This window comes from Camarhynchus parvulus, chromosome 1A, assembly GCF_901933205.1.
Source record: "Camarhynchus parvulus chromosome 1A, STF_HiC, whole genome shotgun sequence".
Classification (NCBI taxonomy): domain Eukaryota; kingdom Metazoa; phylum Chordata; class Aves; order Passeriformes; family Thraupidae; genus Camarhynchus; species Camarhynchus parvulus.
Window position 1 is genome coordinate 12,543,612 of NC_044586.1, and position 144,179 is coordinate 12,687,790.

The 144,179-nt window shown below is 40.4% G+C and overlaps 1 protein-coding gene across 2 annotated transcripts; it reads left to right on the forward strand.

Moving 5' to 3' along the window:
• The first annotated feature begins 22,406 nt into the window (after positions 1 to 22,406).
• Positions 22,407 to 107,554, forward strand: CHRM2 (cholinergic receptor muscarinic 2). 2 transcript variants are annotated; one of them, XR_004061198.1, is made up of 3 exons: positions 22,407 to 22,740; positions 102,353 to 104,578; positions 104,696 to 104,708. XR_004061198.1 is itself a non-coding variant. In XM_030960794.1 (2 exons), the coding sequence occupies exon 2, from the start codon at positions 102,392 to 102,394 to the stop codon at positions 103,787 to 103,789; it is 1,398 nt and encodes a 465-aa protein (XP_030816654.1). In that variant the 5' UTR covers positions 22,407 to 22,740; positions 102,353 to 102,391; the 3' UTR covers positions 103,790 to 107,554. The 2 variants fall into 2 exon arrangements, 1 of the variants encoding a protein (XP_030816654.1); XM_030960794.1 differs by having other exon boundaries at positions 102,353 to 107,554.
• Positions 107,555 to 144,179: the final 36,625 nt, after the last annotated feature.

Below are 144,179 nucleotides of genomic sequence, written 5' to 3' on the forward strand. Positions count from 1 at the left end.
AATATTTCATTCCCTGTATTTTACCATTAAGGTCCTGTTCTCTTATATTGTTTTTAATAAGCTATTAACAAATTTATTCAAGGGTAATAAATCCTTATGAAGTCATAGAAATCAATTACTTGCTCTTATTGCTGCTAATAGATACCTCACATTTCAGCCATGTGTGCTTCCAAGATGTTTTATTAAAAGTAGTTATAGCTATGTCAATTTAAATTTTTTAATTAGAATTAATTTTAATCTCTTCTCAGAATTAGGTTTTTGGGGAAATATTTCTATCCCTTTGAAATTTAAGAGGTTCTTTTCCCTTAAAATTGGGACATTTATCAAAACCAAGAAAACATCAAAACCTACTCTTACACTTTTCTCAAGCTTTCCAAGAAACACCAAAGTTATTCGAAAAAATATGACTGTTTTTTCAGAAAGGAAATCTAGAAAAAAAAGGTGTAGCTGTCACAAAGTGCAAGTAGAGCATTGGATTAAAAAAATATCTCTACTCCTTTATACTGGGCTCATGGATGCTCCTTCTTATCAGAGTAAATAAACAACCATGTCAGAAGGAGCTCATACAGTCATGTCCTTCCTCACTCTTATCTTCACCTCCTAATTTTCTAAAATTTTTATATACTTTAACATTTTCATGTACATTTACAGAAGATTTTTTTTTATCTACAGTATCACTCAACTATAAATAGGTCCTTCAAATTATTTTGTGTTAATTTCTTTGCAGCCCATCTAGTAAAGTTGCCTAGACTTCAAAGCAGAGGCAACTACTTTTTTCCCCCATGTTTTGCTGATGTTGGAAGATTGATTTTTCAATTATAAACTTAATAATTTACATAATTAATTATTTGCTTCTATAAATTCAACTTTCAATGCCATTGTGCCTACATTTGGAATCTGAGGTCTCTGAGGCATGTGATTAATTGCTAACAGTTTTCTCTTAGACACTTTTTCTGTTGACTTATTTACTTGTCAGAAGATGAAGGTGATATGGATGCGTCTTTTGTATCCCAAATAGCAATAGTAAAGCTGACTGTTTCTGCAAATGCTTTCTGCCTTCCTGATGCCATGGATCCTTGTTTCAACTTCTTTAATAACAGAGGCAGTTTTTAAAAATAAATGTAAATTGTGAGAAAAACTTATTATGGCAACACTGACGTGTCTGAGGTACCTGCTCAGTTTATAACATTTTGGATTGTAATTGGTTTCTGGAACTTAAAATAGATAGAAATTGGCAGGATCAGTACCACATGAGATGTTTCTATCAGAAATCTCAGTGATTCATCAAGTAGACATATGTATACATTTCTTCAGGAGCCCAAGATAATGGAGTTTTAATAATATCCCCAGGAATCCAGTTTTAACAGCTTGATTTAAAGCTCTTGGTAGAGAGTATTTCCACTGGCACTACTGGGCTTTTAGTCAATATGCTCACACCTCCAGGAAGCCTTCATTTGCCCTGGACATGCTACTCATGAGTCACCACCACATCTCTGGCACTGAGCCCAGGCAGCAGCACTTGGCTCTGGAACCAGATTTGCCTCAGGATGATGGACGTGTTGATCTGGGGTTTTGACTCGGACTCCTACAAGAAATATTATTCCTTCTTAGCTCTTATCTGAGCTTTAAAATTAATAAAAGAGGGAAATCCCATGGCCTTCATTAACTATGGAATAGCACACAATCCAGCAACACTGAGGTCTCCTCCTTGCTATGACTTCTTTAACCTGACCCTCACAAGGGCTCTCCCATCAATTCAGCATTATTGGTGTTATTCAATCTTAAGCTTTTCCACAGCATTTTCCCAGCCTCTCAAAAACATTTCTCAAAGGCTTGCCTGATACTTCATTAAAATGACCATGTGTTTCTGTTTCCCTCAACAGTGGAAACAAACTCACTTTTCCCATGGAAAGCTCTGACACTTGTGAAGAAGCTGTGCTGTAAGTGACCCCTGTTTCAACAAGCGCAAGATGGGAGGCTCTTTCTAGGGAGGCTCTTTGTAGGGCTCTCAGCTTGGTTTTGCTGTTCTGTGCAGCTCTGTGTTAGAACTGGCTGTAGGCTGTCCAAACACCATCCCAATTATTCAAACCATTTATTAGAAATAGAGAGTTCAGTCATGTTTGCTCTTCTTGTCCTTGGTGCATTTCATACCCATCCAAACAGGAGAGCTGGGATCTTTCTGTGCAAACAAAAGCATTCACTCTCTGATTTCTGATATACTTCACATCATTTGCTGGTTGTGAAATGTTCACTAATTCAACTGGGGAGTAGAAACCTTGTCATGTGATGTAACTATTCACCCACTGCAAGCAAAAAACAACATGTAAATAAAGGCAACTCTGTGTGGAGCTGCCATATGCTGAAGTTTATTACTAGAAAGTGTGTGATGAGAGCTGTGACTATCAGACACTTGTTACATGTGTACAATGAATATTTTTGACCAGCTTTTCTCAGCATATGCATGAGTGTAAAATAATATTTTTATAGAAAGTCTCTCTAGAAATCTCAAATGTGACTTAAAGTAAAAAACTCATAGTCCCAGAATGATGCTATCTTTTTTTCTAAGGAATGTATTCAACTGGTTTTCTGGGTAGGTTTATTGCTCTGAAAATGTGAGTCAAATTCCATGAAAAGTTTGCAATGTTTTTGTGAACAAAGACTGAACACTGTGAAACTTGCTGAAAAGGTTGCATAAATTTTAAGTTCTCCTGTATGAGCAACACTGTGGGATTAAAAATAAAAAGGCTGGGTTTATAAAGTTCCAATCTATATCTACGTGAAACAAGGGAATAAGAAGGTAAGCCCAGCATCTTTGCCATGTGTCTCATTGAGAACACCACCCTGTATAAATAAATCATACTTTTGCAAGTCACATTGACAGAGCCAGGACTTGGCCCTCTGACCACAGAGTCACGAAAGGTTATTACAAGTTTGTCATATTATTGATGTATGGGAAATTTCCTGCTTACCTGCAAAACACACGCACAAAGGAGGTGAGGAAGGGAAAATATAATATTCTTTAAAATTACTTTTTACCAAAGCATGATCTTTTTTAACCTCTTTCTCTCTGAATAGAATACACCAATTCTTCAGGGGTTTTTTTGGGTATGTTTTGAAGTGGGCAGGAATCACCTCTTTTGCAGATGACTTTCTGCACTGTGGAACCTGTTCTCCTCTCCATAAGCAAAGTAAGGATATGGTAGCAAACACAAGAGGAGTTTGTCTTCTCTTCCCTGGCACCATGCAAATATCTCTGATAACATCTGAAGGAGATACCAGAATGATATCTTCAGCAGTATATACATATCCTTTTTTTAATAAATCTTTTAACATCAGCTCTTCTTCAGAGTTTTCTTTACTTCAATCACTCAGTCTGCATGACAGTTATTATTTTCATGAGCCTTCATAAAGATGTTTGGGTTTGCAAAAATCTTCTTGCAAATTGATGTAACCAGGGGGAGTTAAGAAAAAGCTGAAATAGAACCAGATGTATCTCGGGAATTTCTTTGAACCTACAAAAATATTGTCTATGGCAAAATATCCAGAATTTATTACAATCTTCTCAGACCACAGGCCATGGTTCTCTTTTCACTAAATGAGAATAGTTACCCTGAAATACATGTAGCTGCCCTAGCGCAAAACCAGTGTAATTGGCAGAGAAATCATACTCCATAGATTTATGTTTATTCCCTTATAATAAAATTGCTTGATCTTATTTTAATTCCGACTCTGTTTTTAAAGGTAGAAGAAAATGAACCAACATGTTTCCTCAGACACACAGCTACAAGCTTCTTAAACTGATCTTCACTTCAGCACAAGCTGCAGAAGCTTCACACTCAGCAGAGAATTCCCAACGAGGCCTTGGGAACATTCAGTATCTGCCTCCGACAAATTAATCCCTCAGGAGATAAGTATCCAACGTCTTAGAAGGAATCAAAACCTTTTGTAAGTGAATGCTTTTATTGTCTATTACAGTCCTCATATGAGTTTACTTAACAGAGAGTTGCCAAGAGACCACTGACACTTTGCATTTTCTGCAGGTCCTTATGTATTTTCTGGAATACACAGGAAGCTGCTGTGAATTTACAGAACAGTTTGTTCTAGTGCATCCTAGTCGCAGCTGTGTGTGTTCATGTCATGAGTAATTAGGCAGGCAGAAGAGGTGTGTATAACATCTTTACTCATTTTAACCAACAGCCTCTTTCAAATTCCCTCCTGTTGTTTCCTCAAGAGGTGGCATGGAAATTTCTACTAGCACATTTAATTAAGTAAAGCAGAGATTAGTTAAGACCCCTCTAGCTCCATGAAATTAAAACACATTCCTCCTAGGGAAGAGACCATAATAAGTTTCTCTACACCTGGTCATGATTGCAATTCCTGAGTCCTAGAAAGCTCCTGAAAGCCTCTGGTCTGTTGGGTGCAAAGGCAGAGAGTGCTGGACTGGTGTGGGATGTGTGGTGAGGGTCAAACCCTCAAATTGTGCCTCTTGATACAATTTCCTCAAGCACGGCCAGAGAAGGGTTTAGCAGTACGGGTTTCAGGTGTATCTGAGCTGGAGCCCTCAGTTTCCGAGCTAAGTCTGTTGTGCCTGCTCTATAACCTAGAGCTGCTCAGGGGGTTGGAGCATTCTTCCCTTGGTAGATTTGAACCCACTCCCCCTTGCCAGTGGCAGAGCTTCCACTCAGGAGGTGCAGATGGGAGCTTCAGTCCTCCAGAACTTGTAGCTGACTAATACACCAGGTCTCTGGACCTCAGAAATCACTGTTCATAATTCAGCATTTTTAGAGCCCCTGCTAAAACAGAAGAAGGCAGTAGATCAAGCTGCTCTGTTTAATGGCACACCTCCAGTTTTGGCAGGGGAAGAGAAATGAAAGCAAGGAGGATACCTGATGTGGCGGTGTTGTGGGTCCCCAGGACGAGGTGAGAGATGAGAATTTGACTCCAAGTCCTCAGAAGGCTGATTTATTATTACGATTATATTATATTATATTATATTATATTATATTATATTATATTATATTATATTATATTATATTATATTATATTATATTATATTATATTATATTATATTATATTATATTATATTATATTATATTATATTATATTATATTATATTATATTATATTATATTATATTATATTATATTATATTATGCTATACTAAAACTATAGTAAAAAGACTAGAGAAAAGATACATCAGGAAGTTATAAAAGAATGAATAATGAAAACCAGTGACAGACTCAGAGTCCGACACAGCTGGCTGTGATTGGCCATTAATTAAAAATGATTCACATGTTTGGATAAACAATCTCCAGGCCACATTCCAGAGGAGCAAAACATGGAGAAGCTGAGGCTTCTCGTCTTCCCAGGAGAAGAAATCCTGGCGAAGGGATTTTTCATAAAATATCACGGTGACAACCTGAGATGTGGAAACCACTTTCTTCCTCAGTAGACCAATGCTTGACACTGATTTTTGGCTCAGAGACCAAAACCTTTGGTTTTTAGCTAAAAGCAAGAATAGGGTTAGTGCTTACTAAACACAAGTAAGCACTCTTTTAGTCTAGACACTCAAGAATGAGTGTTCTGTAGAATATTATTTTTTCCTATTTTTTTTCCTTCTCTTCTGTGCAGTCAATGAGAGATAAGCAATAGGTAATCTAAATCAATCCAAATCCATGACCATTCCAGTGAGCGAGGTCTTTCTACCAGATAAAGATGGGCTTGCCCTGCATTTTCTGAGCTGCCTAATAACATCAGTGGGAAGGACCCTGCTGGCAGATGAAGGAACAATGTTGTTAGGAATTTTTTTTAATCTATCTCCTTCATTCACCCAAGGTGTTACTGAAGTAACTGAAATGTAAAGCAGTAGTTTTTAGCATAATTTATTTTACCACAAAGAAAATAAATCAGGAGGTATCTAGCACACCTGGAGTGGCCGTTACAGACAGGGAGAGCAACTGGTTTATGAGTCAGAAAGAAACTATAGAAAACTTTAGGCCATAAAATTAATTTTTTGTTACAAAACTCAAAACAATCTATCCTTTCTCATACAGGCAACTAAACATAAATATGTGTATTCATGTATAGAGATCCCACAAGAATTTCATCCAAGGATCCCTTATTGCATACATTTTCCACTCTAAAGACATTATTAAAAATGCCTGAAATTCTTTATCTAAATTTTATTACAGGTATAAACAAAAATTGAGTCTGTCTAAAAATCTAATTTTTAATTTCTACTGAGTTGTAGACATACTAAATCTTAAGGTCTGAACTCTCTCTGAAAAAAAAATATTTTTTTTATATTCAGATATACGCTGAAATAGGAACAATAAGCACTGTCTTTTCCATAAATCTATTCCACCATGTCAAAGAGCCATTTTCTGAGAGTGACATAATCATTGAATTATTTCTCAGCTACTATTGTCACTGATACTCTATTGAGTAATGTAAATTTGAAATATATAAATGAAAAAATTATTATATGCTATATCGATCAACCACTGCTGATCTTAAAACCATTTAAAACTCTGTACACTTATTTGAGCAACTTCCACTGCATTTTCTGAACAAATAATAATAAAGGAAAAGATAGTTTTGCTAAAAGAGCTGAGTCCCAAAGGTACCCTGTGTTCTTCAAATAAAGAATAATTCTGTATATTGTTATTATGTATTGTCTACCTTGAGATCTACTCCTGTCAGATTAAAAAAAAACTGTTATTGTCCTTAGTCTAAAAATACTGTTTCTCTCTCTTTTTGTTGCATGTCAGACTCCATCAACTGTCTCCCACAAGGTACATCTTGCTACCACATCCCTACATCCAGAGCTGCAGAGGAGCCTTCTCAAACCCTAAAACTCTGCAGAGAACACCTGAAATTTTGCTTGACACTAACCTCAAGGTACAGAAAACTCACCTTTTATATCTCTGTTTTCCAGTGGTTTGTCTACAACCCCCTGGAGGTACTTAGGCTATTTCTAGGGAAGGCAGGAAATACAGCTAACAAAAATAAATCTGTTCTCACTAGTCTTATATTTGCAGCTCTATTAGGATTTTTTTTTCAGAGTATATCAAACACAGAATTTTGAAAACTTTTGCTCTAGGATCTTACAGTCTAGACATTGGGCAACTGGCAGTATATGGAAGAAAAACAAGTAACAAGGAAACTAGGGAAAAAAGGATGCGGCAGAAATTTACTGAAAGTGCAGATGCTGATGGGTAGAATTATTATTATTATTGTTGTTGTTGTTGTTGTTGTTTTCTTGTTATTATTTCTCTTGTTGTTGTTATTAATAACTGAGAAGCAAACCATAACCCTTGAGCAGAAAAGTATCAGTGCAGGGAAATTGTTCCATATGCCTGTGTATAAATAGATCTGGTAGAGAACATAACAATAGCTCTGCTGCTGCTCTCTCAGAGCTGGGCTCAACCTGATAAAAACAAGGGATGATTGTTTCTTGCTGCTTTCACTGAGGATGTGAGGGAGCCATTGTAATGGGACTGCCTATTAACAAGGATGTAACTCAGTGAGGCAAACAGTAATTGTACAACAGGAAGAGCAGACTGGGCAGGTTTGACATGTCCTCAAATTGGTTGTCTCTGTTGGAAAGCAGCGGCAAGCTCTGCCTCTGCCCCCTAAATACTTAAAGGAAAGAACAGACTGCTTAATCACTGCGAGTGCCCGTTGTCCTGTACTGTGGGTTAATCCCAGAATAATCAGTTTCTGTGAATCATGTCTGTAGGAATCGTACAGAACCACAGAATCACAGAAATTCTGTGCTGGAAGGGATCTGAAAGGTCATCTAAATCAAATTCCCCTGTCATTGGCAGGGATACCTTCCACTAGGCCAAGTTGCTCAAAGCCCCATCCAACCTGGCCCAGGTTACAGAGATGAAACATCTGCAGCTTCTCTGCGAAACATGTACCAGAGTCTCACAATGCTCACAGTGGAGAATTTCTGCAGCTTCTCTGCGAAAACCTGTACCAGAGTCTCACAATGCTCACAGTGGAGAATTTCTGCAGCTTCTCTGGGAAACCTGTACCAGAGTCTCACAATGCTCACAGTGGAGAATTTCTGCAGCTTCTCTGGGAAACCTGTACCAGAGTCTCACAATGCTCACAGTGGAGAATTTCTTTCTGATATCTAATCTAAACCTACCTCTGTTGGGTTGAAGCCATCACTCCCTGTCCTATCACTAGGTGACCTTGTGACATGTCCCTCTCCAGCTTTCCTGTAGGGCCCCTTTGGGTGCTGTAAGGTGCCCTAAGGTCACCCTGGAGCCCTCCCTTGTCCAGGTTGAACAATCCCAATTCTCTCAGCCTGTCAGCATAGGAGAGGGGCCCCAGCTTTCTGACCATCCTCATGGCTCTTGTCTAGACTCCAACAGGTCCACATCCTTCTGATGTTGGGGGCATCCCACCTCCTTGCTCACCACACATGATAAGAGGAGCTGAACCTGCTCTGTGGTGTCTGAACCAAAGTAACTCAAAAGATGCTAATTAGCTGATCACTGTAAAATAAAGAAGGCAGCTGTACTTCACATTTAGTTTGGGTAATGGGTTTTTTCTTTAAAAAACAAATTACATAAAAATATAAACTGTTCTTCGGCTTTTGTTTGTATTTTTCCTTCTCCTTCGTGTGTGTGTTTGGGTTTTGGGCACTCATTTCCTATACCCTAGGAGGCATTAACAAAGGTATATATTTTCATTTTGTGGTAGTGAGTCTGATTACACCATTCAAGGGAACATGCAATGGGCAGTATTTGTATGATTTTGTGAAGACAAATATTTCTCTTTCACAGGGGTGTTGCGGCTAAGCAATTCATACTTCATTACATAAGTCACATCTGAGAACACCCTCTTGATTTATTGTCTGTGGCAGAATTGGACTGCCAGCTCTGAGCTATACTTTCTTACATGTCAAATTCTGAAGTACTAATACATCTAATTCTTTTATATATATATGTCTGAGGGTAGTAAATGATAAGAATTATTAAAGCTCTTCAGTTCTTCAACCCTTATTTTCAATCTTCTTAATTGACAGAGTCTACCATTTAGATCTAATGGAAATGTTGTAGGAAGAATATTTTTTCTATTTTATTGAAGCATTTTATTGAATTTTATTTGGTGTTTTTAAGGCAGACTGTTTTGGCCACAGAAATCTCCCTGGGGTCTACTGGTTATGGAGAAAAAACCTTTCCCCTGCCCCCCTCCTCTAAGGCTGATTTCATAGAATCACAAGTTGATGTTCTGACACTTCTCTGAGAAATAAAAGACTTTTTTCAGAGTTCTCCTCTTCACAGGGAACAACAACAACGACTTGTGAAACATTGATGGGTGCCACAAAATGAAATTGGCCTTCTCCAGCTGGTTATAATTTCCTCAGTAAGGGCACACACAACCTCCTTAGTCCTTTGTGAATTAATCTACTTGACACTCCCTATGTAGCCATTATTCCATGAGCTGCCATACACAGGGCAACCTCAAGTGGCATCTGTTGTATTTGCGTTCAAATATTTTCTCCAAGGAAATGATAACCTGTAGTTCATGTTAGTTTTTTAATCAGAAATCCTGGACAAGCACCTTTTTTTTTATAATAAATTTAGCTTTGCCAGATTTTAAATGTAAGAAGCTCCTTTGTTTAAAAAAAAAAAACGAAAAGGAAGTAAACAAATGGGAATTTGTGCATGCAGCAAATTTCCTCTTGATTATCCCTTCTACTGAAAAAGGAAAAAAAAACAATTCAGATGTTCTACCCAAAGTCTGGACAACCTGAGCCCAATGGTCTAAAATGCATTATCAGACATCTAGAGCTTGGGATTTCTGCATCACACTGGCTGGCCAAAAAACTATGGCCGGTCAGTGTTGTGGTTTTCACCCTGGCAGTTAGTTTAGCACCACAGAGCTACTATCTCACTCTTCCCACCAATCAAAACAAAACAAAACAAAACAAAACAAAAAAAAAAAAAAAAAAAAAAAAGGAAACCAACTGCCCAAAAAGCCAAAACCTAACAATATAAGCAAATGGTGCAAAAAAAATCCAATAACTCACAACCATCCAACAGATTCTCATTCTGTCCCCAAGCAGTGTAAATCTTGGCAAACTTCCTCTGCCGCTGTATTTATTACTGAGCACAACAGAGCATCATATGGAATATTGGAATATTCCTTTGATTAGTTGGGGTCAATGGTCCAGGCCATGTTCTCTCCCAAATTGTTGCCCAGAATAAAGAGTAGAAAAGGCCTGGATGCTGTGTCAGCACTGCTCAGCAATAACTAAAACATCCATGTGCTACCAACACTGCTGCCATCACCCATCCAGAACACAACACTATGCAAGCTGCTATAAGAAAAACCAACTACTATTATTATTGTTGTTGTTGTTGTTGTTATGTGGGCAGAAACGAGTCAGCAAGAAGTCCCAAATCTTTTTGCTCACAGACACACACAGAGGATAAAACTTAATCTAGTGGTATATAAAGGTCCAGAAAGATTGAGCACCAAGGGTCATTCTTTGCCTGGACTCTTGTAAGTCAGATGCTGCCCTTGCCTGCTGACTAAACTATCTTTTATGCATCCAAAGTCTTAAACTTCTACAAGAAGACTCAAGGGCTTAGGTCCAAGCTCTGGAGTCAGCAAGTTAAGGCTGTACAAACTAGTTCATTTTGCAGGGCTAGGTCTGGTTGCTTATCCTTCAGAGACCCAGAGGATGGCTTGGGATGATGAAAGAGAGTTTTTGTTCTGTTACTGTTTCCCTGTATAATATTATTGCCTGGAATTGAAAAGATTTTGGTCCTTGTTCTCCAGCATGTTTTGTTTGGGCTCAGCTCAGGTAGCAGCTTGTACAAAAATCCTGGGATTGATATAAGGAAGTTTTTTCTGGTATTGCCATTTTCTTACTATAAAATCGAGCTCAGTGTAGATCAGAGGTGGAAATCTCTGACAGAAAGGAGCATTAGATAACAACAGGAATTTTGTAAAATTTGCTTTGAAAAAGAGGAATAAACAAAATCTCACACTACAATAGCTAACAGATTAAAAAAAAAGACATTTTCTGATGCATTTTTCTTTAATTTTAAAGAACTGTATAAACAACATGATCTCTTTCTGCTTACTGGTACAGTGAAAGGATCCTAAATCAATGAAACAGCTGTACAGAAACGTAATATTAATTGTGAATATGAATCTAATGTTATTTTATGAATATTTGGCCACGTAAATTTTAACTTTGTTGAACCAGAGACATGAGTAGGAGGAACAAATAGCCCACCCATTACATGAAATCAAAATGTGCCTCTTTGCTCCTCTCTTAATAATTTGTGCTGTGGCATCTTTTCCACATTAAAACTTCAGCTAGTAATGCCTCACACCACTCCTTTCAGGGGGATAATCACTGGAGTGAATTCTCAAATGAGAAAAGGAAGCCAAGAGAGATTGTAGCCTATATTTTTCCTAAATTCTTCAGGTTTTAAAACAACTAGCTTGACGAAGTAAAGCCCAGATTCTCATTAGCAGCTGCTCTGCTCAACAGCCACACACAGAGTAGATATTCAGCAATTCTGTTTGGAGCACAAGAGCTGTATGACCTGCACTTGAAGGAACTGTTCTGAAATCTGGCATCAAGTGAGTAACAAAGTAGTAACTCTGACTCCTGAGCTTATTCTTTACTCTATGAGGTCCAGTTGAGAACACAACATCATATTCAAGTTCTTTAAACCAACACTTTTGTGCAGAACACTGAGCACTCACTTAGGCATTCTCATGAACTATTTTAATGAACTATCAGAATAATAATTCTGATGACACCATTTTACAAAAGATATCAATATCTAGGTTTATCTTGCATATGGAAATAGGCATGAAAAGGTTTTCTGTAATGGTTTACAGAGGTAGCCTTTTTACTTGGGCCAATTTCTGTGCACAAATTCAGCTGCCATGTTAAGTACAACCTTTAGAAATACACTATACTGGGTTTGACAGTTCAGGTACTCAGGAATATCTTTTCTTGAGGAGACAAATCAGGAACAGAATATTAACAGTCTCAGCAGCTTATTAAGTTTGCACCAGAGAGTGACTTCTAAAGGTTCCAAAAAACATTGAAATGCTAATATTTCAAGTGGAATAATTGAATGCAAGTAAATTTACTCACCATGTTTGTCATTAATGTCAAAAAGGGTCTATCTATTCACTCTGGAAGAAAACACATACTTTCTTCTTCTTAAAAGGCATATACAGAGTTTCACTGCATCATCTGTTGTCTCTGCAAGTGATGCAGAAGGAACCTGTCTTAATAAATGCTATTCAGTTGTTGAAATGTGTGGTACAGTGAGGAAGAGTAAAATTTGAAATAATTTGGTATTTCTGGTACAAAACATGGGTTTATGAAAGTACTGTTTGCTTAAATAATGTTTGACCTAGCAGAAGTCCACACTGATAACTTGAAATGTGAAAAAAATGCATGAAAGGAAGGGGATTTTCAGCTATTTCTCATTCTAAGGATTCACAAGAGAATCAGACAGCCATGGATACAAATCTCTGTTCTTCTGTAAGATTGCCACATGCTGTGATCTACAGTCTTGCTGGATCACCAAACAGTATTAAGTATTAAAAATGTGACTGCAAGACACATTCTAAAAGTGCTCCAAAACTAATTTAGTTTGCTGGCTGAGCTTGACCCCACATGATTCATTGCTCTTAATAATCACTGCAGCAGTGTAGAACTTCATCTGAGAGCTTTCTCCTTCTAATTTAAAAGCTTATTAGAAAGGCTGCTTATACCTGATTTAATACCAGCTTGAGCTACAAAACTATTGTCATGTCTTTCCTCATGAGACTCTATTCCTTCCAATGCAAATCAATTCAACCAAAAACTTAATGCAGAGGAATGTGAAAACAGGTAATTGTAAGCAGTACAATATAGAAATACTGACAGAGGGTCTATAAATATTGTGTTTGTTGAGTCAAACTCAATCAGAAAATTTTGTTACTTTTTTTAATTAGTGTTGTCATAATTAAATGTATCCTATTGACAAGAAATAACCTAAAACCATAGAAAAAGGCAAAGAATGGCTTCTTATTGCCATGTTTCATAGACACATTTCACTATTTCTAGGTGGGAGTGGTTTTCAGCAAAATACACAAGTAAATTCTCCAGGATGCTTAGGAATATATTGAAGTTCATTCTGTGTTGGTAATGGAGGTGAGGAGATAAAAAACATGGCAGGATTTTTAACTTTTTTGGAATGACAATACTGGCTACAGTTCAAAGCTGCACAAGAAAAAGTATTTAAGAATAAAAAATTGAGTTAGGGGATATGTGAAGGTAACTGTCTCTAAGCTTATCTTGATTTACAAGCTGAAGGTTGAGAAGCTGTGGTACACAGGTGATGTGAGTCAGTACAACTGCTAGAAGTCGAAAGGAGGGAAAGTCTAAGCAACTCCATTTGGTTGGAGTTTTATTCTCTCTCAAAGAATAAGCAGATAAGATAGGAATGATGCAATAAAGGAAGTAAGAGTGGGAACTTAGCACTCAAACATTAGAAATAAATGAGTTTGCAAACTGGTTCTGACAAAGGGACTCCAGTAGCAGTTCAGAAGAATGCAGTGAATTGAGAATGGGTTTTGTGTTGGGCTGAAAGCAACAGAAAAAAGTGAAGGAAATTGAATGCATTAAAAAATTTGGTGGTTGAACAACAACACAGCTAACAAAGCTCAGTGTTGAAAAATAAAAAGCAGTAGATGCTGAAGAAGAAAAAATATATGCTGTTGTATTTTTTTTAAATTTTTCAGTTAAACGTATCAGTGACACAAGTATAAAACAAAACAGATTAAGCAAAGGTGTGTTCAGAGCTTAGCTAAGTAAATAAGGCAGAAGGATGTTAAGCAACAAGGTTTATGCTGATTTATGAAATAATATTGGGCAATCGTATTAGAACATTATACAGATATTATACAGACCATCTATCTAAGTGATGTGGTTTCATCCAGAATAATATCTTCAATAAAATGAACTTGTCTCAAGAAAGATACTGTAGAAGGGGAACAGAAAGGGGGAAAAATAATTGCCATGAAGAAAGAAAAAACAGAGACACTTGGCTGAACAGAGGGTGAAGAAAAAGACTGGAATTCTAACCCTTAGAGAGTAGGGACATAAGAAAAAATACAGGAAAAGTAAAGATACAATGAATCACTCCAATCTGGGAATTTGCTTTTACAAGATGTAATGTCACTTCAGACAAAAAAGCAAAACATTGTAGGGCCATCAGTTGAGGTACTAGGTATCATCTTCAAAACCCATATAAGAAAATACGTTTTTTTCACAGACCTTTGAAATGTAGAACATGTACTTATAGTGTTGTTCTCAAAGCCAAGGATGACCTTGTGTCTGAAAACTTCCCAAGGTTCAAAGAACAGGGTGTTTCTAGATGTATTAGCAATATCCTAAGTTACAGATTTTAATGCTAAGATAAACAGGAGAAGAGACAACAAAAAACATGCAGGAGAATTTATGCAACCATAATTCTCTGTGATTTGGAGGAGCCTTCTAGGAGGAGGCAGATTTTGTCATGTCTAAGTGTTAAACTGCTTGGCTCTTTCTACAGAAATACCTGAGTCTGGCCATCACTGGAGAAAGTTTGGCTAAATTTGCCAGCCTACAGATTGGAAATTCTTTCCTTTACTCATGCTGTGAGCCTGAGACAAAGGTAAAAAACTTCAAGAGAAATTCAAGCTGTGAAGGAGAAGAAGTGAAGAATGTAAAAAAAAAAAGAACTTGAAACTCGGGTTAAAGAGTAAGGTAAACAAATTGAAGATGTGTTTTTAAGGCCATATCTGCAGAGGACACTGGAGTGCAATGGTTCAGGGGTTGGAAACAGAGCAGGCACAACAACATGGAGCTTCATCTGACCCATAGAACAGATACTTATAAAATATTGTGCCTCATTGCAGAAACACCTCTGACACCTCAGGACTCCTGGCACTGTGTGGTGCCAACCCTTTGGTGAGGATGTCACTCCCATCACCACCAGTGGGAGAAGGGAAAAGGCTAAAATAATGTCATGTTATGCCTGAGCATAAGGAGTGATCTCTGGCCCACAACACAGAACAAATAAAGCTACTTTCACTCTGATTCAAATCAGCAACTCACTGGAGACTGAGGAGAAGGTGCTATCCAGCACTGTTAATGCTTGGTTTTAAATGAAATGGCTGAAAAGGTTTTGCTATTATTGCTTGAATTCTCATCCCAGCTGAGTGTGACCAACATGAAGTTAAGCCATTTAATCAGGCAATGTCTTTCTTCTGCAAGCATCAGTGCCCCAATAAGTGACAAAAGGTACAAAACACAACATTTTCAGGAGGAGATATTAAGAATGTCATAGAAAAATGCTCAAAAGGAACCTAGAAGGTAAGGTTTCCCCTACCCTCTCCCCAAAAGAAACTGAATTAATTTCCCTCTTTGTTTTGGTTTTTTCAGGGGGTTTTTTGGTTGGTTGGTTGGTTGGGTTTTTGTTTGTTTGTTTGTTTGTTTTTTGGCTTTGTTTTGTTTGCTTTGTTTTTTGTTTTGTTTTGTTTTTTTAGGGTGGGTGGATTTAAGCTGTTTGCTGGAGTAAGCTTCAGCTTACTAAAAACCTTTTCAGGATCTCCTATTTTAAGAATCCTGTTTCTGGATTTATGTGCTTCACATAAGCTTCAGATAATTTCATTCCTTGTGTGTGCTTGGGTGAGCAGTTATCAGTTTCAGATCTGTGGCAGAATCAAAAGTTCAAAAGGGAGATAGCTACAGTGTTACACTGCAGGAGAGCTTCCTATGTGGGATTGAGTGTTTAAAAAGCAGACAGAACCCTTGACTTCGTGCCCAGGGAAGATGAGCCGTTGGGTCTGTTTGTAAAGTAATGTTGGGGAAAAAAATTTCCCCCTGAACTGTGACCCTCTTTAAACCTCTTCATCAAACAAACAGTCCTTTGTGCCTTTTTGGAGTCACTGGAGTGCACATAAAGCTGCCAACAGTCTGGCTGCTCTGAGAAAAAATTGTGTTTGAAATACTTCTTGGTATTTTTCCCAGCTAATTAAAATTAAAAGAAGTGCATGGCCAGCCTGACACCTGCTTTCCTGTGTCCACACATCATCCTTGTGTACAACATGAGTGAAGTGGGCAGGTTTCCAGTAACTGAGGCTCTCTGCAGAAAAATTCCTCTTTTGCAGTAACACAACTATTTACTTAAGTCTACATTTAGGAACTAGGAACATACTAGAAAAGGAGTTTTTCTAGTGCTGAACTTCAGGTTACTGTGTTCTTCTGTGTGTTTGAACTTCTCCTGAAATATTCAGGAACCATCTGAATGCGATCCTGACTAATGTGCTCGAGGGGACACTGGGAGGTTGGACTAGGTGTCCTCTGGTGCTTCCTTCCAGCCCTCCCCATTCTGAGATTCTTGGACACTGTCAAAGGCACGATGAACTCTTCCTTATTTCCAGCCATTGGCTCCAGCTCATGGGTATGTTAAAGGCACAGAAACACCTTTCTCCAGCTTCTTGCAGGGAGTCATGCTCCAGGTAAGGTGGGGTTCATAGCTGGAGATGTGACCTCAAGGGACGTGCAGCTGATCATTGGCTTGTGTTTGTCTGAACAGCAGCAGGGACAAATAGGAGCAAGTGGCGTTTGTGCAAAGGGGGATGTGGGGAGGGAAAGTTCCTAAGTATGGACTTAATTGTGTGTCTGTCTGTGTGTGTGGGCACAGACTCACGGGCACAGGGACATACGGACGCCACAATCAGGGGCACGCTGGTGCCGCTCTCCAAGGTGCTGCAGGCGGAGGCTCCCAACTCCTCCGTCCTTTTCAGAGTTTTCCCATTTTCTCCCCATTAGAGACTCTGCAGGATATGAGCCCCTGAGGTCCAGGTCAAGGAGGGTCTGGTTTTCTATGTTCAACATCAAGTAAAGCTTTTATGAGGCAGAGAACCCACTCCACACACATGTACACAATTTAGAGAGAATTTTATGTAACTCCTTGCCTTTTAAAGAGATTTGTGTCACAGCTCTAAAACTTACCATGTTAAAAAAAATCATATCTGTGCTTGTCCCCTTGTTAATGTTTTTTAAATCCTATATCACATAAATTTAGGCAAAATACTTCTTTCTTGTTTTCTTTTTCCTGAAACAGGCATTTCTGTCTGTAATCTGAAGTATGTCTGACAACCTTGAACGTATGCTATATCGTGATTATCAGCCACTGTCTTCCCAAATCTGGACAAAGTTGACACTGATTCTCAGATATATTTTGCAGCTTGTTCTCCAACTCGTTTCAGATTTGCCCACCTGGCTCGCTGCAGCATTTGCAAGGAATAAATATTCCTACACAAAACAAACAAGCAAACAAAAAACAAAACAAAACAAAAAACCTAACCAACAAAAACTGCAGTGAAGATCTGCAGTTGATAGGGGTTTATTCCTAGGATGATAACTATGTGCATGCTTATATTAAAAAGTGCTCCATCAGTTTTGCTATGCCTGGCAGAATGCTCTCCAGATACTCTGCTTATCCTTAATAAAAGAGTAGATTTGATTTTCCAGTTCGCCACCTAGCTGCTCCACAAGAGAGAGGATCAGTTTGGCTCTTAGAATTAGACCCTGAGCCCCATCTAAGCCTGTTGGGAATTTCCACTGCATCCATTTTCATCTGATTTGAATAATTCCCAGTATGTTGGGCTTTGAGACTCAAAGGGGACACCCACAAAAAAATATTATCATCGTGCAGGGGAAATGGAAAAGAAAAGCTTGATGATTTTGTATTAACAAGGCAGTTTAATGTTGCTGGTAGGTGAAAGCAACACCCCTCCTTGCCAGCTGTTCTGGAGGACTTTAAAGTTTGAACTGAGAAGAACCAAGATGTTCTTAATTCCCTAGCACTAGTGAGATTCAAGCTACCACGTGTCAATGCTTCACTGCCTACCCTGGCAGATCTAACTGTGCTTTACAACACTCCTAGAAATGCACTGCCCTGAACATAGCTGAGGGATTACACATCATTTTCTGTTAAAGGTTTGGCCATCAGTTTATTTAACTCATTTAATTTCCTCATATTTGTGTTTATTAGGAATTTATTTTCACATAGTCTGGCTTGCCTTTGTCTCAGTTTGGATTTGTTCCTTTCTTTCCTCTTTCTCTCTGTGTTCCACGCTGTCAGGATGATTTGCAGTTCCATTGTCCCACTCTCACCAGCATTTTCCCATCATCTTTCAGGCACATGCCTCCCCCTTGCATTACACCCAGATATCCACTGCAAGGCTGGGAGTAAATAAATGTAGAAGTCCAAGGGCCTTTCACTATTTGCACAATAATCTGTTTGCCTGGTGTTTTCTTGCACCAGAGAAATTAGGGCTTCATCCTGCTCTTCCCGGTAAAACTCCTGGTAAAACCTCACAGGAAAGAGGTTCTCTCAATACACATGGCTCTCAGAGCCACTTCTTTCCCCCGGAGGTGACATGTCCACCTCCAGCAGACACCAGGGAGAGGACCACACCTCCTAAGGCAAATCAAGCATTTTGGCTGTTCCCTGGCCTTGCTCTCTCAGTCCCCCAAGAAAGCCGTGTGCTGGCTGGGAAATAGTCACCTAAGCCGTGGAGAACATATTGGGAGGGAGCTGAACAATCAGATCCCCATCCACTGGGCATTGGCACATCTAAGTGTGCACCTCCCTGTTTCCCTCCTCCTAGGAAATTCGACAAGCAGGAAACAGCCCTGGCTCTAGGTGGACATGAAAGCCTATGGGAGTGAGAGGGAAGTCACAGTCTGCCCTTTTCTCATACCCTCTCTAACACCAACCTTGTGGCAATGGGATGAAGCAGCATTCCTCCCAGTGGGAAGGGGGAAATAGGAGCTGTGGGAGCATGGGGACCACCTGCCCAGCCCCTTGGTATCCTCCCTCTCTCTTGAGGGAACCTGGAGTTTCTGCAGGTATCTCTGTGACCCCCAGGTGCAGATGAGAGCTGAATCAGAGAGAAAGCTCACCCTAGGAATACAGTAGAAAAGCTCCCCTTGGAAGTGGCTGCTGGGACACCACTGCTCCCTCTCCACCCAAGCTGTGTATCTGTGGGGACAGGGACTCATCCTGCCGGGGCAAGCCCCAACGAGGCAGCTCCACGCCGGGAGAAGGAGCCATCTGGGACACGTGCAGCCAAAAACAAGGAGAGCCCCCAGCAAAGTCTCGCTAGAGATCACTGGGCACCTCTGGATACGGATGCGGTTTCCTTTGGAAATTTCCTCGCTGAAAGTTGCTGTCTCCACCTGCGCTCCCCCGAGCGACTCCCGGTCGGTCCCTCTGCGGGAGAGGGGAAGTTCAGCATGAGCAAACACCCGCTTCCTTACGAGCCTGATTTTTGTTTCCTCCCAGCGAAGGGCTGGGTGCTTTGTTCTGTGGTTCTAGGAAGAATTTAACCCCACCGCGGTTTAGAGCACTGTAAATGACTCGGCTCCCTCGCCCTCCCTCTCCTTGCAGGACCCGCGGCCGAGGGGCGTTTGGAGCGGCTGGGGACTGAGGGGGATCGGGGGAGAGATGTGTTTTAAACCTTTTAAGCTCAGAAGCGGCATTTTTTTCCCCCTCAGGAGGCGTGTCTAGCACGTAGATCTACAAAGAGGAGAGCCGGTAATGACGGATGCTCTGTCAAACTTAAAAGGTGCCAATTACCACGGAGTCACCGGGTGCCACCACGATGTACCTGCCGAGGTTGATTGAGAGCCGGGCTCGGGAGGGCAGCGCTGCTCTCACGCGTGTCGGTGGCTGGGGGGAATCTCCGCTGACAAGGCACGGAGGAGGTGAGGGTCACACGCCAGGGGTTTTCAGGACAGCGCTTTTATTTCCTTGGGAGATCACCCTTGCGAGGAAGTGAAATGGGGATGTCCCTGCAGCGGTCCGTGACGGCCGCACGGCGCTGAGCAGCGGCACTGGGGAGCCCCCTGCAGCTGGGCACGGCCACCTCCCGCCTTCACTCCAGCCGTGCTGCTGGGAGCCATCCCCGCACCTCTGTCCTGTTCTGCAGCGCAGAGAGCCAGCCCGGGGAGTCCCCGAGACCGCCGGGGTCATCCCAGGGCAGGCACGCCACCCGCTCCCTGCTCGCCGCTGTGGGAAGGGCTGAGCCGTGCTCGCAGCCGCTGAACTCTTAATTAAATCTCCAGAAATCAACGTGCACAATCAAACACTCGCTGGGAGGGAAAGAATAACAATAATGATAATAATAAGGGGAAGAAGAAGCAGGCGTTGTGACTTCTGAGGCTGCTGATCATCCTGATTAGTGAATGTTGAAGTGTGTTAAGTGCCAAGGGCTCAGAGACAAGCCGTGGGAGGTGCAGGGGCGGCTGGGGCTGAGGGTCTGTCTGGCGAAGGAAGGGGTGTCCAGACTGTGGAGGTGGCTGTCCCTGCCCTGGCACTTGAAGTGAAGGGAGCAATCAATCCCATGGGGCTGTGGCGTGCTTATGGCATGCTTCCCGCCTCCAAATAGCAAAATCAAATATCCAATACCAAATATCCACTATAAATATCGTCCGAGTGCTTGGATAGGTGTCTTCCAACTCTGCTGTGAAGTCCAGGCAAAATTTTCCGTGAAAGCTGAGAAAACGAGGGGCAGAAGTCAGGTCCCAGGTGCCTTGATTTTCCTGAACAGCTATAAGTAATCCAGCCCTTAAATCATGTGCAAGTGCTTTCAGGTAGAGAAACACAGCCTTGTTTACTGTACCTACCCTGTACCTGTATAACACGAGTACCTCCAAACTTCAGAGCTCCCCATCTCCAAATTAGCTAGTAGTAAGGAACATAAAAGATCATTTAGTTCCAACCCCACTGCCATGGGCAGGGACATCTTCCACTAGATCAGGTTGTCGAAGACCCATCCAGCCTGGCTTTGAGCCCTTCCAGGCAGCAGCCCTACCCTGAAGGCACATCACCCTTTTTGGGGTAAATCCACCCCTACGACCCTTCCAGGAGCAACAGCTACATGTATGTGAGTCGTGTAGACAGCTCTCTTCCTGCAGCAATCTCAGGCCAAGAAATATTTGGAGGAGTAGAAGTTGGACTGGAGAGGAGGGGAGTGCTTGGGCTGTAGCTTCTTCAGCCTTTCAAGACAAGAGATGGGGCAGGAGAGGCAGCAGCCAAAAGCCTGGATTGCCTTCATAAAGTCCACTTCTCTTTCCTGCACTTAGCACTTCCCCCCTGCTATTCTTTGGACAATAGATGAGATGGGTTACGCTCTCCTGCTTCCCACTCCGACAGCCCTATCCCAAGGGAAAAAGCAGACTTCAGACCGCAAATCAGTTCTGGTCCAGGAGAGAGGCAAATAAAAACAAAGAAAACCTAAAGATTTTTATATCTAGATTACATCCACAGAAGTGGCAAGTTTTCTTATACAAAATGAATACTTCTTAGCCTAGTGACTGTTAGTTAAAGAGGAATTCTTTACACCCTGTGAGAATTAACTCTTGCTCTCAGAATGTATCTGTTTTCCCTAATTTATTTGTCATTGTGCAAAGGAAGCATCTCTCCATGAAAATTTCAGAACAACAATCAGTTTAAGAAACTGAACTGGATTTTGTGTAACAACATTTTTCCACAATGTGTGGAGCCTCCGATGACTGCAATAATCTAAAAGCAAGATCCCTTTCACTCTTTTTCCTCCTATACGTTGCTTTTACACTTACAGATATCAAGGAGTTGAAAAAAATAAAAAAAGAATAAAAGAAAAAATAATCAGAAATAAAGAGGACAGTATTGCAGGGAAAGATGGGGAGAAGGTAATTGAAAAAAAAACCCCAAAAAAAAGTGGTTCTGAGTGCAAATTGTAGATAAAGACTTGTCATGAGAAAGAGGGGAGTGCCTGATGAGGAAGACAGGAGAGTGTGTTGAGAGATAACAAGAACCAGTAATTTCTATTCAGCAAAGCCACCAAATCAGAGAGCAGTGCGATCTTATTGGAGGAGAGCCTTCAACAGCAACTAATCCTGTCATATTGAAAGAAAACTGTAAATGTTCTCTGCAGAAATTGCCTTCCCATTGCAGCTAATCGAGCCCACTTGGCGCTCGCACACATCACACGCCCCCGCACACCCTCCGGGCGGGCAGCGAGCGGCCCCACAGCCGCGGCACCCGGCAAGGACATCCACCCGAGATGCTCACCTAGGCACAGCTTCCCTCGCTCGCCGCCCGCCCAGCCAGGGCGGCAGCTCACCCTCACTTCCCCACCAGCTCGGGGGAAGTGTAAATTATCACCGGCTCACTCACGAGTCCCGGCTTCACCTGTTTTTAACTACTCAGTTTTGTCTAAACCTTTAAGTCAGGTTCGATAGCACTATTGCTCTGGTTTTTTGTTAGGTTTTTTTTTATTATTTTTTTTTTTTTTAAAGCTCATCTTGGCTGAACTGAAGCAGCGACTCCTGAGCGTGTGCGTGTATATGTGTGTGCCTGTGGGTGTGGGAGGGCGAGAGGGAGCGAGAGACAAAAACTCCATCAGCCCGGACAATGCCACCTCTGGTTTAAAGCTCCCAACCTGTTATTCTTTCCCCGCACTATCACGGTTCCGAGCGATCTGTATTTCCCCCAGCCCAACCCCCCTCGCTCCTGGTGGAAGATATGGAAGAGGAAGATAAAGCCGCTGGCTGCGGGCGCTGACGGCGCGCAGCCCGCATGCCTCTGCCGCCGCCGCTCCAGAGAGCCGCTTGCAGCGGGATGAGATGCAACTTCTGCTAATTGGATCACAGGTAGGAAAGCTTTGCTTTTTACTGACGTTTCCTCTCTCTCTTTTTTTCTTTTTTTCTTTCCATCTTCTTTTTTTTGTGTTTTTTTTCCTCTTGGCTTTTCTTTCGCGTCCTCTACCCTCCGCCCCTTCTTCGCCGCACCTAGGATTTCATCCGCTGCTGTCATAGGAAAGCTCCCGCCAAGGAAATAATGTCTAAGAAACGAGCTTTTGCTTCCTGGCAGAAGAAACAGAACAGACCATAGGGAAACTTTTGCTGAATGGGTCACAGCTGAGCGGGCCAGCGGTGAAAAGCAGCGGGAGGAGATTAGGGAAAGCGATTGTCCCCAGCACAGAGCCCTTGTCTGTCGAGTTTCAGTTGCGATATTAATCCAAGAACCGAGCTTATTATCATGGTACAGCGAGGGAGACACAGTAGCCTGATTTAGAGAAACCTTCACATTTTTCAAACGCTATACACGGGGGGTTTTATCACAGAAGCTACATTCCGACACAGGTTCATCTGCTGGGCTACCGCTCCCAAATCCCGCTGTGTGACATGTTTGTCGACTCCTGCAAAATGTCACCGGGAGCGGGAGCGGAGCCGTCCCCGGGGAGCGGAGCGTGCCCGCGGTGCGCGCTCGCTGCCGGGCGGGACGGGGCGGGCGGGATCGGGATCGGGATCCCTGCGCTGCGGGACCAGGAGGGATGCGGGGTGCCGGGAGGGAGCTGCCGCTGTGCCAGCGCGTCCCTCGCCCCCAAAATCCCCGCTGTGCCCGGGAGCGGCTGCCGCTGCCTCATCTCCCATGTCCTGCTCGGGGAGGGGAGCGGGCACGGAGGTGGGGAGGGTCCGGGCTTTCCCCGGCTCATTTCCGGCCCCGCTTCCCCGCATCCTCGCCCTGGGCTTCTCTCCGCGGAGCACGAAGCCGGGTGATGCGGGAGAGGATGCTCCGGCCCCGGCTCGTCCCTCTGTCCCGGTCCGGCGGTGCCTCCGGGCTCCCGTTCCTTTCGCCCGTTCACCACCATGGGGTGCTTAGGGCCAGAAGAAGCGAGCTGACACTGAGAGGGAACTCAGATCTAGCTGTGGGAGAAAAATTTCCTCCCAGAAACAGCCCTGGGGCATCGAGGTGCTGGTGCAGCCCCACAATAAAGCTATATCAGGGGCTCTGAAGGGACAAAGTGCTTTCTGCTTCTTCTCAGGCTAACGCTGATTCTGGCTATGCCTCCAGCTAGGGCATTTCTCCTGGCTCTGTGCCTTCCCACCAGGCTGCCCCGTGGAGGGTTTGGCGGCTGCCCCAGCACCAGGGTGGTGGGGAAAGGCGGGCTGGGAGCTCCTCTGCTCTCCCCTGTAGGGCAGCCCAGCCCCAGGGCCCTGATGCCAGGTGCTCCTGGAGAACTGTTGTGCCTGCTGCCAGCTCCAGGGGCTTGTAACTCATCCCCAGCAGCCCATGGGTGAGTCCTCATCCCTTTGCTGGGTGAAGAACAAGGGACGATTCCTCCCATCCCCTGTAAGATTGTTTATTCTTACTGTTTTGATTTGCTAAAGTTCCTCCCAGGGCAAGGAGATGGCTTTATTTCCAGCTGGAAATTCATGTTGCAAATCTAGCCAGAATGACAGCTATTCCCATTTTTATATGTCAACCAGTGTGTTGGCACATTGGCTTGTCCTTGTCCCTTAAGGAAGATATTCTCTTTGCAGAAGGAAAAAGGCAAGGATAAAAAAAGAGATGGTCTAACCTCTGCTTGACAGCCTGTTCTTGCAGCTATTTGGGGGATAAAGCAAATCCACAAACTATAAAAAAGGATAAGGAAGGTTAATACAGGAGAGCAGAAGTATGCATGCTGTCTGCCTTTATGGTATTGCATCACTTGCAATCACAACCCCTGTCTGAACACACACCGGCTTTGATTGTGTGGTTTATGACACCAGCTGCTCTTGGTGATTCATCTATAAACCTCTCTAAGCTACACAGAATACACTTCCTCCTTCCTTTAGGATCTCTTGGAGTGTAAGTTTGGTTGAACTTCCCCTCTGCAGGAGCCTGGACTCTTTGGTTTTGCGCCAGGAGAGTGAGAAGTGCAGTAATCTCACTGGTTTGTTGTGCCCTGCTGAGCTGCCCTCTCCATTCCCTCCCTCAGCACCCTGATTTCTGCATTGTACTCCAACTTGGGAACAAGGCACAGTATATGGGGAGGGGGGGTCTAGGATGTCCCCAACTTGTTCTGGTGGAGGGCAAAATGATAAAAAGGAGAGGTCATGCTTTTCTCCCATCCAAACCCAGGATTTTGAGTAGTATCCTCTGCCCTAATGGTTGTAACTCTGCGTCTGGGCAGAGCTCAGGGAGACCTGGACCAAGTGTGATCAAGAATGTCCTGAGGAGATGGAAGGCACAGCTGTCTGGCTGTGCTCTGTCAACATCCAGGATGGAGACACAGACACTGCAAGGAAGAAACAGAGGCTGTCAGTTAAAACCAGAATCTATAAACATTTTTTTTTTTCCCCTACTAGGTGTTCAGCCCAGTGCCCTCTGCCACTTTGGTTGTCACCTCTGGGCTGAATCCCCGTGTGTCTGTCATGGTTCTCAGCTACTCAATATGCTTGCAGCCCGTTTGGTGTCTCATTCAAAAGTCTTTTGAGGACACCTACTATGAAATCCCTCACTATTGTTAATACAATCCCAGGAGGTTGCTCTGTCCCACTTCACTCCTGTAACCCACTCACCCGTTCACCCAGCTTTCCCTTCTCCACTAATATCATGACCTACATGCAAAAGATGTATTTTCTGGTCCTGTTTCCATAGCAATGCAGCACGGGGAACTCAGACAAGCCAGTAATAATGAAGCCAGTTCCCTTTCTGTGAAATCGAGACCTCTTTGAAAGTTGAGTTCAGTTTAAGGCGAAGTAGGGAGCCGCGGAGAGTTTTCTTTCCATCCCGGAGCCCGGATCCCCGCGCCCTCTAGTGCCAGACGCAGGCGAGGAGGAGCATCCCCTGGACCAAGGAATGTGAGGCTTCATAGCCAACCACAGCACAGGGAGACAAGCAAGTGGTGTGAGAAAAGGACATGTTTCCATTCTTCCCAGTGTCTCTTGCCAGTCAGATCTTCCCCCTTCTAAATCCCAAGCTGAAAAAAAAGGGCAGCTAATGCTCAGTTGATTCAACTGATCCTGGTTTGGTCACTCGGAGATTATGGCTTGGGTGGGTTGAACTGTGGAGTAAAAAGTGGGAAGAAATGGAAGCTGGGAAGCTCAGACTATGTCTGACCATTTTTTTTGGAAATGTTGGATCTCTCTGGCTTCGAGCTTCACAGCTTGAAGCAACTCTCAGCTAATTCTGTGAGATTTGAGGGCGCAGAAGAGGATTACTCACTTGTGAAACTGCTGCCCTGACCTTCTACTGGCTGTTTAGGTGGGTGGATGGGATAGGCAACAATAATCAGGCTAAGGGAAGCCGAAGGGGTTTAGATACAGCTCATATGATTGACAGGGATAACTTTTCCACAAATACTTGTAGCCTTAAATTTTAAAAAGCTTAAATTGCATGCTGGTATTTAATGTATGGTAGCATTAAATTGTGTGGTTGCATTTCAAGCCCTGTTAGACCCATCTTAGAGATTCCCATCTCCAAGAACCAGGCTGCAGAAAGAGCCAAGCACTGACAACTCCTGTGGCTAAACGAGACTCCACGCACACCACCTACCCATCTTTTCCAGTTTCTGTATTTTGGCAAAGGTAGCTTTCAGTTTTGCCAAGGTCTCTACTGCTTTTCCTATGTCAGAGCTGTCCAAAAAATACAGTTCCCTACTTGCTTGTCCACATCCCACCAGCTGACTGCCAAACACCTGTGCCTAGCAGATTGCATTCCCCAGCTCTCCACATTAAATCGAGGAGGGATCCCTTGCTGACTTATCCCACCGCCTTCCTACACTTCCCTGATTGAAGTGGGCAGAATTAAAAGTTGAGACCACTCCTGAAGTTGCATTAAAGGGCTGCCTCCTTTTCCCACACACCCTGAGCTTGCTGATATATAAAAATGCTTTAGGCTGTGGAGCTGCCTGTTGTTTTGGACTGCCTGTCCTACCTTATAATCTATATTATTACCTATGTCTAATATCATCTATTCCCCATAGGAAGGGTTATATATCAGCAGATCTTCCAAAGAATATCTCTCATATAGCACAATTTGAAGTTCCAGGAGGATAGGATAGGGTGAAGTGAGTTTCATGCCATTTCCATCAAGTACTTCCTGGAGAATGCTTGCCAGTGCAGGTAAGACATGCAATGGGATTTCAGTAGTCCACGTGCCTCATGTATTTGTTGTTAAGGATATGATACAGGTTAAATGAAACCACATTTAGGGCCAGCTGCTTTGCTCAGGGTCTTCTGCATGTTTTTTGTTTGACAAGGTGATTCTTTGATTCCTGTCACTCCAGTATTTCTTGAGACTCCATGGGCTAGATTTTGATCTTAATTACATTCTTTACAAATCGGGGGTGCCTCCAGTGATTTTAATTGCGTCTGCTTTATTCTGGTGCAATTGAGCTCAAAATTTGACTATCAAAGAAACATAGCAAGTATTGTAATTAGAATATGCCAGTGTTTTGACAACTGCTCATGGAACAGCTCTGTTTCATCAGCCTCTGCTGAAAGGGAAATGCAATGTGATAATGGCCATAGGGAATAGCACAGGGCACCTCTTGCAGTGATGGCAATAAAGATCTCTGTGAGAAGCCACAACATAAATAGGCGAGAAATTCTGTAAATCAGCATTTCCCGGGATTTCCCTCAAGCTCTTAGAAAATCTCTGACTAAAATGTGGCCATGTGTGTGTTTTCTTAGGTTTTTGGTTGCTTGTGTTTTACGGTTTGGTGTTTGGTTTTTTTGGGGTTTTTTGGCTTTTTTGAGAGAGTTATAATGAAACAAAAATATCTCCATTGGTCTTTCTTCTGAATCATTGTCAAAATCACTGTTGGAAACCAAGGTGATAAAATAAACCTAGTGATTTAAAAGAATTTTCTTGCTTAGTGATTTCTCTGGCGCAGGATTTTCAGGTAGCCTGAATATATAAAGATCTCTTTAGTTCTGTGCAGATAGGATGATCTTCAAACAAACATGAAGATTAGATCCTTTTCTTTTGTAATCTGTTCCACCTCATGAGAAACAAAAATTAGCAAGAATGATACATGGGGAAAAAATAAGTTTCTGATGTAGACCATCGCATTTTTAGATTCCTGAGAAATTTTCTCTCAGCTTTGCGATGAATTACTGATGTCTATTTCAAACTCATCTGTCTCATGCTCAGTCAATTAGAAAACAGAGCAGTGATATATTGAAAATTATTCATAACTTTGTTCATGAGTAATGGCAACAAGATTATTCTGCTATTATTTCTGAAATCCTTTAAAGCAAGCCACTGACCAATGATTTATTCATGAAAATATTCACACATTTCAAAAGTTTCATGAATGTTAGCATGAATAATTAAGAGAATTTGTTATTTGTTCTCATTGCTCATTATTTTCCTATTCAAAAAGGCATCAGCCATCCACTTACAGAGCATTAGAACATAATGATTACAGCATTGGATCAGACAGGTGTTTTGTCTCATCCTGTAGAGTATTTTGATCAATGCTGGTTACCAAAAAGGCAGGTGTAGTGAATACTGCCCTAGATATCTGCACTGCCCTCAGGTAAAAGGTTTTTATACCCATCAGCTTGGGTTTGCTCTCTACCCAGAGATCTTTTCCAAATGACAAAAAGATCTACTCACCTCCCTCCCCAGGTGGAAACCTCTTGAGATTTTAGATAAACTGACCTCTAGAGATTTTAGACAAACTGCAGATGTACTGTCCAGATAAGCAACTAATCCAGTTTTGCCTCCCAGTGAGTTCAGCACCTTAGTGATAGCATGTAGCAGGGAATTCAGTAGGTTAATTAAACATTTTGTCTGGAAAATCATATTCCAGACAACCTTTGATCTATTTAAATTGGTTGTCTTTCAGTGTTATTGATACCTCTCTGTTATATTAAATGGAAAGACCACCTGGAGCAGCCAGTTCATTGTATAGGTGTCACTCATTTAATCCCCTATGAGAGAAGAAAAGAAAAAAAAAGTAATTTCCAATTTAACATCTCTTACTCCTCCCATGATAATTAAAGTTTTGGTTTGTCTGTTTGGCTTGATTTTTTTTTCTGACTGCTGCTGTAATAGAGCAGAGTAGGGTTGTTCACTGTAATGCCATAATGAGTGGCCACAGCTGGCTTAGAATCCAGAAAGGCTTCCAAATATTTCACTCTATCTGCAACTGTTATGCCTCAGCCAATATTATTTTCCATTAACTACCCAAATGCTAGGTTCTCCCAACTTAATTAACATACTATGAAATACTTTAATCCTTATTGTCTTTTTTTTAAGAGCAATAATTTCAGTAAAGAAGTTCTAAGTTCTTGGACAACCCGACTGTTAATATTTTGCTGTGAAAAATGATCATTCATGTGTAGCTTCTGTTTTCTCTTTCTTAACCATCTTCCAGCTTGTAATAATAATTTACCTATTCTATCACAACTTAAATCTGTCAAAGAATTTAATGCAATATAAAAATACCTATATATGTAGACTTGTCAGGTTGGTCTTCTTGGTCTTTTAACTTGATGCTTCAAAGAACGTATATCAGACAACATTTTTTTTTTAAAATCTATTATTCTTTTTTATCCTCTCCTATATGTAAATCTAGTTTTTGTTAGTTTCAATCAATTAAGGTGGAAGTAGAATGAGGCTTTTCAGTGTATAATACCTAAGATTAATCTTGTGGCTGTCCTAAAGATAGGAATTCTTGTTGCTGCCCTCCTGTCCTTCTGCAGCGTATCTGACTCTAGCAACAACTTGCATATTTTTGCTATCAGCAGCCACTTCAATTTCAAATGCTTTCCAAACCCTTGCATATATAGCCATTAGGTCCTTTTGATATGCTGCTGTTTAGTTTATCAGTTTGTTCCAATGATTCCCCTTTCAGAGTTTCATGTTGTGACAGCTCATGTGCTTTCTTGTCTTGGAAAAAAAATAGGTCTAACATGGATACCAGCACAGCATCATTTGCAGAGAAGATTTATCCAAACAAAATAATTCAGTACCTCTGCAAAGTCCTTTTCCTCATGAATTATTCCAAATAGTCCCTTGATGTGCAGCAGATCCCACTGGTTCCCTCCTGAACTGGCTGAATTTAAGAGCTTTGAGAAATGTCCTGCAGTTCCCCTCTCTGCACACACCCCCACCAGCTCTTGTCAATTTGTGCATCCTCGGTCCTTTTGATTTGCAGCTGACATTTTGTTTGTGTTTTATTTTAACTCCCTCCCTTAGCCATGGGCTTCACCAGACATGAAGTGTCATTTCCACAAACGTGGTTGCTTGGCTCAAGCAACTTCTTGGACCTTCACATTTCACAATAACTTTTTTCCTCTCTTGCCTTCCAGTTTGCTTTCCGCATGACCTCAATCAGAAACTGTCTGTTGTTTTGAATCCATGGATTTTACTTTCTCTTTCATTCTTTGGGGTTTTGTTTTTATTTTTAATTTCATTTATTTCTGCCTTCAGTACTTTTTAAGCAGTTCCCTAATTATAAGCAGTTTGTCTTGCGCTCTCAATGCAGTGATAAGTTTATTATTTTTCAATGTTTTGACTGTTTCACGTCTTCAGCTATTTAGTTAAGACCGCCTGCTCTTATGTTCTCCACTTATTCTAGAAATCACTCAGGAATTGATGGGTTTTTTGATCTGTTCGTACCAGTTGACTTACCAACACACAGGTGGGTGAACTCACTGATGGTTACTATTTTATCAGACTTTCATACCTATTTGATCTCTCTCCAGAGCAACCCTTTGAATACCCCAGACATTTCCTGGAATAAAGGTGCTAGTGCTTTGTGCAAGCATCAGGCTTGAAGCAGAGAGGATATTTTTTCACTTAGCACACTGGACTGAGACCAAGTTGATCACAGATAAGCTCCTGACCATGCCACCCACCTGCTGCGTGGTTTTTGACACATTCCTGTGGCCTGACACAAAGCCTGCTGAGGTCAGAGACCAACTCTTGTTACTTTGGGTAGGCTTTGGCTTGGCATCCTGAGGCAGGGACAATAATTCCTCCTGGTCCCATGACAGTGTTGTAGGAATTTGCTTCCCGCAGATTGTCAGATAGTGAAGTTCAGCTGTGGCGCTGCCAAATGGAAAAAAAGGAACAGACAGACTCCATACACAAGGTTTTTCTTTGCACCGGAGTGTTGGAAAATTGAACCTTCAGGAGTTGCTTACTGGGAAAGTTTCTGTTCAGGAAAGTTTCTGTTCAGTAAAGGAGGATAAGCTAAAATGTTCAGTGTCCCCCAAACAAAAAGGTACTGAAGCTGCAACTGCTCCAGACCTTGGTGAGAAGTAAAAGAGAGATGTTTTCTCTGCTGTTGCTTTTCCATGCTCAAACTGATCCCCTGATCCATTACTGGCCTCTTTCACCAACACTAATTTCACTTTTCCAGCAGTGTATATTCAGCTGATGAAAGCTGTCAGAGCATGAGTGACATGAAAGGAGAGGCCACCACCAAAGAAAGTGCTATATTTAACCTGGCAATGTCATGCCTTCTCAGTATGACCTTGAGCCCTAGCACTGAGAATTTAAACAGGGAATCTTGGTTGTGAGGCTTCTTCCTTTAGCCAAACACAGAAGGCTCTTAAATATGAGGAAAGTGGAGAAGAAGGAAGGTAAAACAAGTTACCCTTCTGCTTGTGACATTTGTGATAGCCAGCACACTTAACTGCCACTAGAAGGAAAGAATACATGAAGGTCTCACTGTTAAATTCTCATTAAAAACATCTGTTTGATGTCTGCTAGTCATTTCCACAATCTGATCCACTGAGAGTAAATGTAGGGATTTTTACTGAAAGGTTTCTACATCAGAAGCAGTTTCCTGCAAGAAATATCCTACTGTTATTAATTATTTTGCTATGTGCTTCAGTAAAGGGGAAAAATCGCAAAAGTACACAATTGGAAAAAAAAAGTAAGGAAAGAAAAAAGGAAGAAGATGAACAAAAGCTTTTGTTATGTTTTGTCTGAAGAAAGCCTGTAACTATCTCTCTCTCTTTCTTTAGCAAAGAGTGAGACTGTTTATGTCCTACTTTGAAGCACAGGGAAATGCAAAATATCAGGTTTAAAAAAGCCCAGGTAAGTCAGGCACTGCCATCCTTTCTGAATGACAGATTTGACAATTAACATTCCACATTATTGTCTTCAATTCATCTTAAAAATCAAAGTAGGGTGTGGAAATGACACATAGCTAAAAAGAGGAGGAGTCATTTCTTGTTAGTACTTTCAGAAAGTAGTGACAAAGGCTGAGCTCCTGGTTTCACCACAGATTGCTCACATGGCCTTGGACAAGCTCAGTAACCTCCTGTACCTCAGCTTCTAACATGGAAATAGTATAAAATAACATTTTCATTCTCACAAGCTTTGTCTGCTCTTCCTGTTTAGATTTTTAAAGTGTTTGGCAGCATTTCTGGAACAGTCAGCACTAAACCTGCCCTTGAACATACCTAAATTTGGGCATCCATAGAAAGAAATGAATGATATATTATCTTTCAAATATTCAGTTGCTTTTTATTCCATCTGCAAATTATCTAACAGCATGGGCCTTTGGAGAATAAGAGCCTTTCCACTGAGCCCTGGTGCTGCTGGCACAGGCAGATACACATGGGATGGTATCCCAGTTTATGCTGGGGTGGTGGTACCACTGTGTGCCTGTTCCCTTTGCTGCCAAACACTTCTGAGAGAGAAATGTGGGAGCTCTGGCTTAGGGAGAGTTGCTTTTGTAGCCAGAATCATCAGGTGAGCCCTCTTCTTTGGACAATGCTCAGCCTGCTTTACTCTCTCTGCTCACCAGAAACTTTTTGTCCTTCTTGGCCAGGTTCTAAAACTAAAACTACCACAAGACACTTTGGAAAGCAGCCCTGAGGGAAAGGCAGGTGCAAAGCTGCAGAGAGAAAGCACTTAGCCCCACAAAGCAGCAGCAGCAGGATTTACCCACTTTGGGGATGCAGTGGCAGACCAGATATCAAATGTGCTGCTCTTCAGGGAGAGTCATTGGCTCTGGCTGCTGTGGACAAAAAATGCAGTTTCTAAAGACTCAGTCCCACTGCAGACTGTCTGAATCACCTTTTCCTGGGGCACAGGCAGGCTGGGCTTCTCTCTCAAGGGGGATCTTTTGGCCATCAGCATGTTCTGTGATGCTATGACTTGAATGAGAATGAGCCCCTTGCCCTCCCTGCACCTTTCCTTTCTCCACTGTTTAAGAGTGGGAACATCAAGTTTCCTCCTTGCAGGTCAGTGAACAGGAGCAGCTGAAGGTGCCTTGATTTTGTGCTAAGGACAACAGCATAACAAATACCTACAGCAAAGGAAAAATGCAACCTCTGCATTTCCTGATATTCTTTGGATGCTATGTTCAGGTTGAGTCAGCTGGGAGGCTCAGAGACTTCTGATTGCACAGCTTAGCAGGTGAAAAGTTCTCAATTTAACTTTCATTCAGTTTTAGTAGATGGAACAAACAAAAAGGTCTTCAGCCTTTTCCATCAAGGCATGAGGAAGCTGTGGTTAAACCTATTTCTTAACCCTCTGGCAGTGGTGTTAATGCAATACAACAAAAAGAACAAGGAAAAAAAAGCCCAGGAGAGCTCTCACTCTTTTTTTCTTTAATAATTTATTTATTTCACACGAATAGCTCCAGATCAACATTTTATTCATTGTAAATTATTGCTTCTTAAACAAAGGAACAAAATTAAAAGCACAACAACCAGAAAAGAAGACATTTTTTTGCAGCTGAACACATAGAGATGATTACTAAACAAGAGGAATCACTAGCTTATTTTGAAGGTCTACTAATTCCTCATTGTTAGGGATCACAGCAACATATTTTTTTGTACTAACACCCTCATCTCTTCAACCTCCTGTGCTCTGCCATGAAGCCAGTTCCTGCACTGCAGCGTTAAGGAGTAATTATCACCCTTTCCTGGGTAATGATTAGTTCTTGTAGAGGCCACCTAGAAGCCTCCTGTGGTCGTCATGCCAACTCTCTCCCCCAGTCTTCTTTAACCTGCTCTTCTTTGCTGCAATGGTCAGCCACAGGTGGGCTTTGGGGGGGATTCAGGCTGTGCACAGCCCAGCTGCTTTCACAGCATCCTGGACACTGAAAGGGCACCCAGCATCACCGAGTGAGCACAGACACAGGGATTTTAAAGGCTGCTGTGTCTTGCTCAGCCTGTGTTCCCTGCCACGATGTGAGAGGATCAGTGTGTGTGCTGAGTGCCAGAGCTCTTGCTGCTCTGCAGTGAGCCGCCCTGGGTGCTCGGAGTGCAGCCTCAGCCGGAGCCTGATGCAGCCCTGTCAGCTGGCAGCACGTTCTCTCTGACACCAGCGCTGGACAAGCTGGGGCTCGGTGGGTGTTTATCAGGCAGGCATGAAAGCAGAGGAGAGGTGCTAAAGGAAGACAGCGCCTCAGAGTGCTCAGATGCGCTTTGCTCTGGTAGGAGCCAAGGTGTGTTTCCAGCTACCCCTCAGCGCTGCTAAGATGTCAGTCCTTTTTAGAGGTGGAATCGATTAGCCAGAAAGTGAGAACATCACTGTCTTTGCTTTAAGGTGGTGGGCATGTCTCACCAGGGAAAAGGGAGGAGGACTGCGTGCTGTCTGATCTCCCACCATTCCTTGAACTCTGAATTGAATTGCACATGAGGAAAATGAGAGATGATCTTTGCTTAGATAAGCATTCTCAAGTAAATTAACAAAACAATGACAGAGCTATTTGTGTTCCTGTAGGAAATTGTCATTTGGGCTAGGGTGCAGTCCTGCAGGCTGAATGGTGCAGGAGCAGAACCAGCTCCCTCAGCTCAGGAATACCTGGGATTTGGTACAATACCTATATTTTTTTTCTCTTGCTTCTTGCTGAAATGACTACCTACAGTCCCTCAAAGGCAAAAGAAAAACAAAAAACTCTATAAGAACCTCTCCATATTCTCCACAATGGAGTACAAGAAGTTGCTCTTATCACTATTTATACATAGATGATTATGCTATCTTCCACAGTGAGGAATGAAAGGATTAATTGGAGAAATAATCTGAAAATCAAATACTTCCTTCCTTTATGTTTTTTAAAAGGAGAGATTTTGTCAAAGCTGTCCCATGTTTATTTTGAATAATCTATTATTACTCTAATTAAACATCTAACCAAAGAGAGCAGCATTTTTACAAAAACAAGTTAAAGATTTATTATTATATGGAATGCAGTGCTCTATTTTAGATTGGGAGAAGAGAGAGGAAACTTTATCTCTTTGGTCTTCATCCAGCAGGTTGAAAACAGAGAACTCTTCAGTTCAGTTTCCTTTTTACTCCACCACCCTCCATACTCCTCTTCCTTCCAACGTGCAGGTCTCATCACTCTTTTCAAAGACACAGCCTTGTCAGTCACAAAATGACATTGTCTGCTGTTTGAGTCTTTGAGTCAATGAGTTATGATCACCTATCCAGCCCCATTCACACACAGAGCTACTGATTTTCCTGGTCTTGCACATTCACTGCAGGAGCACGTCTCTCCTGAGCAGTTTGCAGTCTGTCCCTTCTGTGGGGTTGTCTGGCTGTCATCTCTGCCCTCTTTTTGTGTCCTGCCCTAAGAAAGATAGGGCAGGACACAAAAAGTTGTTAGGCTTGTGAAAAAAATTGTGTCTTCCCAATAGCCTCCAAGAGGGCTGTGTGAGGATGGGCTTTTCTGAGCACAGACATCCCCTCAGTCTGGGTCTCATCAGTCGCCGGTCTCATCAGACAGCTGATGCTTTCTTTTGCTTTCAGATCACTGAAAATAAAATGACCTATGCTGAACAATCTGTTAATTGTCATTAATTTGTCCACTGGATATTTCCCCCCTATATTTTAAATTGTACATCTGCAAGTGTGCTGGCTAAGCTTCACAGTCTGATTAATAGTTTCAATTCTTATGTCAAGGCCAAGAGATTCTTTAAAGCTTTTCACATTCAGTATTGAGAACTTGGTACTTTTTGTGTGTGACTGCTCACTTAACTCATGTGAACCAGCTTCCCACCTCTAAATGCATGGCCTGATATCTGTAGGCAGGAGCTGAAGGTGCTCTGGACAGGCTGGACAAGAGCTGCTCCCTTTTGCTCTAGGAAGGGCTCCAGAGCAGCACAGCTGAAGGGAGAGATGGCAAACCAGAAATATCTTAGAGAAAGGACAAAACCAAAGGCATGGGCTGTTTAGCAGGGATTGTGCTTATTGTTCCTTTCCCCACATCAGCAAATCATACTCCATACCTAAGCCTGTTCTTGATCACATCTTGCAGGAGCATCTTTTGGTTCAATACCTGCGAACATAACACTGATCTGTGATGGTTTGGCATTATTCTGCATCATCCACTTGTCTTTTTAAAGGCAAGTGCCTTTAAAGATATAATAAACTGCAGGTCTACACTGTGCGTGGTAGTAGAAACTCCCTTTGGGCACATTTTCCTTGAGTACACCAGGACTGCTTCCACACAAGACAGAAACTCTGCTGCATCTCCTCCATCCTGGAAGTGGCACAGAGTTCAGTCCACTCCAAAAGTGCAAACCTGGTTGGCCACGTGTGTCCCAGGGAAAATGTGTGATCTTAAAATAGACTTGGCTTGGGGAGTTATTTTTTGTCTCATGGTCTCCTTCACTTCAGCACTGGCTGCTCCATCATCCCCTTTCTTGAAAACTTTGCAAAAGCTTGCTCAGCAAGCAAAGGGATTTCTGTCTTATGACATTTCTGCTGCTTTATCACTGCCTTTTTTTATACCACCTGCTGTCTCTTCAGCTCACTTTAGGATTGAGGCAACTGCTCTTTTATTTGCTTTGGGTAGTATTTCACCAGTGAACAAACAACCCAGAAATGTTTGTCACATCAACTGCTCCATACTGTGAGTGATAGTCCCTGGATCTGGCACAAAATACTAAAGGAATGAAATAGTATCTAGTCTCAGCAAAGACTGCAAAATCTTTCATTAGCTTTTCACCCACATTTGTTAGCATCTCCTCTTTTACACAGAAAACCTGTTCACACATGCTGAAAATACAGGGCAGCACATTTGGAAATGTTTGCAAAGTATATTTTGCTCAGTGACTTTCTTACTGTTAAGCAGCAGAATATAGACAGTTGCTGAACTAAGCAATGTAATGCGTTTTTAAGAAGTATTGCTCAATCATGTGCAAATAGACATCACTCTCAAGTATGATTAAAATTACTAGTGGTATCTATGATTAAAATTACTAGTGGTATCAGACCTTATGTGCTTGATTTTACATTGATTACTGAGGTCAGAGTGGTATCCTTCCACTTAATAAAAGGCTGTTGATTATTGAGGAAATTGATTTTTCAAAGAATTAACTATAGCTACTATGTTATTTTATATAGTATTTTATGGTAAATAATAGTATTATTTATTTACTACATAATTTATTATAATTTATATATATGTATTTTATATATATATATGTATGTGTATATATATATGTATATATGTCAACTTGTGATTGCTGTACTCTTGAATAGGGGCATTAGTGATGTCTGCCTACTTGGAAGTTCTTATGTTTCAAAAATGTCTCAGAGCCATAAGAAAAAAAGCCCAAAAAGAGCATGGGAGGCTCACTGGGCCCCAGGGACCTGTAAATAGACAGACAAGTGTGATAAGTGGCAGGGTTAGATAAATTCTATTTGAGACGTCATTTCTAAAGAGTCTGTTCTTCATTTGTTGCACTTTGTTAGCAAAGCAGAGCTTCTAGAAATCTATTTCAATGCATCAGAGTAAACAAAGGCAGCAGGAAGAATAAATGTGTTCTGTCTAGTCTCATGCTGATGCCAAGGGGCCAGAACCCAGATGTCCTGACCCTGAGTTCAGCACCATGCTCTTATTATTGGACTATAATTTTACATGGAGCTTTCTTTCTTTTTTCCTTTTATTTTTTTTCCCCACAGGGTGTTGGGGGGTGGTGGTACATTGTATTTGTTCACATCAGCCAAGAGTGAAGCAAAAATATTATGTATAATTACAGAGCAAGGCAAGCTCACACGTCACCCATCAGCATTGTCTGATGGCTGGTATTATTCTCTGTTCTTACTCACCCTCATGTCACTGCTGCCTCTCTTCCCACCTCGAAGGCTCAACTCCTCCTTCCTCTGACAGGATGTACAATAGCCAGAGCAGTATAAATCAAAGGCTAGAATCAGGAGAATTAGAACAGATTGGAAGTGCCAGTCCCTCAAGAAGGAAAAGAAGGAAACAAGGCAGCAGGAGATCAGAAGAGTGATTGCAGCTTCAGTACAAGGGCTGCTCTACCATCACTACAGGTTATTGCCTGTCACAAACTGTTTTTATTTCCCAGCTCCTGACTAGTGAAGATCTTGATCTGAAATAAATACCAGCCATCCATTTATTTTATAAATCTCCTTGCTGTGATCACATTTAATATTTACTTGCCATCACTTTTTTCAAGTAAAATCTGATTTTTTACTTTTGGTATCTTTATTGTAAAGCAGCAGCAGCAGAGAGGTTGAGAATTACAGAGGAGCTTTTACAGGTCCATGCTGCAGTTGGACTGAGAGGGAATGAACTCAGGCAGATCAAAAGGCAGGATAAACTGTGATAGGGCTTCCATGGAATGTGCTCAACATAAACTGCTTCCTTAATCAGATCTGGACATTAATCATACAAGTGGTCAAAATATTGCAATACTGAATTTTTAAAGCTTTCTTTCATTAATTTACTTACCAGTTAAAAGAAAAAAGATAAAAAGAAAAAAGCAACCAAGGAACCATCCAAAAATAATCTTATTCCTAGCAATTCTGTAACACCAGGTTGAAAACTGAGGGTTTCAACAGCATGTCATTGGGACTTTCAGATTTCAAGAGAGCAGTAAAGAAATACCTGGAGCAGAAAGAGGTAAAGACAGTTTCTGCCCTGAATGCTGGATCTTTCTTTGCTAAGTGTTTGTGTTGAGAGCAGATCTCCATACTGACATTTCCATGGGGGGCAAAGTAATCTCTTTAGGATAAAGAATTTTTTTTCTATTTTAAGATTTCTGTGTAAAACAATAAGTGATTTCTTTTTATCAATCTATAATTGTTAGACCTCCTATTTCCAGAGCCAGCACAGTATGCCCAGGTTTGTTTTATAGAAGTTGTGTTTGGAGGTAACTTGAGCACCCTTTGCAGCTTTGCTCACAAATTCATGGGCTGGCTTATCCTCCCCATGCTCTGCAAACAGCCAAGTGTTTGGGGTTATCCTTTTTGAGTGGCTGCTATCTCTAAAGCAGCAGCTCTGTGTTTTTAGTTTGAGGTAGACTGAGGGCTCTTCTTTCTCCTGCTGATACTTTGGACACTGTTACCCTCACAAGTGGTCTCTCAGAAGAAGTTAGGAGATCTGGATGAGTAACAGGCATTTATTTGAGCCAGAACTGCAGGATTTGAGTGCTGAGCTGGGAATGAGGAGCTCTCATTGACTGTCTCCAAACAGCGAGGGAGATCCAGATTATGATTTCCCCACCGTGTGCTGTAATTCTGCACAAGAAGGCTGCTGGTGGCACGGCACAGGAACTGTTATTTCTGAAACATGCAGGATGGAAGGGCACCTGTACAAGCATGAGAAAATCTGCAGGGATTCAGGGTGGGCTCTGTAAGAGCTGGCAGTGACCAGTCTGGTTGGGTTTGTAGTTATGCACTGGCACTGCCCTTTACTGCTGAAGTTTTGTGCCCTTGTCCCGTTAGTCAGGTTTTTAATGCACAGCCAGTGGAAGACAAAATTTTCACTCCGTATTTTACAATAAGTTGTTTGAGACCAAAATGATCTGATTTTGGTACTTTAATGAAGTGTCCCAGTGCTGCTTTAGGTTAACATGTCATTGACTGGATAATTGTCCCGAACAGACCAGACTAAGTTGAAATCTCATTGCAATAACAGGAACAAAACAAAAATCATCAGGTTTGCCTCATGAACATGTTTTTCACCTGAGATGTATTTTCAGTGTCTGCATGGGATTGAAGAGTTAGATTTCAGCTATGCTTCTCTCTATTGAAAGTCCAGATTTAGAATGAAGCATTACCATTTTAGTGATTTTTTTTACCCTTTCTCTTAACATTCCTTAATTAATTTTTAAGACTCTGAGCTGACACAATATTTGCAAGGAGCTTTCCATTTCTGACTGAGTCTAAACAGTCTTACTCCCTCATTTTCAGTCTTTATAGTATTTCTTTATGTATTGAACTTCCTTATTAGTATGTATATTATAGAATTACTGCTGTCTCTAATGAAAAACAGTATTTTAGAGCAGAGAGGGTTTATTTCTTTTCACATTCAGTAATTTCCTTTGCTTAAGAACATGAAAAGACCTATTAGGAGAGGAAGATAAAAAAAGAGAACAGCTCCAACTGTCAGTACCTGCCATTTATTTGTATTAAAAGCAATGACTGCCAAAAATTACAGAAGCTCAAGAAAGTTATTGCTTTAACAAATTTATTAAAGAAGTCTCCTCAGTAAAATATTTGATTTTCTATTAGCTAAAAATTCTAGTGGAAAACATCTGCCTAGATTAAAAAGAAACAAAACAACAAAAACTACTAATTGCTTCATTAGAAATGCAAAAAAAAGAAATGCAAATCCACATTCTCAGGTTTCCACAGCTTGTTGAAACTCTTTGCCTTTAATTTCTTTCATTTTAAAACAAACTTTTAAGAATCTTGCTGAATGTTTTGGTTAATATTGTTTTGAGGGATCAAAGTACCAGCTCAGCAATGTGCAAGGTGTATGTGAAGAAACCAAATACAATGACAAATCTAATTACTGGAGGAAAGGAGATTGAGCCTTAGGAGACAATGGTTATTTTATAAAAATATACTTTTTACTACAATGATGTAGTAAAAGCTACATGATAAGTTTGTGACCAAAAACTTTGTTATTTTTCTACAGGAGAATAGAATATGTATCTGGTTGGATTGGCTCCATTTAAATTTGGATTTTTTTGTTTTGTTTTGTTGTTGTTCGGTTCTAGTTTGTTTGGTTTTATTTTTCTTTTTTGTGACTAGGCCACTAGAAGAATTTCTTAGAACAGACTTTGCTACTTTGAACAGAAATACTTTTTTTGCACCTGCTCGAGGCTCTTCATGGGTTTGGGCAAAGTAGGCAAAGAGCAAGTCAGGTATGAGTTTGAAAGTAACCCTTGCTCCATATTTTCCTGTCAAAAGTCCTGCAGGATGATTGCCTTTTTATCAGCATCACCATAAAGCATCAGTGCTTTTTTGGGATGAAATGTGATCACAGTTTGCGGCAGGGCTTTGATTACCAGGCAATTCCTTCAAATTGTCACCTGGTTCAGTTTCTTTTGCCACATGAACTCTTGGAGGAGCCTGGGCAATTCATGGACAGGACAGACCATAGCACTGGAGAGAATAACACTGAGGCAACATTTTTTGGCTAGATATATATAAAAAAATTCCACCTCAGTAAAATTATCTAGCTTAGACAGTTTTTTGAACACGATTCCAAACTAATTATCCCTCTCTGTTCTGAGCTAAAGCGAATACTAATGTGTGTCTTATCTTTATTGTATGGAAAATGTACAGGAAAATAAATAAAAAAAATCACAATAGTTCCCAATATCTGCCCCATGGAGAATGCAATTTAAAGATGAAGGAATGAATTTAGAAGACAATTTGAGATAACCACTGTACCCTTGCAGCAAAGCACAGACAGATCAGTTGACTGAGAAATGAGCAATGTTAGCAAACAAAGATAGTTGTTTTAGATAAATAGATTGGGGATGGTTACATCCCACTGCTCTAAGCCAAACTCTTGTTTGTCTCTTAAACTCTGTTTGGCTGTCAGTCATTTCTTCTCCAGCTGTCTTCCTCCTTACCCATTTTTTTTTAAACTAGATTACATTTTTAGCTGGGGTTCACAAGGAGTTCGATTATGTTACCTAATTCACTAGTTTTGGGGTTTTTTTCTTTTTTATTTTCTGGGGGGTTTTGTCTGGTTTTTTTTGTTTGTTTGTTTGTTTGTTTGTTTTTGTTTTTCTGTTATATTCCTGGTGTATGATCCTTTTCCGTTCTTCCTTTTCATGTTTCAGGAGCTTGTTTTAATACTCATACACAGGGATTTTCCTGGTTTTTTCCTGCCTCTGCTTTCTCTTTTCCACCTCCCCACCTGATATCTAATTCCCTGTATGTTCATCTGTAGAGACATTTGCAGAGTAAATGAGATGGCACAATCTTATCCTCCCATCGTTTGCAGGCTCTGAGTGTCACAGAGGGAATTCTAAAGCCGAATAAAGTAGCTCGAATTTGGTTCACAAATGCAGGGCTTGATTTTTATTTTACTTTTAATGCATTCTCTTGAAGGTACAGTACCGATTTAATTTTCATTTTCTGCCTCTCTTTTATTCTACCAGCGTGGAGGGCTTTGGGATTCCAGCTCCTGTCACACAGGGTGATTGAAGGAGACCTATCCCAGGATAATTTATAACTTGCTTGCCAGCAAAGCTGCACCAGCTTGGTGCATTTTACTGTGGTCTAATATCATATCCACAGGTAGATGCTGGCAAAAAAGAGTCCAGCCTCAAACCCACTGGCATTTCTCACCTCCAAAGTGCTTGGAGCAGGTTCACCCCAGCCATGCTGCAGTGGCAGAGCCCTTGCATTTGTATTTCTTTTAAAAATATCTGGATACGAGAAGAGGGTAAGAGCAGTGTCTCCTGCATGCTGCCAGCTACCAGTAACAGCAATTATTTTGAGAGGCAGCAGATAAAGAGCAGACAAACAGCCTCTGTCTGTCTGCCCCCAGCACCCTCACACCTGCACTCTTACCTACCAGCAGCATCCCCAAATGCAATAATACCAGGAACACTAAATCAGGAGAGACTGGCAGTTGCAGAGAGACTTCAAAGGCCTCCTACATGAGGCACTTAATAAAGAGCCCTGAAGGGCAGCCTGTGCCTGGGGCAGACATGAGAGCCCACATGTATCTGCTTCACTTGTGCCATGCTACCTTAGCAGAGCTCTGGAGCCCAGGGTGCTTCCAGACTCCTGGATAGAAAACACACACCTGATGCTGCCTCTCTGAGCATCTCTGTCACCTGGCAGCTCACAACATGCCCCAGCAGAGCTGGCAGAGGGTGGGTTTTGTCCCAGTCACAGTCCCCTGAGATTAAAAAAAGCATCTTTCAGCTGTAAAGATGGAAGATAAATTATGCTCAAAACACAGGCTGCTTTGGAAATAAAAAAAAAAAGACAGTTCTGTTCTTTATAATTTTAACAATTGTAATCTTTTTTTTCTACACTAGTAGATAATTTATAGGCAGATTTATAAACAAAACCAGAAAAAAAAGCACAAAGAAACAATCTTATTCTTTTATCTTTCTCCTTAATACTATTATTATTATTCTTTTCTTATTTTCACTCTATATATCTGTGTGGATTTCCTTGAAGTGTTACTGAAAAAGCTCCTGAAAGGCTTAGAAGAAGTAAAATCTTTAATTGGAAAGCCCTGCTTGCTGCTCCAGCTCAGTAGCATTCTTCAGAAGCAGACTTTTCCTTGTTAATGCTGATGTTTGAATAGAAATCTTTTTGTCATCTATGGCTGCTTGCAGCTGGCATCCTTTTATCCAGGAGCAAGTCTTACACTTTAGCCTGAAACAGCTTAGAAAGTAGTTCTGTCTTTTAATTGGAAAAGGAAAAGAGTTCACAAGAAAACTGGAGTTTGTGGGCAATATGAAAAGCCACACAGAATTACAGGAACCTTTCTGCTGAGGAGAACAGCTTTGAGCTATGCTGGGAACTTACCTGACAGCTGGTAAATATCACTTCTATATGACACATCATTCTGCTTTTATTAAAGCAAGAAGTCTGGAAAATAACTTAAAGTCTGGGATAGCAAAAAGCCCCACAAAAGTAAGGATAACCAAAATACCTTTAAAGAGTCTCTTTCTCCAGGGTATTACCATGAGGATGCTTACAGTCAATTACCACCTGCTTTCTGAAAAGTTGCAAAGTATTTTTTGGTATCACTTAACTGGTTCTGTGCAGTGCAGTTCTTTGAAGAATTAACATGAAACAGCAGAAGCAATTGATATCTGCTCTGATTTTTATGTTGGTGCACATTGACCTGAGTTAAATTAAAATTTTTCCTGATCTTGTGTACTTTGCTGGGCTGTTCTATCCAGTTACGTCCGATATGCACAGCAGCCTGTTCCAAAAATACCATATTTCTTGTGAGCTTCACTAGTAAAAGAGAAAATCAGATTTTATTCCATTTACCTGGGAAAGATCAGTTCTTCTAAAGCAACGTTTCAACTGGTCGAAAGAACAATCATCATTTTCTGAAAGCAAAAAGTAATAAACCCTTCATCTTCCAAGGTTTTGTTCTGCTGGTGGTGTTTTTTTTTATTTTTGTCCTGCAACACATCACAGCCCTTTAATGTAATTTTGTTTTCTTCATTTTAATCAGTTTATCCTTTAACTACAAGACTTCTCTGCCTGCCTGTCTTTTCCCTTTAGCTTTTAGACAAAATTATTATAAAGTAGGAAATCCAGAAGAAAAACAGACCAAACGAAAAAGTTGGATTTCCAGTTAAGTCTCCTAAGCAAGACCATCTCAAAATGAGTATATCCTGCTGGAGATACTTTTGTTTTGAAAGAGCAACATTTCTTTAAGATAAATGTCTGTTTTTTGTTTAGTTTGGTCAGTGTTATTGACAGGAGAAGAGATCATACACTGTATATCCATTTTTCATGTAATAATGCATGGTGTAGTAAGCAGCATTTGAGGTTTATTGGGTGGTACTGCTGCCCCTTAGATTGTTCTTTCTCTTTGTGACCTGTCACGAGTGATGCGTAGCAGACTTACAGAATTTGGGAGCTTTCAGATGCTGGCAAAGCAGAGTGTCTCCCTGAAGATTATCAAATTTCCTGAGTTTGGCATTGCAGCAGAAACACAAGGCTGGGACATGAGAGAATGAGAAGTGCTCTCTTACCTTTCACTCTCATCAGTTTCTTTCTGGCATCAAGAGTTTTTCACAAACACACAAACCTGCACAAACCCATTACACAAACAAGCAAACAAACAAACACACACCAAAAGTAACATTAGAAATAAAATACCAAAGCCTTATTAAAGCCATCTTTCAGGCAAGATGTAGATTTCTATTAAAGCTTGTGCTCAGTTCTTAATAGATCAGAACCCTTGTGAAAATACTGGGTTTTCTGACACCAGAGTTACACTCCTATGAAAAATTATCCTCTGCTTGTGAGGTCTGATGCCCTACCTAAAGCCCAGCTATAAAAAAGCAGTGTGAAAAAGGACTACTTTTGCCAGGCTAATTTTTTTAATACTGTAAGAGATAGAGTGCAATTTGTGTTAATACCACGACTATCTTGAATTCTTTTAGTGCAAGAAATGGCTTGTGATGTGCTTGAGATTTTTCAGGGCTTAGATGGTTCATTCTTTGGCATTAAGCAAATGGCTAGCACACTGAGGAGTGAGCTGGCAAAGAGTTAAAAATCTGAATGTGAAAGATAATCTCTTTTGCAAATGCCAGGGACATCAAGGTGTTCTTTGGCCCATTTGATCAAGATTAAACATCCCATGTTCCTCACAGCAGAAGCTAAACTCATCAAAGAGGGAAGGTTTTGTAGGCAAAGCTCAGCAGGCTATTTGTTTTCAATGTGTAATGGTATAGCCAGTAGGAGTCTTTTTCAAAGAGTTGTCTGATTTAAATCCCTGATGGGAATGACCTCCTGTGGATTGGGGTAAGATTGTCTCTTAGGTGAAAAAAATGGTGATCTCTTAGTTTTCAAGCAAATTTCTCTAATGACTGAAGCCTCTGATATTCCTGTAGATAATTTTGGTAATGTTTTAGCATACTGTCCTGTGCAACACTTTTCAGGACTCAAATTCTCCTCTCCCTTTTTATGGACACATCTCATGAGCAAGTGTTTAAAAAGGATGAGCTCTTTATTGCAAAACTTGGAGCAGATGAAACTTTTTCAGACTTGTGTATTTTCTCTTGGCTTCTGCCACAGTGTTATTATAAGACTCACAGAATATCCTTGAGTTGGAAGGGACCCACAAGGATCATCAAAGCCCAGCTCCTGGCCTCTTAGGTTTGTTGTTGCTGAAATGGCTCCCGAGGTATTAAAGAGTCTTTTGTCCCAGCCCTGTGACTGAAGAAGTTGAGATTCCTCGGCTCTAGTTGTCAAGGTTGTTCATTTTCTCTTATCTATAACATTCTTTTTCTGACCCACTGAGGTCTGTCTGGCAGGTCAGTTCATGGCAATCTGACCGCCCTCAGGGTGGTGTTATCTTTTTATACTAAGAACTACATGTACTTTATTTGCTATAATTTTCCAATACCTATCACTGCTGTTAGACAGTTTGTCTCCGCTTTAAACCAATCCAAAAGTGCCACCATCACAGCAGAAGATGGAGGACAAGAAGGAGAAGAAGAAGGACAGGACACACCCAGATTCCTCTATCCTGCCTCTTGAACCTGCCTTCTAAATCCCAAAATTCTACTTTTTCACCCTGTGACAAATCAGCTATCATTCTATTCAAACTCTTGTGGCTTGTGACTCCTCACACAAAATTGGTAGTTGTTTCCATGGGTTAAAATCGAAGGCACAGGTGTTTTTGACTCCGTGCCAGGGTCTCTGAGCCCCCTGCCAGGGTCTTGAGTCCTCCAGGGCAGTCAGAGGAATGTCCTGGGTTCTGACATTGGCCCTGCACAGGACACCCCAAGAATCACCCCATGAGCCTGAGAGCATTGTCCGGATTCTTCTTGAACTCTTGCTGTGATCACTTCTCAGGGGAGCCTGTTCCAGTACCCAACCATCCTCTGGGTGAAGAAGATTTTTCTAATATCCAACTTAAGCCTTCCCTGACACAATTTCCTTTAGGGGATCCTGTCATTGGTCACCACAGAAAAGAGATCAGTGCCTGCCCCTCCTTTTTCCCTCTCGAGGAAGCTGTAACTGCAGTGAGTTTCCCCTCAGTCTCTTCTCCAGGCTGAACAGACCAAGAGACCTCAGCTGCTCCTTGTATGTCTTCCCCTCAACACCCTTCATCATCTTTGGAGCTCTCCTTTGGATGCTCTCTAACAGCTTTGTATCTTTATTTTATTGCGGCACCCAGAACTGCACACAGGACTCGAGGTGAGGCTGCCCAGTTGGAGTAAAGCAGGACAATTGCCTTCTGTACTTATCAGAGAGCTGCTGGGTTTTATAGGGCAATTAAAGCAATTATAGCAAACTGTTCATCATTTCAGTATTGATTATAACTCTTGGATGGAAGAGGGCACGTGGCAGGACTTGGGGACAGGCAGTTTGCATGGTCAGTTGCGAAGATATTGGCTAATGTCAAAATCGTGTCTGAAATGATGGATTGTTCTGTCCCTTAAAAAGATTTTAGCTGCATGTTGGTCTTTGTTTGTCTTCAGAAGAATGCTGGCCCTTAGAAGAATCATTTCATTTTTGACATACTGCAAAAACTATGTGACTCAGCAGAGTGAAATGCCCTGCAGATACCGTATCCATCAGCAACTATTCATTAGTTCCATAGCACACAACACACAGTTCACATCAAATTAATTCTGCCCATTAGATAAAAATCTAGAAACCTCACCTCACAAACAGTTGGATTGGGGGAAATCTTGTTTCCACAGGGGTCAAAGTAGATCTTCTTTCTCTCCTAGTTGTTGTAAAATTTCGTCTTACACCTTTGTAGCCAGGTACTATTGGACAACATCTTACTCCAAATTAAAATGAAGCAGCACAGACACGCTTCCCCAGAGATCCTAAGAGATATGAAAATTTTTTTATTTTTGAGAGAAGCCTGCAACTTTATAAAACAGGTATCTTTCTTGAGCTAGTCCTCCAAAAAATTAGTGAAAATTTTTGACTCAAATTCACTTTGAACAGATTCTACCATGACATAATTTTATACAAATATGGATCAATTTCTTTGACACTTCCATTGGACTACTAACTTTACATAGGCAGAAAAAGCCTTGACTTAGCAGGACTTTCATCTTATAACTTCTACCCAGGAACTTTCACTTGGTAATTATAAAAATTACTGTCCAGAGCTTTCATCTTGTCTCTGCTGCATTCCCTCATGTTACAGCAGTAATTACAGGAAAGTCTTCTGTAGCATTTTAGGGAAGCCCATGAGGCTGATTTACTGAGATTTTGGGGATCTCTTTGCTTTCATAGCCTTCCACTGGAGGTGTTAGAGCTCAACACTCCCAAAAATCATGCTAGATTCTCCGTAATCAAGTGCTACTGGAAATGGTTTGTGTTTTCATGTTATCTATCACCTTAAGGGAATAATAAAATATATTACCAACTGATTCAACTCCGGTACTCTAAAAACTCTCTAATGCATCATATTCAGCACACTTCTGGGCTGAAATATGCCAGCTGCTTCAGAGTATTTAGCAGAATTACACCTTATCAAAGGGTAGGAAATGGAGTATGGTGTCCCATTGCAATGCCAGATAGAATTCTATATATTGAAATTTAATTACCCAAGTTGTATTAGGGTAGCAGTTCTCTATCTGCTTTAATCCAGCTCATTATCATTTCAGAGAATAGCACAATTGCTGATAATTTACTGCTGGTGATACCAATGGTCTCTAGAGGTAGTTTTATCCAGCCCTTGTAATGTTAAAAGAGGCCCCAAACCAGAGCTGTTTAAAGGAAAAAGTGAAGAATAAAAGAAAATCTGCTTTGAGGAATGTCTTTCACATGCCTTTAAATCAATCACTGAAAGGCTTTGCAGTGACAGACAGCTGAGATCTAATATTTTACACATTGTACGTTAATAATATTTTAATATTATTTTGTAGTATTCTAACAACAAATTGGAACCCCAAATCAAAAAAACCTCTAATAGTATTCGTGGCCTTTGGGAGGAATTGACTTTCTTAAAATTCCTCTTTTCTTTCTGAGGACAGAGGAAATCACAGATATGAGGTCATCTTTTGAGACCTGCAAAAGAGATTTGTCCCCTCCTCCGTTGCATCAAATTCTGCTTGTATGGGATCTGTACAGTGATCAGCAGGCACATTAAAGAGTATAATATTAATTAATATTAAAGAATATAATATAATTATATAGGTATAATCAGGCACATTAAAGAAACCTTGGAGCAGATCCCCAGCCAGGAACTTTGACAGAAGTAGAAAAAAATCTAAATATTTTCTGTGCCAATAAAGAACATTTCAAACTTTTTTTTCTTTTTTCTTTTCTTTTTTCTTTTTACTTTTTTTTTTTTTTTTTGGCACACATGATCTGCTCTGTTGTTGACAGCCAGCAAGTTCTTAATGGTGGTGCAGTGAAATATGCTGTTATAGTGATATTATCATAAGGGAGACTGACAGAACACAACATCAATAATCTTTCCACAGTGCTTTAGCATCATTGCTGTCAGTCAGCACTGCAGCATGGTTGAGGCATGGGCTCACAGCCCTGCCTGGGCAGGGAAGGAGGCAGAAGGGGTAAGTGAAAATGAAAAGAGCACTGGAAGGTCAGACTGTACATTTCATTTGCCTGTCACCTTCCTTAGTACCTTTTGGCAGCTCCCAATCCCTGTTCTTTAAAGATCTCCTCGTGACAATTGGTTAAGTAAAACTTTATTCAGATTCATGTTTGATGGAAACTAAACAGGAAACAACAAATCCACAGTGCCGTTACACAGTAAAGGGATCGAAGAAAACTTGCTGAAACACAGCCTTGTAATTTAGTTATGTATCAGATTCTGTGTCTTTTACTTTCTTTTTCCTTACAGTTAGATCTTGAAATATTATTTCATTCTGAGAAGAGCTAGTTTTCCTATTAGTCTTGCACATTTCTGTGGGTTTACTCAGCAGCAGTTCACATATTCCAGCTGGGATGTTTGAGGAATAATGTCTTGCTAAGCAGGAATCCCTTGTATTTCCCCACAGCAACTCAGGGAGTAGTGTACTATTCACCATAAAGTGTATGTCTGCAACATAATTTGAATTACTGTGCATATATTTACTTGAAGTGACTGTTGGCAAGTGCATGAAAGCAGACTAAGATTTCATTTGTCCTTTCTGCTTATACTCATTATTTGCCCCTGTATTGACATCAGCAGCATCTCTGCTGCAACAAAATTTAATGGCACAAACAGCATTGTAATTTGAAATAAGGCAGCAAGAACAGACACACTTCCCTAAAAACCCTCAGCTCTAGCACATGTATTTTGACTCTGAGCAAAAATTCATGCCAATACATTGCAGAAGAAAATAAACACAAAACACATCCATTGTAGAACCCAAAACTTTCTTTAATTCAAATGCTTTCGTGTCAGTTATGTGAGACATCTTTATAGGGATGAACTGTGAGATGCAGCAATGATTTCTTTGCCTTAAGGAGTCCTTCCTTGATACAGGCTAGTTTTTAAAACTGAATTGTCATTGGCATCTCTTTATATATATTTAGGAATGTATATCAATATTAATTCTTAGATCTGCTTTTTTGTTCCTTTTTTAAGGTTCTAGAAAAAGGGAAAATTAGAGAGTAACTTTTCCTGTGCTGTTGAACAGGAGCCTAAATGTGTGCAATTCCTCTTCTCAAGCTTTTCCTGGGTTATCAGGCTTTTGCAGAGTCAGGTGGCTGTGTGTGTTCTTCCCTGTGAAGAGTGGTGGGGCATGCAGGAGTCTTGTCTTGGTGTCTTCTCTGGCCAAGAAATGCTGCCATGTACTGTCATTGTGTATCAGTAGTGAATAATTACAACCTCTTCCACCTGAAAAGAAAAAAAAATCATTTAGGTGGCAGAAAAATGAATGGCAAATCTACCTGCCAACTTACAATTGTTGGGGTTTTCTAGTGCCTGCTTTTCCATGTGTACTTCACTTTTCTGTTTACAGCTGCACAATTTATTCTAAGTCTAGCTGTCAAGGTCTGCTTCTCCATTCACATATCCATAACTTCAGAGATATCTACAGGATGTGAAGTTATCCTTTGGATAAAGAAATTATCCTTTGGAGTGATTTTTTCTTCTTCTTTTTTTTTTTTTTTTTTGTAATTATCATTCAGTCAAAAAAAAAGGTAAAAAAAATACAAGCACAGCTTAAACAGATTGCTTTTGCACAGGTACTGAAAAATTAAGAAAGCTAGGTTACAAATCAGTAGGGGAGAAGAGTTCCAAAATAGATGCCTATTTCTTCAAAATGTCCTGCTATCATTCCACAGTGAAGAAAGCTAAAGAATATATCACCACACAATTTAATTACCGCACTGGTCAGCTGTTTGCATGAAATAATAATGTGGCATTTAGTCTTTCTGTGAACCTCAGCATACCTATCTGTAAAATGCATAGCATGTTGTAAAATTCATATAATACCTTGCAGGAGTTTTGTAAGGCTAGGCTTATTAATGTCAGGCGGTCAGCTGAAATTTGCTCTTTAAGCAAAATTAATTTATCTAAACCTTCATAGAAAGGAGATTTCTTAATACTTTTCCATAAAGGTCCTATAGCCATCACGCTGACTATTTATTACTTATACATCAAACCCAAAGTGTAGGAGAATAATAAGCAGGGCAGAAAGCTTGAAAATAATAAGTTGGAAGCAAGGTCTCATTAGAGGCACCAAAGTACAGAGTCAGTGGAGATAAAGAACAGTTTATGACACTGTGCTTGCACAGTGCCACTGTGCTTGGAAATGGTAGAATTTCAAAGATCACCATGATCACCATAGCATGTACTCTTCCTTGGATATCAGCATGTGATTTGAGGCTGGAAACACAATGCAGATTCTGTTCATCTTTGAGAAATACTGAGGAATGATTTCTTTGCCTTAAGTAGTCCTTCCTTGATACAGGGGAGTTTTCAAAACTCCCCTGTCATTCTCCTTTTATTAATCTTTCTTGTCTGACCAAAATATATTTCTCACATTGTTACTAACATTCTTTATCACTGCTGCAAAACAAAGCAGCCACCCAAAAGACTTGTTCAAATATGGTTAGGACATGAAAGGAATCCCAGATTTTGAAATTCCTGATGGAGTTCTCCACCTTGATGCTCTAGTGGATACAGAAGGTGCTGAGTATGGCAGGTGTAGAGTGACTGCTATTTACCAAATGCTGAAAGGAAAGGGGTGTGTGGCCTCTTACCCAAGCGTATTACACTGTACAGTGGTGGGAACGGGGCGCTGAAAAGGAGCAAAGGAATTTGCCTTCCATAGAAGAGCTGGTAGTGGATTCAGCAATTCCCTGTTGGACACGCTGAGGATGAGGATGAAGATGAACACTGGGAGCAGTGCTGTCTTCATGAGTTCATGGTTCGACACCATGGATCTCCAGGTGGGTCAAGGTTATAGAGATACACCAACCTGGAGGACTCCATGCTGTTGAGCTGTTCATAAGCAGCGGAAGCCAATAAACTCCTCTCAGCCTGGTGGTTGTTTTCCCTGCCTGCCTCTGGAGCTCTTCTGGCTGCACTGTTTGCACTCACTTTGGAGGAAATTCCCCGTGGAGAAAACCCAAAAGCTTCCAGCACTGACGAGACGGACCAAACCATCTCTCTGTTGGGGACTGAAGCACGATCAATACTGATGCACAGCTAAGGGGATTTTGGGGTTGTTACCAAGTGAGAGCATGTGCGTGCACATGTCCAAAGTGGATTTTCTTCCATCTTGCTGTGAATGCTGCCAACTTCAATTCTTTGTCACAGCAAGAGGTGAACGGGCAGATGATGTTCTCTGTGAAACCATTGAAGTAGTAAGTGGGTAACTGCCTAAAGCAAAGAAATCAGGCATGTTCTGAAGGGGTATGCCTACACTGTCAAAAATTCATGGGTATGAGGCCATTCTCCAACACGTGTGGATGGATGTCTTCCATCCTCAGTGAACACCTGCTGTGGTGGTAGCAGCTCTGAATTCAGGTTATTTATGATTCTTCTGAGAGAGGACAGCCTGAGCTCATTCCCAACCTCTGCCTGAATCCAAATCTTGACAAAGTGTTCTAGGCAGAGCAGGCTGTGGCTGGGCAGAGCAAGTTACTCTCCCACTATGTCAGCACATGTGTGAGGGACACCTTTTTCCTTTTTCCTGGAAATCTGAGCTATAAATGCCAGTGTGGATGGAAAGCTTTGAGGCAATGGGGAATGGCACCCTTTCATCTATTTTTTGAGCCCACTTTACACCTGGAAGTGTAGACATACCTATAGAGGATCATGTCTTCTGCATGATAGTATGTGTTTATGTACATTGATGTAATTCAGTATCGAATCCTCTGTGGTTCACTTGGGTAAAGGCAAGCCTTGTCATTCTGGAAGAGGGGAATTAACCTGGAGCAGAATTACCTTGGAGCTGCTCAGGTTGAAGACCTTGGGGCTGTTGGGTCACTCACTTTTTGCCTGAGTGCGCCAAGTCTCTTCAAGGATATTGACAATGGATTGTTGCAAACCAGGAATTTTTGCTCTCAGGAATTGTCAGTGGTAAAGCTTAGGCTGTTGATTACTGGATTTTTTTATTTGCTGTTTACTGTACAGGATTTCTAATAGTTTAGAAATTTTCTGTTTACTGTACAGGATTTCTAATTGAGGGTAGAATAGGAGGTTGGAAAAAATAGACATGAGCAAGAGCTCTGTAAAGCAGGATGCATCCTTATGCGTGCTTCACTGAGCTGTGATTTAAGTATATCTGGTCTGCCACTGACGAGCAATCTAAAAGTGATGGGATTTTCAGAGACCTCTTTTGCTTTCCATAAGGCATTTCTCTGTTCCTTGGGGAAAAAAATGAAGGAAAAGAGATTAAGAGAGTGAAAGAGTTCTTTGGGAGATAAAATGACTTTCAGAGACAAACAATGCACATGTATTATACAGTATTGATTGTGACATGGCCGTGAGTTACATGGAATTACGAGCTCCCTTGCTCTCTGTTTCACCAGGGCTGTTTCATGTGTAAAAATTGATACAGGACCCACAGCTGAGGGGCTGTTTTTCACCCTTTTACCTGAGCCCTTAGAGCTGTTGGTAATGACTGAGAAAAGTGGGGAAATGGTAATCAGGGAGAGTGCAGGGAGTGTATTACTCACTTCCAGTGCCCTGTCATCACACTGCTGAGCTGACTGGGGTAACAGCCCTCTCAAAGCAATCTGCAGCAGGGCCATTTGCCTCCAGCAGGCAGAGAGCAAGAAAGCACATGGGGTGTGACTTTTGTGCTGCTTATCTAATGTCATGAAAGAAACTTTTTGAACTCCAAAGTGGCCAAGAGTCACCAGATACTGTTACTAAGCAAAAACAGTTTGAATCGGGAACGAATGAACGCTCCCGCGTATTCAAAAAGGTTCTGTGATGTAGCATGTCAAATTTTGGCTGTGTGAGTAAATTATACTCAAGGAGATCACTGATGTTTTTGAAAACAAACCCAGTAATGCATGTTTCATTGTCCTCAAACAACTCCTGGAGTAGAGTGGGACTTTGCTGAGGCCAAGGGGCTCTAAACCATCTATATTGATCTGTCTGGACATTCCCTTAGAGACTAGGGTGTATTCATTCTCCCTGTTTTTCCCTTGTCTTCTGAAAAAGAAAATATGTTCCTATTCCCTCAGGTTCCCTTAAGAAACTCTTCACCATTTTTTATGGGTTTAGGGCTTTTATCCCCATGTTTATGGCTCTTATTTTTAGACTGTGATTGGTGCTGAACTGCAACACACCATGACAGCTACTTATTCACGTTTGTAGACGTAGCTTTAACTTCAGTTTCTCTCTGTCTCATTGCAACACCTCTTCAAAATGCAAACACGCTTAAAAAGTAGATTATATTTTGAACCAAAGTGAAAAAACATGACCAATTTTCTTTGTTTATGAAATTTTGTGGCATATGGATGTTTGCTAGCAGGGTAGCTAGTCCCAGCTGGTGTGTTTGTTTTGCAAAGTGTAAAGTGTACTGCAAACTGGCTAATCAACTTGTTCTTTTCAACCTGCTGATTTCATAAGAGTTATAAATCCATGCTTCCCATTCTGGTGTGGCTGGATAAACAGTGCAGCAGCTATTTGAATCTGGGTACCACAAGCTACAAAAAAGATCCATCAGACTAATCCTGTTTAATATTGCACTGGGCATGGTTTGTAAATCTATTCAGTGTTGTGCACCTCAGTATGAATTGGAATTTTCATTTTCCTTTCCGTTCTTTAGTCATTTACACACAGAAAGAAAAAGGAGTAGAGGCAAGTGAGGGAAGTCTCATCTTCTAGCACCTAAGCTAAGAGAGTGGAGGTTTTGAGTTGTGCCACCCTCAGCCCAGCAAGGTTTTGTGTCTTTCCTCACTAGTAGCCCAAGCCACTTCATATATAAGACACTAGACAGTAATAACCTTTATATTGGTGTGAAGGTTTCATTGGGCTCCTTTGTGATTCCTTTCTGCAAACAACAGATATGGAATCATCTTCACCTCAACCCTGTAAATCTCCCCAGATCAGTCTCAAGGAAGATCATTCCTCAACAAGCATCCTTTAAAACAAAACCTTTGGGTTGTTCTCCATTCCTTCCAGATGTTGGAATGTTTTGAGAACTGGAAACTTCCTTTCAAAATACAATACATGCTATCATAACTTGATTCACAGAACTGGGATTTTAAGGGAGAGAAACAAAATAGAAAACCCAAACATATGAGGCATTAAAATTACAGGATCTGGCAGTACTATATTTTGCATCTAATTTATAGAGGCCTGGAGGAGGAGTCTTCCTAGTATATTATTACTGTCATTGTTAGAAAAAAAACCCCCACAAAAAACAAAAAAACAAAAAAAAACCAAAAACAAAACAAACAAACAAACAACAACAACAACAACAACAAAGAAGACCAAAAAAAAAAAGGGGAAAAACCCAAAAAAGGAAAAAAACTCACAAAGAAAAACGCAGCTACCAAAACGTAGATCAACATTTCATCTTGTTAATTAATATTATTTTATTGGACAAGGAAATTAACAATCTCCTGAAGGATTTCAGTAAGGTGAAAGCCAGTTTTAAATATGAATAGAACCTGTTCACCAGTTGGATTACTGCTCTCCTTTTCTTTTTATAGTTGCTTGAAGGATGTAGCCATCTCATTGCTTTCTTTTTCTGCTCAGAGAATAGAAACTGTGACCATCCTGCTTGTGCACTCCTACCCCTAATTACAACACCTGTGACCCAGATTCCTTCTCTGAGGGCAGGAGACAGGAGAGATCCTGCATTAAATTCCCAGCTAATATCAGGACTCTTGCATCAACTCTGCTTGCTGCCCTCTTGAAGGCAACAGGATGAGCTTTCTTGTTTTCTGCATCAAAGATCTTCATTATGAGGCACTCCTCAGCAGGTGCTTTTGATGGGCTGTGGTGGAACAATGCCATTAATGGTGTTGTGAAGCAACAGCAGAGCACAAATCTACACAATTAATGTAGCCTCAGTCTAAAGTGGGAAAAAGACACTTCTTGATGCCCATTATGTATGTGTCCTTGAAGATTTCTGCCTAGTTTACTGAGCAAGATTTTCTATTGTTAGCAATGCAGAGCCATTACAATCTGGAAGAATGAGCTGTGCTCAGATCCGCTGTGTGCACTGTCAGCAGAATTGTCAGCTCTGCCTTAGTCACTGCACTTTTATTATAGGAGGGTTTAGGCACAAGGCTGGATGTTGCAGGCCTTGTAGACACTCAGATTGACTTTTTATTTGTGCACTGAGCTAAGATGACAGAGAAATCCACACAAGGCAGCAGACGTGAACCAGAACCCTACTTGCTACTTTCACAGTGTGGCTTTTGTGGTTGCTACCAATCTTTGCAGTGAGGGTAAAAAAAAATCCCATTATTACCCTCTTTTGTTTTCAGAACTCCCTTCCAGCTCATTTCCACCAACTGTGAGCTCTGTCTCACACACGTAATGGAAAGAAGGAAATAACACCTTTACCTTGAAAGCTTTCTAATCACAGGCTAGAGGACTGACATTTTACCTAACAATAGCCAAAGAAATCTATGTGCTTTAAAAGCCCTTTCTAATGCCAAAAAAGAAGCATAAAAATGAATAATAGCAGGAAAATGAATAATAGCTTTACTACTTAGTAGGCACTGAGAATTCCATAACACAGCCGTGATGATGTGTCTTTTCTTGAAGCTTCCCAAGGGAAATTTACTCAGTCCAGTGAGATATTTCAGTTCAGTATGGGATGTGGGATTCCTCCCAGTTAAGTTTCAAAATCCAGTTACAAGCTGGCCTTCTAGTCTACTAGGTCTGACAAGTGTTCCTGTGTAGTAAAGTATCCACTGGTGGCTCTTAATTCCATTCTGCCATGGGGATAATGAAGAGAGGGCAGATTCCCTTCTGCATTCCCTTCTCTGTGGTGTTCTTTGCTGTAGAAGGATCCTAAATAGCTTTGTTAAGGTTCCTGACTTTCAGAACACTAAAATCAGGCAAACAGTATCCCATGGAAGGAGAGGAAAATCACTTCTGAGGTCTGCTTTGCTTGTTGTTTCTTCTTTCCAGCCTCAAAACCCAATGATTTTTTGTTTCAACCAGAAAGGGGTACCTTGCTACAGCCCTTGATATAAAGCTTCTGATTAATATGAAGAACAAGGAACAAAGGGTGAAATACCCCAGGGACAGAGACCTGGTGCCTCTTTCCCTTGGTACTTAAAAGGAAATTCTCCTTGTTCTTCTCCCTTGCCACCTACTTTCTTGAGACTTCAGATTTTTCTGTGGAAGTTCTTGGGAGCAGATCCATTGATTTCAGCAGGATTTTTATCAGCAGGTGTGTCTGTGAAGAACTTGTTATGCGTTTGCACACTGTCAATCATTTCAGCAGCCTTTGCTTTTGAAAATGAAAATGTCTATGATCTGGGACCCTGAGCCTGGAACATACTCTTACCCCCAGCACAATATCTGTAATGCTCTGCCTTAGCTGTAAGGTACAGAGCAAGCTACTTCTGTAGATTAGGGTTTTTTCTTACAAATAAAGATATGCCCGAAATTGCCATGCCTAATTCCTATTTAATTAATGGTGCCACTGGAGGAGGATTCAAAGTTCCCATGAAAATTCCCCTTGTACTAGATACTGAATAAACAGTGAGTTCTGACTGAGCTCCAGACAGCTTGATTCTTGAAGTTTCATAAATAAATTATTTTCAGAAAAAAAGTAGATAATCAGAGCTCCATAAAGTTACTGCTATCAGTGATCTTAGTCCTCCTCTCCAACTTCATATTCTTTGTGCCTCTGGAATTTTTAATGTGAAAATTCAGCACCTGAAGTGGGAAAAAAATGTTGTGAGGTTTTTGTTTTTGTTCTTGTTGTTTTGTGGGGGGTTTTTGTTTGTTTGAAGCTTTTTCCCCCTTCTTTTCTAATTCATATTACTTTCTAAAACTACAACATGCTGCACTGTTTATCAATTACTATTTCATTTACCTATGTATAAATCTTTCTGATGTGTCAAACAATTTCTTTTCCCAGCAGAAAAATTTAATTCCAAATTACTGAATCCCATATGAATATTTTACTTTGGTCACATATTAATTTTAAAAAATCTATCCTAGCAGAATTTCAGGCAATGAAATTTGGATTTCTAGTTTTGTTTTGAGTTCTTTTTGGGTTTTGTTTTTTTTCTGATGCCAGGCAACACAACCAGGGAGTGAATAATGCTCTCCCTTTTGCATTGTACAGTTTTCAAAATACCATTGTGTAGTTTTCCTTTCCATCTACCCATTTTCTTGAATCAGCCAAAAGTTGCATCAGTGTTAAGGTTTCAGATTTCTCTTTTTCTATGTGGTTTTAAGTTATCACAAAATTAAATTGCTGTAATATAAAGTACTGCAGAATCACTAAAGCCTACAAAATTAGTTTTTATGCACACCCCAGAACAGGTGAGTTGCATGTTACAAAGCCAGACAGATTTTAAATTATAGTGTAGTTCAGTTCCATGCACTTTCTTAATGTACATACACTGGGAATTACTGGGGCTAACGGCTTCTGTCCTGCTGTGAAGGATTGCTTTGAACTCCAAATTCTCCTGATGGCCTTTCCAAAATGGACATATATTTGAAAGTAATGCCCAATTGAATATGTTTTCAGATGTTGTGTCAGCAAAGGACCGAATCCTAAAAATGAAAATACTGAGCAGGTTTGTTTTACTCTGAGGTCACTCACCTTTGTTGCCCTGCCCTGTAGCATAAGTACTGGAAGCTGGAATCTGATTTCAGATTCCAAAGATCTGTGCAGGAAGTTTTACAGCACAATTTGCATTCTTTGGCCCATTAAATTCTTTATTTGATCTTGGCAGAATTATTAAGGGAGCCCGGTAGAAGTATGAAGTGACTTGATTTAGAAAACATACAAAGATAAATGCTTGTATTTTTAGATTGTATGTGAAGACAAATGACTGTAAATAGAACTCCCATTAAGTCAAAAGGCATTTTATCTTTAGCAAGTTCTAATGTCAGTGTCTCAGCAACTGTTACGTGACACAGCTTCATTACAGTCAATAGAAGGACAATTTGTTACAGTCATAATATTTCCAGCAGCTCAGAAACTACAGGGAGCTCTGTGCAGAGAATTCTTCTTTCATTTGAATGCAAGTCATTTAGCTCACCTTTTAGAAGGTGTGTGCAAATAACTTCCTCAAATTGTGTCAATATGGATAAAAAATTCAATTTTACCCATGCAGGAATATTTTTTCCCCTCCTCTCCTTTATTTTACAGCCAACACCACCACCACACATCTGAGAGTCTTTTACTACTGATTGCTCCAATTTGCTCTTTCTGAGCTCATTCCAGAATTTTCAAGAGGAGCATAGAGATTATGTTACATAGCTACACTGAAATTATGAAAGAGATCTCTTTGCTTCTTCCCATAAGTTCAGGTGTTATATGGGAGAACCCCTTCTTCATATGGAAGAATTCTGATTTTTTTTTTTAATATAACTTATCCCACTCTGATACAGAATGGTGCTGCTGCTCTGTGCACTCACAGACATTCCCTTCACTAAAACTGTATGTGACTTTGCCAGCCATCCTTCAGAGTACCAAACAAGCTCCATAAGGTAAAGGTGAAAATAACAGAGAGTAAAAGTGGAAAAAGAGCTATCAAAATGGAAAAGAGCTATCAAACCACCCACTGGTGCATGCCCCCTCTTGCAAGCCTTGTAATGGTGTCCTGATCAGACATTTCAAAAATTATACCAGAAAGTGCTAGAAAGGGGCCTGTGATGCTTTTACCCTTTCTCCATGGAAGCAGTGCTGGGGATATCTTAATTATCCTTGACAGGTATCTGTAAACCCTGATATTAAAGACCTCCATGGATGGAGATGCTACAAAACTGTGTTGGTCCACTGATCCAGCATTTAACTCTCTTTTTTAGCTAGAACTTTTACCTAATGAGGAATCAAAATCTCTTTTTCTGCAGGTCAAAGTAATTATTCCTTGTGCTATTGCTTACAAGTGTAGAGAACATTTCCTCATCCTTTGAAACAGCCTTCTGAAATTCAAACTTCTCTAGAATGAAAAAATTCCAATTCTCCCAATTTCAGTCTATTGCAGGATTTCTTGACCTCTGTACAGTTTAATTCTACTGCCCTGGACCCCTGATAATACATTTGGGAATTTCTGAAAGTGGTGTGTGAAGTAGAATGTAGTATTCCAGCTGAACACTCATTATTTTAAGGTGCTGAAATAATTATTTTCCTCAACTTGCAGATTCGCATGTTCCACATATTTATCTTTTTATAGCAACACTGCATATTGGATCTTACTGATAACAAGATCTTTTCCACAAGAACAATAGTCTCCATTTTTTGTTTGTCTATCTAATTTCCACTTCCTTCATGTAGGACTTTGCTCTTGCCTTCATCAAATTTTAATTTCTGATTTAATTTTTTTTTCCCAGTGTACTGGATCACTCGAGATTCTCATTCTTGTGCTAATTGCTTATCATTCATACTCACATATCAACGTTGGCAAAGTTTGTGGGTGACCAGGATGTTTTTGGGGGAAAGGTTATCACCATTGTGGGACTCCCTGTAGTTTGTCTCCACCTGGTCCATTGAGGGAAATGTGCTCATCCATGTTGTGATCTCAGCAGAGTGGTGTGGGAGGCCAGCTGCTGCTTTTTGGTTGCTAAATCAGCTTCTTAAAGGAAGTTCTAATTAATACTGTTTCTTGATCTCCCTCTTGCAGTGTAATACAATACCTAGCCATTTCCCTCTTGCTCAAACCTCTCTAAATATAATAATTTATCTAATTTTCATTGCAAATTAATACTCTGACAATTTTTCTTCAAACATCACCATTGATCGAGCTGTACTCCTGCTCTGGTTCCAAATCTCCTGAACACTCAATTCACAAAAATATCTCCTTGAACAGAAAGTTTAAGTTGTATTTAAAGTTTGAAAATACATTTAAGACTAATCATGAGTTTCAATTCAAAATTGCAGCATCATATTTCACAGCTAAGGGGAAAAATCTCTTCCCCTCCTCTCATTTCTGTACTCATGAGGACGTATGACAAAAAGAGGTGTCGCTGTGCAATGTCTTCCATCAGCATTCTGGCCACCAGTAATACAGACATATTCCAAAAATTTGATATTTCATTCTAAAAATTTTGCTGAGTAAGCGCCTGCTTAAGTGCTTTCCCAAATCAGAGCTCAAGTTAATTTGTATTATTTTCCATCTGCTCCATTATGTCTTATAATATATTCATATTGTTTCATTTCTAAGCTGTTTATGTGCTTGAATTAAAAATTATGTTAAATAAAATTAAATCCAACAGCTCTCCCAGTAGCCACATTAGAGGATATCACTCCCCAGATCAGACATATCACAGAACTGTTATCTTTATTTGCAGTCTCTTGTTTTTTCTTACTTCACAGACAGTAGTGCTCCTATTTAAGTCAGATGGGGTTTCTGGGGATAGCAGCATTTCATAGAAATCTACAGTACATACTTTAATATAGTATTACATCACTTTAGAAAACAATTTGATATTCTGTCTCCTAGAGCATTATCTGCAAAATTAAGATGCAGACAGAGCATGTGATAGGGATGCAAATTAAAAAATCTATCTATTATGCATTTATTGTTAATTCCTACAGTTACTGAACTGAGGGCTCTGTTACTCATTAAACTCACTGTGATCTTCCAGTGAAACTCCAGGATGTTGGTGCACATAACTCAGAGCAGTCAACACGCAGTCAACCCCAGAGCCCACCCCTCAGCTCAGGCTGTAGAGGTGATAAAGCAGTGTACCAGGTCTATTTATAACTGCAGCCTTTAGAGAGTTTCTGTTCAGGGCCAAGCTCAAAAATGTGATAGCACCGTGGGGCTGCACCTCGTGGTGCTGGTGCTGGTGCAACCAGCCAGGAATAATGCAGTGTTTCTGTGCCATGTGCTGCCTCAGATCACTTACAGACAGACAGACAGCACAACACTGCTAAGTGCTCTGGGGGCAGCAGGCAGTCTCCTCTTACCAGCTACTATCTGTTATTCATACATTACTACACTCAGTTTTGCTTAAAAGCATTAGGATGAGCAGAAGCATCCTGAAGCACAGGGAGAAAACAGGTTTTTAATTTTATTTCATGCTTCCCTCAATATCCTCTATCAAGGTTCTCTGTATACCTTTCCTAAGGTAGAATTTATGGTGATCTGATGACAGTAGATAGGTGACAGAGCTCTGGTATGTAATTATGTGCCTGCAACATCAATTTTTTGTCTTTAATTTTTGTTAGCTTGAAAAAACTCTAATGAAAAAATCGTTGGTCTTTGTCAACAGGCTCAAACTTTTCTTATTACACATGAAAAGAACAAGGATATTCACTAGTCTTAGGCTGCTTGCAACTATTGTGTGTCCAGAAACTAACTGAAGCTTCTGAAGCTTCAAACATGGGGTAATTCTACCATTCTGCACCAACTACAACCCCTGTGCACATCCTGCAGGGAAAACCTGTGTCATTTCTGTAAAAGCTTCAGAACATCTCATTCACCTTTTCTTATGCCTTTCATTTTCTCACCCTTCATTCTCCCCATTTTTTCTCCCTTTTCCCTTGGTCTTCCTCCTGTTGTCCTTCTTTTTACTCCTCTATCTATCTTCAGACACTTCCCATTGCCTTCACTCTTTCCTGCCAGGGTTTCAGTCCTGTGCTATGGATGGAGCAGATGCTCTCACAGGAGGTTCTACAGACAGATTAGAAACACCCAGCATGCTTTATGAGAATCTCTCAGCTGCCAGTGGTCAGCCAGGACTGGGGATCCACTCATTGCAGTTCAGTTCTGAGACCCCAGAGACTCCCAGACACTTCATTCTCTGTCCCTAATTGTCACCCAGCAAGGCACAAGCCGAGGACCCCAAGGTGTTGATGTGGCGTTATAGTAATCAATAAACACAGAAACCTCTGGAGATGTAAATATAAAGTTCCACTTGCTGCAGGAGAGCAAACCTGTTTTTAAACCCACCAGGCACTGCAGAGGCTTTCAACAGGAATGTTTTTAGTTTGCAAGGAGATTTGTATTCATTAGGCAGCCTCTAAGACCAGTGGTCCACTCTAATAAGTGTGCTGATAAAAGAGGTCATGTCCCCAAAGGATGTCTGACTGGGACGTGTCATTTCTCCTGTAAAAGATGATTACTATAGTCAGACACTGATTGTCTTCTAATATCCTTAAGGTAACAATCTTTAAAAAAAAAAAAAAAAAAAAAGAAATTACGCTTCTCCTTCAAGGTTGTTCAGGACTGATGGAAGTTGTTGGACTGATGACTCTGAGAAACAAAGTCCTCTGCTTCACAGCGTAGGCATTGTCAGTGCAGGACAATTTAGCAGCATTACATGACCAGCAGGGTTCAAACCTGCATGCAGGGACAATCCTCAAAGTCAAGGATAATCTGACTTCCAATTCTCCTGTTCCATCTGGGATAGGAACCAGTTCCATATAAGCTGCATATGCTTCAGTCTGTAACCTCCATACAGCTCTTTGGGCAGGGCACGGCCATTGGAGCAGATAACCCAGCCAGCAATTTAGTCCAAAGAGATTTCAGAAATGGGCATGGAGAGAGCTGAGAGACAGCTGAATTATCTCTGGGAGCCTCCCCTTGGCTGCACTGTGTCCCCATGTCACCAGAGTGGAAGGGACCCTCTTGTCCCCTCCTGGATGTTGTGGATGCCCCACAGTTGGGGTGTAGGACCAGGCACAAAGCTGGGGCCTGAGGAGGGGGCCCACACTGAGGGTCTCAGGAGGAAAGGCCAGGGCAGCCAACCCTCACAGGCTTTTTTAGAGGCTGTGGCACCTCCACACTGCCTTCACGAGATTAAAGGTTTTTCATCTGTGCCCCCAGGAATAATGAGACCAAATGTGGAATCTGAGTGTTGTAAGTGGCAGAGTTGGGGAAAAGGTCTAGAAGGCAGAGGAGAAAAATTCTTTGTTGATTCTTTCACAGAAGACTGAGCTCAGTAGAACACAGCCCAACAGATAATACCAGGTGTAAATTATCGTCCAACTGCTTATTTGAGCCATGCATTGTAATGTCAAAATTTAATTACCTAAAGCCCAAAAAAGCAATAAATAGTTTACTACGCTAGCTTTCCTTGGTTTTGTGGGATTTTTTTGGTTGGGTGGTTTTCTTTTTTTTTTTTTTTTTGGGGTTTTTTTTTTTTGTTTTTTTGGTGGTTTTTTTTTATTTTTTTGCTTGGTTTTTTGTTGATTTTGGTTTTGGTTTTGGTTTTTCCTTTCCACTGTCCAGGAAAATTTCCATCATTCAATTTTCAGGAGTATGATAGGATGAACTAATTAATCTCATGATGAGGTTGTGAAGTGTTCAGACAACAGTGACAAAAACCCTGTACAAAGCATAGACACCCATCTTTCTTCTGCTTCTTCCTTCTCATTTGCACCTTTGTCCCACTCCCAATTAATGACTCTACCAGCTTTGGAAACCTAAATTCAGAATTACCCTCGCTGTTCAGTCTCTGGTTTTTGGTTTGCTTTTTGTTTGTTTGTTTCTGTACTCCTTTCCAAATCTAGATGCTTTTTACTGCACCATTCTGCTAGTGCAAATAACAGGGACAATTTAGAGTCTGATGGCCTATAGAAAACTTTTCCATTCATTTCTCTTCAGTGATGTTTTTATTTCTTTCCTAGTACTGTATCATTTTGAAACATATCCAGGCATTAAACTGTAACTAAATTCTAGGCTTCAACATGTGTGGACCTCCTGAAAGGATTTCTTCCTCAGACCTGCCACTTTTCTGTTCTTAAGAGGGGTAATTCACAGTTCAGTGAATAATAGTAACATTTCCTTCCCTCTCACTCTCAAAAGATTTCCTTGTCTTGTGCAATTTTGTGAAACCAGAAGGATTGTCCCTTTTGGTTTTGCTCCTGAATTTCGGATATCTACTTATTTATCTACTCCTACTAGGTTTGACTGGACAAAAGATGTTAAAACCCCTATCTAAAATAACCACACTATTTCTAGTGCTGCACTTTGATAGCTGTCCTCATCTTGAGCACACCTCATCAATTGCAATTACACCTATTTATGAGTGGGCATTACCAAGATTTCTGCTCGTATAAGTGATGGATTTCCCCAGTTGTTTTCCAAAAATATTGGAATTTTGCCAACAGACTTGGCAGAGGGTAAGGTTGCCACAATGGGTAGGGAAATCATAATGGAATTTAAGAGAATTTCATTGTATTTATTGTCAGACAAGAGAGGAGAAGAAAAATGGCCAACTATAATATCGCTCACAAACTCTCAAACAGAAACACAAATTTTTTTGTGAGATTCCATTTCTCAGAGTAGCACTATTCAAATTCTGCAATCAGCTGCTCCTTAGTGACCTTTTTTCTTGAATTTTATGCAGCCTTGAAACATTGGCATTGCTGGTGCAGGGAGTTTGCAACATGCTTGTCACTGCCAAGATATTTTGTCCCCTGTGCTTCCACAGTAGGGGCTCAGCCTCACTCTCTTAATTTTTAAGCCAGAATCAGCAGTCAGGTTGTCACTCACATCACATTTACCTGCCTCTGGCAAGAAGACAGGAGTGATGTTTTCTTTGAAAAATGTGTACTGCAGTGTTGCCAAATCTTAATTAGCTGGGACAGACATCTTTCATTTGCTTAAACAAATGAGATTTCTAATGTCAGATTGGAGTATACAGACCGAGGATAGGGAAAACAATGTAATTAGGTCTTTAATCACACAGGTTTCCAGAGGAAGGGGTCTGTGACCAGAAACATTAAGTTCAGGTATGATTGGGCACCACACATCTCCTAGAGCATGGCTAGGAGCTGCCTCTTCCAGGCATCACTGCATATTGAGAAAGAAAACTCTTTGCCTTCTTTAGAGCTGGTGTTGGTTGCAGCCACGTTTTCTTTGATGACTTTCAGGGACACATAAAGGGACAAAGGAATCAACAGTTTGCTTATAATGAAGCCTAAACTATAGGTTAATTTCATCAGCTTTATATAAAGATTGACCCTGATGTTCAAATAGTGTTTCAGCAGAGCACCACAGGGCAGGACTTTGGGCAGAGGTGTCCATCAGGCTCATGTGTGAAGGCAGCAGGGCTCCACATACCTGGAGAGAGCCCCTCTGTATAATTCATATGGAAGGAAAAAGCTGAAATCATGCTAGAAATTGCAGGCAGAAGCCTGCTTGAACTCTGCCAGCCCTGCTATCTGCCAGGATTTTGGGGAAAAACTGACAACTGAGAGGATTGCACAAAGGTAAAGTGTGTGGGACATGCCCTCCACTGCCAGAAATGTATTAAACAGGGTTCAGATATGTCTCAACCTGTGTACTACACAGTCAAGGATCCCTAACCATTAAATATCCCCAGAGTAATATGTTCTTTATCATCCTCTGTAGCAAAAGGCTGAAAGAACAAATCATTCCCAAACGATACCTTGCTTTTTGTGTGTAGCTTCTCCCTGCCTGACCAGCCCATGTGTGTTTAAGGTATGAGAGCTGAGAATAATTTCATTTGGAAAAACAGGCTCCACAGGGAACTCTGTTTTTCACAGGGAAAGTGTTCCTTCCTCACAGTTCCCTTTCAGCCTTGTATTTTCTGGAAGGGGATTTCAAATACACAGACCTAACATGCCAAGTAAACACCATAATTTGTATTATCAAAATTTGCGTTATTATGAATTCTGCATCTTGGTGAATATTTCAAAAATAATAGAAACAGAGGTATTTTCAATCAAATTCAGTAGGATATTTTTCTCCAAAGCTTAGCTTTGTATGGTCATTTGTTTTTCAAATATATTTTAAAACTAAACTGTATTTTTTACTCTTGTAAACAAGAAACATTAAAATTTTATAAATTCTTGTAAACATCTAGAACATTAAAATAAAACCTGCAATAACTCTTAAAATTACTTCAAAATACTTTCTGAACGTATACAGTAATTCTGTCATAGCAATATCCAAGGTCTTTGTCCCTTCTTGCATTCTTCTGTTCTTCATGACCAATGAATATTTCAAAATACTATAAATATTTCATTTATTGTAAGATAGCATTTCTTATAGTATGAATATCAATTATGCAGAAATGTGACTAATACAATTATTTTTTCTGAAGAGAAGATAACCTGCAAAATGCACCTTAACTGTTCCAGACACTTAATAAATTGCAAATGCTTAAGCCTTCATAAACCAGAACTGAATCTGACAATTACTATAAACAGAGGAATTAGCATGCTTGCCACTGTGAAATTGGCTGCATAACTCTTCTGTTTCCCTAACACTGTCAAGAATCCATCTGATATATTTTCCCTTCTTGACCAGCTGAAGTCTCTGGAATTGTACTGAATTTTATTATTCAAGAAACTTTTGCAAGTGTTGATTGTATTTTCCCTGACAAACATGAAACCAGCCATAAACAGTGATGTCAAATTGTCTTAAGAAATCAAAGAGTCTGGAAGAGCAGTTCAATCTTTTGCATCTTTAATAAGCAGGGTAATCATGCAGAAACACTTTTTACTTATAAAACACCTCTTAGTTAGGTTCTACAAATTTTCTTATCTCTAAAGACATGCCCCAGGGAGCTTTAAAGTGCAAACTCCATGTAGGAGATGGTGTGCTGTTCTCCTTATGCTCTGTTAACTTTGTGGTCTCATTAGTACCGTGTGGCAATGTAAAAGAATATATTTTTGTATTGGAGATGTGATACAGAGGGTTGGATCTCTCATTCTTGTTCTCTGATTACACTCTGTGGTTTCTCTGTTCTAAAGAGGAGATAGATGTCCATGCAGGGAGTGTTTGCCATGGACAAGCCATGCAGATGATTAACCTTGGCACTGCCCCATGTCTCTCAGTGTAAAATTTTCACTGAGCAGATTCGAAGTAAATCATCCAGCCCACTTCACTTGATAATGCCTCTTTAACATGCTCTGCAATTATATCATTTGTGCTGTTGAGCTTGGCCATTTTCCTTCTCAGCTATTCATTTCCCCCCAAGGAATGGCAGTTTAGCAGGCTTTTCCAGTGACATAAGTGGTTAAATGAGGCAATGACTTATCTTACTGACCACAGGATTTCTCTCCCACAGCAACCACTGCTGCCAGGTGTCATATTAATTTCAGAAAGAACCTTTCTTCCACCACAGACCACCTGGGAAGACTGGTAAAGCTGGTCCCTTCCCTGCAAATACAAAACAGAAGGCTGGACAGAGAGTTCCATGTGTTATGTCTCACTCTGGCTCCTCTGGTGTATCCACCCAGCAGGTTGAGCAGCAGCAGTGCCCAACAGCTGGCACAAAGCACCAGAGGGATGCCCCAGCTTATCCAGGAGCACCAGCCATCCATGGCTGCCCCACTGGGCTTTGGTTTTACAGCTTCCAAATCCCTGACAACAGATTGCAGAGAATGCCACAAGTCCAAAGCTCAATTTTTAGAAGATTTCTACACACTTTTATGAACACATTCTCTCCCCTTCCTGCAGTGGGAACTGACTGCATGAATTGGAACACAAAACTATTCTTGTTTCACTCCATTCCAATTCAGACCCAGCTCCTGACAATTTTAGGTCCCTGGCAGGGTCAGGGTATTTTATCCTTGTGCTTAGCTGGTATTGCTTTTCTGTGGGAAAGAGTCTTTTCTTCCCATCCTCCTCTTCTCCTTCTGTCCTTTGCTGTTTTATATGGTGTGGTCATTTAAAAAGTGAGTTTCTTATGCAGCAGGGCTGTTCAAGCAGCTGTGACACTCTTGAACCACTAACACCTGACTTTGGATAACTGAATTGCTGGTTCATTTTTGCAATGAACAAATTCAAAATACTTTGAAATTTACAGTCAGGTAAAGACTACCTGCAATTCATAGCAAGACAAACTACCTTCTTGGATAAGGAATGCTGACAGGGATGTTGCTACTAACATTTTCCATGCAAACTGCAGTGAGGGGTTCTGGTAGGATGGTTTTCATGCCAGACCACATTTGAAAACGAGTACTACCTTATGATTCCCCATGCTTCTTTTCTCTGACTCCACAGAGTCACATAATAGCTCCATAATGTCAGCAGCTACAATCATAGAGGAAAAAATAGTTAATATACTTAGCAGGGTTCCTGAATCAAAGGCATCCTGGGCTGCTAATAGCTTTTTGGCAGAGTTTCACTTCTGTAGGAACATTTAAAGGGTCCTAATTCAGTTTCAACACAGAATAAAAACCATTAAAAATATTATCAAAGCTACCCCCAAACAGAATGGTTTCCTTCTGAGAAGTGGGATATATAATGCCAGATAGGGATCCTGTGCACAAAAAAATGGATGCAAGTGAACTGAAATTCAGGGTGTTTTATCTGTTTTGGGGTGGGTTTCAATCCTTTAAGCACGTGATTAAGTGCAGGATCGAGTACAAGAAGTGGGATAGTCAAAATATGGCTTGGTTCTAGGGAGGCATTTCAGATAGCTGTAAGGAATGCCTTTATCAGTGCAGAAAGTAACCTCTGATAACAGAGCCAATGACTGGAAGTAGATGGCAAAAAAAAAAAAGAAGTCAAGAGGAAATTTAATAGAGTTTAAGTATAAGCAGATATAAACAAGCCAAAAGATCAATAGGAAAAGCAAGGAGAGAAGATCAAAACTTATTTTCCTGTGATCTAAATCAAAGGGAAGCTGCATTGAAGAATGTTAGGGCACAAATACAGGAGTGGCTAGAAATCTCTAAATGTGTAATAGGATTCTTCTTGTAACATATTCTTACCTATAGAGGTTCCCTTAACCAGAAATAAAGATAGAAGAAATTAAATATGCAGGGAGGGCAGTTTCACGAACAGGAAAGATACAAACATGCTCAAACCTGGGTTACAAAATGCACTCTGTCATGGGCTTTCTAGGCTTTCCTTTGGAAAAAGTTATGAGTAAAATTTTCTTATTTTTATTTTAATTCACACCACTTGTGAAATAGATTGGTGTCCTCACTCTTTATACTCAAAGGGAGCTCCTCAAGGCAAATTAACTGTAATGGGAGTCTGCTTCTGTCACCTTTCTTCTCCTCTTCAAGGAGGAAGCACAGACAACAAATCTCTTTTATACCAGCCTTCCAGCCATGGAAAGTCCTCTGAGGGGACACCAAGCACACAAGCTATTCTAAGACACTTCTTGTCTGTGGCTGACCATGTAAATTAAAATGCTGCAGCCATCAGTAAGGTTCTGATGTCTTCCCTTACCCTGCTGCAGAGATTTCTTGGTGAGAAAGAAAATGTAGCCCTCTGTGATTTTATCCCTTAATTACTTCCCTATAATAAGTTAAGTTTTAATTCAGACAGTAATATTTCCTTTCTTCCAGCCTATCTATCCCGTTGATAAAGTCATTGAGAGGGAAGAGCTTCCTTCTCCAGCTATTCAAGGGCAAGATGCTCAGTGACTGACATAATTGAATTAAAGCCACAATGCAGTTATACTCCTTTATCTGAGCTGGTGACTTTGCCCTGAAAATTTTAAAGGCACACAGTCCAGGACTGCTGGGTCACTGATCCCAAAGCAAGGAAGCTCTGTTCTGTCCTGAAACAGATTTAAAAAGTGCTGCCATCAGTTCAGACATGCAGAGTGTTGAAAACTGTACACTCTCCTGGTCTTTCATGCGTCTAATACAATTTTCTACAGGCACCCTGTACTCCTCACCTTGTTGCTTCCCATTAGGTTCTGAAGTGCTGATAACACTTCATGATGGTCAGGACAATCATGCAGTTATCAGGCAGGGTGGGTTTCTGTGCCTTTCTTTCCCCCTGTGCCACGTTTGGAGCAGGTGTGCTGTCCACATACATTGGAGACCCAGATTAATCTCTCTGTTACAATCACTGTTTGGCCATGAACTCTGGTACCTGAAAGTAATTGAAACTTGGAGAAAGCTGTGGTTGTGAGTACAGGAGCACATTAATAAACTGCAACTCCATCTCAATAGCATAAGCTCGACTTGCAATTATGAAAAGGGGATTTTTTTTCCTTTTGTTATTTATCCATACTTGGAAATACCAAGAGAGCAACGTAAGGACTATTCTAATCAAATTAGTCCAATAGCAGAATAAATAGGAACTCTTAGAAATATCAAAAAAAGAGGTGATGAATAGTTTAAAGAATGAGGCCAGCTACTAGTCAAATTCTGGTAAACAAATGGAGATTAATCCAGTAAATTAATTTCTACTCCATTTTATTCCAGTGTGACAAAAATAAGTGATTTTCATGGGATTTTTCACTAGGGTTTGTTTACCAAGTTTCAGATAAATTAAATTTATATTCAGTGAGAATTTTGAGCTGTTGGGTGCTTATCTAAATTCAATTAAGCACTTGGAGGGTCACTTGCTGCAAATACAACCAAAAACCTTCAAAACAAAAGTGATTAAAGGTGCATAAAGGTCACCTATGTTACCCCACTTGAGTGGGAGGGTAGACAAGATGAACTCCAGAGGTCCCTTCCAACCTCAACCATTCTGTGATTCTATTATTAATTTTTTAAATTTTGTTATCCTCATCTCAGTTTGGTCTTTAAAAAAAGGTGCAGTATTTACTCCTTTTTTTTAAGTTCAAGTATCAGCGATGAAAGCCAAAGAGACTGGTCTGGCACCTTCACTGGGGATGCATTACTGTGTGCCATGATTGTGAAGGTTAAGCTGATATGTGCTTACTGTGTGCTCATAGAGTTTGAGTGAGATTTATTCACCAATAGAGTTGGAAAAATGTCGAAGGCACGGCAGCAGTGAATGGCTGAAGAACAGAATCCCTGTTACCCCTTGATACAGTTCCAAATATATCATGTCTGATGTAAGCCTTCAACTGCATTTTCTGCCACAGATCTCAAAACCCAAACCTCAGCAGATAAAGTATGTCTCAGCTGGGTGTAAGCAGGTGTGAACCAGGCACAGTGGATGTTATTGATAAATGCAATATAAAGCCCTTCTCTATGGTGATTTAGGCAAAGAGAGCACAGCATTTGGATATTAGGGGATCTTCCACAATACCATTAGAACAGTGTGGCCTACTCCACTCTCATCCCTGCTCCTAGTGAGAGGATGCAAAAGTGTCTGAATTCCCTTGTCTGGCTGTACCAGTTGCAATTGGGCAACTTTTCACTCCTAGACAGCTGACACCATCACCTAATTAAAACAAAGACAAATAATCTGATTTCAGCAGCCAAAATATTAGCAGCAAGTGTATAAGAAGCCATCCTTGCAATGTGCTTGAGAGAAACACTGCCTTTCATAGGATAATTTAGATGACACCTACCTGAAATCTGCTGTTAAACATTTTCTGGAGTTTTGCCCGTGGATTTTATGATAACTGACAGTCTTTTGTGCTCCCATTAAGCTCTTGTTGTGAGAGTTCCTTGAAACTGTCATGTATGAACCAAATTCCTCTCATCCTAAGGCAGAAGGAAAGTGGAGGGAAAGGCTTATAGGCCTAGCTCAAACAAATATTTATGTTTTGTGATGAGACTGCCCTAAATCTACCTGATTGAATATTCAAACTGGAAGAGTATCTGAACATCTGTGTTCTGAGTGAAATGCACAGGCACACAGATGATTGGCACCACGAGAGCACTCCTGGCCCTGGCAGGTACCCAGAGCCCAAGGCAGCAGGCACTGCTGGGGTGCTGGAATCAATGTAGTCACAGGCTGTAGGAAATAGGAGCAGCAGACTTTTCCAGTATGGTCTCTGAAAAAAGACAGTTCAATTGTTGAAGTGTGCTACTTTGAGGAAAAGGATCTGATCCCTGTATCAGCATGTTAAGGAAGGAAGCGCTTCTTCAGGGATTCCAGAGTTTCCCCTTCTCTCAATATCCCCTACCATTTGCACAACTGAAAACTCCAGAGCTCAACAGCAAAGAATTTTCAAACTGCTTAATCTGAATAACCACTGAAGAGAAACTGCAGTAATAGAGAATAGAATTGCTGCCAGGAAAATGAAAACATTTAAAAAGAGAAGCCCTAGGAGCAGAAAAACAGCTTTGGTGGGAACTGTGTTGCAAAGGCCAGCCCTCCCTTTTGTGGTTTTAGCAATTCAATTAGAAGCCTTTACAGGTTTAGTAGCTGATTGTTAAGCGCACACCTTCAACCTGCAGTGCCTGCTGTTGACAGGCTCTGTATATTCAGGATTTCTCTGTGGCTCAGCAGGCAAGTGAGCCCAAAGCTCTCACCTCAGCTGAAGAGCACTCGAGGTTTTAAAAGTGAGGCAAAGACAAACCATGGAGAGACACAATGGATGCCCACACCTAGTCCCAGTGCAGGAGAAGAGATGGAAAACAAGCCTGCAAGGGAATGAGAACCAAAGGGACTTGCCCTCCGACGAGAATCTGTCTCCTCAGGTATATTATTGAGTTTCTGGGGTAAGGCTTCAGATCTTCTTTTTTAGCATTTGAAAAAGGAACAGAAGGAAGGCAAGCAAGAAGGAGACAATGAGGCACTGTGGGTCTGGGATTGTGGTTGTCTAATCCAACAGATGGCCAATTTACAGCGTTTTCTTCAAGTAAATTCCCACAGAGGAGAACTTAACTTGAGTTTGGACCATAATAAAAAGAGATTTGTGAATTCAGCTCTGGTTTTGAGGGAAGAGGAACATTAATGGTCTCCTAAGTATCTATAGATTTTAATGAATTCTGATAAAACATTCCTCAAGGGGTAAAGCATCCAGAGATATGTTTGCTTTTAACATAGGAAGAAGTGAGGTACCAGGACTTGAACTGTGAAAGTGTGAGGTTTTGTAACCTGTGGCAGAACCTCTTCATTTCTAGGTCTCATTGCTTTCATTTAAAATACAACAGTTAAATATCTCAGAAAATCAAACTGCAACCTTATATTCCACCCAGGTTTCACTGAAAAGTCTAGTTTGCTTGAAAAATGCCTCATATTTCCCAAAACAAAATATGAGAGACGATGAGTAGGAATCAAGCATGGAACATGTTTTGAAATACGAAGTCTTGTTGCTTGGGTAGAGCTTAGCACAGAACTGTTCACACTACAGTTGTTGAAGTTCCTCTAACTCATTATGGGTTACCATAGCCTTCACCAGCTCCCTTAGATTGACTGCAAAATCAATTTTAACCTATCTACCCCACAGAGTTTCTGAAGAGCTTTCAAAATTGATATTTATGAAAGGCCATTGTATACAAGTGATTTTCTAAACTGCAATATATTGCAATATTCCACAGTGTTGTCAGTATGAGCAACTGAAGGCAAACCACAGGAGTGCAGTTGTACTGACTTTTTCCAATTACACAACCAATGAAGGGGGATAGAAGCAAGGCAGATGAACACTTTTAATATGAAGTTGGGTAACCCAAGAGGATTGAAAGGTGAATGGAAGGTCAGTGTTAATTTAAAATATAAAATGTCTTCATTATGTTATTTCTCTGTGCAGTTTGGTAACTTCTAAAAGTACAGAATCTCCAGCCTGAATATGGAGTAAATTAGAAACAAAATACTAATTGTAGCTCACTCTGTGGCCACATTCTTAATTCACTGCTGATTTAGTTTCCCTGATGTGACATCCTCATATTTAATCACTAGAAATGCCAAATCCAGTTCCACTGTCTCAGATGGCTCAGGAGGGCAGCACTGTGGTACCCATATTCCTGTGCTCCATCTGGTGCCAGTCCCACTGGTATCAGCACAAACTTGCCACTTCCAGTAGAAAGTTGCCTGACAGCATGAAGCAATTCAGGGGTTCATACAGGTCAAATTTAGGGAGAAAAAAAATTGAGGTGGAGGTAAAAAAAATTTAATTAAAATATTAAATTTTTGTCGGACAAGGCAGAAGGTCAGTGCCATTCAATGAGAATCTGTAAATGCATAGACATGTAGCCTCTGCTGGTATCAGCCATCAACTTATAGGGGATAAACCTATTGTTTGTAGGCAGAAAAAACACACATGACAATGTCTGACAAACCCTGGTTCCCCTTTCATGTCATCACAAAATCCAAAAGAGGCATTTATGTCTAACGTGGCTGATTATTCCCAGTGACTCCTGAGAGCCAAGCCTGCAGTGAGGGTGGGAACACCATGGGCTCCCTGCCTGTGGTGGCAGAGAGGAGATGGAGCCCCCAGGAAATCTGAAAGGTGGCATGCATTTTGCCACAGAGCTCTGTCATCCAAATAAGCCAAGGTAATTCAAATAAAACAAGCTACCTTGAACATTTAGTTTCATCAAATTTCTCTTTTGGTGGCAGTTGTGAAAAAAAAAACAAACAACAAAGTTATTCCAGTTCTACAGATATTTACCTGAAATCAAAATGAGGATTTTCCTTCTATTAGGTTTTAGACTTCATTTCCAGACTTAAACTAGCTTTTCTCTTCTATTTCCTCCCATATTTTATTAACAACTACAGCAAATAAAAGAGCACATAATTTATCAAAAATGTTTTCATGAAAATGAAAAATAGAAGACATTAAGAAAATATGTTAACCAGCATGTCAGAAATAATCTATGGCCCAAATTAATCAAATGAAAACAAGTTTTCTGAATTTCTGAGTTCATACAGAAACATGTGGTGTCTTTTTAAAATTGATATATCTTCAAAATGCCCGTCCCCTGGCACATTTCAGGAAGGGCATTTTCATACATGTGCTTGCATGAATGTTCTCTATGTCTTCAGTCAACCAAAAGAGTCCTCTCAAAGATTACTTCTTTCTTCTTTTTTTTTTTTTTTTTTTTTTCTGGAAAATAGACAATAGGGGAGAAGCTATGTAAAATCTTTTGAATTAATCTTTTCCTTAAAAATCTAGAAGATTAAAAAAAACCCAAACACTACCACAAAAGAAAACAGGATGTTTTCCCAGTAATATTAGTAATAGAACATTACAAATAAACATTTCAATGAAAATAAATCCCAACATTAATATATCCAGTTGTCAGAAGTATTGCACAAATTTTTGAATGCCAAATACATCAGCCTTTTGAGATTAATAATCTTCTTTTTGGTCAAGAAAGAAAACATTTTCCAGTCCAATATTTCCACACTGAGATTGTTTTCCACTTCCTTTTATGTGCAAATAGTTGAGATGTCAAAATTTCATCAGTGTGGGCTGAAAACAAATTAGTAATATTTCCTACAGGGAGACAATTCAATTTTCCACATTTCTCTGACTGAGAAGCTATTCAGACCAATGGATGTTTTTACAGCATGCAGGTTTTGAAGTACCTGAATACCCTCAAGTCCTGTTAAGACTTGGTTTATGTTCTTTAAGGCTCTTCACCTCCATCCTTCAGCTCTTCTCAGAGCCCACACTCTCAAGGAAAAGGCGTTCCCAAAGAGATAGTAAGGCAACAGAAATAATAACTGTCAAACCTCAGTATAAGATCGAATAGATGAATGGACTGCTGCCTGCAATATTTGCTCTTAATTAGCTGCAATTATTAGCACCCTAATGAAGTCAATAGACTAAAGGGAAATATCGAATTGGCAAAATTAGCTGATGGAAGTGGTTAGGTTAGCCAAGATAGAATATGTAAGGCTCTAATGTACTCCTAAATAATTACATTATGTACAGAGTTGATAAATGTATTGGGCAGTCTCAGGTGCATCCATGTACAAACATCAGCTTTAAAATCAAAGTAACCTTTTTAGGGAAAGAAAAAAAAAATTAAGGGTCTCTTGTTAATGAGAAACAAAACTGAAGAGGGAGAAAGTGAATAAAATGAAGAGTTAAATGTCTCGTCCACAGTGGTTTCAGCCCTCTTGTCTTTTGTTTCAATTACCTTGTCTCTAAGAAAGGAAAATACAGAAATATGAAGGTCTAAAGACACTGAGGAAACATCTTTCCTCCTCCCACTGAGGGAGACATTTTATATCATTCAGTGTAAGAAGGAATTGAAGATGCTAGGAAATATTTTTGGCAAAGAAAATAGTTATATCAATCATGACAGAGTTATAAAAATTAAATTAATTACATTGAGAAGGCTAAATAGAGCTAAATAGATATGTCTCTCTACCTCGAGTTGAATAGCACAGGATGCATTAATAGTCAGCAAATGTACAGCAAGGGAAAAGAAATAGTTTCATGCAACATTTAATTGAATTGTTGCTTCTCACTGCAGGGAGATTTTACTGACACTAAAAGCTTGGCAAGATTAAAAAAATGTTTGTGTTTGTATGAATTACATGCTGGATACATGCCTAAGTTTTGGGATTACTGCCAAACAAGGTATACGGCTGGAAACCTGGGGCTTGATCCCACTACCTTGGTAGTGTGTGCAGAGCTTTTAGGATGGGAATTTCAATTCCCTGTCCTGCTTCTCTGACCTCACCACGACTGCCAAGAGTACTTTGTTATTGGCTTTCAATGGTAGCAGAATAGAGGAAATTCTAGAAATCTTACATCTTGGAATTCCTTTATTTAGTTCTTGCTCTGAGACATTCAAGAGGCAATCAGGGTGACAGAAAAAAATGTCACCATTGTCTGCATTCACTAAAGGCCAGGAAAACACTTTGTGTCTTATTTTTAGTCCTTCAATACAAACTATCTCAGCACTATGAGGACTCTGCAGTCTGTGATGCTATGATAACACTGACAAGAAAGAAAATAGATTTGTTTATGTGGTTTACCCCATTTTTTATCCTTGATTCCCTCATGTATTTCCTACCATGTCATATTGTTAGAAAATAAGCCGCCAGTAACATAACAGCAGTCATACATAAAAGCAATACTACATTTGCACAGGAGAAAAACTAATTTTGATAGCCTTTATCAAATGCTGCTTCATACAACATAAAAACAATAATACTTGCATAAGCAGAAGCTGAGCAGTATAATGATCATTAACCCTGTTTTGTCTTGCAGAGAGTTTCCCAGTGGCTCAATCCCAAAACTATTGAAACATAGTCGAAAAAATTCCCTCTGGCTTAGTAAACTTGGATTCAGCTCCAGGAAAAAAAAATTTATTACATAACTTCTTTATTTGATCAGAAAGCCAGTTTTCTGTGTTACTTATCAAGCCCAGATGCCATTCATTTACACTTCTAGATACTTATACTTTGTAAATATAGTTTGGGAACCTAGGGAGAAATGCCTGGAGAACACATGCTGTGCTGGAGAATATCTACCAAAGGGCAGATTTTCTGCAGTGGGTTAGCCCTGCTGATTTGTGTCCAGTGGCACTCTGTAATATTGCCCCATATTAAACTTCCATATAGCAAGGAGTTAATGAAAAGTGAGATTCATCGTATCCTCTTTTCTATACTTGCTGTTTTCTAGGAAGGCTTTTCCTTTCCAACCCTGGTCTCAAGCAAAAATTTGCTCTCCTAAGTTCTGTAGTGTTCTGCTACTTTTTGTTCTTATCTTCTTGCATCTGAACCCAAGTGCAATTAATAGCAAATAAATCTAGACTTGGGAAAATTCTCCAAATGAAACTGGTGAGAGAAGAGCACTCATCTCCTGTGATACACTTCTGACAAAGTATAATTAAAATATTTTCATGCTGGCTTGCCTGCTCCGTCTGCCTTTCATGAATGATGAATTCTATCAAGCTATTATTTGTCTACACATTGTGTGAGGAAGGATTAAACCACTGAAGTGTTCAATATCAGTAAATGATCTGGAACTCCATAAAAACATCAATTATTATGCAGTTAAAGACATCTCAGAGGTCTCTCAGGAAGCTGGTGTTTTGTCTTCATTCCTCTGGTGATGGCATGTGAGGATGGCTGTCTCCAGAGACAGAGCATCTACAACTAAAATGTGAGCTACAGGACTGTGCAGAAAGGAGGGGGATTTTCTCAGTTATTTATTAGGATACACTGGAAGAAAAATAGAGCCTAAGCCAGTGCAGAAAAAGGTGCTTTACTTATATCTCAGAAAAGATGTGTTCCTCTGCCTAAGCCTCTCCATTTTGGGCTGACACAGTGCAATGGTACCACCTTTGAGGATTTTTGGTGAAGCAATCAAAAATACTGCAACTGTGGTATTCACATTCTCTGAACCTGAGAGAAACAGTGAGAGAAGCAGAGAAAAGAATGATAAAAACAATTTTTATCTCATTTGGTGTGCCTGTGTTTGTGCAAAAGTAGAATGCAGAATGGAGATTGTTAACCCAAAGTGATGGTGTTTTGTTTCCTTTGCCTATCAGGGCCAAGTGTGTGTGGGGGGACTGTCAGCTGACAGTCACGAGATTCTGTGCAGTTGAGTTGAGTTGGGTGCTTGGCAGATTCAGTTTAGATGTAGTGTAATATAGCATAGAATAATATAGTATAATAAAGTAATTAATTTGCCTTCTGATATCCATGGAGTCACATGCATCATTTTCTCTCCCTCACATCAGGGTTGCCTTGCTTTCCAACATGTAATTAATTTGAATGTATTTGTGCTTGGTTGAGTGGTAGGCAGCCTGAAAGCATATTGACTAGAAAACAAATCCCTGCTCAAAGCCCCACTGTCACTATTTTTTTTTTTTTTTTAGTGGTAGGGCTCTGCTAACTTTAATATAGCTGTGCCAATTTAGAGCCAAAGAGGATCTGAAATATCAAGCAGGCACCATTCCCAAAGTCTTTCCCCTAAACAAAAAAAAAAGTTTGAACTAAAGCAAATAATACATTTGCACTGTAGAGATTGCATATAAGGCTCAATGAAATGATGATATACAAAAAATACTGCTGGTGACCTTAAATTACACAACAAAATGACAGAGGACATCTAAAAATTAATTCTAGCTCATTAAATGCATTGCTCACTTAATGAATGATTCATGATTCGTATTGCTCAAGTTGCCAAACATTACCTCAAATTATAGATTGGGCACATCCTGTCAGCAGTATTAATAATTGCAATTATGTCAGTGTAAGTACCTTCAGATACAAAAGCCAATACATTATCTTCTCCAAGCCTTCCTGCCTCACCCTCAAAGCAGGAGGGTCCCTGGAGCACATTGGAATAGATTTTATTTTTTAAAAAAACACCATCCTTGGGAGATCTAAAGGTCTAACAAAGGCTGAAAGATGTGCATGGTCAGGGTTAATCTCAGTACACCTTGTGGTAGCTAAATAGAGTTAGACCATGAAAACACAGCACTTGCCCAGTGAGTTTCTAATCCTCCCTCTGCTTGTGTTCATTAGAGCTTCAAATCTTATCAGCTATTTAGGATGCTCCTAAACAAACAGCAGGATAAATAGCTGTAACTAGGAAAAAAAAAAAAAAAAGACAAAAAAAGTCTCTGTAAGTTGTACTGCTTAGAAATTGTCCTGGAAATGCAGCCACAGAATGCCATCTCCCTCTGCAAGACTACATATTCTTACAGACTTGTATTATGAAGGTTTTACATGTACTTTTTGTGAATCCACACCTTCCGTCCTGTATAAATGATGGTGAGACCACAAACCACTCTCGTGGCAGTGAGCTCTGCAGCCACATGTGCAGCACGTGAAAATCCAGCTCCTTCTACCAGATTCACATCTGTGGACTTTCAAATTTCTCTAAAGTCCCCTATTTGAGAGGAATGGGGCAAAATAAGCATTGAGTTCAACTTCTACCTGACACAGAGTGCATTTCATGTGATTACTGCATCCTCTCCTTTTTCTCTTCAAGCTAGACAGTGGCAGTCTCTGATGTCTCAGTAGGTCAGCTAAATTAACCTTAGCAGAGACAGAAGAGGTAAAAGACCTTTCTATCTGAAATGTTCAGAGAGAGGAATCTTAACCCAGGGTAGTCATAATACAGCTTGGAACCAGTTCCTTAGAATACTTTGTGGTAAATATGGGAATGAAGCTTTTCTTTCCCTTGCAGTGAAATTGTTTATTTATTTAATTACATACTTCTTGGAAAATACACAGCATTTAAGGTAACTTTTGAGCTAATAAAAACCATAATTGAACCAGGATATGAAAAGATGGATGTAAATTAGTTATGGATCTTTTATAGCAGGGAATTTTTATGACTCAACAGAAAAACAAGAAACAGGAAATCTATTTCTATAGTGAAGCACAGAAAGTCTCTGCCTGCTGTAGTGACAGGATTAGAACAGATAAATATTGTGGAGTTGTCAATGCAATCCTAGAGCAAATCTGCTTTAGGATTTTAGATTAACTAGATGGTTTGACTGGAGTTTCTAAAATGTGTTAACCAGAAAGATTTATTGAACTTTCTAGAGGAGGACATGATTTATTTGTTTAAGTGCAAAAAAAAAAATCAAGGCAGTCTTTCTTCATGCTGAAAGACTGCAGAGGGCAAAGTCACTTTTCTGCTTATTGAAGTAGATACTGAACTGCCATCACAGTATTCACTGACCTTTTGTCTCAGTTTGACTCAGGGTGTGAAATTGAGCAGCTGCTTTCATATAGATTACCACTATAATCTTCTACAATAACATGCTTGAATTTTTCTCTTTTCTTTTTTTCCACCCTCACCTCATGAAACAGCTTTTTGCTTCCCCAGTACCAACTAGAGGACTACCAACAAATTTACACTGTTTGGTTTACTCGTAGGTAAATTCCATTTCTCTGTATCTTCCCTCAATTATAGTGCCACAACACAGTGCTTAGATTTTACCACATCTCTTATTCTCAACCCTGAATCCCTCTGATATTGCCCTGGCATCTCAGATAAATGATGCCTAGTTGTCTGACATATTCCAAGGCATTCGTGGACTGTCCAGTTGCAATCATCTATTCCATAGCAATGATACAAAAAGGCAAAAAAAATTGCGGGGGAACCCTTTTATTTTTGTGAGACAGTTTATTTGCCATCTCTCCAGCCCCAAGAGAACATGGGTGTAGGCAGGTTTGACTTGTAACCCAGCACAAGATGAATGGGCAGCAGTAGGGGAATGACAGAACAGCAGAACACAATAAAAAGCAGCTCATGAGGGAGGCTGGCTGGTCAACTTTATTGCCATGCTGTTTGCTCTCCTCATTGCAATTATAACATACTTGGCTGTTGATTTTTCCACATCAGGTTGCACAATAATTTGTGGAGGAGAGATGAGACAAAGATGAGATATTGAAAGACTCCCTAAGAATAAACTGGATAAGAAAGAATAAATGGCACAATTCTTTGGCAGGATGGGGGTTCCTGCACCACTCAGCTGCAGCTGAGATGCTTGGGTTGGGGCCATAGAGAAAGCAGAGAGAGAGAGATTTTGGGTGCCAAATTCAGAGATCTGAAAAGTCAAATGACTGAGAAAGAATCTCCCCATCCTCATTCACTGAAGAGCTGAAGGTGAGTCTGCTAACTTAGGTACCATTGTTAAACATCAGCTGCTATTGGTGTGAAAACTCTCTCCTTCACTGTTCTGTAGTAATTAATCAGTAAACCTGTAACCACCACTAGAAGCCAGGTACTGAACTGCACGCTGACACAGGACAAGGTTCTTGACACTGGCATGGCTTTTATTCCTATCCAGTATATTCTGGATATTCTTTTATTCCTCTCCAATATTCTTTGCAGAAATCTAGTACTTTTTCTATTGAATATTATAAGATATACCAGGAAATTAAAAAATAATAACTAAAAAATTATACCCCTCTGAGCACCCATACTTTGAATTCTTTCCCAGGATTCAAAATAGGTATCATAATGTCCAATTTCTTGCGAGGCATATGATAACTGTGATTTCTTTAAAGCTGTGAGCTTCTCCAGTTAAAGTATACTTTAAAGTGGTATTTCAATTATCTATGATGCCATGAAAGAATGAAATCATCTAAGTGTCATAAAGAAGATTTTTTCTGGATTCAAGACAGCCTTTAGAAAGTTTGCATGAGTGTTTTCAGAAGGAACAGCAAAACCTAGGGAGACTTACTCTGTAGCCAAAGGGTAACCCTCTGTCAAGACCTTTCTTCAACACCTTCTAAGCACCACAGCCCTTCAGGTCTCAGAACTCTTTCTTAAATTTCCTGAATGTCTACAACACTGGAGGTAAAGATGAGCAGGAAAAGAAAATAGCCAGCAGAATGTTTTTCAGAAGTTTGTTGCAGAAGGAAAGACACTTTCTCCAAGTAGAATAAAAATTAGCATGAAAAAAACTTTGAAAGAAGCCCTGCAGAGTCATCAAAACTTAAATAACTTATCTGTGTTAATCTCCTGGGAGCGCAGCAAACGACAGAACAGAGAGAGACAGAGCACAGCTTAGTGGATACAAGTGATGGAAAACACTGTGGTGTGCATCAAATCTTTAGAGAAGAAAACGTGTTTGGAATATTTTCAGCACCTTCATTTCAAATGGCATCAGAGAACCAGTTAGGGAAAAGGATGAATTAATGAGTCAGAATGCATAGATATTCCAGGGAGTTTTTCTGTCACTGGATTCACTGACAGAAATTTTAAAGCAAAAGAGAGGTGGTTATGATGATACAATCAATCTGGTATCCATGAGGCAATAATGTATAACAATTGGCAATATTATGTCTTTCCAGATTAGTTTAATATATAAAGAACTTGATGACAGTTGGAGGTGGTAGGCTTCTTTTTTTGTTCTTGCTATTTTTGGTGAAACTACTGAAAACCTTTCAGGCCCTTGCCAGATTTTATTATTACAGCTGGGGCTGTAATAATACTAATAACTTGCTTATTTATGGTTTCACTGAATGTAGGAATGGAATAAGGATTCACTTACCTTCAGCCCACAAAGATGAAAGAGAGGGGGAATTATAAGAATGAGTCACTTATTATTTAGTAGTCTCATTTGGGCCAGTTCTACCAGGCTTCCACCAACTTCATGGTATCATTTCAAGGCTTTGATCCAGGTTTTAGCTCAGCTCCTCTGCATTTAAATGAATCCTCTTATCTCCCCTTTTTCCTTTCTTAGACACTGCTTTCTCCTTTCTCTTTGAGCATTGTCGTGGCTCTCCCTTAGCCAAAGCTCTGTGTGTTTATGTGGAAATGCCTGCCATGAGTGATGTGCCCCAAAATCCCACCCCTTCCCAGCAAGCACAGGCTCTGTGTAAAAATGTGCTTAAAAAAACCCCAGTGCTTGCCTGGTTCATTGCCTGTAAACAGACAAGAAAATGAAAAGGTGAAAAGCCTCCAGGGGTCCTCCATGCCTTGAACTGTGGCAAGCCATGAAGTTATAGACCAGCTATCGTTTCTTGGCCTGCCTGTTGTGCCCAGAATTGCTCTGAGGTGAGTGAGACATCACCTGTAGATCTTTGAGCTCTGAGTTGCAAGATAAACTTGGAGCAGGAAAATGAGAAAAAAAAAAATGGACAGGCAAGAGACTGGAATGGATAAATAGACTGCCATAAGCATTAGCACTTCTGGGTGCCACACATGCCTTTGAGGTCAGGGATGATGTGCTGTGCCCACATTTTTCAGGGATGGACACTGATTGCAGAAAAATTCAATCTAAGTCATTGTTTTTATGCCAAAACCCTGTTCCTTCAAAAGTTCTGTGTTATCACGTGCAATGTCATCATCATTTCTAATGTAACAGTACTGCCACAACACATCCTTCTACTTTTATTTTTTCATACTCAAGTATTTTGCAAAGTATATTTCTGACACTATAATGGCAGTCAAAAAACTGAGAACGCTGATCTGGCTGGGTTGTAATTAGAGCTGGACTAATTATGGAGGTAACTTCACAGAGCATCAGTGAACTGACTATTCTTTAAATGGACTGAATCTCTACACCCTCATCCTCTTCAACAATGGATGAACAACAGAACCTCCAAGTTAACAGCAGAAATGATGACCCAAAGAGTCTGACTACCTTCCTACAAGCCTTTGAGTTTGAACTGTATGTGGTTGGCACACTATGCTGAGCCTTTACACTGGAAAATGAATCTCAGCTGCATCATCATTGCAGACTCCATTCATGTCAGGGTTATTATGCTCAGAGAGGAAGCAGCTGCTCCTTCCAGACCTGCATGCTTGGGATCAGAGATGGACAGCTGTCACTACCACCAGTAAAAGCAATCTGGAGGGGAGGCAAAAGATATGTATCACATAGTGGAGATGGAAAGGCTTACTGCTGTGTGATCCTGCTATTCCAGAGCTCTGCCAGGGCCTGCTAAAACAGGCATTCTCTTGCTTATGAGCAAGGTAGAACTTGTTTGGCAGACAGTGCAGGGCTTGGGATCTCCTCATGTGATTCATTACAGCAGCTGTGTGGACTTGTGGTAGGGCAAGAATAGAAATAAGGGGTAGGGGCATACATGGAGCCCGATTCACTTGTGCTTCACTGTAAAGCCCAAGTGAATAACTCCACTGATTCCATTTTGCCTTGGAATGAGCTGAGGTATGCATATGCCTTGGAATGTATGAGGAGTTGCTCTTGTGGTGAAATTTTGCCAGCATGCAGCTTTTCTTACATTAATCCTTTCTCCAGGAAAATGCTGCAATCAGGGCAGAATGGTAAGATCTGATCTTTACTCCTTAAGCTGCTCTCTATGGACCCTTGCACCCATCCTCGGGGTCTCTTTCAGACTGGCTGCAAAGGCTATTTAGTGGTCAACAACAGGTCAGAGCTGTAGAAACTGGGGCAAGGGGGCTCTCTTTCAGATTCCCTGGGTCATCTCAGCTTCAGCTCCTGGGGAGCAGCAGATTGCAAATTGCAGGCAGGTGACTCCTCTTGCACAAACTTTAGGGCAGTTAATTCTGGTGCAGATCAGATGCTGACTCTGAGTAAGAAGCCAAGCCCCTGCATGATGCTGGTTCCTTTTGTCTTCATTGTGCTTTTCTCACAGGCTGTTTTCTGCACAATCATGTGGGTTGTTTTCATCATGTCTGATTCCATATTAAACAAAGGTATTTGTGTTCCTGCTTTCCTGATCCAGAATACCTGCAAACTTCATGGCATACACTAGAATCACAAAAACATAGATTATTTCATGTGAATACAGCCTCAGGAAGTCCCCACTCCAATTTCATACTCAAAGAAGGGTCAGTGTTGAGCTCAGACAAGGTTGCTCTGGGTTTTATCTGTTGTGTCTTGAAAAACTTCCAAGGATGGAGCCTGTACACAAATCTGCATCCACTGCTTTGCTGGTGTCATAGTAAAATTCTTTTTCTTTCAATGTCATCAAAACCTTTTGTCTTCTTTCTTTCATCCTCCCACTAAACACCATGATAAAAAGACTGGCTCCATCTTCTCACTAGATTCCCTGTAGGTATTGGCAGGCTGCTACCACAGCCATCTCTTCTTCAGGCTGAACACTCTCACGGTCCTCAGCCTTCCCTCGCAGGTCCCGTGCTTCACTCTGTCTGGCAGTACATCCTTTGTCATCCATCTTGGACATATGGTCTGCCCTCAAACTACTTTCCAAGATGTGTCAGTTACTGAACAAAAGAATTTTTTGAAAACTTTAAAGTCTCTATATTAGAGATACTTCTGATCTGCTGGGCACAGCCATCCCTGGACATGCCCTCTGTTTCATGGCTGATGGGAAATAAGGAGATACCCAAAGCAATGGTCAAGAGCCACTGCCCCTGAAGTGGTAAAACTTAGGAGGATCAGGGCAAAAAGCAATGTGAGTAGAAGGAGGAACACCTGGTTTATCACAGTGGTGATTCTTATCCCCAGCCTTGCTGCCCTAGGGAATCCTGCACCACTTCAGCCACTCTGTGAGGGTTCGGTGACTGAACTGAAAGAACCAATCTTCCATCCAATAGTTCTCTAAGAAATTTCCTGTAGTCTCCATTGATTTTCTTTTGAGAGGGAGACATATATAGAGCTTTGCTTTAGGCTTTCCTTTTGCACAGGGAGAGTTTTAATTAGTGGCCTTTGTGTTAAACTGTTAGATGTGGCCGCCTGTGGTATCTTGAGGTTATTCACATTTGTACGTTTTTAAAGGTTGGGTCTAAGCCACCCAGAGATTTTACAGCAGGGGGAAATATTCAGTTGCCTGGAAGTTTTTCCATTACTTTAAACCACAGGAGTGGCATACAGGTGCTACAGAAAAGCAGTTGTACTAAAAGTCTTGTACTAATGTTTTTACTACAGGAAACATTATTTTTTAGCAGGTGGGAGAGTTCAACTTCTTTTACTGTTATTTATTTGTTCCTTTGTTTTATTCACTTAAGGGACAAGACATGAGTAAAAATGGTGATGACTTATGTCTATTTTATTTCGTTCACTTGAACAAAAAGTCTGAACACTTGCCCATGGCAGTCATATAATTTCCTTCCTCTCTTCCTGTTTGTACCATGATGACCTTGTCTTTGTCATCCCATCCCATGACATCCCAGTAGCTCTTCTCCCTGCAGCTTTTCCCAGAGTTTGAATTTCCAGTTTATAAAGGAAACCTGTTGGTCACATTTCCTTCATAGAATAGATGAATGAAAAATAAGGTATTTTATTCCTCAGTTGTTCTGCTGATTATCACAATCATCATAGGACAATTATTAAGCTCTTTTATATGATGATTCTACTAGTCTCTGCCATTTAAAAAGTCCTTTTATCAGGTAAGATTCCATGTTACTTTATGAACTTACAATAGTCATATCCATGAAGATCTATTTGGGCATAAACAGGATGGGTGAATTGTAGCAGGTGCTTAAAAGTAGGGGAGCACTGTCCAGAAAATACACCTGGAAAAGCAGCCTGCAAAGCAGAGCTGTGTATCTGCAGCTCCAGAACATCAGAAGCTCATTAGGTTCCAAACCTGAACCCAATGCTATACTTCGCAGATTTTTTTTTCAAGATAAAATAACCTCACAACAGTCACAGCCCCAGATGGTTTTGCATGGCCATGTGCTAAGGAAAGAAAAGAGAAATATTGTCCTTCAGAAAAAGGAAATGCTTGGTTGGGCACTCTTAAAGTTACAAATGGGTACTGAAGACAGAGTTTTCTCCTAAGTGATGAATAGCAAGGGTGATCCCAGGACAGTTTACAGCAGGGAAGAGCAGAATATGATTCTGGATCTAATAAAACAATGAACTAGGACTAGTCCCCAGACACCAATCCTGTTTCTTGCCTATTTCATAGAAAAGTCATGAGCCTACCAAAAGCAACAGAAATTTTGCCATTGGCATACACAGGGCTTTTGACCTATTGATTTTTTTTTCAGAGCAATTTACCGTGAGATTTCAGGCTCTGAAATTGGAGTGTGGATGAGTAATGTAGCTTGTACAGTGGAGCCCTGCTCTCAGCAATCTCTGAAGTCAGGCTTCCAGGGCCAGTGCTGATGTGTGGAATTTCACAACTCAATCCAGGAACACTCTCTAATATCCTCCCAGTGATTGCTGTTTTCACGAGCAGCCTGATATTTAATTAATTCTAAACCTGCACAAAAGTAGCGTGTGTGCAGAGCAGATGAAGTGAATCCAGCACAAGCAAATATTATCTGTGTATTTTTGTCATGAATAGATAGCTCTGTTAGCTACAGAGGGAGCTCAGATTAATTCTGTGAATCTCAAACCCAAACAATATAGAGGAGAGACATAAACACACTGTACATTCAATGGGTGTGCACTTTCTGACAGAAACACTGGTTATTGCTGATTAGCACATATAATTTTGATCATATTGGATTTATTTTTCTTTGTCTAATATTCATAGTTCTGCCCAAATCCCTTGTGCACACAATGACAAGAAAAACAGATAAAGAGGAAAAAATGCAGTGCCGATCAAGCACGTTGAGAAATATATTAGTAAAGGATGAAAACGATAGGAAATAAAACTACAACAGAGCATATATATGTATTCTATACATACACACATGGAGAAAGAGAGATTGTGCTTTGAAGGCATTATGAGCTTTTGATTTTCTATCTATTGCAGAACAGACCCATTTTAAGGAAGCAGGAAAAATGATTACTTGAATTGTGATTACCTCTAACAAAATTCTGTGTTTGCTGGAGTGGTTGCAGTCATTCTTGGTGATATAACACCTCCTCAAATAAAAATAGGAGGACAAAAGGAAAAAAAATATCTAAGGTGAAGTACTAAACTACTTGACATTCCCCATCATTAACAGTACTACCTTTGTCAGTTTGCTTTTAAGTCTCAAAACAGCTTCATGAACTTTTTTTCAGACAGAGAAAAATCTCAAATGTCTCTTGTCACTTCCTGCCTAGAGCCTTGCAAAACCAAAACTTCTGGCACACTTATCCAAATTCACTACAAAAGCTTTATTTTTATCCTGACCCTAACAAAGGCAGGTAGAATGAACCACTTCCTGACCACAGAAGAACAATGTGCATCACAAGATTTAGAAAGAGAAGCTAGGAAATGTATTATATTGTTCCTCTTTTTACTACATTATCTTTATTCTCAGCCAGACACCAGAACAAGCTGCATCATTATTTACTTGCTCTCAAACATTACCCAGTACTGAAAGAACAGGAAGTATCACCAGTCATGTGCTGCAGGTCACGACAAATGTGCTAGAATGCCTGAAACACAAATTTCTGTTTGTGTTTGAAGTCCATGTGTATTTACATGGGAGTTGAAGTCATATTGACCCTGGTTTTCACAAGACAAATAGCATCAGATTTTCACTACCTCATGTAGAGAAACAACCCCCCTTCACCTGTGAGGATTACAAGGCAACAAGAAGAGATTCTTCCAGAGCAAGTGTAAGAGTTCAGCTCTCTTAATCTCGCTGCCATACCTGTATTTGAAAATAGCTATTAACTGTGTTCTTATGTTCAATTATAAACAGATTATGCAGAGGGATGGGGATATGAATTTAGTAAATCACAAGATCCATTTTTCTCCTCACCAGATATAATTAAATTATTTGTGAATGCCATCTTTTGGATGTTTGATCCTCTTTGCAAAGGTGATGCAATGCAGATGTGTTATCACTGAAATGCTTTTGGTGGGGTTAAGGGGAAAGCACACTATCCCTTGAGTTACAAGGTCTGAGATCTACAAACTTTACACAATTAGGAAGAGAATAAATGCCTATTTAGTGGCAGAGCAGGCTGGATAGCATTTGTTTAGGAGGACCAGAATCATTATGAGTGGATGCAAAATTATGAAATATCTCTGTGAAGAAAATTTACATTTTTAAATGCTCTTTTACAAAATAAATGTACAGAAGCAGATAATTAAATTTAAAGGACATTTTCCAACCCTAACATTAGAAAGATTAAGAGGTTAAACATTAACCTGACTGCAAATCCCTCCACTATGTCTTTCTACAAATAAGAGTGTCTGCATTTTAATTATTTGGTCTTGTTCAGTGCCTCGAACATTCAATGGGATTGCATTGCATGTCACAACAGATCAAGAGCAGGGCAACAAACAGATCCAGACTAATTAAAAAACTGAAAAAAATCTAATCCTACTTTAATATAGTTTTATACATACTAAAAAAAAAACAAAAACCAAACCCAAACAAAAAAAAAGCTTTAGAAATTTCATGAAAGACATTCAGGACTTTATATATGTGCAGGACACTGGTGCTGTAGATAACATGTTTAAAGCCTTAAAAAGTATTGAATTTAGAATTGAACCTCATTTACACTAGGAAACAAGAAAATGTCATGATAGTGTTTTGCCCACAGCCTGAAAGGGCACCAGGAGCCCTCAGAGATTTTTCTGTTTACTCTGTGACTGGGTCTGCAGCAGGGAGCAGCAGTGCTTTAGCATGTGCTACTGCTGGAAGGGCTAAAACGAAAAACTGGGGTCACTGTCTTGGACATCAGTCCAGCTTGACCCAAGGAGCCGGCTTAGAGAAAGTCATTTGCCTGCTCTTTGACAAGCCCATTCTAAGATGAAAGCACCACACAGCTGTTTTCCTTCTCACTGCCAGGGTTTTTTTGTGGTTTTTGTAAAGAAAGAAGGGAAAAATAACCCACTGAGAAGCAGTTATACCAAAACATCTTAAGCCTGTTATATCATGAACAGAAAAAAAAGGGACAAGCAGACCATCTTTTTCTTTTTTTTTTTCCCTTTTCCCTGCAAACATTTCCTTTCAGCTGTCCCTTTGAAGTCACAGGCTTACAGCGTGAGTGACTGAGAGCAAGGAGCTGTGAAATGAGCCTTTGAGCCACAGATCTCTCAAAGAGTTTCACAAGGAGTGTACGAGTGGGGAACACAACATCTGCAAATCAGTGTGGGCTCACTGAGGCTTCCTGCAGCCTCTGACTCCGAGAGCTGCACAGAGCCACAGATTTCAGCAGGGGAAAATCACCTCCCATCTTCATCCCACCTTCCCACAGGGATTATCTCACTTCCCCTCTGGGCAGTGGCTGTGTTGGTGTGACCAGCTTATGGGGAAATAATTGAGCATACTAAATACACTGGAATGTCTGATTATGGAAGAAGACTATAACTTTTTGAAAAAATAATTTCTATCCTCTTCTTTGAAGAGGTTATGCAGGACAAGTCTCAGTTAATGGCATTTGAGAACCTAAATATCTGAATGACAATTGAGGTGAGATTTCAGAACTTCAAGTCACTTCAGTGTTTCCACAATACTGTTCAAAGTGCAAGGCTTGAAGAAATGTTACCCTATCTCTGTGTGGGCTGTGACAGGATAATACAGACAGGTACTGAAACTAGGGTCAGTGAGGAATTCTGACTGAAAACAGGCATTAAGGGGTGACAATTTGAAGTGCCTGTGTGAATCCCCTTGCAGAACTCTTTTTTTGCCTTCTTCTAGTCAACTTCTTATTATTCATGTCCCAGTCTTGTTCCTATTTTTGTCTCTCACATTCACCCCATTTATTATTTTCTCTTGCCCCACATCCTTGTATGTCTTTCTCTAGGTATGTTCTTGTGCTCTTCAGGTAGGTTTGTGCTGTGTGGAGGCACGTTGCAATGCAGCAATCACTGCTGGGTGGTTCTGCTGCTCTTGCATGGCACAGTGGGAGGGATTTAATCTCCAGCATGACGCTTCAGGGACACAGCAGATTGATGGAGGAGATTGTTCCCTAGGTACGCTGCTAGATACTTTTCCTATCTAGATTTAATTTTACTTCCCGTAAGTTTGCTTTACCACGAAGTCCCAATTTAAAGAGTTGTTATGCAAAGATGGATTTAGGTTCAGAGAAGTGGAGCACTGCAGAAGAATAACATAAAGTGAGGCCTCAGAAAATGAAATCTATTAGTCAGTAGTCTTTTTTCCTTGGATGTATGTGCTGTGGAAAGGTGGTCTGAGATATAGAAGCAGAAACAGGAAACTTGCAGGCAGTAACAGATAAGTCTGCCAAAGAAAGGCAGAAAGTAATACACAGCATAACTGTGGAATTTCAGGACTGTAATAAAAGAGATCCTTAACGCCACAAATGGGAGAGGAACGGACTTCATCAGCAAGTCATCACACCAACAGTTGTGATGAAGCTGACATGGTGCTTCTGCCACAACGTAAAAGACGTTCCCATGTGGTAAATACAATGACACGGTCTCTGAATTTCAAAATCAACATCTTTCTCTCTTTTAATTAAAAACTCATATTTGAAATTTAATGGAATGTGCAAGGGACATCAAATACATTCATCACCATCACTCAGTGGAAATTTTGTGACACACAGACTTCACTGCTAAAGTAACAAAGTGAGTTTGTGAAGTTTGCAGATCTGTGCACAGAGTAATGGCCTGCTCTTCTCCATCCTGTGCTAGTAAATGCCCCTCAGGTTTTTAATTATTTTGGCTTCAAATAACCCAGTTTATCCTTTCTTAAACCCTGTGTTTCAAATGTTCCCATTATTTTATTTTGGTCAATATTCAAGAGTGGTCAAAATCTGATGCAAACAGACTTTGCAACATCTCTTTAAAAACCAAAATGTGCAGAGAGCTTGAGAGTATTTGCTTATGAATTTTAGTCTACCTGGCCCAGGGATGATTAATATAATTTTTACAGGAAGTACATGGTCAGAGACAAGTCCCTCACTTTCCTATTACTAAGTTAAGCTTGCTAAACATTACATTATTTTTTAACAGAGGCTACTCTTAAAGGCATGGTGAATTAATGCAAAGCTAAGGTATTTTACCTTGCTGAGGGTAGCTGCAGCATGTTAGGACCAATATCTGGACCCATGCATCAGAGCCAGATTTAGACACAGATTTGTTAAACCTGTAATAGAGTCAAAACACAATTAGTCTGTAGCTATAGTCTATTTAATTAAAGTTGGTAGCAGTCATATAGTGAAACACAGCACAGTCGGAGACTTAGGGAACCTACCCTGATGCAGCAGCTATGAAAAACTACTGAATAAATCTCTCCTTTCTTTGGCAAGGACTATGTGATCTTTGAGGTTCTCTGTTCACAAGAGGAGAGATGATAATGCAGACCCACAGTAAACAAGCATGGTTGTGATCAACATATTTATAATTAGCTGTAGCAAACAGTTCGTTTTAGATTTTTAAATGTTTTTATGAGCATTTTGTTAGGCATTGCCTCTCTTTTCATCTTTCACAAACTTTTCTCAGACTGCAGAATGAACTTGGAAATATAGATTCTAGTTTGGAAATTTAGATATCACTGCTTTCTGGTAAGGAAATGACCTAATTAAATTCCTTCAGTATTTCACTGCTTCAAATGCAGTCTGCAGCAATACAGGCATAAAAAAAATTAGCTGCCCTCTCAGAAACAAGTTTGAACTTCTGTTCAATATATGCTTAAATCCTTGCAAAGAATTTGAGCCATTCCCTATTATATCTGAGCCACCATTCTTTCCTGTGCTTCTAATCTACATCTTAGGTAAGCTGTTAAGTGAGATGGAATATGTGTAAAAAGCCCCAGAATTTATGGACACAGAAGACCAGACTAGATTTTCAGGCTCTTGAGAATTTCATATAAGACTGACCATGATGGTATTTAAAGGAATATTAAAAGCATTTGCTGAGTAAAAAAACAAGGTAGTTTCCAAAGCAGATTTGAGGATTATCTGATAGATCTTTGTGAGTGAATAAGAAAATCCCATGCAAAAGCCAGGTACTTACACCATTTACAACCTTGGGAAAAGGAAAGATTTTCTTTAGCTTCAGTAAGAGTCTCTTTGGGCTCTCATATGTTAATATTCCTGTCAGAAGCCCTACTCTGAATCTTTCTGATGAACAGAGTGAGAGTCTCCATGGGTTCATTCATGATCCCAAAAGGACTCCTTATGTCTTGGAGGGATTTGCAGATATTCACAGAAATATCACAGAACCATTTTTGGACTCACTGGCAGGTTGAGGGGGTTAATCCATGGTTCCTGGAGAGACCCTCCCTGTACTGTACTGCAGTTCTCTGGGGTTCTTTGGTGAAAATATTCCTACAGGCCCTTGCAAAAAAAAAAAATTAAGTCAGGAAAGACTAGAAAGCCTGAGGTTTGGGTTTTGATTTTTTTGTTCGTTTTTGGGGGTTTTTTGTTGCTGTTGCTTTTTGTTTTTTTTTTTTTTTTTTTGTTTTGTTTTGTTTTGTTTTGTTTTGGGGGTTTTTTGTTTATTTTGGTTTTTTTGGTTTTTTTTTTTTTTGTCTAGGGGAGTTGGTTGCTTGCTTGCTTGCTTGCTTGGTTGGTTGGTTGGTTGGTTGGTTTTTGGTTTGGTTTGGGGGGATTTTTTTCAGGTCTGCTTGTATGTTAAGCTGGTTTCAGTCAGCCTTCTGATCCCTCTCCTCTTTCACCAGCTTCACCCCTTGTCAGTCAGGGACTTTGAGGAGCTCTCATAAGGTTTTTGTGTTTGACAGCACAGGTGTGATAGGTGATCTGAGCATAATGAGGTACTGTGCCTCCAGTTGTGCTGGGCTGCAGTGGGACTATTTAACTCTCACCACACTTTTCCTTCAGAAGAGATATCCTTGAACCTGATGATCTTCAATTCAATCTGAACAGAAACTTCAATAACTCTTCTGCTGACACGACCTTTCTCATGGCTGAGGATAGGTACAATTTTAGTCTGAATTCTAGCATTACTATTTTAACTAAAGTGCTTCAAGAAGATTATAGATAAAACTGGTTTGGTTGATGGGTGTGAGGAGCTTCAGTGAACTTCCAGCAGCAGTGGTGCAGCACAAGGCAGAAAGGAGAAGTCACTTCCTGACGTCTGTCACTTTGATGTCCCTTTTCTGTCTCTCCTATAACCTCTGCCTGCAGAAATCAGTATAGGTGCACTGATGAACTGTGTGTGGTATGAGCTAGTCCCCAGGTTTTACCTTCTGATGACATTATCCACTCTTTCAACCCATTTATGGTGTTCTGTGAAACAACTTTTTGAGTTGGGCCATGCCCAAATCGATGACTAAATAATGGTGATAATGCTGGGTGCAGTGGATAAATTCAGGCCTTAGTACATTTCTGTGCACTGGCTGCCCTAGTCTAACTAGATCACAGAATATTCTGATTTGGAAGGACCCACAAGGATCACCAAGACCAGTTCTTAAGTGAATGGTCCATCCAGGGATCAAAACCACAACTGTGGTGTTATCAGAACCATGCTCTGACTGATAGAGCTTATCCCAGGTCATATACTTCTTCATCCAGACTGCTTACTCCAGGAATATTCAACTGTAATGGCTTCACGTTTTTATCAAATTATATCTCTTCTCATTAATTATAATAAAATTTAAATTGTAATAAAATGTGGATCTCCTCTGCCTGAGAGTTTAAAAAGTTTTTAAAATATTTTGAAGCCATTCTACTGCTGCAAATGACTGTTTTACGTGGCAGCTGCTTATCTGTGCCTCTAGATGGAGATCCTATCCATTTAACTCAGCCCTCTAGAGAAAGCTGTGGGATGCTTCCATTTTGCCTTTCATACTGCAAAGAATAATTTTTTCTTTTTTCTCTGATTTCTCTGGATTATAAATTTATTTTGATCTTAGCAAATAGACATATGTCACAGCTTACCTGAAAAAAACCCAGAAATATAACAAAACATAAAAAACGCTCTTCTCAAACTTTCAACAGCAAGAGCATCCCTAACTATTTACTTTGCCTGAAATGTAATGCTGAAACCTTCTGCTTTACAATTGACATTCTGAAAACTCCCTCTACTGTGCAAGCACCTCTGACAAGCTGAGGTGCACAGGATTGCAGGTTGAGAAGGAATGCCATTCCTCAGAAGGAAGCACATGGACCATTATACTCAGTCACTTTTATCACATGGATAAACCTCATGGTTCCACAAGAACAGAGAGGAAAACCTTCACCAAGAGAATTGGTTATTTTCTCGCTAGTTTTGGACCAAGGGTTTTTATTATAACCCTAGCAAGAATAAGGGGGCATGTACTCACATTATCACATTATTATTAGAGAAAGTATCTTCTCTAGTCCAGGAGGTAAAAATCCCTTTTTGTGGATCAAAACCAGTTAGATTGAGCCATGTGTATTAAGCATATTTTTCAGGTTGGCCAGTGCAGCAGGAGGCAAAATTTAGCTTGTAATGGTATCAGCTGCCCAAAGACAGAATGCAAATTCTCTCTTGATTACACAGGTCCCAAAAAAACAAAACCATATCTGCAGCCAAACCTATACTGGCAGAAAGGTAATATTTCATGTGCCTTAGTACCAATGGGTGACTATCCTAACAGCAGTAATAGTAATAACAGTACCAATATATTAGAAATACTTTGTTATCAGATCTTTGAGGAAAAATTACCTTTTTTATTTTTATTTATTTCCTGAAACTAGAGAGATTATTGTTTGTTTGGTTGGGGTTTTTTTACTATGCTGTCTACCCTTCTACTTGTGTCATATTTAATATCGACAAGTTGGGCTCATGACAGTATATTTACTTCTGCATAGTTTTTCTATATTCCTTTCTCTACAGTTTTAGCCTGCAAGAGCAGCCGTGTGCAAGTTGCAGTTTTCAGCTTTACAAACCCTCAGACCCTAATGTGCCCTAAGGCAGCATTTTGGTGCCAGCATTGACACCTACTCATGTACAGTCCCCTGCTGCTTTTGGGGAAATATTTGCATTTTTGCCTTATTTCAGTTGTTGTTTGCGGCGCACTGTTGGTTTGGTTTTTTAAATATTTTCTGATTCTGATCTACTTGTTGTTTCAAGATCTGTGCAGAAATTTTTAATTTTGCCCTTAGGTATCCTTCACAATTAGATGGGGAAAAGCAGGCCCACACAATATCTTTTTTGTAGGGCAGGTTTATTTCAATCATGAGATAAACAAAAGTGCATGAAAATGAAAAAAAAATAACAGACCCCACCAAGAGAGTAACACTTAGCAAAGATGTTTCTAGTTTCAAAAGGATTGCAGAAGATAATCCATATGGTGAAGATTTTAGTCTTCAGGTGTTTGGGTATTTTCTGAAATGCATTTTTACCAGAAGTCCAGACTATATATATATATATATATTCTCTCTTAAAGTCCGCAATAAATTCTGGCTAACAGACCTAGGATATTTATCACAGATTAAGGGATTTTGTTTCTCTCTTTTTGTTTTCACACTGTGAGTTAAAAATGGTACCAGGAAGAAATTTAGAATCAAAATCAATTCAGTTCAGGATAAAAATCATTTCAGGAAAAAAACCCATTCTATTATTACTGCAGCAAACATCAAATCTATTTTGCATAGGTTTGGGCTGAAGAGGAACTAGATCAAAAAAAGAAAGTTAAAGAAGTGTATTTCCTTCTGCTTGAGACTTAGATGCTTAGATGTGCCCTCAGAATGGCAATGCACATACATTCTTGGGTAATCCTGTTTAAATCACAAATATAACTTTCAGGTGCTGATCATTTGTTGCCTCTTTCATGTCTAGACCTTAATATGGTTTCAGAGAATTCAAAGAAGACATTAAATCCTTTAAATTTAAATCCATTAAATTTAACTTGTCAAAATGCACAATACAGAAGAAGAGTTTGTCTAACAAACTCTGACAGGCATGATGCATCAGCCTTTTTTTCCAATATACCAAACATTTCTATAGTCTGTTTTGTGGCAGATGTTGGAGATATATTTTAAATTTAAAATTACAATGTTTGCTACAAAATTTGCCTGCACCAAATGGATGTGTTCCTGTCAGGGTAAGTGGAAAGCACAACTCAGCAGGATGCAATGCTTAAGTATGCCCCAGCTCTGCCCTAAACTGTTGCCCAGTCAATAAAAGGGAATGATTTTCAGTACTGTGAGTTCTTTAGAGGGAGGAACAACTGCACTGGGAATGTTTCCTAAGTACATCTCAAATATCAAACAATGAATTATTTTATATGTGGACTTCTTGGCTTTGTACATTTTCTGTGCAGTGATTATGGTGTTTCCACTCCAAAAAGTCATATATATTTTGAAATATATTTCAGAAAATTATCTCAGTTGCTTTTAAGGTCACAAGAGACATTCCTTGCCTTTTCTGGGTATTCTCTGTTCAGCAAGAATGCACTTAGTATAGAAGGATAAATTATGGTAGCCCATGGGAGTCAGTGCCATATTGTGCAACTCACACAAACACCCATGGGCCTGCAGAGGAGAGCTCTGTTTGTTCAAGAATAAGATCTGGTATTTCTCACACAGGAGGTCATATTACCTTAAAATGCCTCTGCCCCGTAGGTCTGCCTGATGAATAACATCTGCTCCCATAACAACAGCCTCTGCAGCAGGAGAGATGGGCTCTGTGGCAGGACAGAAACAGAAGCAGTGCACAGGCAGTCCTGCAGCCACGATGAGAAACAGAGCCCTCTCTGTGCACCTGGTGCCAGCCTCTCAGAATCTCTGCTGCTCAGTGACTCTGGCATCATCAAGCGTCTTTTCCCAGCCTGGAAGTCAAATAAGGAGTCAGGATTTTTCTGTTCTCATTCTCAAGGTTCTTTATTATTTCTTATCTAATACATTATTTTTCTGACCTGCTGAGGTCTCCCTGGCAGGTTGGGTTGAGGCACACTGTCTGTCTTTGGGGTGGTGTTATCTTTTTATACTAAAAACTACATGTACATTATTTACCATAACTTCCCAATAACCCATCACCTATGTTAGACAGTGAGTTTCTACCTTAAACAAATCCAAGAGTGCCACCATCACAGTGGAAGATTGAGGCTAAGAAGAAGAAGGAAAAAGACTGGACACGCCCAAATTCCTCCATCTTGCCTCCTGAATCCCCATTCTAAAAATCCCAAAAATCTAATTTTCACCCTGTGACAGACTATCATGCTACTTAAACTTTCTTGACTTGTAATTCTTTATATAAAGGTGCTCATTTGCTCCATGGGTCACAATCAAAGACACAGGGGTCTTGGGCTCTGTGCCAAGGTCTCTGAGCCCCCTGGCAGGGGCTTGAGCCTTCCAGGGCAGCCAGAGGAATTTCCTGGGTTCCAACACCAATCCTGCTGGAGCCAGCAGGAGGGAGCCCAGAGCATTGCAGGGGCTCCTGGGCTAGGGAGCTTGCACACCCCCGCCTCTGTGTGGGCAATTTTAGTTCTCTGAGCAGTGACCATGTATGTCAGTGGAAATCAGATTTGTCTCTCCGGCCCTACACCCTCTCATCAGCCTGCATAGCAAAATATGCTTCAGTTTACCATCGCACTGATGCAGGCAAAGGGAAGTTTTCACTGGAGCTGGTGACAGCAGATGTTTCCCTGTACCTCAGAAAGTTATAACTGCCCTTGTAATTTGCAGCCCAGAGCTACCAGCCTTCTTAAGGGCTGAAAAGTTTTGTGCAAAAAAAGCAAAAGAGACTCCTTTGCTCTGCTTCCATTCATATTAACACAATGAAATCCTATTCCTAGCAGGTAAGATTAGCTTTTAGCTTTCATCCATCTCCTTGCATCCCAAGGATCCCAAAACAATCAGGGGAATTGTTACTGAATTACCAATATTTCCAGTGAAAGTGGGTAAAAATTTCACCTGAAAAGACTCACGAATAAAGTCAGCTGGGAAATGGTAATTTGGTTTCGCAAGTTTCAAGTTTTTAAAATTAATTTTGTTCTTCAGTGGCATGAAAACAGAACTTCTCAACAGTTTTTCAAAAATATATTGTAGAGAAACACTTGTTTCCTTGTAACAAAGCATCATTTTTTCGTCTCTAATCCATTCTTGCTCATTTCCATTTTGCTCCCCCACTCACTTTCCGTCACCAGAGGTAGCTGCAGAGCACTAGATCATGAACCTTCTTCAGCTGATTTTTTTTTTTATCAATACATCTCTATGCATGACTTTTTCTCTTTATTAAAAATGCATTCTGCTAAGAATGTTCATAAACGACTCTGCTTGGGAGAAATTCTTAGCTTGTCCAAAACATTGATGCCTTACACATCTAACTGGATAACCAGCTGCTCAACTGTGAAGCTTGGGGAGAAAAATAGACTGGGAATTGCTGAAATGTCAGTCCTATATACTAAAGGTATCCTGTCAAAGTTTTAGCACAGAGTTGAAATTCTGCTACATTCCACTCAGCCTATTTTACTGTACAAAGCACACACTTAACTAAAGCATTCCTCTTCCTCATTTTGTTATCTTGAACCTGATCTCAAGGATTTTAGTGTTGTACCTGTAAATAGATAGCAAGAAATAAATGTCTGTCAAGCCTTATGTTCCTCTATTTATTCATGTATTCACTTCAACACAGAATTGGCAAAAAAATTTAGCTGTTTTTGACAGCGAAGGCAAATGCATGAGCCCTACCCTCTGCCAGTTGTATTTCTCTAAGTATAAATTTCAATATTACAAAGTTTCTTCAGACAAAAAACCTTTTACCCTGGTTTAGCATTTTGACTTTTCCACGGAGACAGGCTTGCTTACTTTTCCCAGAGTTCAGAAGGGGTTTTGCCACTGTGCTGACATTTTGCATCATCATCTTTCTTTTGCATCTGAAAAAAAAAAAGCACAGTTCTGAACTGACAGTAAAAATGCATTGTTCCTTTGAAGTGACGTGGACTGCATATGTCTGTGCATCAGCAGGTTAGTCAGAGGGGCCAGAGCAGAATTTTCTAATCCCTGGTGTATAGAGGAGCCATACGTAGATAAATTTTTTGTCTTCCTTTGATTGCACCACCATGTTTAGAAACTCCTTCTTAAAGAAGAGATGCCTTATGCATGGGGGGCGGGGAAGAAACAGCAGAATATTGTAATTAGAAAAAAACTCAAACTTCCCTGTCACATCTGGCCTTCGTGCTTCAATAATCCCTTGAGCACAGCTCATAAATAATGAGCACTCAGATGCTGTACGATTCTAGTGCATTCTATTGACTTCCAGGGGATGCACAAAAGGATAGAATATATCCTGAAGGCAACAGCATGCACTGTTTTCTCAGTCTTCTATCAAATGTGTATCACTAGCAATTTAATTACTATTTATTGAGCACTGTCAGTAGGGTATAAGGGGTACAAAAAGAATTGCTATGTGTAAACAGCCCTGATTTTTATCTGTTTCTTTATTTAGCATTACCCTGCTGTCTATTTCAGACCTTTTGTTTTAGCTTTATGTGATGCAGATTAAAAATATTGTGATTTGAAAAATAATGGGAAAAGTGCAATCAAGCAAGCATCAAAAGATAATACCATGTTTAAAAAAACCCAAACAAACAACAATGTCTTATCCAGGTACAAATATTCAAAAGTAAGTAAAAAATAACTTTAATCTCACTGAAATTGAAAAAAAGATAGAAATAAAATATGTATGGATCTAACTAGACAGGCAAATGATCAACTGAGGTGAGTTTATGAACTCTGTTAACTTCAACAGACCCACCCTCTTTTGTTTATTGACAGACTAATTAGTTTGATGAAGTGCCAAAATCTTTGTATGTGTTGCCTAAAAAAGGAACTGCAGGGTAAGAAAACTGGGGGGAGATGTGATAAAAAGCCATAAACTTGACAGAAGCATGCCCAGGTGGAAAATGAAAGAAAGACAGAAACAGAGATCTCCTTCCCATGATCTGCCCCTCAGTAGATCACAGCTTCACTTTGGGTTATAAGAATGTTACATCCTCCAGTCGAGACTTTTTATTTGGAATAGGGTTTGAAATGAGCAAAGTGAACTATTTTGTTAGCAAGAAAGAAAATAATATGCAGGTTCAGCTCCAAAATAGTCAAGTCAATATTAGTTTTAAAAAATAACAAAGAGAAAAAGATATCTGAGAACTTAATGTAGTTTTCAGTCCAAAAGTGTGCCTTTCTCACACATTTAGAGTTAGCCTATTGTTCTATTATTCCTAAACTGTACACTGTGTTTCCTTTAGACAAAGTTGACTGGTTTTTCCTGAATACATCTTCTAGCTTTAAACTTTTGCCAAGTCGTGCTCTTTTGGGATCCATTCCTTAAAGGCAAAGGGACTAACTTCCTGATGGTATCTGTTTTCTTTTCTTTCCTCTGCAGGCTTAAGTTGTAAGTGAGTATCTCATTATCAGAAGCGAAATGAATAACTCAACATACATAAACTCTTCCTCTGAAAATGTGATGGCCTTGGAGAGCCGCTATAAAACTGTCGAGGTGGTGTTCATCGTCCTGGTGGCAGGGTCCCTCAGCCTGGTCACCATAATTGGCAACATCCTGGTCATGGTGTCAATCAAAGTCAACAGGCACCTCCAGACTGTCAACAATTATTTCCTGTTCAGCCTGGCCTGCGCTGACCTGATCATCGGCATCTTTTCCATGAACCTGTACACCCTGTACACTGTGATAGGCTACTGGCCCTTGGGGCCCGTGGTGTGTGACCTCTGGCTGGCTCTGGACTATGTGGTCAGCAACGCCTCAGTAATGAACCTGCTCATTATCAGCTTTGACAGGTACTTTTGTGTCACCAAGCCCCTGACGTATCCCGTGAAGCGGACCACGAAGATGGCCGGCATGATGATCGCAGCCGCATGGGTGCTGTCCTTCATCCTCTGGGCCCCTGCAATTCTCTTCTGGCAATTCATTGTGGGAGGAAGGACTGTCCCAGATGGGGACTGCTACATCCAGTTTTTTTCCAACCCTGCTGTCACTTTTGGCACTGCCATTGCAGCCTTCTATTTGCCCGTTATCATCATGACTGTCCTTTACTGGCAAATTTCTCGAGCCAGTAAGAGTCGGATAAAGAAAGGAAAAAAGGAAGCAGCCCAAAACCAAGAAACAGTTTCCCCCAGCCTTGTCCAAGGTAAAATAGTGAAACCAAACAATAACAATATCCCGACCAGTGGGGATGGGTTGGAGCACAGCAAAATTCAGAATGGAAAAACCAGTGAAGAGACTGTGACCAATAACTGTGTTCAAGGGGAGAAGGAGAGCTCCAACGACTCCACCTCCATCAGTGCAGTTGCTTCCAACTTGAAAGAGGATGAAGCTACCAAAGATGCCAGACAGGCTTCTGCCTCCCAAGACCATGTCAAAGCAGAGAACTCCAAGCTGACATGCATCAGAATAGTCACCAAGTCCCAAAAGGGGGACTGCTGTGCCCCTACCAACACTACCGTGGAGATTGTAGGCACGAATGGGGAGGAGAAGCAGAATAGCGTGGCCCGGAAGATCGTCAAGATGACAAAGCAGCCAGCCAAAAAGAAACCACCCCCTTCTAGAGAGAAAAAGGTGACAAGGACGATTTTGGCCATCCTCCTGGCCTTCATCATCACCTGGACCCCATACAATGTGATGGTGCTCATCAACAGCTTCTGCACATCCTGCATCCCCGGCACCGTGTGGACCCTGGGTTACTGGCTCTGTTACATCAACAGCACCGTCAACCCCGCCTGCTACGCGCTCTGCAACGCCACCTTCAAGAAGACCTTTAAGGACCTTCTCATGTGTCATTACAAGAATATAGGAGCTACAAGGTAAAAATGATAATGAAAATGGTTATGGAAAGGGTGGAGAAGTTCCAAATAAAATTTAAAAAAACTTTTGATGCTACAGCACTTTATGGTCTTCTGTGGAATGTGCAATCCAGGATGTTAGTGGAAATACTGATGAGGGGCATCAGCTGTTACCCCTGAGGACTACACTTTAAAACATTTTTTTAATAATTGAAAATAAATCTTTGGGACACGGGGATGTTTGACATATTGTTCAAGTGTGTGGACTGGAGGCACAGTTCTTACTTTCTGAGAGTATTCTGCAGAAGGGCTTTAAAGTCTATGATTTTTGGGTCATTCTGTGTAAAATACTTGTTCTTTCATACTCTTTTTCTTGTGTTTTTTCCTGTGTGTGTTTATTGCGTCTTCATCTAGGTGAAAAAAAAAACAAAAAAACCCAAATTTTAATAATAACTGTGTGGAAGAGGCATAGGAGTTTGGAAGATCATTGCATAATCCAAATCAATCATGGCAGAACTTTTCTAAAGCTCAAAGTTGTCTAAAGCTGTTTTGCCACTGTCATGTAAGAAGCTTAATGTTAGGTAAATCATGATGAAAGTTTTTTATGTTGTTTATGACACCACCATTTCCAAAACCACATCAGTTCTGAAAGTGTTCTTATGCGCAACATGTAATCATTGTATATTGTTCCAAGTCTGCTGCTTGCCCCATCCCAGGGGCTTTTGTTCTGTGACTTTTTCATCATGTCAAGATCAAAGTGAAAAGACGTGGTCTCGTCCAGATTGCTACATGCCAAGACTTCTTCAGCATCCATGTAAACCAAAGCTTTTGAGACTATTTTGTTCACTTTATTCGTCACATAACATTAACCTGTGGATTTGTCTTTTACCTTCATCAGCCCTTTCTTCCTTTCTGTACCTTACTTGTCCAGGGCAAGACCGAACATCAAAAGAAGCTGTAAATTTAAAGGTCTCATCCAGTCGGCCACCATGGTGGCCAAACAAAGGGTCTCAGGTGAAGAATAGAAACAAGATTATTACTAGAAAAATGAAAAGCTACATCCATTTAAAGTTGGATGTACAGATGAAGAGGTATGTTGAGGCTTCACAGAATGAATAGTTAATATTAGATGACCGTGCTGTCAAAAGATAATTCTATGATTAATTTATTGAGGTAAAAAATAAGATAGACTGACATACCCACCTGGATCAAGCTCTGCTAAGCCCTTAGTGTGCAACTGGGGTCCTTTCTGGGTGAATCCTGCACAAGATGTTTGCTTTCTGGAAAAGATAATGGTCACATTGCCTTGTACTACCTGAGAGCCATATTTTGACTGTAAGTCAAGGGGTAACACTAATAAAAATCCAGACAGGAAAACTGTGATTATAAAAAACCAGATATTAAAATAGTCTTGATGGGAGTCTGGCAAGGTTTAAGTTCAAATATTTTTTGCTACTCTACAGTAGGTGAAATTTAGATCATTTCTGCCTGACAAAGAATTTAGTATTCCAGTATTTTATATTTACTGTAGCAAAAAAACCATTTTGTGGACAGGTCAGAGGGTATCAGATTATTGAAAACAGATTGTCTGGGAGTCATGCACATTTTATTTCCCTCCTTCTTAGTACCTCTAACTTCCAGGCCCTAACAAAGGTACATTTATATGTTTTCTTACCCAAAAAAGCATAGACAATGTCCTGAGGATCTCTTTTCTGAGTGAACACCACCCACCAAACAGGACACAAATTCATTTGGTTATTTCACGCTACAGCTATAGAATATTCCAAAATGCACCTCAAAATATCAGCCTCTGAGATTACAGAGAAATTAATCTTGCAGGATTAAGTTTTACATTTGACAAGCTTAATGGAAGACAGTGTCAAAGCACTCTGGTATCATGACAATTTTCATGTTCTGCAGCACAAGTTCCCAGCAGAAAGTGAAAATGAGGAGGATTAAACTGCAGTAAATTAAGGCCATGTTAAATTCCGGATTAACATGTCTTAATATGAAGTCATTGAATTTATACCCCTAGTGATTTCATCCTAATATAACTGTCTCTATACAGCCAGGGATCTAATTTTGCAACCCTCACTTGCCTTGAGTCACATCTACTATCACTGTTTTAATCTTCCTGCTTGTAAGGAAGAATAACTAAATGACAAAACTTGCCAAAATGAGCACTGCTTGCCTTTTAAAACTTCATTCACTATTTATCTTGACAGGTCAAAGGAAGGACTTACACATTCCTAGCTTGTTCAGTCTCTTTACAGTGTTATAAAAATCCAGATAAAGTCCCGAGTTAGAATAAAATCAAATATGTTCCATTTCTAAATCTGACTTCTTTATAAAAGTTTCATAAAAGAAACACACCTGCTTCTTTCTTTCAGCAAGTGCTGTGGGTATCAATGGTACAGGTACTCAAATTGGGAAATAATGGTTTGTATAGCCATAGTTAATCTTTTAACTCTGGTTTTCTGGCAGGTGTACAAATCCCTTATTCTCACATTTGAAGCTATCACTTGTTCATAATTAATTAATCTAACAGATAAGGACACTCCTACAGGTTAAGAAGTGTGACGGATAGATTGCAATTATACTCCTTCATCATATCATATGATGACACTCAAAATACCACAGGAAGAAAAGTATTTTGGGGCCAGCATTCATGAAAAATACAAGCAAAGGAAAAACATAATTTTGAAGTTTTCCAGCACTTTTCCCTAGCACCACCCTCACTTGATCTCAGAAGATGCTTTGATTTGTGTTATAGTATATTTAAAAGGCTTGTAGGACACAATCCTCTGTGTTTCCACCCTGTAACAGTTTATGGTACATTTACATTTGCAGACAATTAAACAGTGTAAAAATAGTTGACATAGTGCACCTATGTATGGATCCACAGGCATGCAAACACACAAGCCTACATGGTTTGTGTACATGAAAAATAACCAACTAATATTCAAGATATTGCATGGAGCCTTGTCTGCCTAGTGTGCATTGCAAACTGCTGGGAGGTGCAGAGCCAACACTTTTTTCACTGTCTCACCTCTTCTGAAGGCAGAGAAGAGGTAGAACATGCCCTCAGATATTGGGAACCTCTTGGGTCTTCAGGTGGTTGTGGCTCAGTAAGACAAAAATGCGCTAATAGTCCAGAACTGCAAAATAATTTCTTCTTGAATATCCTTTGAGCTTTCATGTCTTTCCTTTGTGTCCCAAACCACGTTCACCAGGTTTCACTTCCCTCCTGAGTGATAGATCTGCAGGATCTAGATGTCAGTCTTGAAGAGCAGCTCTTCCTGGGTAACCTCAGCTTCCCTGGCTGTCACCTGCACCCCGTGGTCCCCAAGGTGGCCCTGCTGCTGGAGCTGCCTCATCTTCACCTTCAGCTTGGCCAGAGGATCCCAGCAGCACATCCACACCATGTGCTGTGCTTGCCACTTCTGTTTCACATAGAAATCCAGCACACTGTGCAGGTGACTCATGAGAACAAAAAGAAAAGCAAAAACATCCAAAAAGCTATAAGTGACAACAAAAAATTGCAGCTAGAACTTCCTACCCCCTCCTTTTCTTCCTCTTTCATTATTTCCAGAAAGAGGCAGCCCACAGGGAGTGATTTGTGTTGTCATGGGACAGCCCTACCTTCGTGCTCCAGGAAGAGAACAGCAACTTGGAGATGCCGCAATCCAGTGGGGAACTTTTCTGATTATCAGAGATGTCTGTGGTCAAAGAGAAAGGAAGAAAGGAAGAAAAAGAAAGAGAAAGAATAAGAAGGAAAAGGAAAAGGAAAAGGAAAAGGAAAAGGAAAAGGAAAAGGAAAAGGAAAAGGAAAAGGAAAAGGAAAAGGAAAAGGAAAAGGAAAAGGAAAAGGAAAAGGAAAAGGAAAAGGAAAAGGAAAAGGAAAAGGAAAAGGAAAAGGAAAAGGAAAAAATAAGGAAGAAAGAAAGAAAGCGAGAAAGCTGAAGCAATGTTTAAAATCTGTTTTCCAGTGAGAACAAAATCTAAGAAAAACTTGTCAGCCTTCTTTCTGTTTGAGATTTTCATTTGATTTATTAGGAATCATAGGACCTATTGAAAGATAGCAAAGTATTTGAATGCTGCCTGATGAAAGGCAGTCCAAAGACAACAAACACAACTATATAGGTCAGATTGCTTTTTCTTGTTTTCTTTCATTGTTGGGTTTTTTGGTTTTTTTTTGCTGTACAAAAGCTCACAGGGATGGGAGTGTTCAAGTGGGCCCCAGAGATCAGTTGTTTGGCATTCACAAAGCATGAAGGGGACAAAAGCGAGTGCTAAATCTATCAGCCCTCTGCTTTATACTCTTCTGGTAGAGAAAAACATATTGACAAGAAGAGGTGCCTTCAAGAAGTGTGGCTGTGATGAAAACAGCCCACACACCACTGAAGAAACCCTTGAAGTGGCCCAGCAGCTCCTGACCTCTCATCCAGTGATAGGAGCAGGAGGGCAGAGACTTTTTTTTATTTTATCTTCTTATGGATTTGAATGTGTCCATCTGTCTGTGGGAATTGCTAGCAAACTCACGGTCCCCTTCCCCAGTTTTGGCTGATTTTGATCTCAGTTATTCATTCTTATGAATGGGACATTCCTATGGATGAGTGAGTGCTGCCTCAGGACACAGCTCCCAGTTTCTCCTGTGGTGCTGGGGCAGCACACTTTGAATTTTTCACCTCTGCTGACAGTACCTCTCCTTGCCACTTCTATGCCCCAAAATGAATCATGGCAGTGGCCATGAATAGCAGGACTGAATAGGAAAAGCATCCTGACAGCCAACTTGCTGGAAACTCAACACGAATGCAGCTGGGGGCAGGAGTGGAGCAGAGCCATGCTGACGCTTTTCTCTCTCTCCCCTTAGAACACTTTGGAAAAATCTTTATTTTTTGACAAATTGTGGAGTTTCTGGAGGCTAGAATCTAAAATTTTACATTAAAAAGGGCAGGGAAACAAACTCTAGCCCTGTGCATGGGTGGTGTTTGCTGACAGTGAGTTTGGAGTTTAATAGTCCCAGATGACAACAGTGCAAGTGGTAAAAATTGAGAGGCTTAAAAGAAGTTAGCTTTTCTTTCACTACAGACACTTACAAGGGTATGATTTCTATACAATACTGCTTTTTCAGTTCTGGTATGTTACAAAATGCTCTAGACTTCTAAGGAACCTTTCTTTTTTAAAGTTTGTAGAGAACCTTGCCTTGAAGGAACCTCAGAGATGGTCTTTAATTTTCTGTGGCCTCTCTTCTCTGCCTGTTTTTGCTCTTCTGCCACAGTTTTACCAAAAAGCTTTCCTCCTTACTTTAACAATTGTCACCTGTGTTACAGCTATAGGCTTGTAATTTCACTTGCCTTTCAGTGAATGCTGGTATTTAACCACTTTGACCCCACACAAAAACTGCCTTCCCTAGCATGCAGCATCCTCTTCCACTGAAGCCCAAGCTACTGTGTGCAGTGGCAAGTTCCATAAATCCTTTCTGCATGGGTTTTAAATTGGAAGTAAAACAAACCCTCCAATGAAACAAAGCCAAATCAGTTCCTCTTCTCCCCAGCTGTGTTATCTCTGTGTTAGGCACAACAGTGGATAAGGTCCAAGAGTGAATGTGCTCATAGTGGGATATCATGCTGCCACATGCACGGATTAATTTTCTGCTCTGTGCCACAGAAAGGCAGCCCTGCCTTCCCTCGATTCCTCTTTCATTCATGAGCTTACTGGCAGAGCATTCACTGAGAGCCCAAACCTAAGAATGTAATTATAGCAAGGCTGAGTTGAACATCTACCACAACCAATGCAATTATTTCTCCTATATTTTTACTTCCCTCCTTTTGCAAAGGCCTCTTTTGCTGCACTGTGGAGCCAGTGGGTTACATGAGCATATCGGTCCTCCCAGGCCTCATATTTCAGAGTACTGGGTAGATCTGTTAAACACATTTCATTCCAGTGATAACCAAATAAAAGAAAATAAATTGTGGTGTCTTTTTGCCTTCCAAAGTTCTGCATTACCTAAAGAGTGCCATTCACTAACTACTCTTTTTGGTCTTTCCACTGTGAGTTTCTTTTCTTTTCTTTTTCTCTTTTTTTTTTTTTCCTGGATCATACTTGCCAAGAAGCACACAGAAACCATTTTATGAAATGTCCCAAAGTGCTCTGGCTCTGGCAGAAGCAGCTCTGTGTGGTACATGAGGCAATGTGATCACAGCCCGTGTTCGAATGCCCTTGGAAGGAAGAATTTATTTAAGATATTAAACACTGAGTGTTTAATATCTGGGCTCACTCACCTGACAGCACTGGAGAGAGCACAGAGGGACGAGGTTGGTGTGTTCTTACTGGCAAAGGGACAAGCAAGTCACAGCTGGATTGCCTTTCTGCTTCCCCCAGCTCATGGAGGCTTCAGGGAAGAGGTCGGGATTTCGGCCCCCTCTGGAGACTCTGTGTCTCCACTCTCCTCCAAAGACAGCCCTTCCCTGAAGCACACCCTGGCAGTGGTGGCACTAAAAGTAATAAAAACACTGGTGGGAGTGCCATGGCTGCCAATCAACAGACATCCTCCTATCCTATCCCTTATTTCTGGTGCCACTTAGCTGAGGTGGTTGGTAAATTGGAGACTAGCAATTTGTAAATACCTTTAGGTAGTGTGTTTTAACATGACCAACACCACATCTTGACTGTGTAAAAAAGAATACAGTATGTGTAATACTATCCAGATAAGCTTATAATGTAAATATATCTACAATGAATGTCAAATTATGCTTTGGGCTCTATGTATGAGGAAGAACCTCATCTCTTCTCGAGATCTTTTTTAACTTAACAATATGAAAAACTTGTTATTCATTTATATATATATATATATATATTAAAAAACCTGCATTCTTTTCTTCAAAAGAAAATACTACTGCAAGAAAGAAGGAATGCATTACATGTATGTGATCTCCAAAATCATGTGGTAAAACCAGAAACTGAGAATCTTACAAGTAGGGGACTGGTCAAATTCTTGATGCCGTACATTTGATCTCATATAAATAAGATAAGCACAAGTTTATGGTTAGCTGTGTAAAGCTGACCCACTTGATTATATATACATTATAGATATATATTTATATATGCTGTATAGATATACATATATTATACACAACATTCATACAGTGGAAGCAAAGTTTGATTAAGTTATATTAACTGGGAATTGGGATGTAATGTTGTGTTCCATTTGGAGGAAAAATGTCTGTGTTATTCAGCAGCATTTGTTATACAAGATGAAGAAAGAAGGCATTTCATCAAAACAAGCCATGAAGGAATAAGATTATGAGGGTTTGAAACATTTTGAAGAGACAAATAAAATTACATGCAATATATATGTATGTACTTCTGCTGAGTTGTATTCCTAGTTAAAGCATTGCATTAAACGGAGAATTATAATAGTAAAAATGTGTTTGTATGTGGTATCTCTGTTTATTTAATCTTTCTACTGACTGAACTACTCTGTGAAATGTAATGGTGATAGACGGAGAAAAATTATTTTCCTACAGTAGCCACAGGCTGAGAATGTCTTAGTAATCAGGAAAAAAAATTCTAAGCTTATTTTCCCTGACTTCCTTGGCAAATGTGAAGTTCAAGAAGGATCTCAAGTACAAGTTCAACTTTTCTTTTTTTGTCCACATCTTTGTTCCTCCTTCAGAAAATGTCACTTTAACCACAACATCCCTTGAGCATTCTGACAAGGGCCTCCAATAAAATATTCCTCCAGATATTTCTGTCATCCAAGCATTGAAAAGGAATAGGTAAGATTCTTTTTTAGCTCCCCTGTTATATTCAAGAAAAATAAAATTTTAACTTTGAGGGGAGATGACACCACTAACAACCAAGTACTTGTTGAGCTCCCTTTGCCTTATGAATGCAAACCTGTCTGCATGGCATGCTCAGAAAGCATCCAGGAGTAGAGATGAAGAAATCAGGTGCATATTCAGCTTCTCAGGGTCCCAGGACACCGTTTCACCCCCGCTTCAGAAGCAGACAGGGCTCAGAAGCAGCAAAGGGTTGCAGTGGTGGTGACTGGGGACCATGGCTGCCCAGGTAAATCTGGTTTTTGGAGCTCAGTCAGCCTATCAGTTTGACAAGTGATTGAAGGGGGGATCTCTTGGGCATGGTGCATCAGCTCTGTCTGGGTCAGGATACTTTTGTCTGCCTGCTCCAAAAAAGACATTTTAATAAAGTGCCCTATGTTGGCTTCCTTTTCCTAATTTTTCCTTTCTAAAATTTGAGGATCTTCACTGTTTCCAGCTTTACAGGACTTTAAACCTGTCTCAACCTCTCTGCCAAAGACTTTCTGCCTCTGCCATTTGCTCAGCCCAGCCTCACCTTCAGCCATTTCACCATCCCTCTTCACCTGCACCTTTACACAATGAAAATGAGAAAAGCCAGTTTTTCACCTGCCTTTGTCTCGGAGAAATCAGATAAATTGATGTGTTATAATATATTTATTTACTTGTACTTGTCTTGTATCTTAACCCCTTTGCACCCTGCAGAGCAGGGACTTAACTGATAGGCTGCAAGGTGGGAAAATTTTAAGGGGTAGATGATGATGGTCAAAAAACATTTGTAAGAATTACAGCAGAGACACAAGCAGGTACCTGAAATCTGTTTTCCCAAGGCACAACTATATTCAGCATGCACATTTCTTGTTTATACATGTATTAAAGATCCATGTTGCAGAAACACATAGCTAAGGCTACCTGTAAATTCAGAGCACTGATGCTAAACTTTTGTTTGTCTTCCCACACATATTTTGAAAACTTTTTTGCCAGTGCTGATTGTACACAGTAGAAAAGATACATGGATATGTCAGATTACCTGCCTGAGCCATTCACTCACACTCACAGTTTCATCACTAGGCTGTGAACAAAGTTACCTTTTTTCTTTTGAAGAGTAATATCATGCTTAGCACAATAAAAATTACCACCCCAATCTTCAAGTACAGCCAGTAATATTTGCAGTTAATGTAATACTTAATATTGTACATCATGTCCCCTCTGGAGAGACATTTTGAGACAATGGCCACCAGGCCAGAAGTGTCTTTATTAAATACTTCTCTTTGAGGCCATTTATTAGCAGAAAAAAATAGGTAAAGTGTAGCTACCTACTTCACCCTGAGTTCAGGGAGCACCCTAAGAAAATCAATACAGAGAAATGCTGCTATTTAGTAAATCCATTAGCACTGTTTCTGGCCTTTTGCCAAGCATTGCATGCACCATCTAGACATGGGAACCTACTTGGCAGCACCAGGACATTGACACCTTCCTCTCCATGGAGCTTGCCAACTTCACTTCTGCCAACACACAGAATGAGGGAAAAGAATAAAATCAGCAAGACTGATATCCAAGAATTGGAGGGACAAAAATACCCCTTTCCTTCTGCTCTCAGTCTTTGTTCTGTCTTGACACCCTCTCCTTACTTGTTTTGGTCCTTCCTCCCTCTCCTTGTCCCTTTCTTCCTCACCTGTCTCTGAGAGATCTCATCTACCTCTCCAGGTTTCTCTCTCTCATTAACAGCTTGCTAAAGATGCTAAATAAATCACTACAAAATCAAAGCCTTTAGCTTAAAAATGCAAAGCAATGTAAGAGGGAAAGAGATAAGAAGGAATGCCTCAAAAAACTCTGGAGTTAATTCATTTAGTTTAGGAACCAAAGGTTTTCCATGACTCCCCCCACAAGCACTACTATCATTTTGCCTGCAGTTGAAAAACACTTATAAAGAGGGCTGAGCAGAGATTATTAAATCCATATGGCACAGGAGCAATATTCCTAAACAGAAGCATTGCCAAAGGCAGCTGCACCAAATCATTTTCTGGAACTATAGACACAATGGATCTGTGGTTTTGCAAAATTCATCCAAATAAAATGCAACCTAATGAAAGGATAGGGAGCAAGGTCAAAGCAGTTAAATCTCTCCAGCACAGACCTACCTTAGCTCCCATTACAAATGGGAAGACTAAGCAGTGCCAGGAGCCCAAAGGAGCAAGAACTCTGTAAAAGTTGCACAATTTGGGACAAATTAAGATATTCTGGGGTTGTCTGGCTGGGTTGTCATTTTGGGTAAGAAGAGCTAAGCTTCTGCCAGTGTTAAATATCTTTCAACAGGAGGGTTAGGCTTCAGCATTCCTGCCAAGAGATAAAGATGAGAGTAGAATTCAGTGTATACAGGCTTAGTTATTAAAACAGTGGATGTTCAGGATGTTCCACAGAAAATATAAACAAGACTTATCAAATATGGACATCAAATCTCAGATTTTGTTATGCTGTCTTTCGAAAATGAAAAATAAATAAACCAAAAGTTTCCAAGTGTTTTAATTGGTATATTTTCCATTGAAGGGAATGCAATTTCCTTGTATGGAAAAAAGTCACGATAATTTTATAAAAGGGAGGGTTGAAGTCTTCTGTTCATGCTGAGAAGACATGAACTAGATAACTAAAAAATAATGGAGTTGCTGGCGAACTTTCTAGTGAAACTTTTTTCCTGCTATAAAATGCTGATTTGTTAATTTTTTTTGGGGGGCGGGGTGTGTGTGGAAGTGGGGTGGGTTAAGCAAGAGGACACTGAGGGGAGACCTCACTGAAGGTGAAGCCTTACAACTTACAACCTTACGACTTCCTCCTAAGAGATAGAGGAAGGGAGACACCGATCTCTGCTCTGTGGTGAGTAGTAACAAAACCCAAGGGAATCACCTGAAGCTGTGTCAGAGGAGGTTTGGATTGGATATCAGGAAAATGTTCTTCATCCAGAGTGTGACTGGGCACTGGAACAGGCTGCTCAGGGCAGTGGTTACAGCACCAGCCTCACAGAGTTCAAGAAGCATTTGAACAATACTCTTGGGCACATGGGGTGGCTCTAGGGGATGGTGCTGTGCAAGCTCACAAGTTGGACCCTATAATCCTTGAGGGTCCCTTCCAACTCAGCTTGTTCTGTGATTCTGTGATTTCAAAGGAATTCCTGGGTTTGAAATGCTCTAGGAAAAAAAAAGGGATGAGTTTTATGGCTTATGCATAGCCTTGAGCAGTGGCCAACCAGGGACATGCACCAGGCTAGAACAAGCACAAGCAGGTTTCCATAGCATTGCACAGAGAACAGGAATGACCACGATTTTTGTTCTGGGCATGCTTGGGTCATAATCCAGAGCACACAGTCAGCATGATTATGCTTTTGTGAGCACCTATAGAGCACCTGCTCCTCTAATGCCTGGGACCCTGCAAAGAGGAGTATGTACTCTAAAAGAGACAAGCTAAAATATGTGTTAATCCCTTGGCAGACACAGTTCAGAGTGGAAAGGGCTGGAAAGTCAGTGGGGTTTGCAAAGAACTGTGAAGCCACAGCAAGAAATGAAGATGAGGCATGTCACGCTTCATCTGCCAAAAGTAGGACACCCTCCTAGGGGCAATGCAGAAACACAATTTTCCCTTATTTAAGGAATCTTTTTTAAATGGGTTGAAGGCCTCCTTGGATACAGTTTTTTCTCCCTATACTGATGATGGGGACAGCCAGGGTGACAGGCACAGACAGCCCTCTTTTGAACAGCTACATCAGACAAGATGCTTCTCAGTCCACATGTGCACAGACCCAGGGTTTCATAGGTTTTATAGATATAGCTGTACAATAATTATAACTGGTGTTATGCTGGGAAAAAAATGAGACAGGGGAGGAAAGAAGAGGAATACATTATAAAAAGGTACAAACTATATGGGGAGAAAATAAAACTGATTGGTTTTATGTCTCTGCTCTGTATTCAGGAGTGTCTTTTGTTCTGGGAGAGCATTTGGTCCTTACAGCAGCCAGCAGCACCTGCTATGTCCAGTTTTGCATGTCCTTGAGCACAGTAGAGCCACCTTTCAGCTAAGTATCCTGAGGGCATGGGAGATCAGCCTTCTTTCCTTACCCTGGGTGCAGTGGTCATGGCTGGCATGGACCTGCCCGTCTCATCCCTCTCAAAGGCTCTTCATGAGAAGAGAACAAAGCAATAAGGCAGAGAGCTCCAGCCTGCAGCAGTGGAGCTGGAAAGGGCAGAGCAGGACTGCTCTGTTAACAGGATCTGACATCCCCATCACGTTTTCTGCTCTCCATCACTCCCTATCAGCATGCACCCCACTGAAGGTGCCAGCAAAGCCACTTCACAATAACATCACCCCGAAGCCACTTCACAATAACATCACCCACATGAATACTAACCTGAAATGAGGGGAGCCTTACCAAGGGAACTGAGAACCTCATCGCAAAGGCCCAGTGTGACAATCACCCAAAGAGCAAGGAAGGGACAGGCAGTAGTTTACATGCACTTTTCCCATTTCCATCCACCCGTCCCTCTCTAAGTTTGCATTTTGTATAGAAGGGAAAAATAAAATAATTTATTTGGATTCAATTTCCCACAAGTTGCTGCTATTCCTGTTATGCTGGACACAGGCTGTGACTGTGATGGATAAGCAATAAATATACTGAATAAAAAAATACACCCTTGGCTGTTAACTTGCCAGGAGAAGCCTTGAGAGTCTGGTTTTTACTCTGTGGTTTAAATTAATTTCCATTGCACACCCTATCTCCTGCTCTATTGTTTTTTGCCTATTGTTCCAGGAAAGCTCCTCCAAGGCCCTTTCTTTCTATCAGGTTATGGACCTGGTCATGGAACAGTTATTCCTCAGGGGCCCAGACAGTGCTGATTACCTTCTAAAGAGATAAAGTACCCCTCATCTCTATGGGCAGTGCCTTGAAACCACCTCCAATTTCTCCGTGGCTAGGAGTGATCCCAACCTGTTGATAACAAAATATGTCGATAGTGGTGGGTACTGCTGCCCCAAAGCAAAGCACTTAAAGGAAGAACCTAGATGAAGTACTGAATTTATAGAAAGAGCATTATGAGTTTTACCTTTAATTTCTGCTGTTTTTCATCAGGCCAGTAGCTTGTCTGAAAAGAAATTCAAAATTAATCTTAATCTCAGAGCAAATACAAGCCCAGTGACCATTTGTGAATACATCTCACCCATAAATTTGTCAGCAAATGATTCTAGAGTGAAAGTGGTAAGGGGAGGGAGGGTGTAGTATTATACTTGTAGTGACATAAGCATCAGAAAAGTAATTCAAAACTAGAAATGAAAAATTCAGCAAAATTAAAATTTCATTTAGTACAATTCCATCTTTTATTCTTTGTGTATGTCATGGTTTTGCTTGATTATTATGTGTGTTTCTAAGTAATGCTGTAGTAAATAATGAAATTCATGTTCTGTATAACATAAAATACTGAAAGCCATTTTCAGGATTTCTTATTTCATGGAAAGTTGTAGAAACAAGCTTTTGTTCCAAACTTAAACAAAAAAAATAATTTCCTAGTTTTCCACGAGTTGGAAAGCTATATCAATGTCCTTGCCATCTGTGTGTCTGCCTCATGAGCATATACAGAGATGTACAACTGAGAAACCCAAAGGCCAGGATGCTGACATACTAAACATCCCAAAATCAGGCACAGAAGCTGAAGTATAGATAACTACTGTCTCCTCATTACGAACATATGTCTCAATATTTAAAATTTGTATTCAACGTAATTGTGCAGCGAGTCTGGTTTGAGCAGAGTAAAAGAAAAATCTGCTATTTTAAACCTCAGAAATTTGAAAGTAAAACAGTGAAAGGCAATACTTTTTCAAAATCTGGGTGGGAGCTTTTGCTGTCCTATTGAGTTCCTCAGCTGGGAGGAGGTGCTGCAGCATCAGCACACAGCCTGTCATTCATGCCTGGCACAAACACCTGGGAGTGATCAACTCCTGTAAGAGTTTAGGCCATCTGAGCAAGGGCAAGAAGAACCTCTGTAGGCAAGAAGGGAACTCTCCTCTCTCCCTGCACAGCCTGGGTGCCAAATTCTCTGTACCCCTGTCTCAGGAGCAGAGCTCTGTGCATTGATCAGCACAATGCAGCTGTCCACCCACGCGGTTATTAATGGCTAATAAACAGCTCCAGCACCCACGAGCTGCATTTTTCTTAGCACCAGCCTGCAATCAATTAAATAACCTGAAGGGCTCCAAGAGGTGCCATCAATTGCAGAAGTTATTACATCAGGGTGTTTCACTGGGAACTCCCACACAAAGCCATTCGGTGTCAGATGCTGCGGTGTGTTAATCAGGAGTTGGCAGTGGGGCTGGGGACTGCAGTGGGCACTGCCTGGTGCAGAGTGGCTGCTGCACAGAGTCCCCAGATTCCCAGCTCCCTCTGTGCTCAGCTACCTGCATTGGCTGCTCTGTGGTCCTTGGGAGTAGGAGAGGAAATTGGAACAGCTTGAAAGCAGCGTGGAGAACAAAGCACAGAAAACATTATCTGTGTCTTTGCTCCCAGGAGCAAATCTTGTTTGCTGGTCAAAAAGCCCAAAATATTGGGTGCTTTCCAAGGGAAATATAAGGAAACTTGAGTGAGCTATCCCATTTTCACTGCTTAATTTAACAGCTTGCCGTTGGTGTATGTGAAAAAGGCAATTGTAGCAAACAATGCAAATAAACCTGATTTTAAGACCAGTGCCAAAAAAAAAAAAAAGAGTTTGATATAACATTTATGTTCAGAAAAGAAAACAAGACAAGACTTCTTTTCCTGGTTGTTTTTCCTAATAATATACAAGGGTTTTTTTCATAGTTTTAGCTATGTTCTATAGTGCAAAGCAACTCCCATCCTGGCTTCATGACATCCCTCATACTGAGATTGGAGTGAACAAAGCAGAAGAGAAAGGTGATTGACTTCAGGTCACTAGACCACAGCAAGGAGACAAAGTAAGGTAACATCTTCAGCAGAAGTCAGCAGTACCTAAGAGGCCTCATTTCCCCTGTGACCACTCTTCTGACATAAGAAACAAATAGTCTAAAAGTTTCAGCCAAAGTTATAACACAGGAAGACAACAAAACATTCCTCACATACCCAAGCTCTTAGCCATAAGGACACAGGAATAGCCATACAAAATGTCAGAGAAAAACACTTAAATGAGCTAAGAACAACTTACATGGTAGCTGAGCAAGGACCCTGGGTTTGCAAGGCTCCCTGTGCAGTGACAGGAGCAGAGGTAGAGGAATAAGTAAAGAAGTGGTAAAACATCCCCAGCGCCTAAAACCTTGCAGCTGCATTGCTAGAGCTGCCTCTGCCTGCAGAGTGCTGACCATGGAGGGTCTCTGTTCATCCACAAGATCTGCTGGCTTTCAAAAACTCATAAGCAAATATTGTTCTGCCTGTTCATCCTGGTTTCAACCAGTACAGAGTTAATATTCTTCTCAGGAGCTGTTACAGTGCTGTGTTTTTTGATTTAGTATGAGAGCAAGGTTGTTAACACACTGATGTTTAAGTTGTTGCTAAGTAGTGTTTACCCAAACTCAAGGACTTTTCAGAAAGCAGGCGCACAAAAGCTGGAGGGGAGCATGTGCAGGAGAGCTGACCCAAAATAACCAAAGGGATGTTGCACAGCACAGAACATCCTGCTCAGTACATGAACTAGGGGGAAACTGGCCAGGGGTGGCCATCACTGCCCAGGGACAGGCCAGGCACCAGTGGGTGATCACTTGAATTGTGCCTTTCTTGGGTTGTATTTCCCAGTTTCTCCTTTTCACTACAATTATTAGCATTGTTATATGGTATTTGCAGGGTGCCCCATGGCAGGAAGGAATGATGAATCTCCACGTTATCAGAAGGCTAATTTATTATTTTATGATACTATGCTTTATTGAAGAATATTAAACTGAACTATACTAAAGAATACAGAAAGGATACTTGCAGAAGGCTAAAAAGATAATAATGAAAACTCGTGACTTTCTCCAGAGTCCTGACACAGCTTGGCCCCGATTGGCCAATGAGTGAAAACAACTCACACCAGAATCCAATGAAACAATCACCTGTGGGTAAACAATCTCCAAACTCATTCCAAAGGAGCAAAAGACAGGAGAAGCAAGTCAGATAATTATTGTTTTCCTTTTTCTCTGAGGCTTCGTCAGCTTCCCAGGAGAAAAATCCTGGGCGAAGGGATTTTTCCAGAGAATGTGAATGCCACATCGTTATCATTAGTATTATTTATATCATATTTTGCTTTGTTTCAATTATTCATCTGTTCTTATCCATGAGTTTTCACTTTTTTCCCAGTTCTTCTCCCAGTCCTGCAGTCAGCAGGGGCTGTCAGCAGTATCTCATCATATTTCCTGGCTGAACTTTTCCTACCTTTTAAGAACTACAAGTGTGGAACAAAAGAATGACTCCTTACCTGCTGGGTACCTGCTGTTAGGAAACAGCTGTGGCAGAAGATGCCTGTGGGGGCCTCAGATATTGCCAGGGACAACTGTGAGCACTGACTTTCTCCCCTTTTTTTATTTCCCAGTGCTCTAAATTGAAAGGTGACTACTCTGTTGAGCATTAAAAAACAAACAAACAAACAAAAAAAAAAAAAAAAAACAAAAAACACACACAGAAACAAAACAAACAAACAAACAAAACAAAAAAAAAAAAAACGCACCAAAAAACCAAAAACAAAAACAAAAAAAATATTTTTCTGAATCTGTTGCTCTTATGGATTAAATGGAAATGGATATTTCAGCCTTCTTGGGCATGACAGACAGAGACAGGAACCAAGGCTTTCTAGTGGTAGACAAGGATTCCTGGGCCACTAAAGTATCGCTTCAAGTCTAAGAAACTGGCAGCAAGGTGGGAAAAACTGTACCTAGAAATACAAACTAGAGGAAAGTGTTCAGTCTTCTCAAGCCCTCTTTTATTCCTCACTGCCTACAGTTAACCAAAAAACCAACTCCTTCCCAGCAAGCACCTCTCAGGTCTTCCTCTCCAAAGCACTCAGCTTTTTACAAAGGGAGATTTTCAGTGCCCTATCACTAAAGGGAAGCAACAAAAGCTCTGGCATTGAGTCCCCAGCTACTTTTGTGACTCTTAAGTTTGATCATGAGGTGGATGGATGTTTGGAAGCTCTGCATAGGGAGACATCCTATAAGGTCCATTCCCATCCATGACATGTATTGGGGTAATTCAAACACAACAGAATAATTACAGCAATAGGCTAGAAAAGAAAATTGCCCTTTCCTTCAGTGTTGCAGAAGGCAGAGAATTCCCTATGGCACGCTCATTGTCACAAATGGATTTGCTGAAGATGATGGTTGCCTGCTGCTTAATCAGAGGGAAATGCATTGCAGTGATAAATCATCCCCTGGAGGAGCTTCACAGGCAGCTCTTCCAGCTGGGACCCCAGGCTGTCGCCCACAATGCTCTGCCACTGGTCCAATGCTCCAGGCTCCTCCAATCAGGACTCAAACTGGTTCATTCTCTCCAGCTCTGGAACTGCTCAATGCGGTAGATCACCACTTTCTGACTGATGCAAGATGACAAAATTCACAGAATTCACAGAATGACCAGGTTGGAAGAGACCTTCAAGATCATTGAGTCCAACCCATGTCCCAACTCCTCAACTAAACCATGGCACTGAGTGCCACATCCATTTCTTTTTTAAACACATCCAGGGATGGTGACTCCACTACCTCCCTGGGCAGGCCATTATAGAACTTTATCACTCTTTCTGTAGAAAATTATCCCCTAATGTCCAACCTATATTTCCCTTGGTGCAGCTTGAGACCGTGTCCTCTGGTTCTGTCAGATGCTGCCTGGAGAAAGAGACCAACCCCATCTGGCTACAACCTTGTCTTGGTTTGGAAAGACAGTTGTCTGCTAAGGAAGGCAGGACCCTCCCCTGAAATGGAAAATGTAAAGCCCCTCCCTCCAAATTGTTATAAAATTGAAATTAAGGGGTCTCAGGTAAAAATATGGGAGCAGGAATAACAGTTATTTATTAGGGAAGAAAATAAAAAAAATAAAATAAACAATGCAGTAAACTAAACCAACACTGACAGAGTCAGAACACAACCTGACACCCCGTTGGTCAGGGTGTTGGTAGCAGTGTAATTGGAATTGTGGCTGCAGCCCTCCTGGAGTGTCAGGTGTGATTCTATTGGAGCAGGGATCCTGTAGAAGGGTGCAGGCTTCCTCTGAAGATCCAGTGGAAGAGGCAGCTGCTCCTCGGGGAAATCTAGTGGAGAAGCCACTCTGCTGCCCCAAGATTTCAGATTATATCCAGTTAGGAATGCTTGGCTCCTCCTCCTGGGTGGAGCACCTCCCAATGGGATGATGTAATTTTATCAATCATACAGTGACAGTCAATGGCCCATTAACAGAAGATATCTCCCTGGAGGGAGGATTGGTTTATGGAAGAGATAAGGAAAACTGCCCAATTAACAGAAGACAACTGCCACGCCTCTAACAGATGGCAAATAGAATACACACTGCCTTGCAATCTAGGAAAAACCTCCTTTCAGGAAATTGTAGAGAGTGATAAAGTCACCTCTGAATCTCTTCTTTTCCAGGCTAAACACCCCCAGCTCCCTCAGTTGTTCCTCACAGGGCTTGTTTTCCGAGCCCCTCACCTGCCTCATTGCCCTCCTTCCCCAGCCCAGACCAGCCACCCTTCTGGGTAACTGCCCCCAGTTTATACACTGGGCATGGCATTCTGTGGTATGGAATATCCCTCTGGTCACTTTGGGTCCCCAGTCCCAGCTGTGCTCCCTCCCAGTTGCTCTTGTGCAGCTCCTCATGAGCAGAGCATGAGACAAGGGTAAAAAAGTCCTTGATTTAGGATAAACATGACTTAGCAAAAACCCCAAAACATCAGTGTGTTATCAGCACCATTGTCATTCAGAATCCAAAACACAGCGGTGTAATGAGAAGAAATGAACTCTGCCCTGGCTGAAACCAGGACAAAAATGCAGTTCTGTAACATGATCCAACAGCTGACCACCAACACAACGTAGACTAATCAGAATTACACAGCCTGGGAGCTGAGATGGTGGATCAGCCCAGGTTTCATCACTCAGCAGTATTTCTTGAATAAAAATTGAGCTCTTAATCACACCCAACCCTCCCCAGGCCTGCCCTTCCTCTTTCCTCTCCTTCTACCTCTGAGCTTTCACCTTCAGGAAAGACTTTTGCCTTGTGCTCAGGGCCACAGGCTTCTGAAATCCTGGAGATCCCAGTGGTGATCTGTGCAAGAGGCTGCATTTGAACATGAGCTCCTTTCCTTGTAGGCAGGAATCCTCCTTGAAATTAAGCTTCAGGGGTTATTGGAAACCTTTTCCTTTTTAGGACTCTCTGTAATGAGATGCCAACACAAATGAAGGTGGATTCTGAACCCTTTTTCTCTTCTGAAGTCCCAACATGCAAATTTTTGAAAGTAATAAGATGAGGTGATTACTGCAGTCATACAGCTGAGACGGTTTTTAGATGTCACTATTTCTTGTAGAAATAAAGCGATTCAGACAGACACTCAGACAATCAAAAGCACATACTGAACCTTCTTTGGAACTTAATCCATTTGCAAGCTTCTCATTTTACACTAAGTGAAGGAGTGTTCAAGGAACTGCATTTTTAACAATGTGTTGGATTCACTACACAGTAAGAAAGCACAAGGGATGCCACTCCAGAATGCCATCTCTGTGTTTTTAGGTGCACAACTTCTACATATCCCTGGGAGCTTTCCTCATCTGTGGCATGCCTAGTAGGAAAAAAAGAAAAAGTATTTTGAAAGCAAATAATCAAATATTTATGGTTAAAATCTTCTCATAACCTTTGCCTTTCATCTCTATGGAAACATTCATGAGTAAAGAGAGCTGTCCCTTAAAATAAAATTATAAAATTCTCACTAGAAAAAGAGTGAAACTGGGCAGGATAATCTATTTCCTGTGCTGAAGTCATCACTAATACTGGTGAAATTCAGCATTGGTGTTATCTTTTAGCCAACTATAACCCTATTTAGCAGTGAGGTGGTCTGATATTAATTAGCCTTCATGAGATACTTATCTGCCTTTATCATGGCAATTTGCTACTCTTTATTAACCATAACAACTGAACATCCATATAAACAAGAATCTACAACTTTTTTTTCTGTCATCTCTCTAGAACTAAGACTGCTGCTTAACAAATCCTCGAGGGAAAAAAGAGACACGTCAACCCAGGGCTTGCATGCCCTTCAGTGTGGGGAAATGTACCAGAGTGTGAGTTCAGATTCTTTTCTCAAATTCCCAACAAACATTTGAGCTCAGATGATAAGGCATAGATTCTTTTCGTGATGGGATAAATAAAATACATATTTGAGTCAAGCAGAACTATTTGTCAACTTTTTCTCAAAAATTATACATAGGGGAAAAAGAAAGTCGAAAATTTAAATGAATAATAGAATTATTTTAAGGAAAATGTAAAAAAAGAAAGTAATATCTTTGAAAAATTACCTACATTATAGTTTACTAAGTGAAAAATTAAGGAAAGGAATAGAAAAACAAGCTTTTTTCATTTAAGTAGATTTTAACAGTATATCTAGTTAAAAAACATTTTGTTTGACCTAGTATTTTTTATTATCATTAATTTTAGATTAACTTATGAGGCAGAAAATAATTGCAAAACCTTAACTTCAATAGTCATCTACTCTGACCTTCTGCAGAAGAGATACCATGAGCTACCATCCAGAGATTCCTACTGCAAGTTCAGAAATTCCACTTGAATTAAAACTGGTTTTATAGAAAAACTTTCTGCTGAATCTTGAGACATTTTTAAAATAATCCTGATTTAGTAACAGGTTTGCTGGCAGGTATAATCAATTTCTCTTAAAGATGATTCGGTGACTGACTATTCTTAGCTTAAACATTTGCCATTGATTTCTGTTCTGAATTCGAGTAGCCTCAACTCCCAGCCATGAGAGCCATTTGCAGATTTTTATACTTTCAGAAGGTTAAAATGTTGTCTCCTAGTAAATCTGCTCCTCTCATAGGCACTTATCTACAGTGAACAGGCACCATTTACCTTTAAAGATAAACGAAGAAGACATTTTACAGTAAAAACGAAAAAGACATTTTACAGTAAAAAAGATTTTCCAGGACTACAGTATTCCTTGTAGCTCTTTCCTAGACTTCTTAGTTTGTTAATATGCTTTTAAAAATATGAAACACAACTGACTGGGAACACCTTTATATTTGAAACACCTTTCCCAATGTAAAACAAAGCTTTCCATGGAAACTGTGGATTTACAGGATATTGCCAAACTTCCTCAGAATTAGACCAACAATGCAAATATTTTCTAGGAACACGGCTGATACATGTACAGATCATCCTAGTTCAAAGCAAGGGTCTCAAATCTTTAATTCTGATAATCCAAGGGTGTGGCGACGTTTGAGGGTCCCCAGGACGAGGGAAGAGATGAGAATCCTGACTCCATGTTTCAGAAGGCTGATTTATTATTTTATGATATTATATTAAAAGAAAATGATATACTAAAACTATACTAAAGAAAGAGAAAGAAGACATCAGAAGGATAGCAAAGAATGATGATAAAATCTCTTGACAGACTCAGAGAGTCCAACACAACTGGCTGTGATTGGCCATTAACTAAAAACAATTCACATGCTGGGTGAACAATTCTCCAAATCACATTCCAAAGGAGCAAAACATGGAGAAGCTGAAGCTTCCCAGCTTCTCAGGAGAAAAGATCCTGGCAAAGGGATTTTTTATAAAATATTACAGTGACACAAGGGATTGACCTAATACCAGCAGTACTCTGCATTGATTGTCTCCAGCTGGAGTTATTGCACTTTTTGTAACTCACTGAAGCTCAGTGGCCCCAAACTGAGAACACTGCAGTTCATTGTGCATTGTACAAGGGCTCTCCTGGCACTGCTCCTGACATAAAAGTCTTGGACTCAAATTCCTGACCCAAATCCAGCAAAGCAGACACCCTCAAACCTTGACCCATGGCCAGGTGGGAAGACCACCATCTCCCCATGTCCTGAGGGACTGTCCAAAGGGACACACATGTCCAGGCCCTGCTGCAGCACTCCCACAGGATGGGACCTCTGCCATGGCTGGGAAAAGAGGTGCCTGTGGCTGGGGACCATCATGGAGCTCAGAGGCACCAGGTGCCAAGGTGTACCCAGGCTCCGAGCACCCCTGGAGTTTGGGACACTCGATCCAGCCACTGAATTTAAGTCCACAATGTCCCAGGGGAGTGAAACCACTACTTAGCACAGGCTGCTTTGAATGCCTTTGAGTTCTTTAGCTTTCACACAACAAATATCAGACAACTTTGGTTTGCAGGGCTAAAAACAATGATTGTGCCTTGAAACACCCAGCAAAACACGACTTCTGTTTTCAGATCTGGTTTACTTACACAAGATGTGTCCAGTCTTGATGCATGTGGTGTTAACAGTGGCTCTGCTTGTGGTTGATCCTACAATCAAGGACTGCTCAGGCTCTTGTCTTGGTAACTCACCATCCTTAGAGCTCATGTTGCAAAGATTATTCACCCTGATCCTTCAGCCCTTTATCTCAATGGTGCTTTCTGAACACAGCCTTTATCTTACATAAGTAAGGCCTAAAATTTTCATTCCTAGATGAACAACCTTGCATTTAGCTGTATTAAAAAAATATGTTAGCTGTTCAGCTGAGCCCCCTGTGCCATCACCAGTGAGCAGCTTTGCGGAGTTCCCCCACACCTCATCCTTCGAGCTGGAGACAAGGTTTCCACAGAGGCTGTGGCTGAGGGAACTGTGCAAAGGGATCAGGAATGTCATCAGGAAACCCAGGGAGATTTGCCCTTACTTGCATATAAAAAGGCAGCTCCAAAAATTGCCATGAAGATTTCTAGTTCTTAATCACCTACCTCCTATCTTTTCCCCTCAGGAAAACCAGGTCTCTGAGAAATGTGGAGCATCCCACATCTTCTAAGGTCCTCTTTTGCTCTGGAACTTGGCATTAACACCATTTTTCCTCCTGCAGTTTCTGTTCCTCACACAGGCAGGCAGTTTTGGAAGAAGTCACAGCCTTCTCCCTCTCTCTGTGACAAGAAACAAAAAGCAGTCCAGACAGGAGATTTTTTATGTCTGAAAGGAGGGTCTGCCTATGTTTTCCCAAAATACAGATATAATTACCGTGCCTCAGGCAAAGATAAAGGGGGACAGAGAAAGAATGTGTGCCTATAGGCACATAGCACACCAAGTCCTGAACAATTCTTTTAGGTAAAGGCATTTTTCAGCTGTTGCATGCCCCAAATCACATGAGAGCCTGGTTCTTATTTGTCTCAAGCACAGATTAGCATCTAAAGTTTGGTGCGGATTTTTTTTATGACTATCCAACTTGTGCAGTTCTTGTTCCTAATATAGAGCAAGTTTCCCAGAAGAATGTTAGGGAGCGGTGAAGTGACTCTACCCCAGGTAACATGGGTGCACAAAGGAATCTCTTCTGTTTTGTACGTACTTTATGAAATTCTAGTCACAATTTCCTCTCTATACAGTGCAGCTTTTCAAGGATGTGCACGTGCAGTCTTGCAGGATTACACCTTGTGCCTGAAAGTCTCTGTGGAGTTTCTCTTTTCAGTACAGAATCCCCTTGGCTCATTTTGTCAGAGCATGGTGCTAACAGCACCAAGGTTGTGGCATTGATCCCTGGGTGGGCCATTCCCTGCGAGCTGGGCTTGATGAACCTTGTGAGTCCCTTTCAACACAGAGTATTCTGTGATTCTGTGACACAGTAGAACACTTGTGATTTGTCAGCTTGAAGGACTCTCATCAGTGTCCCTTTTTCCTATTTATCTCTGAATGCACAGGAGGTTTTTTCACACCACATTTTTTACCCAAGAAGAAAACTCCATCCCTCAAGAGAGCAATCCCCGAACCATTTACTGTGCTGCTGACTCCTGAATTATCCCTCCATTTCAGAAGACAATAACTTTCAGTGTTGGGGTGTTTTTTGCTTATAGACACCCAAAAAGTTTTTCCTGGAAATGCAGCCTTCTCCAAAGTTCATTTTTTGCCAGCTAGTAACAAGCTGTGTTTTCTCCTCTGCCTTTTGTTCATCTCCCCTAAGCCAACAGAATTTCAGGGCCAAGAGAGCCCAGCCAGAAGGAGCAGGGTTTATCCCTGCATGGAAAAGCACACTATGAGTAAACAAGACAGTGTTTCCAATATATACAAGGGTTGTGATTACAGGTTAATCCAGGCTATCCCAATCTCTACTGGTTAAACTGTTACACTTTTCTCTTAAATATGTTCCTGGTTAGTTTTAGAGAACAAATTTTGAAGGGATGATATTTGGGATTTTTTTTTTAATCCCACAATTGAAATATTTCTATTCAGCCTTCTCAACACTCTTAACCCTTTAACAGTAGTGAAAGCTCTATCTCTTGGTATTACATGTTTCTTAATACATGCAAATAAAATTCCCAGGGAAAACAGATAGCTTTTATGAAAGTAATATTTAAGGGAGAGAGCTAACATACCCATAAAATTATATTTCAGCAGGAAGATTTTCACTAAATAGAATTGTTTCATTTAAAGAGGGTGATATGTTCTTGGTCTCACAACCCACTGCAGATGCAAAAAGAACACACAGAGAGCTGTACCTACCCTGAGGTGGTGGTCAGAGGGAAGAACTTTGATGAGGTGCCTGTAAGAGACACCTAGAGAGCTTGTACCAAACAGGGGTGACTTTCTCTCCCCCCTTTCACAACCCCAGCCCTGCACCCCCATGCCCAGCAGTGAGGGGCCACTGGCTGAGGCTGCAGCTGCACAGGCACAACATTATTTCTGCAAAACAATGAGCATCACAGCAGATTAGCATAAACCCCTTCTCTTTCACAGAGTGGGGAATATCTTGATTACCATAAGCTGTAACCTCATTAAACTATCACAAGGAAAATAATATTTCTGACATTCCCAGTGCTTTTGGTTTTTTAATTCACTCATCCTCAGCAGGAGCAGTTATGGAGAGCGTGGGAGGACAACTCCTCTTAACCAGAAGCAGCCTTCAAGGGCAAACAGCTCTGATCCAGGCTCCTGAGGAAGGGGGAAGACACAATCCCCAAAGGAAGTAAATCTTCAAAGGCTAGCATCATATTCTGGGAAAAAGCAAAGTGTGTTAAACTCAAGTCTAACATCCTTTTTTTCCCCTCAATTTTCAGCTCCTAAAACAGATTAAAAATGTAAAATGAGATTTTTTTTTCCTTTTTTTGTACTGAGGTACCCCTTTTGAACTCCTTTACAAACAAGCCCCAAAACTGGTATTGATAATGCTGCAGTGTACGAGTCAGGCTGAATACAAAAGGTGGGTAAAATACTGGCAAAGCTGTGCAAGGTGAGGTGGCAGCAGAGCAGTGGAAACACTCCCATGCAGCTGAGCAGCTTGCAGTGGTTGTGGTGTCTGTGGAAAGCAGCACTCCAGCTGAGCTGAACCAATGAACCCTGTTTACTTCAGACAGCTCGTTCCAAGCTTTCACAGAAAACAGGTGATGGCTTAGGGAGAAATGTGATTAATTTTAAGTAGGAATACAAGTGCAGGTCTCCCTCCATTTAAAGTAATGCCTGGCTGCTCTTTCTAAGCACTACATAAATTATTGGGCAGACTGAGCTAAGGAGGGGGTGGAATCCAGCCTTGAGGTAGTTCATTTCCTCCAGCAATGCTCTCCTGATCAGTGGAATATGTGGGACTAGATTAATATCAAACAGGAATTCCATTTTTAGAAAATACCTTGTTTTCATTCTGCATTGGATGAAAGGCCAGAACTCTGTGAGATACTCGGTGAAATCAGAGAGATTGGGCTCAGAGATGTTCAGGGCCCTGCTGCTCTGGAATTTGCTTCATCCCAGGCACAAGCACCCCACAGCAAGCTGTAATGTCAGTCTCCACAGGGTTATCCATTTGGCAGCCCTGCACATTCCTTGCACACGCAGCAGAATTAACTTCTGAGCAAAAAAGAGCATGAACCAGACAGGTTCTGTTTCTCCCACATGTTGACATTAGCTGAGAACCAAGAGAGTTCAAGTAACCCACCCCAAGCAACTGTAAGAGATAAAAAGAATTTTTGTTTGAAACTGCAATGCAATGACTAAATAAGTAAATAGTACCTCATCCATATCCTGTCTCACAGAGATAGAAAGGGTTTGCAGCCAACAATTACACTGGAAAGTGCATGTGATATGAAAGATTATACAATGTAAATGTAAAGATTCTTTCTAAAGAATTTAATTTACTAGAGCAGAAACCTTACCCAAGCAACTTAAATTCTTGAGCTGGAGTTACAGAGGTATTTTTAAGGTATTAAAAGATGAGAATCTGTTCCTCTGCTCAATGAACATGGGATTAATAGAAGGACAGAATTTTCTCCATGGTGGTCTTTCTTTTATTTTTATTATTTGCATCAACTTATATCAATAAATATCTTATTTAAGGTGGCAAAATATCAGAGTACTCTTTTGTGTTAATTGAGGCAAGTTATAAAATTTTGATCAGCTGATTTTGAACAGACTAAACTCTTCTGACCTGTGTCCATAAAGTGTCCCAGTTATCTAACTTCCTAATATAATATGTTATTCTGGCATAAGTGGCCACTATGGTTTCCCATATAAGCAAAATTCCTACCACCATTTTTATCTTCCATCCATAATGATTTCCACATATTATTTCCTACACTGCCCTTTAGAAGGTCTTACACTTTAGAAGGACTTACCAAAAGGCTTAGTATTGATTGATGGCTTTACTAATGAAGACATTCTCTTTGACCAGAAGTCTGCTCAGTCTGATGTGCCATCTTGGCAAATCTTCAGGATCCTGCAAGAAAAAAAACACATAAACAAAAATTACTCTGTTCTGGAAGATATATATCAAATAACATTTATTCCTATGTATTTACAAATCATTAAGATAATGCTCTATATTCTGCTTTAGTGAGGCTTTGAATTTTTAAGTAAGAGAAAACCACAGACAGAAATAGCACAAACTTGTTAAAACAACTTGCTAACTTAGTGAATGCTTCTAATCAGCAGCTATGACATTTCACTTGGAATTAGTCAGCACAAAGTATCCAAGCCATGTCCCCTCTAGGATCCCTTGAGGCTTTTATTGTCCTAAGTTTACACAATCAAAGAACAAAACTGTCTGCCCTCAAGCCATCTAAAGACTATTTTGGGGGCAACATGTGATTTTGCTCTTCGTGCAGAGTGCTTTGCATGAATTCAATTGTGAATGAAAAATTAGTCATATTCAAATTCCAAATAGCCCACAGGCCTTGGCTGGCTTTTGTTTGGTCCTTTCCATTAAGCAATCACGAAAATTTTTGAAGCTCAGTTTTGGGTAAGAAGTCAGCTCTTTATCAATTAATGAATTGACAGTGAATCAGCAAGGTACGTGCATTTACATTGTGGGGCTGAGACCCCCAGGTAATTCAGTGTAAGGGCAGAGAATGCTTCAACTTCCAGTTTCCTCCAGCACACCGAACAAGGACTCATACCCTGGAAAAACAGGTATTATTTACCTCTGTTTTAGACTGAACATGACACCTAAGTCTATATTAGGTAGATGTAGTTACTGCCACATATTAAAGGGGACTTTTTGTGTCCTTTGTGAACTGCTGTAAACAAATTTTGCTTCAAGACAGTAACACTAAGCCCAAAAAGACACATTTTACTGGCAGGGGTACTGGGGTACTACACTGGGCACATACACCACAAAAAACTCCTGCCTGCTAACCCTTGTGGGGAGCTCAGCCCCACACAGCTGCTGCCTCACACCCCAAATGGGATAGGGAAAAAAATTCTAGGAGTACAAATGAGAAACCTTGTTGGCTGGGATAAAGAGAGTTCACTTGGTAAAGCAGAAGTTGCACACCTGAGCAAAGCAAATTAAGGACTTTATCCACTACTTCCCATCTGCAGGCAGGTGTTCAGCCATGGCCAGGAAAGCAGGGCTGCTTCACACCTAAGCAGTTAGGGAAGATAAACACCATCACCCTGAATACCCCATCCTCATTTCTTCCCCCAGCTTTAATTTCTGAACACAACATTATATGGCATGGAATATTGTCTCATGGTCAGCTGTCCCCATTGTGATCCTTCCCACCTTCTTCTACCTCCTCACTGACAGGCAGTGTGAGAAGCAGAAAAGGTCTTTGATCCCATCCCTATGTTCTCAGCTCTGTTCTGACCACAAAATCCAAACAGCAATGTAGAAGCTACTGTAAAGAAAATTTTTTTTCTATATTTTTTCAAGTTACTAGCTGAAATGGAATGTAGAGGCATACAAACTTTGATTCAATGGTTTAATTTTATGTTGTGAATACCAGGCATGGTTCCTGATTCTGCCTTGCCTTGCATTTTCTCTCCACACCTGTGAGAGGGAAACTGATAAATTGAGATTATAAACCTGAGCTATTTTCCATTGCAAACACAGGCATTTCATAGGAAAGCACTGTGAGCAGATGGCTTTCTGAAGCCAAACACCACGTAAGTGTGACCTGCTCAGGTCACAATTCCTGCACAATTCCTCCATCTCAGACCTGTCCATTTTCTGCCCCAGGACAAGACAGAGACTGGGCTGCTTATGCTACAACCCATCTACTGTGTCAACGCTGAAGCTGATGGAAGCAATAATTCCTTTCCAGGTTTTAATTAGAAAGATTGACACCACCACCACCTTCTTCCCTAGCTTTCTTTTTTCCTTTACTGGTGATATGAGGGAGAACTCAAATACTGTTCTTGCATGCAGTCAGTCACTGAGTAAATGCAGTCACCTCCTTCTATGTATGTCCACAATCTTTTAATATATTTACAAAGCGTCACACAAAACAAATATTAGCCCTAGGCAACCGAGGAAAGGAAAATAAAGTTTAACAAAATAAATGTACTTATAGTCACGGGTCCCAAAGACTTCTCCTAGATTATTACAAGATCCAACAAAATCTAATGAAACTTCAAGAGGATTTTAGAAAACAATCATCATGCTGTTACTCTGTGGATAGTCTCAAAAGAATGAAGCTAACAGAGAAGGCACTTGAAAAGAAAATAAAACATCTCTTTTAAATTGAGTGTGCTAAATGTCACAAAGCCAATAGGAGTATCTTATTTCCACTAAATGCAGGAAGAATGCATTTTTCACACATCTTTCCTGATAAACAACCCTGGTGCTAAAGCAAGTGAGATAATTGCAGGTACACTTGTCTTGGGGATGGCACAGGCCACGGGGGAAATGAAAGACATTGAGATGTCCCAGCTCATTCATACCTTTCTTCTATATTCCTGGAGATCATAAATTACAGGAGCCTACTGGGAAAGGGCTCTCTAAGCTCTTCTTTACTTTCCCTCTCTCCTTGGGATATTGCCAAATCCATACAATGCTATAACCCCCTTTCAAATCCTCTCTAAATATTAACAAGTTTCCCCTAACAACACTGACATGATAAAGTCTAGCTCTTGCCTCATTGTTCCTCCCTGTGTGGATATTAAATTCTGGAGGAAAGTGATAAGATTTTATGAATTTATGGTTACTGTGAAACAGGGAAACCTTTGCTTGCCCTTACATAGTGTGGAAGCACGTGTAGTGCGCCTATATATTGTGTATGTGTGCCTACATATTCTGTATCTGTGCAGATGTATTTTCTGTGCCCATATATTGTGTATCTGTGCCCATATATTGCGTATCTGTGCCTATATATTCTGCATCTGTGCCTATATATTGTATAGCTGTGCCTATATATTGTATATCTGTGTCTATATATTGTGTATCTGTACCTACATGTGGACACAGGCTGATCCCTGGGTTTCAGTGTGGGTCTCTTTTTGTGGCTTACATTTCCAGCAGGTTGTCTGGTGGCATCTGGCAATTTATGAATGTTTATTTATTGTGCACTAAAATGTTCCTGCAAAGATTCCCATGGCCCTGTTGTGGTTGCTGCCCATAGGAATGCTGCAAGGGAAAGGCAGGGCTTGTTTCCAGTGTCAATTTAGCTGCAATAAAACTGCTTTCACTGTCACACCAGAGAAATAAATCTGAAACTTGTGGCTACTATACAGGTTATTATAAAATCAGTCAGTGACACTTTGACAAATGAACTGTATTCATTCTTGCCTTGCACTTCAGCTGCAGAGGACTTCAACTTCCTTGAGATATACAGGAGCTAACAAGGTGGAATATTTAAATATTATCAGGTAAAAACATACAGTGTGGCTGAAATCCATCTTCACCTTCAAGGCCTCCTTGCATGACATCTAAATTAAGTCAATTCCCCATCAACTGAGAGAAGATTTTTTCTCAATGCAGAATCTAAGGATCAGTGGGTACCACTCCATCAGAATACAAGAAGGTTGATGTTTCAGAAGCATCTTTGGTCTGTTACAGCTTTTGCTCACCACTGTAATTGTTTCAGGAGTGGATTTCCAAGGACAGAGGGACAGACAGCATTTGGGATGTTGTGACACATCCCTCTAACTCTGTCACATGCACTCAGTGTAATGACATGCCCTGACACCTTGTAAGAGATCACAATCAGGGAGTACAGTAATTGTGCCAAGACTCATTAAGAGAATTTATGAAATAAGAAATTTGAAGTCATTGCAGAGATTAATTCAAATTACAAGAGTTCTAATAAAAGCCAGACTGATACAGATGACAGACAGCTAGTTTTTTTCCTCTCACAGTTTCTTGTTTTATTTCTTCACTCTCTAGTTAAAGTCTAGTTCAAATCATTGAAAGGGATATTTGTTCAACAGACTCTTAAAAATATTATTGGGAATTTCTTGTTAATTCAAATTATTCACCTTTTTGGGGGTGAAATAGTTGTAGGTGAGTGAGAAAAAAAAAAGCATGTTTATGTGCAGCCACCAATTTATCCATGCAGCACTTCAAAGATGGAAACACTGAGCAATTTTTGCTTTTATCCACAACACTGAAAATTTGAAAAACAAATAAAACAGAAATTCTGCAATCATTCCTTGAAAAAGAAAATTTTCCATTTCCCTAAGAAAGGCCCTCTGGGGAGGCAAAAATAATGTAATGTGAATATGCCATTCTCTTTTTCCACTAAAGGAGACATTATATAAACCAGCATCGTCATGAGTTTAGTCATAGCATTTTTCACCTTGAGATTTCAGAACACTGCCATTATTTATTTCTCCATTGAGTTCATCCTCAAGCTCTTGCTGAATATGCACAAATAAATTCCTGCCACATATATTCACCTTAAACAGCAACAGTTTAATTGCCCTGGTCGTAAAATACTATAAATCAACATTAACAAAGAAATTATGCCTTCATTACAAGCATTTCTCAAACAGAAATACTACAAGCATTCAAGAGTAGTAGCCCAGGCAAAATTTTGAGATATAGGAAAAAAACAAAGGAATTGTATGGATCTATTTCGTCTCCAACATGAAAAGAAAAATTTTAGACCATCCTGGGTGCACTTTGCAGTAACTTAAAAGCCAGAAACTTCTCTACAGCCTACATAAACATTTATAAATGAGCCAAAGTGTGGAGGTGGGGTTGCCTAGTGCAGAGCCAAGAGCAGGACTCGATGATCCTTGTGGGTGTCTTCCAACTCAGACTGTTTCTCAGAAAAGGGCTTCATGCCTCTTTGCTCACAGAGCAGAGAAAAGCTGGATAATGCCCCTTCTCCTCAAACTGTAGCACGTGAGAGAGCAGGACCAACACTAAGGATTTTGCACTACTTCAATTTGTTGCTGGTGTCAGGAACAGAATTTGAAGCTGCTAAACACAGCAGTTCCTTTCCTAGCCCTTGTTCTGCTTGCAGCCTCTATCTCACTTCCCTTAGCAGTTGTTTTATCCAAAGAACAGCGAAACAAACACTCACCCAAAGCTGAAACAGCAGCAAAAAGCATTCTCTCATCCTTTAAACAAGACGTGTGTGCTGCTGTTGTTTGTGGCTGGGACTGCAGGCAGAGCTGCCAAGGCTTCCAGCATTTTTCATAGCATCATGAGGCACTGAGGACACAATTTCACACCTTACAGACTGGGAGAGCACTTCCCTCAGCTTCCCATCTCTCTCATCCACCCCTCTTGCATGCATCTAAACATCTGCATGAGGAAATTAAGACAGACTTCTCTACACTTTTCCCCCACAAGCTGGTAACTAGAATTTGGTTTTGGGGCACACTAAGAAAAAAGAGTTAAAATAAAGCCCAGTCATCAATAAAAATTCTTCAACAAAAAGGAGTGGCTGATTTTTCTGTGGGCATTTCCTCACAGATACACCCATAAATAATCCCAGTGTGCCACTGTGACAGTCTAGTCTGGCCAAAACCACAACACAGATCACATGATTTTCAGGACTGAATTATCTCTCTTTGGACAAGCATGTTCTCTGTGGAAGAACAATAATTTTTAATGCCACATTTTTCAAGAATGAAGAATCCGTCACAATGCAGTAGAAATTCATTCATGGTTTAAAATATGCTTCACATTTTAAGAACTGTCTTTCAGAAATACCATTTGAAATGTTCAGGTTACTAGATGGCTTCAAGTTCAGAAAAAAATCAAATATTCTTTTTGCAGAACAGTATATATTGTTTTCCTAGAATACTTTTTATTTATTATTTTGGGGTTTTCAGTATTCAATAATACAACTCTCAAACTGGCAGATTTGTCTGAGCTTCAGTGTGTTTGAGGTGTATTATAAAGGCCCATAACAGTTTTGCTTTTTCTTCAGGTCTTTGCACCACTTAAAACTGAGAACAGCATATGTATGCTGGCTAGCACTCCCCTGAAGGAACCTGGAGTGATGGGAATATTTTACCTCCCAGACAGTAGTAAAAGCTACTTCTTCTTCTTCTTCTTGCAATAAAACCTTATTTGACCCTGCATTTGATGCCAAGATAACATCTTGCTAAGGATGACACAAGCTAAGCGTAATTTTTCTTCACTAGAAGCTCAGAGGCAATCAAAGGAGGAGATGGCTTCATACAAGGCAAGATTCAATTTAATTGTAAATATCTGTAAGATTAGTGTGAAATAAATTGGTTTATGACCTATGATTAAAAAAGAGCTAAGATTTCAATTTCTAGTGTGGCCCTTGATCCTGCTGTCTGGCACAGACATGCATTTGTGGGCTCCTTATGTATATTGACCCCTTAAGTCAATGAAAGAGCACAGCAGCAGCCCTATCCATCCATTTCATAAGTACATTTGTGTACCTTACACCACATACTCTGTACAAATATACTAAATGCAGTCAATATCAGTAATTTTGTAGACTGAAAAATGACAGCCAAGAACTACTGCATACACTTATCTATTTCAGATTTTTAAAAAGACAATTTTTTGTCATGTTTTATCTTCCATACTAAGGAAAAAAAAATCCAACTTTTTTTACCATTGCAAGTTATTATTTTTCCAGTTTAATGCTTGCCTTTCAAAGCCCCTTTAAAGAGAATTTTGTAATGTTAAAAAATGTGAAAAATGGAGCTTTTGCAAAAAATTTGAATAAAATATAGCTCCTCTGTGGCAACACTAAATAACTTTTGCAAAACAATTACATTAAACAAGCTTACCTCTCCCAATGCCTTCTAATATTAAAAAATTGACCCATGAAAGTGATTCCAGCCCAAGGGTATTGACAGCATATAATTTCAAACAGATAAGAGAACTAACTGCTGAGCTTTGGTTCAGCAAAGGATCTTGTGAGAAAGTATCTCTAGCTCAAGAGAAACTGGGTGCTGATATTTTTGCCTGGGGAACCCAGGAGGCCAATGCCATGTAGGATCCAGAGCAATTCAATTAATTTCAGCAAAATGACAACTGAGGCTTCTCTAAAACTTGGCCTTTGTCAGAACAAGGGATGCAGACAAGATGCAGTCACTGTGTTCTTCTTCACAGAAGAGAAAATATTGTCACCTCTAATGCAAAGAACTAATAATTGTTTGGAAACAGACAGGAACATTTGCAAGAGGAATTCCGTGTAAATCAGACTGATGGTTTTCCTCTGCCACCTCCCACTGTCACTGGCAGTTGTTAGTGACAATGAAATCATCCAGCAGATGCTACATTGATCATCCCTCAGAGCTGCAGTGCTACACCATGTACTTACAACATCTTAATATCACTGGCATGATTTCCATAGTTCTTTATGGCACAGTGTACATCCACACACCCACAAGTCAGACAGAAATCTCACAGGTTTATTTACCCACTGCCTTGTAGAGTGAGTGAAAATGGACTTAATTAACATCTCAAGGTGCTATCTGTCTTGAAACCCAGCACTGCTCAAATCATGTCTGGTTTTCTGAACCATCCTCTTAAACACTCCCATAGTCCTTAGGTTTACTGTCAAAGCTCCTTGTGTAGGTAGGTATCACCAGAAGATCACCCTCAGAGAAAGAAGTCCTCCAAAGGATAAAATAGTCACAGTAGGACTCAAGTTTTATTTCACCTCCTAACCGTGTTTCTTTTATTGTTTTATTTTCTATTTTTCTTCCCTAAATGAGTTTTCTTTTCATCATATCTCTTGCTACTATGAAAGTTTCCTTCCTTTTCCTTCCTTCCTTCCTTCCTTCCTTCCTTCCTTCTTCCTTCTTCCTTCCTTCTTCCTTTTTCTTCCTTCCTTCCTTCCCTTTTCCTTCCTCCTTTATCCGTTCCCCTTCCTCTTCCTTCTTTTTCTTTTCTTCTTTTTTTTTTTCCTTTTCCCTAAATGAGTTTTCTTTCCTTCATTCTCTTGCTACTTCCAAGTTTCCTTCCTTCCTTCCTTCCCTTCCTTCCTTCCTTCCTTCCTTCCTTCCTTCCTTCCTTCCTTCCTTCCTTCCTTCCTTCCTTCCTTCCTTCCTTCCTTCCTTCCTTCCTTCCTTCCTTCCTTCCTTCACTTCCTTCCTTCCGCCACTTCCTTCCTTCGCCACTTTCCTTCCTTCCGCCACTTCATTCCGCCACTTCCTTCCTTCCGCCACTTCCTTCCTTCCTTCCTCCACTTCCGCCACTTCCGCCACTTCCGCCACTTCCTCCACTTCCTTCCGCCACTTCCTTCCTTCCACTGCTTCCTTCCTTCCACCACTTCCTCCCTGGAATCTTTCCTTCCATCCCTATCATAGCCACATTTGGCCTCCAGATTCAGTCTGGAGGATTTTATGGTCAGGTAGAACAGGACATGGCTTCGAAGGTATCACTGTGAGGGTTTATCACCATGCTCTGTGGGCCACAAGGTACTAAAAGAACAAATGCCTGAGGCTGGGGCAGCTTACTTGGCACAATGCATAATAAATGATAGCCTGTTTCTAAGGATGAACTCATTTGGCTTAGCTGGCTGTGAGTTTAAAAATAATTATAAATAAAAAATAAACTGGCATACTGTACAGCCAAAACAGAAATTGAGTAGGGAACAAAACAGCACCAGATTGCCTGCAATTCCAACGCTTTCTGAATTGACTTGAGATTACTTTTTCAAACAAACACAATTTTTTTTTCCCCTTTTGGGAGTGAAATCAGTTCTCTCTGGCTGAAGTTTCTTGTGTTTCCTCATTACTTTTTTGCTGCTATTGCAACAGCATGGAAATATACTACTAGCTACCATCACAAAACTGAGCTGAGGAGCCTGTGCCAAGAGGCAGACGAGATATTTCCCTGTCCTGGGAGTGCTGTGCCGGAGCCAGGTATGCAGACAGGAGCAACCAGAACTGCTGATTGATCAGGTGGAGGTGGGACACACAGGCAGAACTGCTGACAGCAAGGGAATGTGGCTAGAAGGTCTCTGACCGGCAAAAAAACCCCAAGTGGACCAGCCTATGGGACTGTACAAGCTCTTGATCCAGTTCTGGTTTTCACCATATTTTTCATTGCAAAGGATTTATCTTCCTTTCTAAATAGACTAAACCAAAACCTGAAAGAGAGGAATGATCTTAAAGTGAACCCTTCTCTATTTCCTGAAGGTGAGATTTTGTAAAACCAAAAAAAAATTATGAAAGCAAATCAAGTAAGTAATAACAATCTGTACAGTTGCATGAATAAATATTATTTATATTAATTTGGCCAAAGCCTATATTAGTGCTTCTAAATTGGCAAAAGCCACTTCATAAATTCTCTGTTGAACTTTCCTCTTGCCCTCAGAAGCAGGGCTCCCTCATTAATACCAAGTTCACAGTATTCCTGCTACACTAATTCCTTCTTTTCTTTCTGTAACTATCCTGTAAAGGCTAACATCAACAAGGTAAAACTGGCAAAGAGGATCCACATCTATAAATTTAATTTAGGAGTGCTTAGTCTCCCAGACATGATAATTCCCGGGCACAGAGTTCTTACATTTTATCTAAGGTTCAATTAACTGGACTTTCTTCTTCTGGTGCACATGGAAAATGGATTCTGGCATATTTATTGTACAAATAACTTCATCACTGAGGCTGGCTCCTCTTGGACCACACCTGTTAGTGTTAGTAGGAGTACCACAGCTGTAATTTATTGCTGGTACAAATGAGTAAGCCCACAGATTTACTCTCTGGAGGAGTATTTGTTTCCCTACTGTTGCCTTTGGAGATGGCAAAGGTTGGTATGCGACAGATCCTTAAACCTTCCAATCTGACCCTGCAAAGTCATATTTGAAGTGAGGATTACTTTCCTGTTCCAGCTGGATAAGACACCACAGTTGTTAGACCAGCAGTTCAGGCATTTCAGGTCACCATGAAGAAGAACATACAACAAACTTCATTAAAGCCTTAGTGCCTCCTTCTGAAATGCTGATGCCTCAGAGATCAAAGACCCTACCAGGATATGGTCTCAAGGTTTCAAAGCAGTAGGATTTCCACTTTGGGAAGCCCCTATTTGTCCACAATCAATTGCTGTGTGCATTTTTGTTGTCCCTGCAGTGATGCCACGCCTAATCTCTTCCCTTCCATCAGCTATGGAAAGGTATATACCTAGAAAAAACAGTAAGGTTAGAGTTTTTGTTCTGTTGTGTGGTATTTGCATCTTGCATCTTCAGTGTCATGCTTTTCTACAAGCGGGGGTTCTTTAGTGGTTTGGTGTCATGGTTTGTATTTTTGTTGTTTTGTAAGGGCTGTTTTGTGTTGTGTGGGGTAGAGGAGAAAATGGTGGTGATGATGGTTAGTTGTTGTTTTATGTTAGCAGGAATGTAGATAAGTTGTAAATGTTGATGATAAATGGTTTGACAATTAGATATATTAATAAAATTAATGGATTTAAATTAGTTTTTGATAAAATAATTTGTCGGCACCATTACACTATCTGTTGTTAGAGGTAGGTAGCCCCTCCATGTGGTAAGTGCATCAGTGCAAGTTTGCGACGCCTTATCCGTAGCCTGACATTCTGGTTGGTTATATGTTCTGTGTCTGTAGAGATATACTGCTCTGCTTGGGGGTTTTGGACGCTGAAGTGTAGAGGTTTATGCCAAATATGAGATAGGGAGGAATATTCAACCGACCACTTGTATCTGTGGAGAAGGAGAGGTTCGTCAGGTATGTTCTGGTTAAACCAATAGCGCAAGAGCAAGGTTAGGAGATGTATGCGCCTGCAGTAAGTGGTACTTTAGAGTTGAGTAGTCGGTTCTCGTGGAGCTAGTAACCTGTCCTCTGGCTTGGGGTGCTTGAGGCTGTTGGTGAAGAATCGTAGCTAGGAGGTGGGCAGAATTCAGTAGACTAGGGAATTCAAAGGTGTACTGTGACAATAGTCTCGAGGTTGGGAGGTGTGTACAGTTAGGTCTTTGGGTGACGCTTATAAGGCATTTGGGCTATATGGTACCTGAAGCAAGAATGTGCCTGTAGTGTGTTGGGAATATTTTGGAGGTCCGTTTTGGAATAATGTTTGGGCTTTTGGTGGAGGGGCATGACGTATCCCTAATCCCACCCATAACAGCAACTTGCCAGGCCTCACTTGCTTAATGGACTTGCAAAATGCACACAGCTACTGATTTCCTTCATTTGCTGTCAAAACTAAGGTCAAAAATAACCTCAGGAGACCCCAAACTTGACCTTTTCAAAATTTTATGCTTGTCAAATTTTACTGCAGAGGATGAATTATCAATGCCAGCAGTGGGAGAGCAATAGCTCAGTGTTCAATGCCTCACACTGATTCAGATAAAGGGATGTTTGCATGTCAGCACAAACCAGAATCAGAAAAGAGGGTGATCTGTCAGTGGCGCTCACAACAGACATGCCAGCTCCTGTCCAAAATGGGCCTATTACCATTAGCATTCCCCTGAATTCATTATTCATTTTCCATGTGCAAGAGCAATGAGGCACAGAGGAAGTAATGCCATCTGTATTGCCTCCTACTCCTCTACAATAATCTTTGCTTTTAAAAGACTGTTACAGGCACTGTTCATTGTGGGAAAGAATTGAGAATTGTGCAGGAAACCTATTTTCCCTCAGGGAAGAAGTGGGACATAATTTCATTCCTTAACATTATAAATTATGTTGTTTTTTTCCTTTTCTTTTTCTTTTTTTTTAGTTTGAAAGGTTAGAAAATGCTGTGGAGATTAATAACATCGCTGATATTAATTATAACCCTCCAAAATACATATTCCTACAATAAGGAGGGAGTATTCTCAGTGAGAGGTTATTCTGGAGACGAGAAATTACTTAGGAAATAGCCATGCCTGGGTCAACTGACAGAAAGCAATTAGAGCTTTTTCCCAGCATGTAGGAAACAGGCAATAGTATAATTGACTCATTGTACTTTTTGAAATAAACCAGTAAGATAATGCACAGAAAACAAAACAGTGAGAACTTGTGTCAAATTAGTCAAATCCTGGGAAACAAAATGATAGCAAAGAAATACATCAAGACTGAGGTAGGTACAAAGACCTTGACATCAGTAGCAGATTAGACAGCTAGACTGACAGACCACTTATAAATAATGATGCAAATGTACTTACCATACATAGCAGGTGAAAATATTTCACCTCTTGATCCCACCCTCAGGTGTTACAAATTCTGTTTACTCTGGGTATGCACACGCATGAGGGAAGTGACACAGATATTTTATAAACAGTCTACACACATGCTCCATGTGTTACAAGCACCCCTGCAGTAGAAATAGAATCTAATTTCCAAAAAGAGTTACATTCTGGACCGAAAAGAAGCTCATAGATATCCATAGGGAGAGGCTGTACAGTGCTAAGAATCTTTTTAGGGTTCACAGACAGTCTGGAATCCATAATCCATCTTTTCAATGTATATTCATAGAGATAGCAAAACAGTGAATGTAAATTGAGGCATTATCCCACCAGTTTTTGTTGGCAGGCCAGTGGCACTTGCCCTGGAAAGTCAGAAGGTGAGTACATGATTTAATCTGGAAAAGGTGTCATCCAAACCAGAATTCCTTTCCTTACCACAACCACTTTATGCTCAGGCTCAACCAGAAAGAAAAAAATGAGGGAAAAAGGTAGAGGAAGCAAACACAATATGACTCAGTTTGCAGCCACTGCAGTCTCATCTCAGTGTATCCTTTGTGGTTTGTGGCATTTAATTATATGTCTAGGGCTTTGATGGTCATTTTAAAAATAATAGTACAATTAAATTAAAGTGTATCGTTATACTGACTGATCTATGCTTCTTCTGTACTTTATATTTCCTGCAAAGTTTTTAGATGACAAAAAAAATGCATTTTTTGTCACTAGTGGAAATAAGTGATGTTAAATATTGTCTGGAAAAGGAGACCAGTGATTTTCAATTAACATTAAATAGGAAACTGTTTAATATCAATTGTTATTAAATGAGCAAATTAGCATTAAATTAAAGCTAATAGCGTGGGCAAAGTTTTCCATTAAGCAAGCCAATATTAAGTGCATTCAATCTTTTATGGTATCCACTATTCTGTTTCCTCAGCTGAAAGGTGTTTCTTGATAAAGAGGCATTTATCCAGTTTATGCCCCTTCAGCTACCAGCTTCATCTGATCTCTATTATAAAAATTCAGTGGATAAAGCATTCTTGCAAATTTTCATGGGCATTAATTCTATGGCTCCTGCCAACTAATTGTCCTCATTTTGAACTTCCTCTTTGAGCTTCATCTCACACGTACCATTAACTACTTTTTGCTGTTCCACAATGAGGAACAATGAAATCATCATGTTTGATGATTCTCCAGTTTAGATGAAGGTCAACTGGTGATGTTAATTAAACATTACTGCATAGGGAAGAAACAAATGCAGAAGAAGGCTTGATATTTAAAAAAATTCTCAGAACATAATCCTCATTATAGGAGTTGGTAGCTTCTAAGATTCAGGAATCTATTTTTTTTAAATGAGCAGTGTGCGAATCAAAAAATGGTCATGTCAGGATGTTTATTTACTTTCTACCAGCTGAATAATAAATAGATGTTGAGTTGCAAGCCACGAGTTTTACTCAAACAGAAGACCTAGGAGGAATATATGTGTTGGACCATGTCTGAAATCTACATGTTTGGAAAGAGATGAAAGAGTACCAGACAAGTCTGTACCTCTGTGATTCTGAAGCTCTTCTGAAAATTTGTTTGTTGGGTATGTTAGGATACAGCTTGAATTATTCTTAACCAAAAAGCCATGGATTTGTTTTAGCCACTGGATGGGTCTTAATTC

Coding starts and splice junctions, on each gene's coding strand:
- CHRM2 (XM_030960794.1), top strand. CDS start 102,392: ATGAATAACTCAACATACATAAACTCTTCCTCTGAAAATGTGATGGCC.